This window comes from Leptopilina heterotoma, unplaced genomic scaffold (assembly GCF_015476425.1).
Source record: "Leptopilina heterotoma isolate Lh14 unplaced genomic scaffold, ASM1547642v1 Lhet_55, whole genome shotgun sequence".
Classification (NCBI taxonomy): domain Eukaryota; kingdom Metazoa; phylum Arthropoda; class Insecta; order Hymenoptera; family Figitidae; genus Leptopilina; species Leptopilina heterotoma.
In genome coordinates, this window is record NW_025111119.1 from 598,501 (window position 1) to 720,396 (window position 121,896).

Genomic DNA, 121,896 nt, shown 5'->3' on the forward strand with positions numbered 1-121,896 from the left:
TTCTGCATTTATAAAACATGGCATTGCGGGGTCCAAACCTGTTTATTAAATTTTTCTTTTAGAATATATTTAGAATTGACTTCTTCTTTCTTTTTTAGTGGCCTATTGAATTTGTATAAGTTGCGCGCGCAGATGCGGAAGAGTGGGGGAAGCTGTTCTGATTGGACCCCCTCTCTACCTTCGCTATGCGCGCGCAGAATGCTCGAGCACCCTGCGCGCGCATAACGAACGTAGAGAGGGGATCTAATCAGAACAGCTTCCCCCCAATGTATAAAATATTTTTCTACTTTTCAATTTACAAACCATAGATATATTTGACTTTTTCAAAGGCAGCAGTGCTTGCGATTCCCATAACATGTGCGCCTAATGAATGTCCAACAAGTGTCGTTGTACTTGCATTCATTCCCATTTTCTCCAAAAATGTTATCATTGATCCAACATGTTCGCCAACTAATTTTACATAGAATGCAGCAATCGGATATAACTCCCAAGCCAATTCACTCCAATCGACAACGATTATATTACAATTTGTAAAATTTAAATAAGCTGTACAGAAAAAAATAATTTTGTAAAGTAAGAATTAATTTTAAATAACTCAAAAATTAATTTGAAATAAATTAAATAACTCAAAAATTAATTTTAAATAAATTAAATAACTCAAAAATAATTTTAAACTAGGTTCGTAAAGAAATATTAATTTGATAATAAGAGGAATAACTTTTTTAACTCTGAAACCTTCTCGAATTAATTGGCAAGATGGATCATAGCCAGATGATAAGAAGCCATGTGTTATAAATCGTGTAGGACGTTTTTTATTGAAATGACTCCTTTCCAATGTGACAGTGTCATTAAATTTTAATAATTCATACGTTCCATTTAATTCCGGAGTGTAGAGGAGAAATTTAACAATTGCTCTCACATCTTTCCTGTTTCCCATTAATTCTTTAGGTAACAAGTGGTCATTGCTTTCGTCATTTTCCAACAATTCTGACCTTGAAGGAATGGTATTTTCAATGCAGCTGGTTATATTATTTTTAATATCCATTATTTCGGAAAAAATACTTCGTCCCGTTAGTGAAGGAAATATAGCTGAAAATTAAAAATTTGAACATTTTTTAGAAAGGTATTGAAATTTTTTATTTTAAATTGAGAACAATGAGCGTGTAGTAGTGGAAGAGTGGGGAAACGTCTCGGATTGGTCCCCCCCACCAGACACGTGATGCGCGCGCAGTAGTGGAAGAGTGGGGGAACGACTCGGATTGGTCCCCCCCACCAGACACGTGATGCGCGCGCAGTAGTGGAAGAGTGGGGGAACGACTCGGATTGGTTCTCCCCCCACTAGGCACGAGATGCGCGCACAGAATTCTCAACTTAGTTGAAGTTAATAATAAATTATGTAAATAATGTAAAATTTTTTTTTGCTTTTAAATAAAAATTATGAACTGCAAAAGTTTATAATTTCCAAATTTGAATAAATTTAAATAATTTTTGCTATTATTCGAATTTCTAAAAATATATGTACTTACCATTTGTAAAATGCGGATAAATCAAAATTACAATTTTAAGTGTTCTTATCATTTTTCTTTTAATTTATGAACTTTGTATTATTTGAAAAAAAAAGAAACACTATTTATTAATTTAAAATTACATAAAAATTAATTTCAGTCCTTTCAATTAAAGTTTTATAAAAAATATTTTGAAATAGAGAAATATAAATACGGTACGATGCCGACGAGTACTAATTGAGAAATGTTAAATTTTTTTTCTTAAAAAAGTTGCATTATTTTATTGGTTCATTAAACGTTATCAATAGCTGAAAAATAAAGAATAACTATTTTACGCTGGACTTTTATGTCTTTGAATTTTTATTTATCCTCAATTTTCATTTGTAATTATTATCCTATGATTAACACTTACTTGAAAATTATACAACTTTCCTTCTTTTATATCGAATTGTGTGGAAAAATTTATGTAAAAACAATACAGAACTTTAATTTTTGCCTTCAAACTTTTTACAATTACAATTAATTTGCATTTTGTTTATTTATTTATCACTTTATTTCTCGATTTTATCAATTTTCAATCGTGTTTCTGTGTTTTATTTTGTTTACCTTTTTTATCAGCACCTATAAATTTATTTATATATACAAACTTTGTTTATATAATTTTTTTTAACTATGTAACCATTAAAGTTTGCGTAAATTACTCTTATTTTATTTTTTTCATAAAATTATTACTGAGCTGATTTTTTACAATTAATAATTATTTGGTAAATTTTTATCGTCTCACATTTTTTCTCAAGTGTAAGTGAATTTAAAAAAAATCGTTAAAAGTTGTAGTTAAAAAAAATATTCTATTCTTCTTGGAAATTTTATTTATTTAAACAATAAATATAATTTTTTATTACACACTAAATAACAAGTAAAAGGGAATTTCTTTCCATTGTCGAAAAGAACAAAATCAGTCGAAAAATGAAATAAACTTTTAAAATTTCCTCCTTAAAAAATTTATAATTCCCTTAATTTGCAATCTTCGTTTACTATTTTTAATTAAAATGTTTCCTTTTTTCTCAATATTCAATATTTTATATATTTTTTCAATGTATAATATTAGAATAGTTGAGGAATGAGAATTTTGTCAAAATAATTAACGAAACATTTCGCTCTCTAACAAAATTTCGATGCAACTTTTTTTTTGCAAGTGAGTTTCCTGTCTTTTACTTTTATTAGCCTTGGGTCGGTAATACAGAGCAGATATTACGCGCTTTTTTTGTAAAATTTTGTCGTTATTTAAGAAAAATTTCTCGTAATTAGTAAAAATGTTGCAAGAAATAAAATTCTAGGCGCAGGGTTGGCATAAAATTTGACAGTAATTTGTATGTTTATAATAAATATTTTTGAATTTGGCGGGTAAAACTACTTTACCGATCAAGCGGTCGGTAAGTAGATATTTAGTTTACCAACTTAGGAATAAAGTAATACCAGATAGGAAACTCGATGATTTTTTTCAAAGAATATCGGAGGAAGTTAATTTCGTTTAATTATTTCGATTCCCGTAGAAAATGTCATCAAATTCCTTTTCATAATCAGAAACTTCTAATGTATGGGATGGTAATTTTAGTCCAAGGGTATTGTGATATTTGTATTTAGTTTCGGCGACATATTCATAAGGATCTGTTTCATAGGGACGATCGTCTTTTCCCTTGAAACTTTCACTGGAATCATAATTCGTCTCATCTCCATTGTCATTCAATTTTCTTCTCGATTGTCTTTTTAATCGATAGGAACGTCTAGTTGTTTCTGCCACTGGTTCCAAAGTAGTGGAACTACTCTCTGATTTAATTATTCTTCTTTTTCTCTTCTGCTTTGCTTTTAGATCATCAGACGCTGCGGCAGGTTGAACTTCTTTCGCTTTTGCAGGAGTATCAACATCCGGATTTTTTATGTACATACACTCCTCCTGACGAAGTCCATTCTCCATTACGCACTGATAGCAGGTCATTTCGTTTTTCATTGTTTTCTTGCATCTCGTTTTGTTCGCGGTTCGATCGTCCTTCAGCAATTGTTCCATTTTCGCCTGCTTCTGCGATGCTCCTAGTAGTCCAAGATCCACTTTTGCTAGTTCGGGCTGAAATGGAGAAAAATATCAATTAGCAGAGTGAAGAATTTCCGGTGAAGAAATATGGAGGTCTTACCTTTTCAGTCTCTCCAAGATAAACCGTTCGTTGTGTTTTCGTTTCGGCGGTTAGTGGAATTTTTCTAGGATAGGAAACGGTGGGTTTTAGCTCTGAAGCGTATGCGTAACTTCCTTCGGGGGATGACTCATCGGAAGTGTAACTACTACCCTCGCCGCTGTATTCTTCAGGTTCGTCTTTAGTGGGACTTCCAAAAGATTTTGATTTTGTGTAGGCAAACTTCTTGTCGTCTGGTTCATAAGAATAGGAACAGGATTCGGAATCTTCGCCTGTTTTTGGATCCTTACATACTGAGCAGATCATTGAATCTTTCTTTACTTTGTGACAGTTCTCCGATTCGGCGTTATTTAAAATTTTCTCCGATTCTGATCGAATGTATTCGACGTGTTCTGGATTGTAATCGTAATTTTGATTATTTTCTTTACTATTCTCTTCGGCCTCTTGTGATGATGATGATTCAAGACTCTCGTAACCAGAATAAGCTTCGGGATTATCGTATGCACTGTAGTCTTCTTCTTCTTCGGGCTCATCTTCAAAATTGGTGGTGAATTCTTCGGGATCGGATTCGGATACTTCCTTGTCATGTTGTCTTTCCTTCTTGTCGTGGTTTTTTTCCTTCTTCTCTTGTTTCGATGATTCCGGATAGCCAAATGACTTGGATCTGGTGAATTTGTAGACCTTCTCGTCCGGTTCGTAATTGTAGGTGCACCTTTGGGAATTACCACCAGTTTTTGGGTCTTTACAGACTGTACAGATCTCCGAATCCTTTCGAACCTGTTGGAGAGGGAAATAGAAAAGTATTTACTTAAAAGAACCACAGAAATCCGTTTGTACAACGGATATCAACAAATTAATTATCCATAAAGATCCTAACATTATCAAAAACCTATCTAATTAGTAATTCTACGTCAACTACTCTGTACTATAGCAAAAAACATTAAAAGGAATCAATTACCTGTCTACAATCCGAAGATTCAGCGGCATCCTTAACATCCTCATTGGGATTCTCCTCCAAACTTTCGACCTCTCGCTCGCTGGATTCGTGAATTGGCGCTGGTTTCTTGTCAGTAAACTTTTGGCTCTTTCTAGGTTTACCAACAGAATGGGAAGTTGAGAAGGAATAAGCTTTATCATTCGGAGCACCAATATGAGCACATTGTTCAGACTTAAGACCTGTTGTTGGATTCTTGCAAACAGTGCACACCATCGAATCTTTGTACATCTTTTGACACAATTCATTTGTTTTATGCTCAATCGCAAATTTTCTCGATGCATCAGGCAAAAAGTAATCCTGACTGAATTTGTACGGTGCTCTTGATTTATCCTCCTTTTGCAATGAAGGAACATAAGCTGTCGATACACTTGTTGCTCCATAATTATCCGATCTTCTAAATCTCGGTGGCAGTGATTTCGAACTATCCGGTGTCTTATCAGAAGAATAGGAACAGTACTCATACGTTGATCCTCTCTCAAGATCTTTACAATTATAGCAAGTCATTGCTGTTGGTTTTAATTTACCCTCGACTTTTGTTTCATTAAATTTTATTTCCTGACAATTGGGTTCAGATTTGGGTAATGATTCCTTGTTCGTAATTGTGTAGGCTTTTTTGTAATTTTTATCCTCATTGGGAATTCTTTTTGTACTGGAGTAAAAGGAATCATCTGATGATGATGATGATGGTGAATAGTGGTTGTATGTTGGAACGTAACTGGAACCGTCTTCTAGATTATCATAGGGATAGGCGTAAGTGTAGTGTGCAATTGTCTCTGATGGTTGAGATAAATATGACGGTGTATCATCCAAAAACCAAGGTTTTAGTGGAGGATATTTGGCATCGTTGAGATTTATAATCCTTTTCAATTCATGATCAATATCGGCAATCACAGTCGAAATTCCCGCTACTATTATCAAACATTTCTGAAAGAAGAACAAATTTTACAAAAGGGGTTTAAAAATGCTGAAGAAAGCGATTTGACGCGTGCGCAGTAGTGTTTCTTAAAGTTCAGACATGCGCAATAGAGTTTTTATGAAATATGACATGCGCAGTTGTATTCTATGGACTTTAAACATGCGCAAAAGTGTTTCTTGCAATTCTGACATGCGCAGTACTGTTAATTGGAATTAAAACATGCGCAGTAGAGTTTCTCGCAATTAAAACATGCGCACTAGAGTTTTTCACAATTATAACATGCGCAATAGTGTTATATGGAACAGAAACATGTGTAGTACAATTTTTCTAACCGAAAAATCGCAAAATTAAAAAAATTACATTTAAAACAAATTTTAAGTCAAGTAATAAAATAGAAAAATAAAATATTAAATTAAGAAAAATTTTAAACGTAATAAATTTTGTTAAATTAATTAATTAATTAAAGAATTAATAAATAAAAATAAAAAATAAATGAAAAAGAAATATTGAAAAATAACAAACCTTGCAGAAATCCATAATAAATGGTAACCAAACATTGGCAGATGATTTAATAAAAATTAATTAATCTCACGTTAAAGTAAAATGAATCACATCACTTTCTCATAAAATGATCGCGCGGCAAAAGGATTTGCTTTTATATTGACTTGCTTGTTCATAAGAGTGGAACAACTCTTTTAAATATCCCACCTTCAATATAAAACAATGTAAAAGTTTGAGAAAAGTGACAAATTTTTCAGCCGTGAAGTCGACAATATTTGCAATCAAGTCTCTCGATTACCGAAACAATTAGTTTTATCAAATTTTTTTTTCTATTTTTATATAATTTAGAGAGGCATGTGAATATTGAAAATAGAATTTATACTAATTGTGTGTTTTGTCAATTTGGAAAGAGATATTTCAGAAAGAAATGTTTCATTTCCAAAGTTGCTTTTATAAAAATAATTTAATTTCAAGCTGTTTTTTAAAGAAATTACTTTTATCTATTAATTTTGTAAGACTAATTTTTTAAATTATAATATTTCGTTTAATTTGAAATTTTTTTTCAATATTTCTCAAAATGAATGGAATTATTTTTGAGTAGGTATTAGTTACAAAATTAGGATAAAATAATTAAATAATAAATATATTTATCTGAATTTTCTATTATTTTAGTAAAAAAAAAGAATAAAAAAACAGGGAGACAATAACAGTGAAAGCCAGTGAGATCAATGGCCCCTCACGTCACTGAATATCGTATCAAAAAGGCGTAACACTGGAACTAACAATAAAATTATTTTCACACTTCACTTTTTTTTAGTAATAAACTCTCGACTGTTAAATAAATCGTGAAAAACGCAAAAATTACATAATTATACGGAATCAATCTCATTAATTTTTAATGCTTGAATTTTAGAAAAATTTATTTAAAAAAATATTTAAAAAATTTTTTTTTTAATTTTTTTAATTTTAAAAATTTATAAAACTATTTTTTAAAGAAATAAAAATTATGTATATAATAAAAAAAAATTAAAAATTACTTATTTAGAACTTATAATAAACAATAAAAATATTATAAAAATACATATAAATTATATTTATAATAATCTGGAAAATAAATATATTCTTTTTTTCATAATGAATATATCTAAAAATAAATGAGAAACATATTATTTTTACAATGTGAAATTACTTTTCTATTTTCATTTAATCTGGTATGATAAAATAATTTTGAAAGCGAGAAATTTTTTTAAAGAATTGCATATTTTACCGTAGTGCGTATGACGTATATATTCCGTTATATAACACAATTTTTTTTTCCTTATTTGATAGACTTTGTAATTTATTTCAAACTTGAATTTTAGTCACGAAATCTAATTTCGATCCATTGATCAATATTTTTTTTTAATTAAGAATATTAATATTATTTTATTTATTTTTAATATGCAGTATCGTTCTACTGATCGATAAAAACAAAAATTATTATAGATCAACAATAATATTTAATTTAATGTTTAATATTTATAAATTTTTATTTTTAATATGCAAAATTTAGAAAGTTGAAAAAAAATTTTTTAATTTGTTAGAAGTTTATATCACTTTGTTTATGTAACACATGCTAACTAACTGTAAAAATAACTTCTTATTAAATTATAAAATTATCATCACCATCTGTCATATTATTTAATTTTCATTATTTATTAGCATATAAAATGTGCTCTAATCAAAGACAAATTCAAATAATCTGTATTTATATTTATTTAAAAAGATATAATTGATACAGACATATTATTGACGGATTTATTCAAATAAAAATTAAATAATCAAATTATAAACATTCGCTTAAAATTCAAGAAGAGTATCACATCGAGGGGAAAATATTATTATAGTGCAAATATGTTTAATTATTATGTTCTACAAACTCTTCGCTATAAGTACCAGGCACCTGTTATCGAAAATTTTGAGTCTTGTAAAAATATTTATTTTTTCATTTTATTATTATTTATTTTATTATTTTATTATTATTTTTATTATTATTTATTATTTTTTTTATTATTTATTTTTTGTTATTTTAATATTATTATTTTAGATTATATTGTAAATAGAAGGATATTTCAATACAGAGGAAAAATTTGTTTAAACGTAATTTTCTCTCCGCGAGGAAGCAATAAAATACTCATGAAAACTTCATTTTCTTATGAATTCTCTTTATTTCCAAATAAAATTTGTGTAATAATAACAATATTATTATTATTAATAATAACTCTTTTTATTATTCATAGCCATTTTACGTGTACATGCACCGTCACAGTTACATCCAAATACATCACAAGATCCTACGCCACAAAGCCTCTTTCCTTTAGTTATTTTACTATCATAGCATACAAAGCTTACACCACCGGGGCAACATAAAGCATGACTCTCTTGAGAAAATAATAAAATTGTTACAACAAATAACAGCAAGAAAATTTTAACACTGTTCATATTTTATATTTGTCGTTGTTTTATATTTGTTGTTATGTTAGATTTGTAGTTATGTTAGAAAATTGATGTTTCAATTTTCAAAATTTTGTTGAATTGTGTACGCTTCTATATACTCTTTGACACAATTATTGTATAATTTTGTTTGCAGTTGAAAACTTTTATACCCCAGAAGTGAAGAAAAAAACAATAAAAATTTTTTTTTTCACTTATTTTAATTATCATTCGAGTGTTATAAATTAAAACCATTCTTCAGTGGCATCCACTGAAGAAAGGTTTTAATTCATTACACTCGATTGATAATTATACGAGGCATCAATAATTGATGTCATGTACTTTAATGAGGACATTAAATGTAGGGTAGAGGCACCAGTTATCAAAAAGAGTAATATTTCTTCATAATTTTCGAGTATAATTTCACTTATTAATTACACGTTGTTTTATGTTTTCTTAAAGAATTTTGACTATTTCTATCCGGAAAAAAGAAAAATAATCATATAGCAAATTTTCTATGTTTCAAAAAACTTATAATTTATGTATTGCTCATGCATCAAACAACAACAGTAGAAAATTGAGGACGAAAAAGAAACAAAAAAGATTTTTTTTCAAAACAAATAAAATAAAATATTTTAAATAACAGTTTATTTCAACCTTATGTCAATATTTCTATTTACATCATGTATTTTAAATATTCACAAAGTAAAAATATTTGATAAATAAAATTTATAGGAATACAAGAATTATAAGTATTAATACTAAGTCAAATAAAATATTGCATAATAACAACAGTAATATTATTAAAAATTTTAAATCCATAAAAGTAAAGAGGAAAAATTAAATTGTTCCTACTAAACAGTAATCAATAAATTAAAAAATATTAATTCTTAAATTCTGTATTAGGTAATATAATATTCTATAAAATCTACTATGTAGAAATTTTATGCCAAAAATTCGAACTATTTTTGCGCTAATTTCATTATATTATTTGATTTATTTTCAATGAAAAGGAATATTTTTTTTTTTAGAAAATAGAGTAGAAAATATGTCGTGATTGCTTATTATTTATATATAATATATGAAAAATTAATTATTATTATTATTCTTTAAAAGGTATTGGTCGTGGATAAACAGAAATATGTGAGATTCGTGGTTTTGGTGGCGGTGGTTTTTCAATAAACGCAACAGTTGGTGCAGCTTTAAATGGTAATTTTTTCAAAAAATTCCTCATTGCCTTCTCTGTCAATTGATATTCTTTACTTTCCTTTTTCATTAAATCCTGCGTTTTATTCTTCTTTTTATTATACAAAACTTCCACCGCCAATGTGAGCATTGCCAATGCCAATCCAATTAATGTTGCTATAAAAACTCCACCTATTTTGGATTTAAATAATTTAAAAATTTAAATTTTTGAAAAAAATATACTTTTTTATTTAAAGTATATTAATATTTATTATAATAATACATTTTCTTGAATAGAAAATAATTTCACTTTATACCTAAGCTTTCCAAAGTAATTCCTTCATTATCATCAGCATCAGGACATTGTCTTTTAAGAGTTGCATTCCAATATTTAAAATTAAGACTCTCGAAGAAGCGATCCTTTTGTAAGTCCAATATTCTGTGAAATCATTCAAATCGAATATTTTTAGAAAATTATTATTTAAATTAATTATTCAAATTATTATAAATAATTATTAAAATTATTATAAATAATTATTAAAGTTATTAAGGCTGTAAGAGATGTAAAACATTATTTGTAGTATCAAGAAATAAATTCTATTCGATTAAAGTTATTAAAAATAATTATTAAACTTACTAATTAAAAATTATTTTTAAAAAAGGTGGAAACTAATAAAAAAAAAAAAAAAAAATTTTTAAAATACATTTTTTATTTATCGAAGAAATTATAGACTAACTTTCTGCTTATTTCCTCTTGTAAGTGACTGCCTTGTTGTACAGCGATTGCATAAGGTTGTTCGGCAAAAACTTCGCCAACTTCAGTCAAAGAACAATTTAAAGTGACTCTGTACTTTATTTCCTGAGAGTCGTGAATAAAGGCAAATAACGAGTCTTTACTCTCTAAAACCTGTCATAAGAAGAAAAATTATTAGAATTTTAATTACTTGAAAATTACATTTATTTAAAAATTTCTTTAATTGTAAAATTATTCAAAAACATCAATAACTTCTTTTTTAAATAAATATTTAATCATTATTATTTTTCTGCAGGAATTAAAATTCTTCAAAACATACAAATTCAAACCTCTTTGAAATTCAACAACTTATCAGAATATTATTAGAAAACTTGAATTCAATTATTTTTTAAAGTAGTAAAATTTCTCAAAAAAAATACAATTGTTTAAAAAAATGTAATAAAATTCGTTGCAACAATTCAATTATTTTCATAAATAATAAATCGATTGTTCGGTAATTCATTTTTAAATTAATTTTTATTAGAAAATTTTAGAAGAATTCAATTATTTAAATTAAAAAATTAATAATTTATTGAATAATTGAATGTTTGTTAAAATTGAATTCTCATAAAGAATGTTATCAACAAATTTTTAAATAATTAAATTCTTTTGCCAAATTTAAAAAAATTTTTTAAAAATAATTACATTTCTCGAGGAATTTGATTTAAATTGTGTCAAAAAATAATTGAAATCCCAGCGATGAGTTTTATCACTAATGAAAATAATTAAAATTTTCCCAAAAATTTTATAATTTATAAAGAACCTTAAAATTTTGACAAGAATTTATTTTAATTTTTGAACATAATTGAATTTATGCGAAGAATTTTATTACTTTTAAAAATAATTGAATTCTTGCAACGAATTTTATTTAAGTTTATAAAAATAATTAAATTTCGGTGAAGAATTTTATTATTTATAAAAATAAATGAATTTTTGAAAAGAATTTTGTTAAATTTTTTTAAATAATTGAATTCTTGCGACGAATTTTATAAAAATTTTTCTTCAATAATTGATATTTTTTGAAAATTTTTTTGGAATTTTGTATTTTAAATAATTGAATTCCTGTGAAAATTTTATTACTTATGAAAATAATTGAATTATTTCGATGAAATTTATTAAAAATTTTGTAAATAATTGAATTCCTGTGTAAATTTTATTACTTATGAAAATAATTGAATTATTTTGAAGAAATTTATTTAAAATTTTTTAAATAATTGAATTCCTGTGAAATTTTGCCAAGAATTTTATTAAAATTTTTGAAAATAATTGAATTTCGAAGAAGAATTATTGAAGAATTGAATTATAAAAATCTACTTAAATAATTGGTTTTTTTCGAGAGTAAGTATCGTTTAGACACAAAAAAAAAAAAATAATGAAAAAAAATATTTGTTTCTTTCTATTTATATATTAAAAAAAAAATATTTGTAAATTATTTTTTTTTTAAATTTTTTATTCTCGAATTGAAATTTAAAAAAAAATAAAATAAAATAAAATTGATTTTTTTTTTTTTTTTTTTTTTTTTTTTTTTTTAATGAAATATTACGAAAATTCTGTTTTAAATAATTGAATTCTTGTGAAAATTATTTTAATTTTTGAAATAATTGAATTCCTGTGAAAATTTGATTACTTATGAAAATAATTAAATTATTTCGAAGAAATTTATTAAAATTTTGTAAAGAATGGAATTCCTGTGAAATTTTGACAAGAATGTTATTAAAATTTTTAAAAGTAATTGAATTTCGAAAAAGAATTTTAATATTTATAAAAATAATTGAATTTCGAAGAAGAATTTTATTATTTATAAAAATAATTGAATTTTTGAAAAGAATTTAAAAATTTTTTTTTAAATAATTGAATTTTTACGACGAATTGTATAACATTTTTTAAAAATAATTGATATTTTTCGAAAAATATTATGAAATTTTGTATTTTAAATAATTAAATTTTGTTAAGAATTTCGTTATTTTTAAAGATAATTTAAATTTTGATGAGAATTTTTAAAAAAATTTTGAACATATAATTGAAATTCTTCGAAGAATTTTTGTAGCTTTTGAAAATAATTGAATTTTTGGAATCATTTGTAACTTTTTCAAATTTGAATTTTTTTTTTTTTAGTATTTTTAACTATAAAATTCTTCTAATAATCTAGTATTTATGAAAATTGTAAAAAATTATTCATTAAATAATTTTTAAATCATAATTTTATGAAAGTTCTTTAAAAATTAAGTTATTTCAAAAGAAATTATTGTAAGTTATAGAAAAAATTGAAGGTTTTGCATTAAAATTCGTGATAATTTCATAGTTTACGAGGCAAACAAAAAAAAACACAAAAATTCAGAGTTTTCTCATGAATTTTAAAAATTATATTTTTCCAGTACTTTTACTAAAAATCTCCGATTTTTCCCTGATTTCCCTGACCAATTTTACTTTTCCTGACTTTTCCCTGACCTGTGACAACCCTGTAAGAATTCCACCACATAGAACTTGTAGCCCTAGGAACTTTGATTATTATAAATAAACAAATACAAATTCTTTTAAGAAATTTGTTACAAAAATTTAGATAAAAAAAAAATTTTTTAAAATAAAAATTTAGAAATTTGTTATTTGTTACCTTCTTAAAACCTTCTTCAGTTGAATTTAATAATCCCGCCTGATTTATCGACTGAAGAATATGACCATATTGTTCTTTAATTGGATAGTCCCATACCCTGTACTCCACTTGATCTGTTGTACTATTCAATGTCATTTCCTTCCAAACTCTAAAAATATTTTTTTTTTTTTTAAATTTTTCTTAATAGAAAGAATTTAGGTCTTAAGTGACAATGATTTACTTATAAAGTTTCTCTTCTGCATTCTTCATATTTTTGAAGTATTGATAAATTGTCGAATTCGTCAGAACCGAGTAATTTATTCGCGATTGTCGAGCCAATTGTTCCAGCGATTGTACGGGTGACTGGAAAAAAATTCAGTTTAATAACAATTTAAAATTTTCTTCTGTAGGATTCGGTATTTTTTTTTTTTTTTTTTTTTTTTTTTTTTTTTTAAATTAACAAACCTGCATTCGTTCGACGGTGAGAAATGCGGCTAAATTGGCAGTGAATGTGGCTAACATTAAAACGACAAATAGCCAATAGGCCGCAACAAGTGTACGACTTGAAAGAGCTTTTGGTGCCTCTCCTCCACCTTGCGGTGTAAATGATGTTAGAGCAAACCAAAAACTTTCCTTTAGTGTAAATTGCCTGCAAGAAATGAAAAAAGAATTTATAACACGTACTTTGTTACAATTTTTAAGTTCAAAAACTGATAGATATAAAAATTAGTTTTTATAAAAAAAAAAAAAAAAAAAAAAAAATTTAAAAAAATTTAAAAAATTAGTTTATACACATAAATATGGTAAAACGGATGCTAAAAATATTCTTTATTATAAAAACAACCAACCTGCAGGGATATGGATAGAGTTTTTTATTATTTCTTGCACTGTAAGGCGAATATTTATCTAAAAACCATATCATCACGGCTGTTAGTGTCAAAGCGCCAACAATGCTCAACCAAACTTCCACCCTTAAGACGGTCATGAATTTAAAAAGTGACGTCTCTCTTTCTGGCTTTCGCATAACTGGAAAAAAAAGTTTTTTTCATTAACAATTTTAATTAAAAATTAATTAAAAAAAAATTTCTTTTTTTTAATTATACATGTACGTAAATTATTATAAAATGATTAGTAATTATTAAAATTATAGTTATCCAACTACTTTTTTATTTTTAAATATGAAATCTTCAATTCAAAAACTGTTTCTAATTAAATTATTTGATACCAATTAAAATTCCCGATTGTTCGAAATAGGGAGCAACAAAATCGATGACTTCCTCCCTTTCAGATGTCATTGTCAATGCCGCGACGGCAATATCGGTTTCCTGATGAATAAAGAAAAAAATATATATTCATATTAAAAAAGAACATTACATTTTATATGAATTACAAGTGCGAGCAGCACCGTTTGTAGGTATACTTTCTCCACAGTTAAGTAAATCTTTTTGCTACATTTCAGGCGTTCGTTTAAAATTAAAACTTTATAAAAAAAATTTCAATTTTAAACTACAATTAATAATTTTTTCAATTTCTATTATAATTTATTAATTTTAATTTAATTATATTGCAAATTAATTTAATATAATTTAGTCTAATTATAATATAAATTAAAATACGAGTTTAAAATATTATATAACTAATTTAAAAAAAAATTTAATTTTTATAAATATTAATTCTCATATGAAAAATTATTAATAATCTCCTACCCCCTTTGATAAATCACCAACTAAGCCAGTCCAATCGCCATTGGCGGTTTTCGCTCCAAATTCTCTATCGTCAGGAACAACGAGATCATATTCAAAATCCATTTCTTCTGCCAATTTCTCTATCAAATCGATGCAATATCCAGACCAAACAGTTTTACCATTTGCATCCGTTTCCCCTACTGTCCATGGAATGGCCTTGAGAATTTAAATTTCAAAAGATTTATTTTTCCCCTATTTTTCCTTTTAGCAAAATTAATTAATTAATTCAATTTATTTTGTTAAAAAAAATTTTCACAAGAATTCAATTATTTAAAATATAAAATTAATTATCGAGTACGAAGCCTGGAGTTGTAGTATGGGAGAAGCTATCTGATTGGTGCGCGCTCTTACCGTTCCCCCCTCCACTCAGAAAAATGAGTGTCAGTAGGCATTGATGGGAGGAGACATTAAACGTGAGTTAGTGAATAATAAATAAATAAATAACAAAATAGAGAAAGACTTTTTCACTTTGTCAAAAATTTTCCATTTCTGTCTATAAAAAAATAAAAAAATAATAATAATAAAAAATAAAAAAAATAATAGAAATAATAATGAAATCTCTATAACATACCGGTGCCGTTCCAATACGAAAATAACGTTTAGCAGCAACTATTTCTTGATCAGGAAGTGCCTTAACATTACCACTTTTTGTCCAAGTTGCAATATTTGTCACGCCACCTCGTTGTAAAATATTTATCTCAATTTCTGCATTATAAGCTATTAACAATTTTTCACTATCAAAATAAAATTTATCCGATTGTTTCAATTCCTGAAATTAGCGAATGAAAATTATAATTAATTATTCATTGCCGACTTTTCAAATTAAAAAATTTTGTCTTTAGACAAACACGCAATTTTTTCGGTACAAATGAAAACAATTTTGAAAGAAAAAATTCAAACTTTTCAAAAAATTGAAAAAGGGGTTTTTTTAAAATTATTTATTGCAGTTATTTTCTTACCACATTTACTTGATCAAAAAATATTGATGTAATATTCTTAGATGATTGTGCGGTGGGATTTTTACAATCTCCCTTTATTGGTGAACCAGTGTCGATATTTTTCAAAATTTTAATTATAAATTCAATGAGGCGTTGAAAATACATTGATGATATCTAAAATGTAATCGAGTTGATAGTTTAAGTTTTTTGACAAATAACTTTAGAAATTTTATTTATATGCATAAATAAGTAGATATTTTATCTATTGGATAATTTTATATAAATCGAATTTATATTTTAACTGAGAATTTAAAATTTATTAATTTACTTTCTTATCCTTGGAACAGTCACAGATGGATGAGGTTGAATTTGAATCTGTCTGCGACAATAGACGACAGCAAACTTCGTCTTTCATATTTAATGTCGTGATTGTAAAATTAATTCTCTCCATTTCATTTTGCGGTTTGTAATATTTAAAATTTCTATATCGAAAATCAGTGAACACGAGATTCCAAGTTCCATTTCTCGTCACCAATTTCCCATCCAGTGCCTTTTTTTTGAAAAAATCATTTAATTAAAAAATAAAAAAAGTACTGGATAAAAAATAATAGTTTACTTTTATTTTAAAAATTATAAAAAAAAATTAATTTAAAAAGACATGTCTGAATCAAATGAAAATTTTAAATCAAAGAATAAACATTTTCTATGCTAGAGAAAATAGAAAATAAAAATTACAAACCGTTTTAAATAAAGTTCCCATATTTTCCGTACTCGCATAAATTACATAGTAAGAAGGCAAAGGCCTCATATTAACAATTTTTTCAACTTGCTTTTGCGAAAAGTCATCAATGACAACTAATCTGATGATTGAATTTCCAATCAAATAGTAAAGAGTCTCGTTTAGTTCTAAATTTATAAAAAAATGTATGTTATATTATATACTTAACTTTTTAACTATTTAATTTTTCTAAAAATATTATTTTATATTTTTTATTAAATATAAAATTACAGGGTTGCCACAGGTCAGGGAAGAAGTGAAAATTTCGTCTGGCAATCAGGGAAAAATAAAATTAATTATTTGTGTCAACACTGAATTAAAGCATTATCAATTTATAACCAATTATAAAAAATAAGGCACTTTACTATTTATTTTATTTTAAATAAGTTCTGAGAAAAATATTATTACCTTTTTCATTTTCGAATATTAATGCTGAATCGGTGGTGTTTTTCATATAAAGTAAATCATCCATTGCTTGTACAAAGGGACTTATGCTTACGTCACCTCGTACGTAGACAATACCTTGGGACGAGGCAATTTTTTTTAATTTATCCCAACCCGTCCAAGTAAAGTCAATTATCAATGTTATTCCACCGGACAAGTATTGACATACTAAATAATTAAATTAAAATTACTAAAAAGAGGCAGAATTATTTTTAAACTTAAGTGCCTCGATCTAGTAAAGTATATCTGGAATCAAGCGACTATTAAAATTTAGAAAATAGTAATTGAAAAACTCAAGTACTTTTGCGCGGGACTAAACGTTTTATCACCGCATCGTAGCGGAGTGCAGAATGAAGTCCGCTCCTGCGAACGCCTACTTATATACCCGGCGCAGGGCGTGAGTGATTGGCTGACGCGGACGCGAGAGGGGAGCCTACTCCCACCCGTACAGTGGGTCCGCTCAGTGCACGCGCGGGGACGAAGTTGTGCAGACTAACTACAAAGTTAGCACAGTGCCAATCAAATAATACTATTTGACTATTTTATTATTTATTATTGAATATTTAATATTATTTATTCAAGAAATAAATTCAAATAAATTATTTACAGAAATGTAAGTATGTTCCTGTAAATCATCTACAAATCTAAATCCGAAAATAGAACTAGCAAAATTACACAGAATATTCGCAATAATTATTTATTCTACCTATAATCGAACCTATCATTTTTTTAATATTATCATTTATTTCTAGACTATAATATTCATGCACACTAACCTTGTTGATAACTGGCGTCTACATTCTCCCTATCAACTTCAATTGTCTTTGCCTCAAGTTTCAATTGATTAGTTCCTGCATCTTTTTCGCTCCTCGGAAGAATTTCGTTTAGTGCCCCTAATAGAGTAGAATCTGGCTTTTCCATCACTACAACTGTAAGTAATTAATTAAAATATTAATTTTTTTTAACAATTAAAGCACAGTAAACTTTTCTTTTCGCAGGACTGCTGTAAATTATTTTATTTTTGTTAATTATTATATTTATTCATAATTAAACTTTTATAATCCTTATTAATAAAATCAGATGTCTGTCTGTACATTGCTTAAAACTTCAAAATGTTAACATGATTAGTTATTATGGACATCAGAGATTCCAAAAATGTTCTTAAAAAATTTAATGTATGTATGTATGTATGTATGTATGTATGTATGTATGTATGTATGTTTGTCTGTCACAAAAACTTTGTACCCCAATCACACAAAAACATGTGAATCGATTTAAGTCCAACTTGGTAGGTTATTAGGTATTGACCCAAGGAAGGTTTATAAATTTACAGATTTAAAAAATATTAATTAGAACGGGAGATATTCAATTTTTTCAAAAAATTCAAAAAATCGAAAATTTCAAAATTTTACATTTTTTTATGGATTGCTTTTAAACTTTCTATATTTGAGTATTACATGTTATTTGGTCACATTTTAGCATAATTTTTCAAAAAATACTATTCTACAACTAAGATGTAAATATAAAAATATTTTCAAAAACTTGAAAAATGGAAAATTTCACAATTTTTAATGGATAGCTTTTAAACTTTCTAAAAATGAATATTATATGTTATTTAGTCAGATTTTATCATAATTTTGCAAAAAATACTATCCTACAAGAAATATAAAAAAATTTTCAATATATCAAAAAATCGATACTAATTACTATATGAAGTATAATTCAGTAGTATTTTTGGAGTCTCTGATTAATATTTTGATGTCAAAATAGTGCAATTCAAAATTATTTATCAAATCAATCTAATATTTTCAAGAAGTTCAGAAATATTGAAAATGGAAATTTTTTATGATTAAAATGATTTCGCAGGATGTCAAGAATTGTAAGTCACCTGTGATACAATACAAGCATATTATGCCACTAGGCAAAAACTTACATGTTAAAACGTTTTTTCATTTTAACTCTAGATTTAACTTTAAGAGATGTTTTGAGCAATGTAAAGACAAAAGTTAACACGGTGTCTATTTTTGTTTAACAAAATTCCCTGCTTTGTCCAAACTTTTCACGGTTTATCTCTTTTTTGTCAAATTTAAATTTACTTGATTTTATCCATAAATAAATCTACAAATGGCTATAAAAATTTACTTATTTTATGAAAATACTGTTTCTTAAGTTCATATAAATTTAGATTGTATTACTTGCTGTCGTACAGTTTTCTGTTTATACTAATACATTTAACTGGGTATCTACCAAACGGGAAAAACTGTAAAAAGCTGGGAATATGCCGAACCGGGAATTTTCCTATCAAATTAAGAAAAAGTTTCATTATATTAATTCGCTTTTAAAAAATTGCTTTTTACTTCAATTTTTATTGATGTATAATATTTATGAAAACAGACCCGAGTCAAAATTTAAGCCCTACTTTCAGCCTAAAATTTAGGTCTTATGTTAGGTTTTAGCAGTCGTAACGTAGGGTCTACTTGCGATACAATTAGTTCCAATTAGACTCTACTATAACTCCAAAAACTGTATGGAAAATTTAATTTTTTTAATACATTAATTAAAGTACTACAAATTGATAAATATTGTTCTCTGCATTTGAATTGGTTAAAATAACTAATTTGATAACAAAAAGTCAATCACTGATTCAAATAGTAATATTTTCCTACTAAAATATCTATAATGGTAACTAATTATTATTTTTTTCCGGTCAAATTAAATTCCCTAGCTATTTCCTGATTTTCCAGATTGGTAGAAACTTAAATGTATTGGTAGAAACTATAACCCGTCGAAGACGGGTACGACAGCTAGTTATAATAATATTATTGTATTATAATTATAATATTTTAATAGTTATGTTTTACAATTGTAAAACATAAGTAACTACATAAGTAAGTAAATTTTACAATTTGTTAATAAAAATTATATTAAAGAGAATCTGGCACAATTAGACATAGAAAACTTTTTAAAAAATTTCATTTTTAGAAACATTTTATATATTTAATATAATTATTTTTAATTTCAGAGAAAAATTGCAGAGTGACAACGGTGGATAATTGCTGTGAAAAAGGACAAAAATTCAATGAGATGTTAAAAATTTCAACTAGCATTTCAATCCTAAGTTTACCAGTTTATTCTTTGGGTAAGTTTTACAATTTTTCGAGTATGTAGATTTTGTAATCTGTAAAAAAAAATTTATTTAAAAAAAACCTGGCGCAATCAGGCATAGACAACTACACAATATGACCAATGTATTCTTTGACTGTTTTACAATTTTCCGTGTAAGTATATTTTTGTATTCTTTAAAAAAAAATATTTATTTAAAACAAACCTGGCGCAATCAGGCATTATTAACTAAAAATTAATTGAAAAATAGAAATTAATATTTAATATACATAACTTTAAAGGTTACTTCTTTTTTTATAGTTCAATTATAGTAATTAATTTAATTTTTCCGAGAAGGATATGAATTTTTAAATAATATGTAATAAAACAGTATTAATTTAGATGAAATCAAATTTTTTTAATAAGTAATTATTTATAACAATTATCAAACTTGTAAAAATTTACAAAAAGAAAAAAATATTTAAAAAGTTTTACCTAATTTTTTTAATAATAATAATGTGTCAAAAGATATGTAAACAAAATAACTGCAAAATTCAATATACGGAAGAATTTAATATTAATATAAATTATTGAAATAAAACTGACCACAAAAGGACAATAACAATAATAATAAGGACAGCTGTTATTGTCCATTTGTGATCGTTTTTATTTGAATAATTTAATATCAAAGGACGTTAAAGATTATTATTATAAATATAAATTATACTAACGATTTCTACACTAAAATATTTTTAGAACTAAATTTTATTTACTGAAATATTTTTCTTTTTTTCTTATGTGAATGTTAATTAATTTTCATGACTCGACTTAATTTTAATTTTTTTCTAAATAAAAAGTGAGAATGCTTGTTAGAAATTTCGATTAGGCTAATGAATAAATAGAAACAACAAAAATTATGTTTATATGTATATGAGGTAGGAAATAAGAAGACAAATTTATCAACGATTGTTGATAAAGTGTGTCAATGTACAATTTCATTAATACTATACGTAATAAGGGAGAGAGAAAAAATAAATTTTATTTCCTAATAAATATATTTCAGTCCTTTCGAAATATATAATAAACATAAAAAAAATTATAAACAAAAAAATATTTTTATCTGAAATAAAATTTTTTAAACAAATTATTATTTATCTATTAGTAATATTTAATTTTAACTTTTTTTAATACACGGTTTATTTTTGATTTTACTTTTTTTAAAATAACTAAAAAATTGTATAATTTTCTATTGCATTGTTATTCATATTTATTTCGTTTGTTTTAGTATAGCAAAAATTACGAAATTTATAATAATAACGATAAATTTGGAGACTAATAAATATTTTTTTAAAGTAATAAGAATAAAGAAAATAACAGTTAATAGTAATAATTGTTAATAAAATAAATAAACAAATTAATAAAAATAAGTGAAGAATAATAAAATTATATAAATTAATTTTTATATTTTAAATTTTTGTAGTTTATAGTTTTTTATTACGAATATTTCTGGTCGTTTGAAATTTAAATAAATCAAAACTTTTAAAAATAATAAAAATAGATCTCAAAAATCTGAATGTTAATTAAAATTAACTTTCGTAAAATTTAAATAATTATAAAAATTAAATTAATGAAAAAAAAATTCAAAAAAAAAAAATTCAATTCAAGTGTAAAATAATAACTAAATTATTTATGAATAAAGTGAAATAGGAATTTAAAAAATAAAAAAAGAAGTAATTGAACAAATTTTTTTGTACTCACGTAATGTTACATATTTTTGTGAATAAATACCAGGTAGAAAAAATATAAAAACTGGTAATAACGATTTTTTATTTGACAACATTGTCATATGAAAGTGGCGTTTTTTGTAAGGAATTTGATACTACACTAAATAGTATAACAGGAGTCTTCCTTGTACATACCTGTTCGATGGAACATGGGGTTCTTTAATAACGACGCGTGCGCTACCGTCAGGAACTCTGCTTATAAATTTTTTATCACTATAACCATTAAATCATAACCCTGTACCTACAATGTACACACTCACAAAATCTAAATGTATGTATATCACATGTCTCTATGTGGTCAATAAATTCATAATTTTTTTTATTCATATATATATATATATATGTCACCTAACTCCATATGAACATCGTTTAGCCGCAACGTCTCTTTGAGTTTGAAAATTGTTTTCTATAATGTACAATTATACCTAACTCTTTTTAACTTTGGAAAATGTTTTTTTTTTATTTTAAAGAGCATATTTATTTTATAGTCAATTTTACAAAATTTCTAATTGTTTCAATTAGTTTTTAAATTATTTTCGGGAATTCAAGTATATCTTAAATTTTAAATTACCATTTATCAAGAACCTGTAATCTTTTCAGAATTTTTTAATTAAATCTTTCAAATTTCAATCATTTTTGTAAAATAAATATTTAAATAGGTTCCTTAAAATTTTGAAATACTTTCAATTCAAGTTCATTTGGAAATTTTTTTCGGGGTTCAAAAACATATATATTCTAACCTTAAAGTTAGTATACTATTAAAAACAGCAAAAATAACTTGTCGAGTGTAAAAAAGCAGTACATAATCTAAAATTTACTCAAATGTTAAAATTATCTTGTAAAATTTTTTTTTAAAAAGTTGATCCCGATTACTATATTACGAAAGACGAATTTGATATGATAGGTTTATATTGACATATTGCTGCCTGGGCGGAAATTCTTAATATAGCAACGAATTTTGGAAGATGAATGAACTTGAAGACGAGCTCAGGTAACGGTTATTCATGAATACAATAGCAATGGTCTATTTTTATTTTTGCGGAAATATCTATTGAAAGATAGAAATCTATTATGTCTAAATGGTATACAATACGTATATTGAATTTTGATATTCATGCAGTAGCACAAAAATATAACGATGAATGAAAGTGTATTATAATAGTCTTTCAAAATTAGCTCAAAAATTATTTTTCCCTCTAAATCAAAGAAAACAAAATTAGCCGCATGAAAAAGAAATATTTTGGATCAGTTACATTTAATTATTTTCTATTTATAACCACTTTCGTCTATTCTATTATATAGGGGAAGTATAGTGTTAAAATTACAAATGACGTTTTCTGCGCGGTAAAAGAAGGGATTTTATGATGGCAAAAAATTATAGGTTATGTTTAGAAAAGTTTCCTGCTTGAATTGAAGATTCTTTTTTTATTGTCTAAAGTCATGACAAATTTTTGATAGAAATTATTTTTGATCACATGCAGTTAAAAATGAATCTTTAAGGATTTAATGACATTTCTAAACATAACCTATATTTTTTTCATTTAAAGTCCCAGAGAGCAAGGTTGGGATAGTTGAGAAAAAAGTTAAAATTTCATTCTTCAAACAATGGTTATAATTATTGAAAAAAGAATATATATTTAATAATATTAAATAGAATAAAATAAGTAATATTAAATTAATATATATTTATAATTTCAGAGGAAACGGTAAAGTAAAAACAGTGCGGGCAGTTACTGTGAAAAAGGACAAGAATTCAATGGGAATTTGTGGAAATTTTCAACCAGCATTTCTAACCTATAAGGATTACATGATGATCTACAAGTTTAACAGTTCATTTTCTATTTCACAATTTTTCTAGTAAGTATAAATTTTACATTATTTTAAAAGTATTTATTTAAAAAAAACCTGGCGCAATCAGGCATATAAAACTAAGGAGCAATCAATTATATTGAAAAAATAAAAGCAATAGAAGATCCTGCTAGGTAAGCGAATTTTACTTACAACAATGAATTTCTCTTTCAAAATAAAAAAATCGTAACGAAAATGTCTCGCACTTTGATATACAGTTAAATAAATTTTCTTTCTTTAATAAAAAATTTTAACTATAAAACTATTTCTGAGTTCATTTTTTAATGTAATTCTATTTAAAATAATTTAATAATAATTAACTCAAATATTAATAATTTATTCATTTTTATTAAATTAACGCCATTCCATCATTTTATGATAGTAACTATTTTAATTTTCAGTATTAGTAGTATATTATTTTATTAATTCTTTTTTCTTAGAAGAATTTTTTATTTATTTAAAAAAAGATTTTTTCTACCTAAAATAAGAATAATTTTCTCTATTTTTTTTCATTTTGATAGAAAAAGCGTTTATTAGAGACATTTAAGGCAAATAAAAATGATAACGGGTTTAAAAGCCAGGAAATTTCCGCTAATGCACTCTCTGCATAGAAAATGATGCACTAATGTGCAGTTCAGACAAACGATTCTTTTTTTTTCATATATAAAATCGATATTGTATGCTTCGCATTAGAAGTCAATCATCATATAATTATCTCAGACATAATCAGAAATAAGGACACATCGATTTTACTAAAATCAATGCAACAATATTTATTATGATCATCTTTCTCATTTTGCACAATAATTTAAAATATTTAACCGCGAAAATCGAATAAGTTTAGTTTCCATAAATTTTTTTTATTTACTATTAATTTAAATTAATTAAAAATGTTTAAATTAAATTTAACTTTAATTAAAATTTCTAACTTATTATTATACTTTTTTTTTTTTAAAATAATTCAAATTTTAAAAATTTTTGTTAAATTTATTGACAAAACTGTTAAACAAATTATTACAAAAGATTTGTGACTGTGGTAATATTGAGCTTGATTAATTTCCATGGTTGAGAAAACAGTGAAGCGGCGATGCGTGAGGTCATCATCGTCAATATGATGATTCCATAGTGTTTCAAGATTGCACTGCAGATGTTTTTCGTCTGGCAGCAGGTGAGATGAGATGCTTCAATAATTCGATGCTATTTTTAGATTTTTTTATTTACCATCACCCCCACCACCCCCTTTCCCCCACTTCAGCAATTTTTTTTGTATTTTTTTAAAATTTAATTTATAAAACAAAATATTATTATCATAATTAACACATAGAATTCTTATAAATATAAAAATTAAATCCAGAATATACCTGCAAAAATTAAAAAGAAACCCCCCAACCCTTTTATATAGTCTTCAATATATATAAAAAAATACTTAATAAAGAAAAAAAAATTACAAATTCTTATTTGAAAAAATTTATATATCTAATTTTAAAGAGCAATAAAAAGTGAAGTCATTTTTTAGTGTACAAATCTTAAAAATAAAAATTTTAGTGTATAATCTTAAAAATTGGAATTTTATACTTAAAAAGTTGAATAGGGAAGATTTATACATAAAGATTAGGTGAAAAATATAGACGAGGCAGTAAAAGTAAAGAGGCTTGCTACTTCTTCTTCTTCTTTTTTTTTTAAATTTAATTTCTTCCGGTTATTAGTAATATTATAATGATTTTCACATTATAAGTGCGCAGGAGGAAAAGAGGGGGAAGGGGGTAGAAATTTACATATATATGCAAAATAAAAAAAATAGAGAAATTAGTGCAAATCGGTTCTCACGACATATTCTATATAGATGTCAACTAGTGTCAAAAGGGAAAAAGGACATTTTTACAAGTGTATAGAATAAACACTATATTTGATAGACGACATATATTCGTATATATATATATATATATATATGCTTACAGTATATATGACCCACTTAATGCAAAGCAGTCTTTTCACATGAAAATTTAATGAGACTGTTGTTAATACATCATCCATTTTTATATTTTGTTTTCATTTTCAAATTCATCCATCTTTATATATATATATATACACATACACATGATATTTCCTGAATACTTCCTGAATATTTCACTGAAAGATTGAAATATTTCATTGCAAGATTCAGGAAATATTTCTGCAAACAGGAAAATGTCCGCTTATGTGGGAATATTGACGCGAAAGTTGAGAAAATATTTCATTGAAATATTTTGGAAATATTCAACTGAAATGATGCGCACTGGTCGAACTCAGTTTCTATGGCCTGTAGAGTTGCGCAGTAGTTTTTGGCTTACTATATCCTATGGGTTTTAAAATATTTCAGAAAATTCCTATTGATTTGAGGTGTTTAACAAATTTTTCCATTTTTTGAAATATTTTCACAATATTGCAGAATCTTTATGTGTAATATTGCAGGAATATTTCAATGAAATATTTTCTCAATTTTCGCGTCAATATTCCTACATAAGCGGACATTTTCCTGTTTGCAGAAATATTTCCTGAATCTTGCAATGAAATATTTCAATCTTTCAGTGAAATATTCAGGAAGTATTCAGGAAATATCATGTGCTGTATATATATATATATATATATATATATATATATATATATATATATATATATATATATAATTTAATTGATTAATTATTATTATAATAAAATATTAATATTATATATATATACATATATATATTGAATAACAACCGCTTTTAAAAAATTAAAAAATTTAAGATTACGATATATCACATCTTGTGAACCACCTACTTTTGATAAAATTAATATTATTAATGGAAATGAAATTTGTAACATAATATTTTTATTATGGTTAATGAACTCAGAAAATCATCAAGTTTCACATATGTAAAAATTAGATTTTCTTTAAATATGGTAGTATAAATTATAAATTTAAAGAGAAATACATATATATAGTGAACGGCAAAGTCATGCGGAGATCATATGAATTTTACGCCTGTACCGATACCTTTCATCGTACACACCTGTTCATTATTCAGTTTCAAGCACACCATACTTTTAGGTACACTTTTTTGAAAGAATTTTGAGAAACTTTTTTTATTTTCTCTACAAATATTAATTTGTATAATTTTTAGGTATTTTTAGAAAAGTATTATTTTATATTGTCAATTTTTATTTTATTTTTTTATAATTATTAATTTATAATTTTGCAAGTTGTAGGTTATGTTTCTAATTTTTTACATGAAAATACTATATAAAAAGGGATCAATATCAAAATTTGATTTTTAAGTTTTCATTACATAAAAAATAATTAATAAAACAGGTTTTAGTTTTACATTTAATTAAACAGAAATAAGTTTTCATTAAAGTAAAAATAACACTGATATAACCTCAAAATAAATTACTTCTCAGATATACCTTTCTTCAGTGCTTATACCTTTCTTCTTCTTTTATAACTATAGTAATTAAAATTAATTAAATGAATTATAACTTAATTATTAATTAGAATAATTAAATATTTATTAAATATTGTATTATTCATTAAAATATTAAATTATTATTAAAAATAATAATTCATATTAAATTATTACAATAACACTGGTACACAAAAAAAATTGATGTTCTTAATTTTTGATCGGATCATGACTACTTAATGTTAATAATTATTAAACATTATAATTTGTAATTAATAATAACCAATCAATTAAAATACAATTATTTATATACTATAGAAAAAAATATTTACGTTTGAAGTTTTAAATTAAAAAGAAGAATATTTCTCAAGAGAGAAAGAGAGAGATAGAGAGCTAGAAACTCGCGGTTGTAAATTTGGTTGCCTATTGTCAGGCATCAGTCGCTACACACCGATTCCTGCAGGTAACGAATAATAAATAACAAAGTAAACAATGGTAAATTTGCTAATATATAATTTAATGGACAATAAATATATTTATAATTAAATAATTATAAATATTTTTATGAAGTAATTATTTTAAAGTAGCAATACATTTTCCAATTTATTAATAATTCCTTTTTATTATTATAATTGATAATAAAAAAAAAAATTTCAATAAAAGAACTAAAAAAAATTTTTTTTTAATTTTTTGTTCATTATCAGCCAAAAAATAGTTCATTAATGCATGAATGTGTATTTGTAACAACTAATTTCACCTCATTCTTGAATGTAATGCGGGAAATTCTATTCGTACATTGTCGGTAAATTGAATCGGTTCTTTTCGACTTTCTAGCTTTTTCTCTCTCTCTCTCACTTTGTCTCTGAAGTGAACCAATTCATTCGTGGGAGAGAGAAAAATTTACTAGCCATTAGTACAAGAGAGACGGTCGATCATTCACAGGGCCGTCTTCATTATTTTGAGAAAAAAACATTTTTTTGAAACTTTCCAATCGCTTTTTTATTTTTATTTTAATATATTTTTTTATTTTATTTTTTCTAACAATTATTTCATAAATCATTTTTTTTTATTTTTAATTAATAATTGTTAGTATATAAATTTTTGTGTAGTTTATAGTTAAATAATTAATTATAATTTTTTTTAAATTAACAATTAAACAAATTTTTAAATAATTTAATTATTAGAATTTAAAATTTAAAATTTTATTTTTTATTACATATTTTAAAGAATATAAACTTTTATTCATTGTTTATTCATAGTTATTAATATTTAATATATTTTTATTATTAATTATGTAATTATTAAATTTACTAGAATTTTTAATTAGTTTATATTCATTTGAAATTACAAATTTAATTAACTTTATTTTATTTACATTTTAAAAAATATAAATTTGTATTAAAAATGAAAAAATAATTTATATTTATTATATTTAATTAATTATATTTTATTAATAATGTTATATTAACAAATATTATTTATTAATATCATTATTAAATTTACTAGATTGTGAATTTTATTAGATTTGAATTTAAAAAAACGTCATTTTATAAATTTTGAAAAACATAACTTTTTGTTTAAAATTAATATTTATCATCAATATTATTAATTAATAATATTTAGTAGTATAATTAATAATTATTAAATTATAATAATTATGATATTATGTAATTTTTAAATTAAATTAATTAATTCATTAATTTAATAATTTTTTTATTTTTTCGTATTCAATTTTTTATTAATTTTTAAATTATTAAAGAAAATTGTTATTTTAAAAAATTATTTTGTTTCTTAAAATTTTAATTTCTTTTTTATTATTTAATTTATTTCTTTATGTATTTTCTTTTCCGTATATTAATTTAATTAAAAAATAATTATATTTATTATAAATATTTTTTTTTAATTTGTTATATTTATTATCTTTGCTTTTTTTGTATTTATTTTACTATTTTTTTAGAACATATTTTTTATTATTTCAAAGTAACTCTAATTATTTATTATTATTTTATTTATTATTATTTATTATTTACTTTTATTTGTAGTTTATAATTAATTAAACATAATTAATAATTAATAAAATAGTTGAACTTAATTAATTAAATCTTTGTAAATAATAAGGAAAAAATTATTTATTTATGCAACCCGTTTTACATACCTGAATAAAGAATGAACCATTTAATGATTACAAATTCTAAATTTAAATTTCGTATTTTGAATTGTCGCGGGAGAAGCGGACCAATGAAATTGCTTCTTATAAGCATTTAAACTACCTCGTAGTTCCAGAAACATTCACCAGGCTTCTTAAATCGCCGGTGGCGTGGTCAGGTGACCGACATTATTGAAAGTTTGCCTCGTGCGTTTTCTTGTTCATTTTTGTTATTAAATAGAAAAAGAAATTTGATTAAATTATAAAATTCAACGAACAAATGACAAAGTGTTAGTTTTATTATTACAGAAGAAAAGTGCTTTGACAATTGGAGGAAACATACTTTTGGTTCATCATTTTATTCACAAAGAAATTTGGTTTGTCGCATTGTCACAAATATTTACATCGAGGACATGGTGCGAGGGAGAAATTAACTTTTCGGTGAGTTTTTAATTTTATTACATCTGTAATGTACAATTAGAAATTATTTAATACTATAAATTTATGATAAAGATAGTTGTATTCATCATGAAAACAATTTAACCTGTTTTTTTTCCTTAAACTAAATTTACATTTTATTGCCCCAAAAATAACAAACTTATATATATGGAAAAATGTCCAAACGAGAACAATTTTAATATAACCTAAAATTTCAAGAGTAATATGACATTATTTTTTTAAAAGTGTAAGAATTACGAATTTCTATTTATATGTAATTAGCTGAGGTGAAATTACGTAACATTACAACTAGTGAACGTAAAATTACGTTATATTAAATATTTTTCTCTAAAATTACGTTGTATTTAATTAATTTTCGTAAAATTAGGTATAATATTACATTAGTTTACGTAAAAGTATATGTAATTATTTTGCATTCATTTACGTAAAAGTACGTATTTTTATTCGTAATAATATGTAAAATTACGTAAGATTACGTTTATTTCTTGAAAATTACGTTATTAGTTAACGTAAAATTACGTTTATTTTTTGAAAATTACGTTATTAATTAACGCAAAATTAAGTAATATTACATTATATTTATAATTATTTTATTTGAAATTACGTAATATTATATTAGTTTACGTAAAGTTATGTATAATTACGTAATATTATATTAGTTTACGTAAAGTTATGTATAATTACGTAATATGTTAATTTACGTAATATTTAACATTATTACGTATTACGGGTTCCGTTAATTAAATTTTTTTATTTTAAAGTCAAATTTTTCAAAAATTATTATTTTTTTTGATAAAAATATTTGATTATAAATTAATGGTGACAAATGGAAAAAGAACGTGTGTTAATTTTTTTGTTGATTCCCTTCGGGGGAGCTAAAGGAACCCCCATATTGTGCGGCTATTGTACTCTTGACATGGTGTCAGGAGAGGGGGTAGGCTCTCTCTTTCTCACTCACTCTTTCAGTCTTATGTAGTGAGAGGAATAAGGAGGGGGAAAGATTATGTCTTACTCACTCGTAACTAGTGAGTGTAAGAAGGAAAAAGTTATAAGTATAGTGGAGTGAGAAAGCGAAGAATGGCGAAAGAGTATAAGAAAGACAGAGAGGAATATAGAGTGAGACGAATAAAAGCCATGTGTAAGAGAGAAAGAGAAAGAAACGATCCTTGCCATAAGTGCAACAAAGAGCGCACAACCACAACCGATTCATGTATTTCCAGGGTTGTTGGAGGGATAGAGAGAGAAAGACAGTTTTTCTCTCTCTCTCTCACTCTGTCGTTCTCTTCTGGTCTCTCGTCGAGCAGATGCAATGCAGTCAGTTGTCTCGGCACCGTTGACTCGTGCGGGTGGTTTTTATTCTCCATTATTTTCCCCTCTTTCTTTCACGAACGAAAAATTTCGCGAACGTCCCACACTAATATACATATATATATATATATATATAGTCTCTTTTTTTCTTTCTCACTCACGCCCATTCTTGTGTGTATATTAATCAAATAGAGAAGGAGAAGAAAAATCAACGAATGGAAATAAGGACGTTTTTCGCAAAAAAGAAAGAAATCAGGACATTGCAAAAATTTAAAAAATCAGTCTCGTAGCAGACGTTTTTTCTTTTCTACAAGAGAGAAACATTCGCATGGAATGAGACAGACAGACACACACACACACACATGTAGATAGACATCAAAGGTATTAAACAATAATAACAAGAGAATCAAGAAAACTGAGTTTTTTTTCTTTTTTGAAATGTATATGAAAATAATTATCCGGAGACATCGAGTTTGACTGGCCTTCAACTAGGGACAGTGACTTTCCACCTGTAATATTATGCGCTCGCACGCAGTAGTTCCCATCGCGTTATTATCGTTACGCGTTTGTCGTTGGACTCGAATGATGTGGCAATGGCGCTCAAGCGATGGAGTCGTCTGTATTACTCCTGCTACTACTTTAACTTTTGCTCGTCAACAACACATTTATTCATCGTTACCATGTTACACTAAGTAATTTTACAATTTACAGTGCCTTTATATATTATTGACAAGTATTTTTTTTTCCTAAAAAGAAAAAAACAACACCGGAAATTATAAAGTGAATTTTTTTTAAAGAAGAAGAAAAGGAAAAGCATCTCTCTCTCTCTCTCTTGCTCAAATGTGAGACCACCAGGTGAGCGGAAGTTTAAGTGTGTGTGCCCCCCCCCTGTTCTTTTTTTTACCCACCAACAAACCATCATCATCACCATCACCCCCTTATGAGAACGATGCACCAATTGTTCTCTCTAGGACAAAAAGAAAATAATTAAAGGATTAAAAAGTGTGTGTGGGAATTTTGAAAAAAAAATCAAGTGTTTAGAGATTTTTTTGTGTGTCAAATTTATAAAAATAATATATCGTGTGCTTAGTGGCCACAGTGTGTTTTTCACGGGTGAGGTTAGGTTCGGCCGCAAAAGGTAACATATACACGTATTTTAATATACACAACAACAAACGCTCTCTCGCGCGCACATACAAACACATTCTTGCAAACATTTTACACACAGTCACCGCCGCCCGGCTCCTCGCGGATTTCTCAAGAGAGGAGGCGACCGCGAAAGGGGATTTCTTAACCGTCGAGACGAACCGGGTTCTCTCCTTCTTCTCTTTTATTTATATGTATATATGTATGTATATATATACGTGAACGAAAGGGTTATATACAGGTGAAAAAAGGGGGAAAAAAAGAGAGAGAAGAAAATAAAATTAAAGAAGAAGAAAAAATAGTTTTTTTTTGAAAGAAAAGAAGAAGAATAAAAAAAAGAAAGAAAAAGAAGAGAGATACGGGAAAGAAGCACGCGAACGAATACACCAAGGCGAATGCCGATCGCCGCTGGAATTCTTGCCACTGGAACTGCGGCTCATTGCCTGTCCTCCGCCGCTGGCATGTTTCGCTTCCTCGCTAAACTTACAGGTTAGTCGACAGTATTTCCCTTATTTTGAAAAAAAAATAGTGATAATTATAATAGTTTGATATTTATTGAGAGAAATTTTGTTAAAATATTGGGATGAAAAAGAATTTGTTCTTTTTCTTTCTTTAAAATCGGAAAATCCTAACCTCTCGTTTGTCAATGACTCACTCTCTCGTGTCTCGATTGTCAATTTCTCTCTCTCTCTCCGTCACTCTCTTCCTCTTTTTCCTCTCTTTTCTTTCTTTACTCTTTCCTCTCTTTCCTTTCTTTACTCTTTTCTCTTTTTACTCTCTCTCTCTCTCTCTTCTACACTAACGAAAAATTCTTTGATAATTTCCCATTTACTCTTCAACGTTTGCCTGCGTTTCCAGCAGACGAATTTTTTTCTTTCCATTAAAAAACCCAACTTTTCTTCTTCAGTGACGAAAATGTCTTTGATAAGCTCCCATCAGTTATGTTTGCCTGCATCCAGCAGACGAATTTTTGGTTTTTTTAGAGAGAGAGTGGGAAAGAATTTTATTTTCTCGTCGTTCGTTGATGTGTCTGGTGTCTCTGGTGATTTTTTTCTTTTTAAACTGATGCAGTGCTCGCCTTTTAACACTGTTTGTGGCATTTATTTTATTTTGTCACTTCTCCTCCCTATTTTCTGGAGTCTCGTTTCGAAATTTCTTCGTAAATTTTTTTGTCCTCATTTTTAATCGATGATATTCTTTTTTATGAATTATAATAAATTATTTATACCAGAAAATTTTCCTGTTTTATTATTGAGGTTAGGTTTTTTTAGATGAATTTCAGTTATTGTTTTTTTTAGATGATACGATGATAGGTTAGTGAATGTAAAAATATATTCTTTGTAAGATTGAAAATAATATTAATTATTAGTAATAATAATATTAATAATAATAATAATAAATACATAATTTTATTATATAATAATATAATTATAATAATGATAATAATAATATAATAATAATGCTAATAATAATGCTAATAATAATAATAATAATAATAATAATAATAATAATAATAAATATTAATAAAAAAATTTTATAAAGAATTTATTATTAATAAAAAATTATAAATTAACAATATCAATAAAAATATGATAATTGTAATAATAAAAAGTGCTTACTATATTAATAAAAATTACTATTTAGTGGAAAAAATAATTATTAACAGAAATTATAGAAATTTTCGATAGAAAATTTAGAAAAATCGAAAATATATGAATTATTAATTATTATTTATATTTATTATTATTAATTAATTATATATTTGTATTTTCTAAATTTTTACGTGAAAGTAACATTCTTTAGCAGCGGATGTAGTTTTTATTTATTCTTATCTATAAATATATATTATTATATTAAAGGAAAGAGTATAATTAAATTAAATAGTATAAATTCAGATACCTGGATTAAATCCAAGATTCTTGGATTATTATTATTATTATTATTATTATTATTATTATATAATATTATTAATTAATATTATATTTGCTTAAAAATAATTATTATTTTAGAATTATTAATATAATAATATCAACTAAATTATGGAAGGATTTAACTCTACTCAATTAATTAATTTCATAATTAATAAATAATTGAGAATTAATTTTTTTTTTTTGCATTTTTTTCGTAAAATAAATGATTTTTATTAAAATTGAAATATATTTATATGTAAAGCCAGAGTTTTAAAAAAGTATTATAACTATATATAAATATATCTGTACAGTAGATCTTAGGCTCGTAAAATAAAAGCCACAGAGTACACGATCTCGATTAATTTCTTGCACTTCGAATCGGGCCACCCAAGCCAGGGTTGTTAACCTCGTTAAATGAACGTTCGTTTACTGACTAATCGATAATATTTCTAACTTCATAACCTTTATATTTATTGTACGTATTATATATATATAGAGCTAATTTTAAAACCTAAAATTGTCTTATTTTTATCCTAAGCCCAAAAATAAGTTGAATATTAAAGAAAAAAATTTTTTAAAAAACTTTTTTTTTTTTAATTCAACTCATTTTTGGGCTTAAAATAAAAATTAGACAATTTTAGGTTTTAAAATTAGTTCCTATATTTACAAGAATTAATAGTCATTATTTAGACTAATGTAAGTTTTTTTTAGCGAAAATCAGAAAATTTTTAATTTTTTTAGCTCCCTAGGTAAATAAATGAGGGCAAATTTTACCTTTATACTCGTTTTTTTCGCGTATATTTAATATCCGTGAAGTTTAGCGTCGACGCTCAGAGTCGAAAAACGTTTTTTCCCTAAAAAATGAATCCATTTTTTTTAAACAGGTGAAAAAATAAGTGGCTTGAAGTGCGAATAAAAAGAATGAATTTATAGTCTCAAATCCAGAAAAAATCGTATTTTTGATGATGAGCATCGACGCTAACTTCAGGAACGTTATATATATACTTATTACATAATCGAATAGGAAAAAAGCTTTTTTAATCGCAATCGAATTAAATGTCGCGATATTATTTTGCAACTTATTTATAAATTCGTGGGTGGGCCTTTATAGGTGTATAGTTACTATTAAGGAGAGAGGGACGTAGGAAGCGGTAAAATTAAAAAGCAAGTGCCGTGCGATTTCCGGTGATACGAACTTTCATGAATCACGGATGCAGTCTAGTATAGGGGATTATATTCCAAAAGATATATTTCGAGTTTAAGAAGATAGGAGAGAGAAAGAAAGAGAGAGAGAGAATAATGATTGTTTCATTTTCTAATCTAAACCCAAAACAAAAAGAAATGATTATTCTTTTGTTCTCATTCAAATTGACTTTCTACTGTAAAATTCATCATCTTGGATAAATATGCATCAATCTTGATTTTTTTTTTAATATAAAAATACTCACATTCTTCTCTTTTTTAAAAGTTCATTGTTATTATTAAAGAATTTTTTTTAAAGAAAAAAATTTTTTTATATTCTGAATTTTATTATTGTTATTGTAGAAGTACCTTTGCTGCGCGCGCATATTTTTTAGACTCTCTTCGTGGCAATGACATTATTGTAGAAGGACCTTCTTGCTGTCTGTTAAGTCATTTTCGGCCTGTTGACGAAGAAATTGTTATTATTGTAGAAGTACCTTAAAATGAGCGCGTAGTTTTTCGTTTCTTGTCGATAAAGAAGAAAGTTATTGCAGAAGGACCTTTAAAATACATGTATATATTACAATTCTGTTATTTGTTAATTACAATTTCCCATTATTTATTATTACAATCTCGTTCATTGTTTATAGTTTGTTATATATTTATTTATTACGATGACGTAACATATATATTTTTAAGGTCCTTCTGCAATAACTTTCTTCTTTATCGACAAGGAACGATAAATTACGCGCTCAATATATTATAGAATTAAAGAAGTGTAGAAGGACCTTAATATTATATACGTATTATAGATTATACAGGATTGAAGAATTGCAGAAGGAGCTTAAAAATATAAATAATATAATGTATTTATTTTAAAAATGTTTATAATTTATTATAATATAAAGAATTAAAGAAATGTAGAAGGACCCTAATATTATATACGTATTATAGTTTATACAAGAGATTGAATAAGGATTGCAGAAGGAGCTTAAAAATATATTCATTATAAAATGTCTATATTTGTAAGGTCCTTCTGCAATCCTTCAATTCTTCAGGTGATGCTTAAAGTCATTTAAGAAGAAGAAGATAATGAATTTATATTTTTTAAGCTCCTTCTGCAATATATGTATAGAATATTAAGGTCCCTCTGCAATAACCTTTATCTTATAGAGTTTTTGAGAAAATAGGGATTGTCGTGTCTCATTGTCGTTTTCGTACTTTTTACTATATAACTCCTCCTCTCCCCACAGGGGAGGGGAGGATCTCATCAAAGAAGCGCACAGGGTGAGAGAGGAGTCGAGATGAGACAAACCGATCCGATTGGAATTCATGGTCCAAAGTGATTTTCAAGTTGAAACGCCTCAGACGCTTTTATCTTTAGAAAGCTCAAACACAGACAGTAGCATCACGACTTTTTTTTTTACTTCTTTTCTTTTCTTTCTAAACGGAAATAGCTATCATTCTATGGAGTGTATAGGTTATGTACGATGCACGACAAAATTTATTTTCGTTAGTGCTTTATGCTTTTGCAATCTCGATACATAAGCCGCCTTTTCTCCTTCTCTCTGTCTCTCTCATTCACTCTTTTGTTTTTTCATTCTTTCTTTTAGTTCAGCTTCTTTTCATTGAAACTCCCCCCTCTCTTTTTTTTTCTCTCTCTCTCTCTCTCTTTCTCGTTGAAGGGGAAAAATTTTCTCCACACGTGTAGGTTGCTCGCATCCCACACGCTTTGGAAAAATGAATCTAGTTCAATCCGAAACACATTTTCAGAATTTTATTAGAAATTTTCGTTCAATTTTCATAAAAGGGAAAAAATTTGATATTATTATTAGAAAGAACAATGGTGGTTTACCATTGTAGAAATACCGTAAAATAGTAATTGTGGACTGATTTGTTTTCATTCTTGATAATTACTGACTATGGTATAGTTCCAATGGTTGGTAATTATTTAAATTATTTAATGAATAATTTTTTACAATTTTCATAAATACTAGATTGATAGAAGAATTTTAGTTAAAAATATTTTTAAAAAAAATTGAAGTTTGGAAAAGTTACAAATGATTTCAGAAATTTAATTATTTTCAAAAGTAATATAATAATTCTCTACAGAATTTCAATTATGTTAAAAATTTTTTTGAAAATTTCTCGTCAAAATTTCAATTATTTTTATAAATAATAAAATTCTTCTTCAAAATTCAATTATTTTCCAAAATTTTAATAAAATTCTTGGCAAAATTTCACAAGAATTCAATTATTTACAAAATTTTTAATAAATTTCTTCGATATATAATTCAATTAAAAAAGATCTTTATAAAATTCGTCGCAAGAATTCAATTATTTAAAAAAAGTTAACAAAGTTCTTTTCAAGAATTCAATTATTTTTATAAATAATAAAATTCTTCTCCGAAATTCAATTATTTTCAAAAATTTTAATAAAATTCTTGAAAAAATTTCACAGGAATTCAATTATTTACAAAATTTTTAATAAATTTCTTCGAAATCATTCAATTATTTTCATAATTAATTAAGTTTTCACGGGAATTGAATTATTTAAAAAGATTTTTATAAAATTCGTCGCAAGAATTCAATTATTTTAAAAAAATTTAACAAAGTTTTTTTTAAGAGTTCAATTATTTTTATAAATAATAAGATTCTTCACCGAAATTCAATTATTTTTATAAACTTGAATAAAATTCGTTGCAAGAATTCAATTATTTTAAAAATTAATATAATTCTTCGCAGAAATTCAATTATAATGTTCAAAATTAAAAAAAAATTCTTGTCAAAATTTCAAGTATATATCTTTAAAAATAATGAAATTCTTGGGAAAATTTTTAATTATTTTCATAAATAGTAAAACTCATCGCAGGATTTTAATTATTTTTGATAAAATTTTAATCAAATTCCTCGAAAAATGTAATTATTCATTAAAAATTTTATGAAAATTTGTCAAAAGAATTATATTATTTAAAAATTGGTATTGATAAAAGTTTTTATGAGAATTCAATTTTAACAAACATTAAATTTAATGAATTATTTATTTTTTAATTTAAATAATTAAATTCTTGTAGAATAGTTTTTAATAAAAATTATGATTTAAAATTGAATTATCGAATAATCGGTTTATTATTTACGAAAATAATTGAATTTTTGCAAAGGATTTTATTAGGGTTTTTGTAAATAATTAAATTTTTTTTGAAAAATTTTATGATAATTTAAATTATTACAAAATACGAAGAATAGGCTATTACTCCGAGTCGAAGACTCGGGAGTGATCGATTTTCTTCATATTTTGTAATTATTAGGCAACTAACAATAAGAAATGCAATTAATTTGGAAAAATTCTCGATTTCTTCATGTTTTATAATAATATTCTTTTAAAAAAGTGATAATCTTTGACGAAACTTGGTATTCAGTTTTTGGGGTCGCTGATTACGAATTTGAGGACGGAAAAACAAAATTCAATATGGCGGTGGATTTTTTTCAGATAGTTGACCACTTTTAACGGTATTTTATTTTCAGGGGTTTTTGGGGTCGCTGATAACGAATTTAAAGTTAAATTTTTAAAAATTCAAAATGGCGGAGCTAATATGGAGGTTGATTTTTTTTAAATTGACAAATTTTAATAAAACTTAAGTTTTATTAAAATTTGTCAATTTAAAAAAAAAATCAATTGATAACTAATAGTATGTTTGAAGTTCCTAAATACGAAGCTGGTGTTAAATTTCGAAAATTGGGGACAAATTTCTTTTAATCTAAAATTAGATAATACGTGTATTATAGTTTACTAGTTCACTTTCAAATACCCTACCATTCTTTTCTTGTACCGGTGCCATTACCCTCTAAAATAATTCATGTACAAATAAAACTACAAAAGGCAATGCAGACGACAAAAACTTTTTTTTTCCTCTCTTTGTAAACCAATTACCTTTAATTGTATATACCAGTTTCGTGATTTAATTTAAATCAGATATACCCCCGCCGCATTAGGAATATTGAGTTGAGTTTTAAAAGCATTTTGAGGATTTAAAGATTAAAAGTGACCCTAATGACCCGGTGATTTTTAAAGGGATAAATACTGCGCGTATCTATATGTATATAGAGACAGAAGGTAATATTGAAGGGTAGTAATAGTTGGAATGCCCCAAATGGCAAATAAGACGTCGTTTGAAAACCTTTTTTTGCCCCAGCGGGTGGCGTCTGCCTGACCAGGGAGCCCAATAATAACGGTATTCATTGTTGTGCGACAATCCCACGCCTGGTACTGTTTAGAAACAGGGCGTTACGTCGCATTGTTGTAAATGCACCAAAGCCGACTTCTGCATAAGAAGAAGAGGATTTAAACCGTTCTTGGACCAAAAAGAAAGAGGAAGAAAACATTTTCTCACACATTTCTCATATACTTTTCAAAATATTAATAAAATTGTCCCCATCATTGATTTCTCTTATCTTAAAATTTTATATTATTAACAATTTATTATTAATAAATTAACAGAACTAAATTAACACTTTGTTTTATATTCGCAGTATGTGTAAATATTTACATTTCTGATGAGAATATATGTAAAAATAATTTATACATTTACCTGGCAGATATTTTTAGAAACTACCATATAAATACAGACCATAAACAACTATATGAATTGGTGGCAAGTTTTTCTTTTTGTTTTATCTTTGAAAAGTCATATATGTCAATTTTGTCGCTCATTGGTTGCAAAGTATGATAAAAAAAGTGAAGAAAAAAAAAAAAACTCGACAAACATTGGCGCACCTTACGCACACACGGATTTAATGACGTCATGGTTTCAAAGTTGCGCGATATATATCTCTTGTTTGCGGCCTTTATAATAATCAAGCGATCGACTTTTCCTAAAGATATATCAATATAATGCGTCGTGTTGATTATAGACAAAACTCACAATATTCAATATATGTGCGTCTTTTGAAAATAAAATTCAATTATATTTTTAGGTTATAGAAGTTTTTATATATATTTGTATACCTATATATAAATCTTTACTATTTTTTGAATTTTATTTAAATTTTTTTAACTTTACATTAAATTAAAATTTTTAACTTTACATTTTTTTTAAATTTCCCCCCTAAATGTCTTACACGTAATTTATGGACGTCCCCTTATATATTTAAAATTTTTAACTTTAAATTATTTTAAGACAGGATTTTTAAGGACACCAAAATTTTGTTTTTCCCTGATTTTCGCAAATAGTCAAAATTTTGACCTTTTCCCTGAATGTAAAGTCAGATTTTAAAATTTTTAAAAATTCAAAATGGCGGAACCAATATGGCGGACATTTTTTAAAAATTGCTCAAATTTTAAAAGCAGTGAAATTCTTCTCAGAAATTAAATTAATTTCAAAAATTTTCATAAAATTCTTGGCAAAATTTCAATTATTTTCAAATATAATTTTAATCAAATTCTTTAAAAAATGTATAACTATTCTAAAAAATTATATTCATTAGAATTTTTTTCAAAATAATTTTAATAAAATTTTTCGTAGAAATTGAATTAATATAATAATAATAATTCAATTATTTAAAAGGAAATTTTAATGAAATTCGTCTAAAAATTCAATTATTTTCAAAAGTAATATAATTCTCTGCAGAATTTCAATTATGTTAAAATTTTTTTTTTTAAATTCATGTCAAAATTTAAATTATTTTTATAAATAATAAAATTCTTCTTCGAAATTCAATTATTTTCAAAAATTTTAATAAAATTCTTGAAAAAATTTCACAGGAATTCAATTATTTACAAAATTTTTAATAAATTTCTTCGAAATCATTCAATTATTTTCATAAGTAATCAAATTTTCACAGAAATTCAATTATTTAAAAAGATTTTTATAAAATTCGTCGCAAGAATTCAATTATTTTTAAAAAGTTAATTAAATTTCCTTTCATGAATTCAATTATTTTTATATATATATGATAAAATTCTTCACCAAAATTTCTTTTAATAAAATTCTTGGCGAAATTTTAACAGGAATTCAATTATTTAAAATACAAAATTTCATAAAATTTTTCGAAAAAATATCAATTATTTAAAAAGATTTTTATAAAATAATTCTCGTCAAAAGTTTAATTTATCTTTGTAAATAATAAAACTCTTCTTCAAAATTTAATTATTGTAGAAAAATTTAAATAAAATTCTTGACAAAATTTCACAGGAATTCAATTATTTAAAATTTTTTTAATAAATTTCTTCTAAGTAATTCAATTATCATTGTCATAAGTAATAAAATTTACATAGCGAATTTAATTATTTGAAATACAGAATTTTATAAAATTTTTCGAAAAATATCGATTATTTTAAAAAGGTTTTTTTTTATAAAATTCGTCGGTAAGAATTATCAATTATTTAAAACAAATTTAACAAAGTTCTTTTCAAGAATTCAATTATTTTGATAAATTATTAAAATTCTTCACCAAAATTCAATTATTTTTATAAACTTGAATAAAATTCATTGCAAGAATTCAATTATTTATATAAATAATAAAATTCTTCACAGAAATTGAGTTGAAAATGTCCACCAACTTGAATTTTTTTTAAATCTGACGCCAAATTTGTAATCGCAGCGACCCCAAAAACTTAGGAAAACGAAGTGTTGTTGAAGATTATTCACTAAATGTTAATTAAATAAATAGTTTGTTTTGGACCATTTTTCCGAATTAGTTAACATTTCTTAATAGCCTAATAATATAGCATTTTTTTTAATTACGTATAAAAAAAACCCTTCTTTTAATAACAAAAATTACCATATTACCCCATTTGTGTCGATTGTAGTAGCCTTTTTCATCAATAATTTTAACCACTTTCATTTAATGCTTGTTTAAAAAAAACGAAGAAATTAAAAGTGAAATGAAATAATTTCAAGGTCTTTCAATTTATATACCTTTTATGTGTATGTACGGCAATATCTTGTATCTTCAATAATGATTTTATTAGAGTGTGGAGAAAAAGATTTTGCCCGACACCATTTCGCGTCAACTGCAGTGCAGACGAGTGTTTTATGTTCGTTGAGGTGAAAGGGCGATTTAGGAGTCTGGGTCGACTAATGAGCATTCCTATGACTGTAGAGGCTCGTCCCACTCTATAGCTTTTGATCTCGGCTATGTAAAAAGCAACAGAGGAGGATTTAAAAAAAAAAAAGAAAAACAGTAGAAAAAAATCAACCTACACAATCCAAATGAAATTCGTTTTCACTTATAAAAAAAAATTTTTTTTTTAAACTTGTCTTTCTCTCTCTCATATACATAGAGACTGTTTTTTTTTTAAATATGTGCAAATTTTTTTTTTTTTTTTTTGTTTTGTTTTTAATGATTCGAAATGGTTTTATATTTGTGTTACTCAAATGAGTAGCTCGAAATTCTTCACCACTTTTCGGAATCTTTATTACTCACTTTGTACATAATTAAACTCGCTGGTTGATAATTACCCCCTTTCACTAATTTTCTTATTGCCCTCTTAATAGTTCCCCAAAACACATTTTATATGGAGCCGTAAATATACTCTCCGAGTCATTCTCGTTAAGAAGTCGTTTCTTTTAATTAATTTTTCTTATTTTGTGTTTATTTCTTAATATTATATATAAATGTTTGGTTTATAAATAGATTTTTTTATTTTTAAATATATTTTTCTATTTATAAATATGTTATTATAATATTTTATTATTATAATAATTTATTATTAAATATGATATTAAATAATAATTATTTCATGCATAATATTCAATTTTAATATTATCTTCAATTTCTGTTGTAAAACTTACTGTGATACTTACCGTCACTTACCGTGAATAGAAAAATTATTTCATGTTTAAAAATATGAAATTTTAGATGTACAAATTGAGTATAATATTCAATTTTAATATTATTGACAATTTCTGTTGTAACTTACTATGATACTTACCGTCACTTACCGTGAATAAAAAAATTATTTCATAAAAATATTGTGACATTTTAGACAGTGACCACTTTTAAAAATTTCTATTTTGAAAGGCACTTACCGTATTTAATAGTTCCGATCGCAAAATATTTATTAGCACTTACCGTGTGTCACTGCGAGGTACTTACCGTTAATTGCAATAAGGTTATCAATTTGGAATTTAGCGCCTTTGCCGTGTTATTTGCTGCACTTTCCGTTGATTGCAGTATTATGAATTAACACTTACCGTCGATTGTAGTTTAGATTGAGACTTACCGTACTTATCCGTGTTAAACTATAACAGGCACTTAATATTTTTGTTTTATTTCTTGATCACTTTTCGTCAAAGGGGTATTTACCCTGAAATGTTACTTAAAATGTCTTTTTCACTTACCGTCGATTGCAAGGTACTTATCGGCTCTTAGTAAGTTTTTGGCACTTACCATCTGCCTTGTTACTTATTGGTAGTTATACTGTCGACTGTATTTTAAGTTACTTTTTAACACTTACCGTCGACTGTCCTGTTACTTATTGGTACTTACTGTCAATTTACTTTCAACGCTTATACCGTCGACTGCCCTGTTTCTTCTTGGTACTTACTGTCAACTGTACTTTAAGTTATTTTTAATATTCACTGACGACTGCCCAGATACTTATTGGCACTTACCGTCAATTGTAGCTTAACAAAGTTTCCGCCACTTACCGTCAACTGCAGAAGAAGTTAATAAAGATACATTATATACAGATCGAAAACTGTATCAACAATCAACAAGGCAATCGACGGTAAGTGTAAAAAACAACTGGTTTTGAAACTTATACTGTCGATTGCCTTTTTGCTTGTTGCTTACCGTCTGTTGTAGTTTTAATTGATTTCGTCACGTACCGTCGACTGCGTGGTTACTTATTGGTACTCGACGTCAATCGCTTTTTTCCGCTACTTATTGTAAATTCTAGTTTACTTTCTGGTTCTTACCGTCACTTTTGCTAACTTACCGTCACTTTTTACTAACTTACCGTCCAATTTCACAATTAACTGCTTATCTAAATAAATAAGATTTTAAGTTGTAGTATCGCTTTCGGGTACTTACCGTTAAGTGCAGGTAATATTATAACGTTGAACTTACCGTCGACAGTATAATATTACCTGTACTCGACGGTAAGCACCCAAAAGCAATACTAAAATTTAAAGTGTCTTATTTATTTAGCTAAACAGTTAATTGTGAAATTTGACGGTAAGTGCGCAAAAGTGACGGTAAGTACTAGAAAGTAAACTACAATTTACAATACTTAGCTGAATAAATAAGATTGGATTTTAGTTTCCCTTTCGGGTACTTACCGTCTGTTACTGTAAATATTATACTGTCGACGGTAAGTTCAGACTGACGGTAGTTAACTTTTTTTCGAAATTTTTTTCTTTTTTTTTGCAATTTTAGTAAAAAATGATCAAGGTTACAAATATTATTATACAATTGTAAATTTTAATATTTCGAAATATAAAATATTTTATTTTGAAATATAAAATTTTTTTTCTCGACAAAAAAAAGAATTTTTCTTGCGTACAAGTGCGGGTTCATATAAATATGGTATTTAGGGGATTATTTTTATATTGTGGGAAATTTGACGGTCCTTTGAAGGAAAAAAAAATTAATTTCTAGTTTCTGAACGACCTCAATATTCTAGGATTATGTCATGTCTCTTTTTTTTCTTTCATTTTTTTTTTTTTTTTTTTTTTTTTTGACAAAATAGACGGTGCGACCTATAGTGAGTTTATTATTCGTGGGTGGTGTAGTTTATATATATATATTTATATTTTTTGTGTGTGAGTGTGCTTTTAGACAATTTTTACCTGAACCAAAGGCGCAGATCAAACGACACGCTCCGAAACCTTTTGGTTATATCTTTTCGATGTGTTTTGCCAAGTATCTCACGACATGCAAAGCCCCCTGTGATTTATTATCCAGTTTCGATGTTTGCGCGTCGTGTCTTTATAGCCTCGAGCTAAAAAGAATTATTCACGAAACTAGGGCTCCTGATTGAATTGATTTACTTTCATTGATCCGCAAACTCGCGCGAGAGTCTTAAAAATTCAAAACTTTATATATTTTATATAAATCAAGTGGAAAAGGGAACATACATGAGGCGAGAATTTTAAATTATTTTATTTATTATTATTACTATTTTATTTTTTTTATAATTTTTTAATTTTTTTAAATTTTATTTTATTTACTATTTTATTTATTAGTCACTAGAAGTTTTTAATTTTTTTTATTTATTTATTGACATGTTTCGGCTTATAAAAAATAATATTCATTCAATAAATTAAATTTTATGAATGCTTGCAATTTTTAAAGTAAATTAAATTTATCGTCAAGTTTAGTTTAACTCATGTCTGACATTTACCGTCAACGTGTTCGTTTTTATATACTTACCGTTATTAAAGTAAAAAAATACATTTTTTAAAAATAAATCAAATTTTTCTGATATAAATTGAATTTTATATAAAAAATAATTAAAAAACACTTTTTTTAATTTAATTTACATTTTCCTGGTAGTAAAAAAAATATAAAAAAAATATAAAAAAAAGTAAAGGATGTAAAAACGATTCTTTCGAAAGATTCTTGACGTTTCGTGCGCAGAAAATATAGTGAAAGATTAAATAGAGAATATATACGTATGCGCCCACTGAAAGTCAGATTTCTATCCAACACGAACCCCCTCCGATATATAGAGGAAGTTCCCTCTCTTGCATATATATAAAATCGTTTGCAATTCTAACATAATTTGCCCTAAATTGCACATATATACATATAGAGACGATCTTTCTTGGCAAAATTCACCAATAATAATAATTCTCCACTTTATAAATTATTATCTTTTCATCGTTTGAAAAATGATTCGTTCATATGCTATAAAATATATAGCGATTTTTTTTTCTCAAGAAAATAAGAAAATCGATTTTTAATAACCTTATGAATAATAAATTTACACGCAAAAATATATCATTTATTAATATCGTAAAATTATTTTAATTTCTTTAATTTACGATTGAAAAAAATTAACATTTTTTTTATAAAATATAATTTTTCACCCTTTTTCTGCCAAAATTATAATTCTGCCAATTATAATTTTCGATTAATATTATTATATTTATTATATATCGTTGATTATTTTCAAAGAAACTTTTTTTTATAATTTTTTTTATATATTATTTATATTTTTTTTATATTTTTTGTTATAGAAAAATTTAATTTTTATTGAAAATTAAAATTAATTAAAAAAGTAAATTTACAAATAAATAATCTAATGTCAATCATTACCAATAATAATTTAATAATTTAATTTGTATTACAAAGTAATTTAATTATTTATTTACTTATAAAAATACATGTCATGTTTCAATACAAAAATATTTTTTCATAAAAAATAGTATTTTTAATAAATAACGTAATTTCTCTTTAAAAAAATAGTAATTTTCAATTGTAAAAACATAATTTTTCAGAGAAAAATAGGCATTTTTTATTTAAAAAAATAGTTTTTCAGAGAAAAATAGTAATTTTTAAAAATGAAAAAAATAATTTCTCCTACAAAAAAGTAATTTTTCATTTAAGAAATAGTATTTTTAATAAATAAAGTAATTTCTCTAACAAAAAATAGTAATTTCTTATAAAAAAATATTTTTTCATTAAAAAAATTGTAATTTTTAAGTTAAAAAAATAGCAATTTCTTATAAAAAAAATATTTTCTCATAAAAAGAGGTAATTTTTAAGTTTAAAAAATAATTTCTCTGAAATAATAGTAATTTTTAATTAAAAAAAAAAATTTCTCCTGGAAAAAAGTAATTTTTAATAGAAAAAAAAATTTCTCCTGGAAAAAAGTAATTTTTAATAGAAAAAATAATTTCTCTTAAAAAATAGTAATTTTCAATTTGAAAAATAGTTTCTCTTAAAAAATAGTAATTTTTGATTAAAAAAAAAATTTTAATAGAAGAATAGTTATTTTTAAAAATAAAAATAATAATTTCTTTTAGAAAAAAGTAATTTTTAATAGAAAAATAGTTTCACTTAAAAAAATAGTAATTTCTCATAAAAAATAGTAATTTTTTATAAAAAAAAATATTTTCTCATAAAAAAATGTAATTTCTAGGTTTATAAAATAATTTCTCTTACAAAAACAGTAAATTTTAAGTTTAAAAAATAATTTCTCTAAAGAAATAGTAATTTTTAATTCAAAAAAATAATTTTTCATAGAAAAATATTAATTTTTAATTTAAAAAAGTAATTTCTCCTGGAAAAAAGTAATTTTTAATTTAAAAAAGTAATTTTTCCTGTAAAAAAGTAATTTTTAATTAAAAAAATAATTCCTCTTAAAAAAAATAGTAATTTCTTATGAAATAAATATTTTATGGTAATTTTTAATTTAAAAAAGTAATTTCTCCTGGAAAAAGTAATTTTTAATTAAAAAATAATAATTTCTCTTAAAAAAGTAGTAATTTCTCATTAAAAAAATACTTTAAAAATAATTTCTCTTAAAAAAATAGTAATTTCTTATGAAATAAATATTTTATGGTAATTTTTAATTTAAAAAAGTAATTTCTCCTGGAAAAAAGTAATTTTTGATTAAAAAATAATAATTTCTTTTAAAAAAGTAGTAATTTCTCATTAAAAAAATACTTTTTCATAAAAGAATTGTTAATTTTTAATTAAAAAAAAATAATTTCTCTTCAAAAATGTAATTTTTAAGAAATAAAAAATAATTTTTTCGATCATATAAGATATTTTATTAAAAAATTAATAATTCAAATTTTTTTTGCGAAATTGGAAATATTAAAAATACGGGCAAAAAAAAATGATGTAATGCAGGGCTCTTGAGAGTTTAGTTCGATGCTCTCGATAGTATTCGCTCGATCACGCGACTCGAGCGTAACGCGTGGGCAGTAAAAATGAATTAGATTAAGAACGTTGTACGAGGATATTGACTTCCTCGTTGTATATATATATATATATATTTGTAACTCATCGTGTGCTATATGAGCGTGCAAAAGAAAATGGGAACTTGAGCGAAGGTTGAGGAATAGTGGGGGGGGATGGGAGGGGGGTGAATCTTATATATGCTAATTAAACACGCCGGTTTATAATTAAGACGCTCCGAGGCTAATTAGATCGACCGTTTATCTCTCAGCGAGAGGCGTATGTCCTCCATTCGAAAGCGAAGTCCAAAAGAAAACTACTAATTTTCACACTTATTTACCGTTTAGAGAATAGATATGGGTATAAATTATTCGTCACGAATTTTCGCAATAGAAAATTAAATAAAAAACGACTCGTCTTATTGTTTCTTTTTCGTAAAAATTAAATTTTAAAATTGACCTTAACTTTTCATTTTGACTTATAAATTTTGACATTTAATATGCAAATAGACCTAAATTTTGAAGTTAGACTTGTAAATTGACCCTAACTTCTCATTTTGATTTAAATTTCGAGATTAAATTTGCAAATAGACCTAAATTTTGAGGTTAGGTTTGTAAATTGATCTTAACTTCTCATTTTTATTTAAATTTCGAAGTTAAATATGTAAATTGACCTAAATTTTGAATTTAAGTACGGGAAATAGACATAAATTTAAATTATTTAAATTTTGAGTTTAAGTATGCAAATTGATCTAAATTTTTAGGTTAGGTTTATAAATTGACAATATTTCTCGTTTTTATTGAAATTTTGATTTAAAATATGCAAATTGACCTAAATTTTGAGGTTAGGTTTGTAAATTGACCTTAACTCATTTTTATTTAAATTTCGAGGTTAGATATGCAAAAAGACCTAAATTTCAAGGTTTAATATGCAAATAGACCTAAATTTTAAATGTAGGTTCATAAATTGACCTGAACTTTTCATTTATATTTAAATTTTGAGGTTATTAGATGTAAATTGACCTAAATTTTGAATTTAGGTTTGTAAATCGACAATCACTTTTCATGTTGACCTAAATAAGTTAGACTTGTAAATTGACCTTAACTTCTAATTTTAATTTAAATTTCGAGGTTAGATATGCAAAAAGACCTAAATTTCGAGGTTTAATGTGCAAATAGACCTAAATTTTGAAGTTAGGCTTGTAAGTTGACCTTAGCTTGTCATTTAGATTTAAATTGATTTAAAGTATACAAATAGACCTAAATTTTGAAGTTAGGTTTGAAAATTGACCTAAATTTTGAAATACTGATCGATTATTGACCTGCAAAAATAGATGAAAATGAATTTAAAAATTTAAGTGCATAAACTAAGTTTGACCTTTAATTAGGTCAAATATGGTTTAAGCACTTAAATTTTTAGAAATTTGTTTGCTTCTTGACCTGAAAATTAGGTTCAATTTATTTATACCTAAATTTAGGTCAAATGTGGCATATACGCTTAAATTTTTAGAATCATTTTTGCCTGTTGACCTGAAAATTAGGTCAAATTTGACATGCACTTAAATTTTTAGAATCATTTTCGCTTGTTGACCTGAAAATTAGGTTAAATTTAGTTTATGCCTGAAAATTTTTAGAATAATTTTTATTGACCTGAATTTTAAGGTTATGTTCGAATGGACATAACATTGACCTAAATTGGAAGTTTTAAAGAAAATAAAAATTTGTTTCTATCTCGATACTTTTTTGTATATATATATATAATAAGTTTTGTCCGCAAAATAAAAGGAAAGAGGAGGGAATTGTCTCTTGAATGTTTGAGTGAGAGACTTGATTTGTTTTTTAGTAAATAGAGAAAATAAAATGTCTGAGACCATGAACGAACGTCCTAGTCTGACGGTTGTCCAAATACAAATGTCGTTGCCCTTATTTCGAGATTTAAATACACAGTACTATTTATAAGCCGACGGAGACTTTTTAGTTCCCATAACACGACGGAGGATCTTATACGATCGTCTCGTCTCGTTCAAGAACGCGCGCATCCCGACAATTTGTGAACGTTTCCAGGAAGTGACGTGTATATTTCTATGTATGTGTACATTTTTTTCGAATTTTAATTTCAATGACTTTTTTTTGGCTTTTTCTTTTTTTTTTGAAGAGAGAAAATTTTCATTTTTTTAAAAATAGATGATTTTATATTAGAAATCTATTTTTAGATATCGTACACTAATTTAGAAAGAAAATGAAAACATTTTTAGAATTTTGACATAAATTTAGAAATATTTTTAAAAATTTTCATTTTTGGCATTAAATTTGGAGAATTTTAAATAAAATTTTGTAACTTTTATTGTAAGAATTTTTTGTCAACATTTTATTTTAAGAGGCATTTATTTTTCTGTCGAAAAATATTGCCTCTTAAAATAAAATTTTGACAAAAAATACTTTTCAAATTCAAAATAATTAAATTAAAAAAAAAACTGAACATGAAAATTCAAAAACATTTTAAAATTGAAAATGTATACAGAATTAGAAATTTCTTTTAGCCTTTTTTTAAATGAAAAATTCGTTTCATACAATAATTGATCTCTTAATTATAAAATTTCTCTGCGCGTCTTTTTTTTGTGCGTTCCACATTGAGTCATAAAAATTCCAACAAAAAATTGCGTTCTCGCTCGAACAATAGAAAAATTCTTCAACGAAAAACTAAGGAATTCATGGACACTATTAGAAATTCCAATTATGTACTTATACAATTTACACATTTTTATAGACATTCAATGAAAAATATTCCAATAATAAATGAAAATGATGAAATCAAACGCGACAAAAAGAAAAAAAAAAAGAATAAGTCTTAAAGGTCCTTGTACCTATATATAAAATGTGAACGTGTATCGAATAGAAATAAATATTCGATCGAGAGAAATTATATAATTCTGTGAAAAATTGCTTCGTATGAAAAAACATTTTTTTGCTCCTTACGCCTAAAAACAAAATTAAACAATTTTAAAACAATTTAAAAAATTTTTTTTTTTTCCTTTGACCCAAAAAAGGAGGATTAATGATCTTCTCTGTATGATGAATGTTAATAAATTTATAGTTTTATATAGAAACGATATAAAGTGTCACGTGTCGATAAGTCTCAGTTAGCGAGAAAATATAAATGTCTATTTGTGTGTGCGAGTGTATATTAAGAAAAAGAAATATAAACCGACATCCTCAATCGAGTCATCGCGTCGTCATTTGTAATGCAAAATTCAATTCCTGGAAACAATGTTCGGCACTATTGTCCCATCGTGTATATAATCCTTCTTTTCCAAGTCGATCGTAAAACACGTATCGTGTCAGGAAGCCCAAGTATTTTTATCGCCGCAAGACCTAACACATCTTATATACCAAGTGGCGCAAAAAAAGAAAAAAAAAAAACTTTGCATGATAAAGCAAACGCTTCGAATAAATTACTATATCGAGAACGCGAGAAACTCCAAATTCTTCATTAAAGTTATGAAATATTTGTACATATGCAGTACATTACTTAATTTTGTACCTAATTTGAAGAAGAAAACGTTAAAAAAAAATTAAATGGAAAAAAAAATCAAAAAACACTTATATTTTTGGGGTGTGTTTTTGAATTATAGTGCGATAGAAGTCGACGGTAGTTTTACAAATTAGAGTTCGAAGCCAACGGTATTTTTGCAATTTAGTGATAGAAATCGACGGTAGTTTTGAAATTAGTGTTAAAATCCGACGGTAGTTTTGCAATTTAGTGATAGAACTGAGTGATAATTTGACGGTTGTTTTTGGTAATTACTATGCTCAAACTCAACTATATAGATTTGCCAATTAATAATAATAGAAGTCGACGGTATGTTTACAAATGAGTGATAGAAGTCGACGGTACATTAAACTATATATTAGTGATAGACGCCGCGAAAATAGATTTTCCAATTTCTGATAGCAGTCGACGGTAGATTTTCCAATTAGCGAAAGAAGTTGATAGTACTTTTACATATTAGTGTTCAAAGCTGACGGTATTTTTTCAATTTAGTGATAACTTAACGGTAGTTTTGATAATTACTACTCAAACTCAACAATAGATTTGTGAATTAATAATAATAAAAGTCGACGGTATATTTAAAAAATAGTGATAAAAGTCAACGGTACATTTAAAAATTAGTGATAGAACTCAACTTTACATTAAACAATTATAGTAATAGAAGTCGAAGGTTAGTTTCACAAATTTGTGATCGACGTTAAAAATAGATATTCTAATTAGTGAGAGCAGTCGACGGTATTTTCACAAATTAGTGATGTAAGCCAACGGTATTTTTAGAATTTATACTAAGTGATAATTTGACGGTAGTTTTGGTAATTAATGATGAATCCAAGCGATAGATTTGTCAACTAGTAACAGAAGTAGAGAGAAAATTGGAAAATTAGTGATAGAAGTAGACGGTAGTTTTACAAATTAGTGCTTGAAATCGAAGATAGTTTTAAGGTACTTTTTGTAATTATAGTGATAAAAGTTGAAAGTAGTTTTATAAATTAGTGACAAAAGTCGACGGTACATTTCCAAATTAGTGATAGAGGTCGACGATAGTTTTGCAATTTGGTGTTAAAATTCGACGGTAGACTTTCAAAGTTAGTGATAAAATTTAGCGATAGTTTTAAAAATTATTGATAGAAGTCAACGGAATTTTTAAAAATTATAGTGATAGAAAAGTCGACGGTAGTTTTACGAAATAGTGATAGTTTTCGACGGTACATTGGTTAATTAGTGATAGAAGTCGACGGTTTTTTCAATTAAATCAGTTCTAAAAATCGACGGTACTTTTTTTTTTTACTTTAGAAATAGTATTTAAATCAGAATATCGCCCGTTTGTCGATATATAAATAATTTTATTTTCCTTTTATACCCTTTTTACAAAAAATTTTTTTTTTTCATATTTTTTATAATTTAGTTTTTTTTTCATTTTTCATTTTAAAAGAGGGAAAGAGAGGCGCATGTCGCGTCGAAGGCAAGCAACAATACCTTTGATTTTTTCTTATCGCGTCAACCTGCATTCCATTGGACTTACGTGAAAGATATCCAAAGATGTAGAGATGTAGATATAGAAAGAGAGAGAGAGAGAGAGAAAGGTTCTGACTTCTCTTCAGCACTAAAGCCAATTAGGCGCCCGTCGCCGAAAGGTGGTCGAAAACGAATTGCTATTCGTTACCCACTGACACTTATTCCCGACATAAATCACTGTCCTATCAAAAGAAACGTTCTCTTTATTTTGATAATACAGAGAGAGATGGAGAAATTCCTGTATTACACATCTCAACCGTCAACAGTTTTTGACATTTTTTTCTTTTTTTCTTCTTTCAATTTTGAAAATTTTTACTTTGGAAAAAAAATTATTTTCATAATTTTACTATATAGAATTTGAAAAAAGAAAGGTGAAAAAAATTATTAAAATTAAATTGATACAATTAAAATGAATGTCACAAATGTTTAATTTAAGCGTTGACGGTAATTTTGACAATTAAATAGAAGTCGACGGTACATGTAACAATTAGTGATAGAAGTCGACGGTAGTTTAAAAAATTACCGATAGATGCCGACGATAGATTTAACAATTAGTAATAATAGTCTACGGTAGATTTTATAATTGCCGATAGAAATCAACGGGATATTTATAAATTAATAATAGAAGTCGACGGTATATTTTATAATTGTTATTAGTCGACGGTACATTTATTAATTAGTGATAGAAGTCGACGGTATTTTATTTTAATTAGTAAATATTAAACGATATTTTAATCATTTAGTGATGAAAATCAACGGTAATTTTATTAATTAGTGATATAAGACGACGGTAATTTTGTCAGTTACCGATGGAAATCGACGCAAGTTTTTACAATTAGTGATAAAAATCGACGGTAGTTTCGTTAATTTTGTGAATAATTAGGCGGTAGTTTTGTCAATTAGTGATAGAAATCGACGGTTGTTTTATGAATTAGTGTTAAAAATCAACGGGATATTTATAAATTAATGATAGAAGTCGACGGTACATTTAATAATTAGTGATAGAAGTCTCGTCGACTTCTATCACTAATTGTTAAATGTACCGTCGACTTCTATCCATAATTTAAAGATATCTATTTACCATCGATTTTTGTGACTAATTGTTAAAATATTTTATAATTGTTATTAGTCGACGGTACATTTATCAATTAGTGATAAAAGTCGACGGTACATTTAACAATTAGCGATAAAAGTCGACTGTAGTTTTACAAATTAGTGATTGAAGTCGACGGTACATTTAAGAATTAGTGATATAAGTCAACGGTAGTTTTATCAATTAGTGATTGAAGTCGACGGTACATTTAAGAATTAGTGATAGAAGTCGACGGTAGTTTTATCAATTAGTGATTGAAGTCGACGGTACATTTAATAATTAGTGATAGAAGTTGACGGTATTTTTTACTAATTTGTGATAGAAGAAAAAGTAGATGAAAAGGAAAAAAAGGAAAATAAGTTTAAGAAGAGGGGGTTAAAGAAAGAGAAAGATGAAGAAGAAAATGATTATAAATATATAATATTGGTAATGGTGAAATGATGTTTGAAAGTTTTTCTATGGCCATGGTTTAGGGCTATCAAAACGATTTTAAAAAGGCACTCTCGCCAATTTCACGTTCACTTTCAAACATTATTGGGTCCCCTTTTTTTTGCCTTTTTGTACGCCCCACCAAACCTCCCTTTAGCCTACTACAACTACTATACTACTACTATTACCACTCCTCCTCCTACTCCATCATCCCAATGGGTTTTTGGGCCACCCGCTCGTTACAGAAAGAAAAAGAGAGAGAGAGAGAGAGAAATGAAATATCCGTATGCCCGTCAAACGAGCCGACAGTGAAGACCTTTTCTTCCAAATTGCCATATTAACCTCACCGGCCAATGAAGCGGAATCCTTATTTGTCGTTTCAATTCATGGGGGTTTCGCATGGCTTTGCGGACTTCAGGGAAGAAGGAAAGTAGTAGGAGAAGAGAGAGAGAGGGGGGGAGAACGAGGCCTATGAGTCCCATTGCTGCTTGGTGGTCCCACGACAAATGTCAGCTCTCTCTCTCTCTTTCTCTCTCTTGCTCCTGGCATTGTAGCGCCACCGTCGCCCAACAACAAACCAAATACACAAAAGTAACGACACACAACGGACAAGCTTATTTAAGAGCAAAAAAAAAAAAAAATAAAAGAGAAAGAGGCAAACCTCAAAAAAAGGAAAAAAAAACTTGCGGAGGGGGGAATAATAAACGGATTTTCTCTGCCCTTGGAAACTGATTTTTAACTATACATGGTTAAGAGTGGATTTAAGAAGAAAAAAAATTCGACACACTAGTGACACTTTATAAAGTACTAAATAGGAACGTGTTTGCACAAGTCAAATCAAGATTTAACCATCACCACGACACATTCCATTTAAGATTTACCATTTTTGGGAAAAATAGAAGAGGAGGGGGGAAGTGGAAAAAGGTCTATTTTCTAGCGCGTGACTTTTTTTTCCTGATGTGAAGAAAACATATAGTACTTTTTTTTTAAAAAAGCACTATTGATTGAGAATAGAGAGTTTATTGGATTTAGAAGATCATTAAGGGCATAAAAATATAGTTATATTTGAAGATTTTTATACATGTGTCTCGACCGTAGTTTTGCTAATTACATTGATGATTTGACAGTTAGCGACAAAAGACGGGACGGTTACTTTTGTCAGCTTTTGATAACACTCGATATCATTTTTGATAATTAGTGATTTAACTCAACGGTATATTTACCAAAGAGTGATTAAAGTCAACATATAATTTTGTCAAATAGCGAAAACTGACATTTTTGGTAATTAGTGATCGAATTCGACGGTAGTTTTTATAATGAGTAATAAAAAGGTCAGAGTTTTTCAAATTTCTGGCTGATGTTTGATGGTATATATTTGCCAATCATGATTGAAATTGACGGTAGTTTTACATACTAAAGATAAAAGTTGACGGTAGATTTCCCTATTAGCAAAAGAAGTCGACGGTATATTTTTCAATCAGTAATACAAATTGACCGTACATTTACCAATTAGCGCTAGTTTTGATAATTAATTAATGATGGATATCGACGGTAGTTTCGTCAATTACTGATTCATTACGCTTGTTTTGGTAATTAGTGATTTTAGGCGACGGTAGCTTCACAAATTAGTGACAGAAGTCTGTGATACTTAAACAAATTAGTGATAAATATCATTGGGATTTTTGCTAATTAGTGATAGAACTCGAGGGTAGTTTTAGTTCTTAGTGATAGAACGACGGTAATTAGTAATAGCTGACGGTAATTTTTGCTGATTAGTGATTTAATTTGACGGTAGTTTCTTTTAATTAGTGATTAATTAGACGTGTGTTTTGCTATGTAGTGATGGTAATCGACGGTACTTTTAATATTTAGTCATCAAACTCAACGATTTATATAGTAATTAATAGAAGTCGACAGCGAATTAGCAAATATGTGATAGAAATCGACGGTTTTTTTAAAAAATAGTGATAGTAGTTGACGGTAGTTTTGCGAATTAGTAATATAAATCAACGGTATATTTAAGAAATAGTGATAGATGTTAACGATAGTTTAATAAAATAGTTATAGAAGTAGACCGTATTTTTAAAAAATAGTGATAGAAGTTTACGGTAGTTTTACAAATTAGTGATATAAATCGACGGTAGTTTTTTAATTAGTATCATTTCCGACGGTAATTTTGCTCAATAAATTTTTACGTAATTTTTACGGTAGTAGAAATTGACGGTAGATTTGACAATTAGTGATGGAAGTAACCGGTAATTTTTTATTTGTGATTCATTCGCGACGGTACTTTTGATATTTGTTAGTAAAATTGACGGTAGACTTAAAAATTAATGACAATAATCACTTAAAATTCTACTTTCTAGTAATATTACAAATTTAATTTTGACAGTAGAAATTCTATTCGATGATGTATATAAAATTTTCATATTTATAATTTGAACTAAATTCCGAAGTGTGTTTTATAAAAATTAAAAAGTTTGTTTTTTATTTTTTTTTTTTAGATACATTCTTACATTTTATATCAGATAATACAATAGAAGAAATGGTTCAATGAGATTATAAATTTATTATTGCTGGATTTTTGTTTGCATTGCGATGACAAAATGAGGTTATATTATTAAAGAACCGCATTCCATGTATAAATGTTGACTCAGGGCGTATAATGATTATTTGCTTTTACGATAAAAATTCATTTAACTATTCAATTTTCATTTGACATTATATACATATATTTAATATATTTCATTACAAATTTTTATTCTTGTGCTCCCGTCTATTGACCTCTCAGTTTGACCTAATTTTTTACAAACATTGTCTTCTTTTTTTGTTAGTTAAATTTTTAAATAATATCTACTTCGTCTAATGACTTCTAGAATTTTACTTTTGACCTAATTTTTCTATTTTTTTACCTTTAAGTTGAAAGTAATAATTTTTCTTCATAAACTTATATTGACCTTTGCGAACTATGAACTTAATTTCATGCTCTCTTATATTTATTTATTTTCAAGTCGCATAGGTCAACAAGCGACAATACAACTTTAACAAATTTTTATTTACCTATTTATTTGATCGTCAGATGAAATAAACAGGGAAATAAAAATTAAAATCAACATTTAAATTTTTGGTCAAAATGAAGCAATATATTTAGGTCGATAAAAAGTAATAATATTAAGGTCCGCAATAACTATAAGTTTTTAGGTCAACTGTAATTAAAATCTCTAGTAAGAATCAAATTACAGATTTTTTAGGTCAATTGAAGATTACAAATTTAGGTCAAAATGAAACTTTTATTAATAATTAATAATTATTAAATACTATTTGAAAAATTTAGTTCAATTTTTGGTTTATAGGTTAGAAATAATTTTTTATTAAAAAATGTATTAGGCAATTCCAATATTTATAGGTCTATTTTCAGGTCTAAGTATTAGAAACTTAATTTTTTTTATTTAAACGTAAAATAGATTCTTTCTATTTTAAGTGAAAATAAACAATTCTTTTGTGGTGATAAAAGAATAATTTGACTTTAAAAAAATAAGATATAAATATTTTTAGGTCAAAATAAAGAGATTTTTAGGTCTATCGGTAGAATATGAAGTCAATAATAAAATTGGTATATATTACATTTGACCTAAAAGCCAAAGGTTAGGCTAAAGGTTAGGTCAAAATTGATAAATCAATAGTAAATATCAGAAAGAAGGTCAAAATTTAGGTCAAAATTTTCGTAAACAAAAGATAAAAACTTGAAAATTTGGTTAAAAGTAAATTCGAATAAAAATTCGTTATGCTACACTTAGTTTATATATATTGTTAGTATTTGAAAAAATAATTATCGTATATACAAAAATACAAAAATTGTCGAAATATTTTCGTGGAATCAATTTGCTAATTTTGTTTAGCTGGTCAAACATATATGTGAGTATTTAGGATAATATATATGATCAAGGGACATGGAGAGACTACATATATATATATATAAGTATATGTATAGGATATAGACGATGAGAGCCAGGTGTTTCATTGGGGGGTACACCATGGAACAGAACGGAACCACCCTCTATACTTTTTGGCTCCTACCCCAACATACATAGAATCCACGAAAGGGCGAGTGCACTTCCCCCCCCCCCTTCCCCCTTCACTATATATATATTACTTCTTTCCACTTCTTTAGTTTCTTCTCCTCTTTCGTCTTTTTATATATAGTATATTGAAAAAAAGAACCTTTAGTTAATCTTCTCTCTCTCTCTTGTATTTATTTAGTCCCCCTTTTTTTCTTTCATTTATTGAGTCTCTCTCACTCTCTAATTTTCTCTAGTTTCGACTATAAAACTCCTTGTTATATCGGGTGACGTGTGCATCAGTGTGTATATAAGAAAGTAAAGAAGTAGAAGAAGAAGAAGAGAAGAAGAAGTCCCAGCCGGAAGGGCAAGACGATTCCTTTAAAGAGAGTCCCTAGTAATTTTCCTCTCTTTGTTCTTAAGTATAATTACCGCGAGACTTGATGCTCACACAAAAGTCAGAGAGAGAGTATTATTTTTAATGACTTATTTTTTTTTTTTAAACTCGATTTTGTCAAGTTTTTAAGGAAAGGAATGTTGGGATTTTTTTTATATCGTGGGAGAAAAGTTTGATTTTTTTTAAATATGGTGCTTTTTACAATTGACCTGATTTTTGACCTAAATTTTTTTTAAATTTCTCGAAAGCTTTGATCTGTTATTAAATGTATAATTACATTCATATATTGACCTAAAATTTTCGACCTTAATTTCTAAGAAATAGTTCGTATTTTGACCTGTACAATTTAATTTTTTGCCATAGGTCAAAAAACTTTAGGTCATGATTTAAATAGAAACCTAAAAATTTTCTGTATATAGTAAAAATACAAGATTTTCAAAAATTATCTGCGGTCAAAAGGCTTTCGCCTTTTGACCGCAGATAATTTTTGAAAGTCTTGTATTTTTACTATATGCAGTCAATTTTAGGTCTGAATTTAGGTCCAAACGCCTAGTTCAACTTAGAGAAGTTTTAAAGTTTTTGAAAAAATTTTTTTAATTTTTAATTTGGAAGATAATTATAGACATAGGTCAAAGAGAAAATGTATAATATAGAGTAAAGTAAAGTTTAGTGTTGGACGATAATCATATGAGATATATATGTATGAGAGACTCTTTTCGTAAAGCGGTAATTCTTATCGAATGCGAAAACCCTTAAAGTAGAGGGAGAGGATATATAAATCATATTGGCACAAACATCGTTGACCTAGTTTGCGATAATAGGCAGTAGCCACCGTCCACGTACCTTCCTGCATCAGACTGCGGCAGTGATTTGCATATTAGAACTACTATCCGCTTATTTTCGTTGATACGTCCAGATAACCATTTACTATATTTGAGAAAACAAATTAAACATTTTCTTAAAGTCACGGACAATTCTAAATTTAAAAAGTGTATTCCATATTATTCTAACACGAATTGACAAAATTACAGTCAAATTTTATGACTAATTAGCAAAGTTAGCGTCTAAATTAATCACTAATTAAAAGAAACAACCGTCGATTATTATCACTAATTGCCAAAAACACCGTCGATTCATATCACTAATTCGTAAAACTACGATCAAATTCTATTACTATTTCTTAAAAATACCGTTAATTTCTATCACTAATTTGTAAAAATACCGTCAACTTATATCATTATTCCTTAAAATTACCGTCGATTCATATCACTAATTCCTAAAAATATCGTCGATTTATATCATTATTTCTTTAAAATACCGTCGATTTTTATCACTACTTCGTAAAACTACCGTCGAATTTTATCACTAATTTGTAAAACTATTATCGAATTCTATCACTAATTATTGTAAAACTTACAGTCGTCTTCTATCATTAATTTGAAAATCTACTGCCGACCTTTATCACTAATTTTAAAGTCTACCGTCGAATTTTATCACTAATTTGTAAAACTATCGTAGCCTTCTATCACTAATTTGAAAGTCTACTGTCGAATTTTATCACTATTTTGTAAAACTATCGTCGACTTCCATCACTAAATAGCAAAACACGCCTCTAAATTATCACTAATTAAATTAAAAGAAACTACCGTCGAATTCGATCACTAATTGACAGAAATACCGTCAATTTCCATCACTAATTGACAAAATTACTCTCTAGTTATATCACTAATTGACTAAATTACGGTCGACTTCTATCACTAATTCGTAACACTACCGTCAACGTATATCACTAATTCGTAAAACTACCGTTGACTTTTATCACTAATGGGTAAAACTACCGTTGACTTTTATCACTCATTAGCAAAACACGCGTCCAATTAATCACTAATTAAAATAAACTGCCGTCGATTTCTATTATTAATTAGCCAAAATTACCGTCAGCTATCACTAATTGACGAAATACCGTCAATTTCAATCACTAATTGACAATATTACTGTCTAGTTATATCACTAATTGACTAAATTAAAAATATTCGACTTCTATCACTAATTCGTAAACTACCGTCGACTTATATCAGTAATTCATAAAAGTACCGTTGACATTTATCACTAATTTGATAATCTGCTGTCGACTTTTATCGCTAATTGTAAAATCTAACGTCGACTATAATATTACTAATTGTTAAATCTATCCTCGGCGTCTATCGGTAATTTGTCAAACTACCGTCGACATCTGTCACTAATTAACAAAAGTACCGTCGCGTTTTATCACTAACTCGAAGGTACCGTCATTTTTTTTTTGACAATTGAAAAAACTGTTTTCGATAGTTTTACTATTGTCTTGTCAAATTACCGTCGACATCTGTCACTAATTAACAAAAGTACCGTCGCGTTTTATCACTAACTCGAAGGTACCGTCATTTTTTTTTTTGACAATTGAAAAAACTGTTTTCGATAGTTTTACTATTGTCTTGTCAAATTACCGTCGACTTCTGTCACTAATTAACGAAACTACCGTAGAGTTCTATAACGCTATAATTTGAAGTAACTAAATCGACTATTTTCGGAAACAGTGCGGAATCTCTTTATATAAGAGGTCGTTGAAATATTCCGATTGGTCAGTGTATTCCACTATATATATAAACGGAATAGCAACTGCACTGGAATAATTGGACGGCGGGAAAATTAAAGGGAACCCTGCTTCTGGACCCCTCAGCGAGCGGAACGAGGCGGAATAATCTCCCTTGTTTTTAAAAGATTAGGTCGTTAAGTTCCGAGAGTCGCTTCGAAACACTTTTCCAAACAAGACGCACACAGACGGACACATAGACAAATTAATCACCAACCAATTTAGTGCACCTGTTTTTTTTATCGGTTCATTCCAATGTATTTTTTCTTTTCAATATTGCGTATACGATTATTCTCAATTTAATACCCCCTTCCCCCACCCCTCTCTTTCTTATTTTAATTAATAAAAAATTAAATAAAAATTTCACGAATATATTGATTATTAATAATAGTTATTAATTAATAATAAATAATTTCTTACCTTAGGAAGATTAAATGTTGTAATTTTTTTTCGGAGAAAAGTCCGCATGGTAGATTAGATAATTATAGTGATAAAAGTAGACGGTAGTTTGTCAATTTATTTTTGAAATCGACGGTAGTTTTGACAATTTTAATTGGACTCTTTAGTAATATTCAATATTAATAGTAGTATGTGATAGAAATCGACGGTGGATTTGCTAATTAGTGATTGAAATCGACGGTACTTTTTCCATTTATAATAGGGCTCTTTAGTAATATTTTCTTTTAATATTAGTAGTACTTGACAATATATTTGCCAATTAATGATAGAACCCGATAGTTTTTTTTATAGTTATAGTGATGGAAGTTGACGGTAGATTTTCTAATTAGTGATAAAAGCTAACAGTAGTTCCGGTAATTATGGATAGAACTTGACGCTATAGTGTTCTCAATCAATGATATATAACTAAATGATATCTTTACCAATTAGTAATAGAAATCGACGATATTTTTGTCAAATAGGGACATAAATCGACGGTACTTTTACCAATTAGTGACAGGCGTCGAGTGTAGTTACGATAATTAGTGATAGAACTTGACGCTAGTGTTCTCAATCAATGCTATAATTGAACGGTACATTTTCACTATTATTGATGAAACTCGACGGTAGATTTGCTAATTAGTGATAGAAATCGACGGTAGATTTGTCAATTAATGATAGAAATCGACGGTGGTTTCAGAAATTACTGGCAAATTTTCTAATTAGTTGTCAATTTTGTCTGTAATTTTACAAATTAGTGATATAACTGTATATTGAGAATTAGTGATACAAATATCGACGATTCTTTTTGTAATTATAATCTGGCTCTTTGGTAATATTTGCGTTTAATAGAAGTAGTACAAATTACTGGCTGAATGTCGACGGTAGATTTCCAAATTAGTGATTTAAATTGACGGTAGTTGTACATATTAGTGACAGAAATCGATAGAAGTATTAAAATTAGTAAGAAAACTTGACGGTAGATTTGCTAATTAGTGTTATTTATTAATCGACGGTAGATTTGACAATTAGTGATATTAGTCGACGGTAGTGTTACAAATTACTGGTAAATGTCAACTGTAGATTTCCAAATAAGTGATTTAAATTGACGGTAGTTATACATATTAGTGACAGAAATCGATGATAGTATTCAAATTAGTGATAAAACTTGACGGTAATTCTACAAATTAGTGAATTAACTTGATAGTTTTTTCATAATTATGAGCTATAGAAAACGGTGCTTTGTTTAATTAGGAATTCAAGTCGACGGTCTAACAAATTAGTATTATAGATATTAACGGTAGTAATTTCACGTAGAGATAATTGACGATAATAGAGGGGGAGGGGGGATAAATAGTCTTGTTTTTATAAATTGTAATTTAATTTCCGTTATTCGAGGAAAAAAAATGTCTCCTGGATTCAAGGGAATTTTTTGGCAAAAAAAAAAGAAAGAAATGAAAATAAAGAACTAGTTTTTAAAAAATATCCTAATAAAAATGTGAGGAAAATGTATACTTTTAATGTTACCGACAAATTTCCATAAATATAATATATTATAAAAGTAAGATATATATACAGGTTTATGTAGAAGCAACCTTTCTCGGGGGCATATATTGTGAAATGGTGATGAATATAATGGACTAATATTGATTTTGTGATTTGGCACTTTGTCGGTCTTTCATTTTTTTTCGGACGCGTGACTCCCGTGGAGTTATAGTGTCGCAGTGGGTGCGAACTCGTTTTACCTTTTTTTTCTCTCTTTTTTTGAAAAGGTGTAGGCGCTGCTCTTTAGCATCGATCACACACGTGTGGTGTGGCTTAATACACGTCATTTTTCCTCGTTTTCTATTTTTTTTTCTCGTCGTCTTTTTTTTTTATTTTTGTGCTACTTGGATTTTTTTTTCATCCTCAAGAATACAAACAAAACACCGACATGAACAATTGTATCACCCGGTACGTGATCGAGCAACGGACACCCAAGAGTTGAGTATAGAGAGAGAGAAAGAGGGAAAAAAAAGAGAAAGAGAGGGTGGGGGAGAGGAGTCCTAGTGCCTCGAGCCCTGTAATATTACACCGCCCGACTATCATGTGCATCGAACGCTTCACTGTGTATGCGCCAATAGCGGCGGCACCCGCGTTCAACTCTTTTCTCCCTTCCCCCTCTCTCTTTACCCCCCCCCCCTCTCCTTCGCTATTTATTTCCCATTTTGTCCCCATCCTTCTCACTCGTTTGGACAATTTTGACTTCCATCTCTTCCAATTGGCAAACGATGGGCTAATGAGTCTCATCGAATTTCAAAACCGGGCGGAGAGGAAGGTGAAATATACTTCTTGGAAAATAATTTTAAAACCTTCACTAACCTAAAGCTACTTAGGAGACTGACGAAACAATTTCCTACCTCAATAAACGTTTAACAACTCGCATAAAAAGAGAGAAGAAAAAAAAAATAAAATTGAGAGAGGGAAAAAAAAATTAAACTGTTAACTGTGTGATAAAAGGAACTCTTTTTTGCCCCGTATATAACATATTCACAAAATAAATTTTTTTTTCCTTTCCATACCGTCGATTTTTGGCACTTGTTTTTCAAATTAGTGTCAATTTCTATCACTAATTTTTGTAAAATTACTGTCGACATGTGTCTCTAATTGGTAAAATTTTACCGTCGGGTTTTGTCACTTAATTAGCCAAAATTACCACCAGCTATCACTAATTACCGTCGTTATATCACTAATTATCGCGTAACTACTGTCGACGTCTGTCAGCAATTAGCAAAAGTACCGTCGTGTTCTATCACTATTTGACAAACATACCGTCGACTTCTATCATTAATTGTCAAAGATACCGTTGAGTTTTATCACAAATTAGCAAAAAAAAAAAAAAAAACCGTCGATTTCTATCACTAATTGGCAAAAAAACCGTTCAGTTTTATCACTAACTAGCAAAAAACAGTCGATTTCTGTCACTAATTGGTTAAAGTACCGTCGATTTCTATCACTATTTGGCAAAAGTAATGTCAAGTTCTATCATTAATTAGCTAAAGTACCGTCGAGTTTTATCACTAATTTTCAAAAATACCGGTGACTTCTATCACTAATTGACAAAACTACCGTCGATTTCTATATTAGATTAGCCAAAAATACCGTCAGCTACCACTTATTACCAAAGTTCTATCACTAATTACCGTCACTACTGTCGACGTCTGTCACTAATTAGCAAAAGTACCGTCCTGGTCGATCGATTATTGTAAAAAATACCATCGATTTCTGTCTCTATTTGATAAAAATACTGTCGAGTTTTATCACTAATTAGTAAGAGTACCGTCGTGTTCAATCAATTATTGTCAAAAATACCATTGATTTCTGTCACTTATTTGATAAAAATAATACCATCCAGTTCTACCACTAATTAGAAAAAGTACCGTCTATCACTAATTGTCGAAACTACCGTTGTAGTCTATCAATTATTGCAAAAAAAAACCGTAAAATTTTTCTCTATTTGACAAACCTGCGCCAGTCATCTTTATAAACGCCGATTGAAAAATCTACCGTCACGGTCTACAACGAAGTAGAAAAAAACTACCGTTCAATGATTTAACTAAAAAGTATACATAAAGTTATACAGATAATATTTAAACTTTAAAGTTTCTTCTAAAAAAGTACACATAAAAATAACGAAAGAAATAAAAATATTTACCCATAAATAAATATATAGACATTGAAGTAAAATGAAAAAAGACACTACTTTCAAAATATTTGTTACTAATTTCTTTATGGTGTATGTATATATGTATATAACGAGACAACAGTCGATCATATAAATATAGCCCTGTCAGAAAATTCCGACGTTCTTTAGGCTTCCATATCCATTTCGAGTTGCTTGAGAATCAATATTTGGTGAGACCTGAACGCGTCTTTAGGTATACGCAAACATGCTACTGGATCGCAAAAAAAGGAAAAAAAAATATTTGAGTTTACTTCGATACAAATAGGACGATGATGATAATGATAAAAATTTTTTTTTTTTGACAGTAGAGAAAAATTTTGTTTTTAACATTTTTTTTATACTACATTTTTATATACAGTAAAAACTGTATATATCTAAATTGTCTGGACGGTAGTTTTGCTAATTAGTAATAGAACACGACGGTACATTTGTCAATTAGAGATACAGTCGACGGTACTTTCGACAATTAAAATAGGAACAATTTGGTAATATTTGCGTTTAATAGAAGTAGTACTCGACGGTAGATTTGCCAATTAGTGATATAAGTTGACGGTAGATTTGCTTATTAGAGATATTAGTCAACGGTAGATTTGACAATTCATGATATAAATTGACGGAAGTGTTACAAATTACTGGCTAAAGGTCGACGGTAGATTTCCAAATTAGTGATTTAAATTGACGGTAGTTGTACAGATTAGTTTTTTCTTTTTTTCAATTATTTTTTTTCGGTATAATTAAACATGAAATTTGCTGCTGCTGCTGCTGCAATGTATGAAAATTATTGTGAGTCACTTTTCAGATAATTATTATTATTCTCCTGGTCTCAATTGAATGTTGAACATTTGATAGAAAAAATGGTCAAACTAATCAGAGAATCGACCCCTTATCGATTATATTTCTTTTATTTATTCTTTTTTTCATCGAACAATGTAATGCTATTTTATATTTTTTTTATTGACATTTATTGTATTCGGACCTCGCAGTAAATGTGGTAGGCGCATGTTTTTCTATTTTCCTTTTTTTTCTCTATTTTATCGACGCATCTTGGGGTCAGCAAAAAGCATTGTTGAAAAATTAGTCTGGGGTCGATTGGACCAGTCATTGCTGATGGTATATATCTCAACGAAATGATCATCCCGTCGCTTTTTGGCAAATAAATTAAGCCATTCCCATTGGGGTTAGAATGGAAGGGGAGGGGGTTCGTGCGCGACACAAAAGCGGATAATAATAAACCTGAAGCAAATAACACGATGGAATGGTCCAGAGAATGAGAGATCTCTTCTTCCCCTCTCACTCTTTCAAACAAAATCTATCTCGTTTAGTCCGCTTAGACTCTGCTAAGCCTTCACCACACACACACATATGCGGACCCAATCGGGTAAATGAAACGGAATAAATGCTTATAAGAGGATCAAAAAATAAAATAGAAATTGGGTCTTTCAAAATTCGTAAAATTCTACGTATGTATATACTACTGTGCATCGAAATTGCCCTCAATTTAGCACTTAAAGCACCGTTGTTACAAGTGTCATCCTTTCCTAGGATCAGTCGAATTGATTCTTTTCAAAAAAAGCAAAAAAGGAATACTTTTTTTTTCTCCTCCAACCATTTCTATATATATATACACGTTGTTTATGTATAATTGACGAAAAGGAATTCCAAAAAAATGCTCCACTTTTAAATCTTTAAATTCAATTTCTTCCTTGAATGATTGAATGAGAAAAAAAAATTTTAGCTTATTATTTAGAAAAAAATGCATAATATGCATTTTTTTCTAAATAAGTTAACATTTTTTTTTCTATATTATAGAAGACACATTTTCTTATAAAAAAAAATAATAATAATCCATGAATCCATTGACAATCAAAAGAAAATTACCGTCGTGTTATATCGCTAACTGAAGAAACTACCGTCGATTTTTGTTACTAAGATGATAAAAGTACCGCCAATAAAAATTTATCATTGCCAAATTTAATGGCGATGACCTCTGTCATTATTTTTAAAACCTATACTGTCTGTTTGTATCGCTAATTGTCGAAAATACCGTCAAATTTTATTACTAAACCGTAAAACTACCGTCGATTACAATCATGATTCGAAAATACACCATCAACATCTATCACTAATTAGCAAAAGTACCGGCAAGCCCAATCACTAATTGACCAAACTACCGTCAAGTATTATCACCAATTGGCTAAAGTACCGACAAGTCCAATCACTAATTGGCCAAAGTACCGTCAAGTACTATCCTTAATTGTCTAAAGTACCGTCTAGTTCTATTACTAATTTTTAAGAATTATTACATTTTTCAAGAAAATCAATTTAAAAAATTCGGTTATTAAAAAAAAATTGAAATTCTGCGATATGAGTTTTATTATTTATAAAAATAATTGAATCCCTGTAAAAAAAAATGGTTAATAATTGAATTCCTGTGAAATTTTTATTATTTATGAAAATAATTAAATGTTTGAGTAGAATTTTATTAAAATTTTTTTTAAATAATTGATTTCTTTTCGGTAGTTTCATTAAAATAGTATAGATAGGCGTTAAAAGTTATTGAAATGAGAAGATTTTTTGAAAATAGTCGAATTTTGAAGAAGAACTTTATTACTTATAAAGATAATTAGGATTTTGACGAGATTTTTTTTCAATTTTGAACATAATTGAATTTTGTAATAAGAATTTTATAAAAAATTTATAAAAATTTTGTGAATAATTAAATTTTTGTGAAATTTTTATTATTTATGAAAATAATTGAATTATTGCGAAAAAATTTATAAAAAAATTGGTAAATAATTGAATTTTTGTGAAATTTTTATTATTTATAAATATAATTCAATATAAATATAATTCAATTATTGCGAAAAAATTTATAAAAAACTTGTAAATATTTGAATTCTTTTGTAAAATTTTATTAAAATAGTAGATGTTGAAAAACATTAAGGAAAATTTTTGAAAATAATGGTAATTTTGCCAAGAATTTTATTAAAATCTTTAAAAATAGTTGAATTTTTGCAAGGAATTTTATTGAAATTTTCAAAAATCATTGAATTATTATACAAAGAACTTTATTAAAATTTTTTTAAACAATTGATTTCTCGTAAAGAATTTTATTAAAAAAAAAATGTTTTAAATCATTTTTAAATAATTGATTTATTTTCGAAAAATTTTAGAAAATTGGGGTTTTAAAATAATTAAATTCCTGTGAAATTTTTATTATTTATAAAAATAATTAAATGTTTGAGTAGAATTTTATTAATATTTTTTTTTAATAATTGATTTCTTTTGGGGATTTTTTGAATCATTTGTAACTTCTTCAAAATTCAATTTTTTTTTAGTGTTTTTAACTAAAATTCTTCTATATAAATCCATTATTTTTAATAATTAATTAAATATATATTGACAAATTTAACTTATTTTGAAAGAATTATTAAAATTTTTCAAAAATTTCAACTCTTTAAAATTTCTAATTAAATTCATTCAAAATTGAAATTCATATTTTATTTTATAATATTTTATAATATTCTATAATTAAAGTAAATATTTTAAATAAAATTTAATTTTGATTTTTTGTAAATGAAATATAATTTTTATTATTTATGATGATGATTGTATGAAGAATGAAACTTTGAGGTTATGTCTGCACTCTTGACCTGTGATGCATTAAATTTTTCATTTCGCTAAATTTGAACGCTACTTTCCATTACTTTACGTTGCTTATAATTTATCTTTTAACCAGCTACTGGAAATATGAGCCTGATTCGTTACCGTGACTTGAGGTTGTTGCTGAAGCTATTAATTAGAATGACCTCACAAGTTGTCTGTAAATGAGACTGTATGTATATAGTTAGGAAGCCATTTTTGCCCTAATTAGTGGGTTGTGACGGTAATCCGTGAAGGAACACGCGATTAGCGTTGAAAGGGACGCGCACCTTTAACGAAAACTGAGAAAAATGACAGTTTTTGGTGACCGACACACCTTCTCTCTTTGAAAAATTTTCATTATTATATACCTGTTTCGCTATATATAGCAAAAGTCACGATCTGCACGCTGACCTGATGTTGTTTAGTGTGGAACCTCTTCTTCTTCTTCTTAAAAAATGAAAAAAAGAGAGAGAGAGAGAGAGAGAGGGAACCTATTTAGGAGTACAACCTTATAGTGTTGTACCTATATACGATTTTTTATATATATATATTTATATATAATGACCATCATTAACTTCCTTTTCTTTCGAGAAGGGATCTATTTTTCGTGTTAAATGATTTACCTGTCGAAAAAAATACAATTTCTTCTAATGCTTCTCTATAAATATATATTTATAAGAATTAGGATCAGATAATAATTTTTGCCTCTGGATTATAATCCGGAGGCAAAAACCACATAGGGCCTGATGGTTATAATCAGAAAAAAGGAAAATATTTTTCTAAATTCTACATTTTTGTACAAACATCAAAAATTTTTTGTTGAGATATACATTTTGGTTCTAATAAAAATTAAAAATTTGGAGGAAACGGTGCAAATTTTGTTGTTGAAGATTTAGAATATTCTGTTAAAACGAACAAATTTTTCTCTCGAAGGAGACAAATTTTGATATACATCAATAATTTTGTTGAAAAACTAAAAATTTTAAAAAAATGTTTTCCAATAAAGTGTAAATTTTAACCCTAAAAAAATTTTAAACCATCTAAAGGATAATAAAAGGTTTGAATTATATATATAGGTATTAAGGCAGAAAAAAATGTTTTTCAATAAAGTGTAAATTTTAACCCTAAAAAAATTTTAAACCATCTAAAGGATAATAAAAGGTTTGAATTATATATATAGGTATTAAGGCAGAAAAAAATGTTTTTCAATAAAGTGTAAATTTTAACCCCAAAAAAAAAATTCGAGGAGCTTGTCACAAACATTATAATGAGCTACAGTTACAAAAGTATCAAATTCATACGCGCGCAACAATGAAGAAAAAGAGGATCGAAGGTGATACATAATGGCGCGTGTCAAACTGAATGATATCGAATGCATCATATTGTGTATATCACCGGTGCATTAAATACATATATATACATACATTCATATATTTACGTAGGGCAAAGAAGAATGAGAGTATATAAGTATGTAAGAGGTTAAAAAAAAAGCAGTGGATGAAGGAGAAGAAGAAGAAGAAGAATGCATGCAGAAATAATGGGCTCGCGATATGAGTATCGATGGCAGGCAAAGCACATGGTTTGCATCGGCATATAGGAAGCCGCAGATGGTTCTTCCTTGCACGATTATGGTTTTTTGCTTAAAACGTACCCTGACCGGTGTCTCGAGGTACTTCTGGTAACTTTTCGATCATTTTTTTCCTCATTCTTCTTATATTATTTTTCTTCTACTACTTATTCTTTTTCTCATTCTTTTTCTTCTTCTTCTTTTTTTTCTTCGTTTACTACTTCTTTTTCTTTTTCTTCTTCATTTACTACTTCTTTTTCTTCTTCTTGTTCCAATGAATACAACACCGCAGAGCCAAAAGTTCATTGGACTCGATGATGGTGGTGAGGACATTACACTATAAACCCCTCATGAAAAAAGCCTCCCTCGTATATGTATTATTCAGAAATTCAGTTCGGAAAATTTTTTCTAAAACCCAAGAATGCATCCTTCAATCCTTACATTATATTCCCAAGCATCATTCGTCGTTACATATATATATATATATATATAGTTGAAAAACGAATTCCAATCTTTATATATTCACTGTATTTGACAATAGAAATTCCTGAAAAATTGATCCCTTTTAAAAATGCAATCTTAAATGGACGTTCATATATAGGCGGCTTGAAAATTTATTTCCCAATTATTCCTTGTCTGTGGAAATGGATCACGAAAGACCCCTTTTTGAAAAGGGAGTAATATTTTCGAATTTTACTCTTATTACATTTTACCATCAGGTCAGTTACTGTTAGAAATTATACTGTTTACAATATTTAATATCGAATAGACTTACCGTTCATAATAGTTAATATCGAATGCACTTACCGTTAATAATAATAGTTAATGTTGAATACACTTACCGTTAATAAGCACTTACCATTAATAATAATAGTTAATGCACTTACCGTTCATAATAGTTAATATCGAATACACTTACCGTTAATAATAATAGTTAATATTGAATACACTTACCGTTAATAAACACTTACCGTTAATAATAATAGTTAATATCGAATACACTTACCGTTAATAATAAATAGTTAATATCGATCAAATACACTTACCGTCAATAATAATAGTTAATATCGAATACACTTACCGTTAATAATGATAGTTAATATTGAATATACTTACCGTCAATAATAATAGTTAATATCGAATACACTTACCGTTAATAATAATAGTTAATATCGATCGAATACACTTACCGTCAATAATAATAGTTAATATCGAATACACTTACCGTTAATACTAATAGTTAATGTTGAATACAGAAATTATTAAAAATAATTTATTTAAAGCAAATAGTTGAAAATTCTACGAAATTTTTTTTATAAGCGTGCGCAAATATTTTCATAAATTTTTGTTTTGTACCACGTCACGTGACACTTGGTGATTTCACGCAACATGCGCTCTTTTGCGAAAAAAAGGACTTTTTTTGACAACATGTGGTGAATGCCTCCTTCTCTTCTGCTTCTTCTCTTCTTCTTCTCCTCTTCTTCTGCTTGTAGCCTAAACAAGAGAAAATTGCAGTTAAAAGTTAACCACTGTGAATGTTGTTTTCGTCCTTTCATTATTCATTTCATGATATAGGTCTTGTAAAAAAAATGTATTTTCTCTCTCTCTCTCTCTCTCTCTCTCTCTCTCTCTCTCTCTCTCTCTCTCTCTTTCTCTCTTAGTTTTACGCTGTGACTCACGTGATCTCTTATCTATAGTATGAGATTATCTTTTCTCGTTATACTTTCCGGCGCGACAAGCACCTTTCTGTGGTTCACACAGGTGCCATTTATCCGACACTGATAAGGCACGTTATCAAGGCGCATTTCTCAAAGCGCACTGATTTTTAAACAAAGCACAGCGAGCTTGTTATATATTCGAACTCAGTGTATTTATCTTACACTTTGATAATAATTTATATCTTCGAGTAAAATCAGTTTAGTGTATTACAATTATTATATATTCTGTTATTGTTAACATTATTATATTTTACTTTTATATTAATATTATACATTATTTATTTATTATTATAAGAATTTAATTTTTATAAAGTAGAAATAAATAAATAATGATAAATATTAATATTGCTAACTAATTATTATTCACTATCAAAATAATTAATAATATACAAAATAATAATAATAATAAAAGCAGGCTTCTTCGTTCTCATCTATTTCGTAAGAATAATATTTGGTTTTTTTTATTTCTATTTGAAATTTGTAATTTGAATTTTATAAAAATTTTTGAAAATAATTGAATTTTCTTGAAAAATTTCATAAAAAATCTCAAAAACAAAACTTTAATTTTCAAAATTAAAATTTTATTTTTTTTTTTGAAACTATATATCGACATAGTATATAGTATTCGTTTTCTACTAAAATAAGATTGAGGATTTCAAATCTTACGTCAAAAAACATGAAAAATTAAAATTTTGATTCTCAAAAACTAAATTTTAGTTTTTTTGAAACTACATCGACATAGGTATTCGTTTTCTACTAAAATAAGATTGGGGATTTCAAATTTTACGACAAAAAACACAAAAAATCAAAATTTTGATTCTCATCAGAAACAAAATTTTAATTTTCAAAATCAAAATTTTAGTTTTTATGAAACTATGTCGACGTAGTACACGTTTTCTACTACAATAAGATTGGGGATTTCAAATCTTACGTCAAAAAACACAAATAAAAATCACAGGAATTCAATTATTTAAAATTTAAAGCCTGTCATCAATTCTAATTATAATAAACATTTTTAATAATTAAAATTTAGCGAGAAACTAATAATATTAAATGAAATATTAATACAAAATAATAAATAATACATTTCTATTATATGAATAATAATAGCAGATATAATAATATAATTATAGCAGATTTTTTGTTTTTCTTTTTCTTGGTTAATATATACACGTGTGTGTGTGTTTTTTTTTAGTGGAACTTGTATGAAAATATATAGTAATAAACGCTTTTTAAATTCCAAATTCGTTATAACGATATAAGTATATATAATATGATGAGAAACAGGAATTGAATTTCTATATCGATGGAAATGTTTTCTCGACTTCGTGACTAAAATGAGGAACGCATATCTTTATAAAGAGACCTACTTGTTTGAAAAAGAAGTCGCGACTCTCGCTTCATACTGATCATTCGCCATGACGTGCTTCAAATCTAATGTAAGAAAATATATATATACATATCTATATACAACATTGCGATTTCAAGTATTTCGACGGCCTACTTTCTCATGAGAAAAATTCAACAAAACCCATCTTAAATAGTCATTATATTTTACAAGCTTCTTCTCAGGTATTTATATACTCCCTGATGCTATTATTTATTTTTTCCTAATTATTATTATTATTATTATTATTATTATTATTATTCTTGTATTCGTTTTGTTTTTTTAAAGAAAAAGGAAAAAAATTATTTTGAGGTTATGTTCTGATATTGAACCTCATATCCTTATAAAAGTAAAATGTAGTGTGCCAATTGAGAAGAAGAAGAAGAAGAAGAAGAAATTGGTTGAATCGGTTCAGAATATATTTATATGTGTATGTCTTGAAAAGAATATTTTCATAATTTGTTGGGACAATGCTCATATGTGCGGAATCGTGTGCGAACACATATGCCTCGTGGAAGAAACGGAGGAATGAGGATCGGCACATGTGCCACGTGCGCGTATTCAGTGACTCGCAGCTGCCATACGTGTACATCGTAAACGAATTTTCGGCTCTATTACCTGCCTTCATAGTATTCTTCGCCGTCTCAATTCAATACACTTTTTTATTCTCTCTTGCTCTCTTTTCGTCTCTCACTCCCTCTCTTTATTAATATTAGACCCGCGTTAGACCAAATCAGATAGTGCCGACCAAATTCCATTTTGTAAATTTTCTCTAGAGCTTTGATATATATTCGAAAAAAGAATTATAGAATTTCCATGCGGGAGAGAATTGTGTTTTATTGTATAGAAATGCACTTACTGTTGACGGTAGTTAAATATCGATGAATTTATACTATCCGTCAGGAAAAATCAGTAGAAATGACGCACTTACCGCTATAACAGTAGTTAAATTCGTCGAATTCATTTACCGTCGATGGTAGTGAACGTTGATTGCACTTACTATCGACAGTATAGTTAATATCGAATACACTTACCGTCGACATTATAGTTAATATCGAATTCACTTATCGTCGACGGTAGTTAATATCGAATGCACTTACCGTCGACGGTAGTTGATATCGAATTCGCTCACCGTCGATGGTAGTTAATATCGAATTCAATCACCGACGACAGTAGTTAATATCGAATTCACTTAACATCGACGGTAGTTAATATCGAAATCACTTACCGTAGACAGCAGTTAATATTCGAATTAAATATAAGTATATAGAAAAATTTAACTATATAATTTCAGAAGAATTTTAATTATTAAAATTTTTCAAAAATCTTAGTTCTTTAAAATTTCAAATTAAATTCATTGAAAATTGAAATTTTTCAAAATTTCAAATTGTAACATTTTAAAATTTATTTCTTTATATGAAAACTGTAAACGCAATTCTTTTAAAATTCAATTAATTTTGAAAAATTTAAGTAAAGTTATTCATTAAAGAATTTCTAAGTTATAATTTTATGATAGTTCTTCAAAAATTAGGGTAATGTATAATACTAATTGAGATTTATAGAGAACATATACTTATAATAATATAATAAAACAATAATAATAATATTATTGAATACTGAGTAATATAAGAATTTGTTAACTAACAATATAGTTAACAGATTCTTGAAAATAAAATAATAAATATTATATTACTTATTTTAATATATATATATATAATATTATAATAGATGTATAAATACTTATATATATATATATGGGGCATTCCACGCCAAGTCGGACACCTTTTGACTTTTGCATCTCCGATTTTTTTCAAATATTTTTTTTCTTTTAGTGCTCGTTGAAATGAGCTACCATGATTTTTTTCAAATTTTTTCATCAAGCGGTTTAAGAGATACAGGTTTTTGAAAAATCACGTTTTTTACGTAAATTTTTTTCTGAAATGCTTAAACTCGGACAAAAATTGATCAATTTTGACGTTCGATATATGAAAATTTTTGTTTTTACACGTAGTTTTTGATAAAAATATTAAAAAATTTTTTTTTTAAATTTACCAAAAAAAATTTAAATTTTAAAAAAAAATTTAATTTTTAAGAATGTATGTATCGATCGATTTTTTTCAAAATTTTTTGTGAGAAACTGGTACTAAATTAAGAATTTTTAAGCATAGTCTGATGATGGGCAAACGATGGGATCTATTTGTTTCTGATTTTTCAATTTTTATATTTATAGCTAAAAGTATGAAAAATGAATGAATTATCGTAAGAATGCGATAGAGAAGGACAGACAAAGCTCCTGTCCTCTTCTATCTCATTGTTTTGTTATAAGTTCACGTCTTAAGATTTCATTGTGCGTTGGCCTTTTTCTATTTTACGCGCTGCGTTCATCCGCTACATCTCAAACCTTTAAAATATTTAAACGGTCACGAAATTAAATGTTTTTCTACATATGAATATGCTTTCTCAAAATTACAATAAAGTAATTAATATCCTGAACGTCTTGTAATTCATTTTTCATACTTTTAGCTATAAATATAAAAATTAAAAAATCAGAAACAAATATATCCCATCGTTTGCCCATCATCAGACTAGGCTTAAAAATTCTTAATTTAGTACCAGTTTCTTACAAAAAATTTTGAAAAAAATCGATCGATACATACATTCTTAAAAATTAAATTTTATTTTTAAAATTTAAAATTTTTTTGGTAAATTTAAAAAAAAAAATTTTTAATATTTTTATCAAAAACTACGTGTAAAAACAAAAATTTTCATATATCGAACGTCAAAATTGATCAATTTTTGTCCGAGTTATAAGCATTTCAGAAAAAAATTTACGTAAAAAACGTGATTTTTCAAAAACCTGTATCTCTTAAGCCGCTTAATGAAAAAATTTGAAAAAAATCATGGTAGCTCATTTCAACGAGCACTAAAAGAAAAAAAATATTTGAAAAAAATCGGAGATGCAAAAGTCAAAAGGTGTCCGACTTGGCGTGGAATGCCCCATATATATATATATATATATATATATATATATATATATATATATATATATAGTAGATATATGTAATATAAATATGCCTACATGAATTTATATATTTATAAATATTTATATACATTTCTCAAAAGAAATACAAACGTGACGATTTTTATCGTCTCGTTTACAATTCTCATTGATTTGATTCAATCGTGAGGAAAAATTTTCCATTAGTATTATATAAGTCCATATAAATTTTCCCCACAGGGGTTTTTTTGTGACCTATTGCTTTCAATTTGAAGACGCTTGTAAAATTTTTCCTTATCCTCAGATTTTCATGCTGCGAACGATTTGTTCTGGTTTCTCTCTCTCTCATCTCTTTATCCCTGTATACACACACACACACGAAAGAGATAAATATATATACGAAAAAGATAAAAGAGAGAGAGGAATATATATATATATATATATATATATATATATATATATATATATATATATATATATTGAAGAAGAATCGGACTGTGATTAAGTGAGAGAAAATCATTTCAATCCAATCTGAATAAAGCAGAGAGTGAATGAGTGAGTGAGTGAGAGAGAGAGAGGAGAGTTTCAATTATTCAAATTAGGGCAGGGGTGAATTAATGAACGGATAAGCAACGGGGTGTCCACAATAGGGAAAAAGAAGGGTGCGTATTTGTTTGTTTTTGGAGAGCATGAGAGCGGAACGTGACTCTTATTCAGGTGAGAAACAAGTGAAGACGTATAGGGATACAAGTATATATATAACACGACACTCGGCAATTAGACATGCTGTACAGATCATGTCGCACATGACACGCGGCTCAAGTTTATATACCAATAACAAAGTAGAACTCTCTTCTACTTTCAAACAATATATTCTTAATACTAATACATTGTTATTGTATTAGTCCATTCACTACAAATTAGAAAATTCTCTCTCTTTTTTTTGTTTTCCTTTTAAACTAAATGCACTTACCGTCTCCTTTGTTTTCCTATTAATTTAAATGCACTTACCGTCTCATTTGTTGCAGAAAAGGAGACGGTAAGTCTATTTATATTAAAAGAAAGATTCTCTCTATTCTTTCTTTTCATTTTAAACTAAATGCACTTACCGTCTCCTTCCCTACAATAAAGGAGACGGTAAGTGCATTTAAATTGAAAGAAAGATTCTGTCACTCTTTTTTGTTTTCCCTTTAAAAAAAAAAATAAATGCACTTACCGTGTCCTTTATTTTAGGGAAGGAGACGGTAAGTGCATTTTAATTAAAAGAAAGATTCGCTCTCTTCTTCGTTTCCCTTTTAAACTCCATGCACTTACCGTCTGTTCATTTGCAAAAAGTTTTAGTTTTTAAATTTGAATTAGTAAATTTTACTAATAAATAGTAATATCTACTAATATATTTGTAAAATTTACTATTTCAAAAGCAAATAGAATGAAATTTTCATTTTATTTAATATAAATAAATATAATAATAATAGTTGAGAAAAAATACTAAATACAAACTATAATATAATGCTATTCTTATACATATATAAGAATAGCATATGATTATGAAATAACACAAGCGGCATGAGGTATTTTTTTTTTTTTTTTTGAGTAATATGTTCTCTTACATGTATATGGACTCTCTTTGGGTTTTAATATCTCTCGTGCTAAATGGAGCCCTCCAGTATATATAGGACTAACTCTCAATGCGCTCTCTCGTACTAACCAAAAGAAGACGTGTGCGGCACCGCACATGCCGTGTGTATATATGTATTCATCGTTCGCAGCTGCCGAAAATGCACTATAGTCAAATCATTATTATACCTGTTTTTCGCTTGGCTTTAACTTTGCACGCCCCAGAATAACCCCCCACCCTCTCGCACGTTCCTCAAAAATCCAAGGGATATTTTACACACCTTATTCATATCCTAATAATACTTTTCATATTTTCAAATTTTCTTCTTTTTTCCTTCATCCCCAATTATAATATAAAAATAATATAATATAAAAATCTCCTTTGGGGGTCGTTCACAAAAAAATACCGTCTAATTCACTTGTCGTCGACGGTAGTTAAAGTTTACGTCACAAACTGTTGACAGTTAATTTTCAAATCACTTACCGTCTTCTGTAGTTAATGTCAAAGTCACTTACTGTCGACAGTAGGTAATATCGATACACTTACTCTGAGAATAGTTAATGTCGAAGACACTTACTGTTGACAGTATTTCATATTGATGACACTTATTACCATTGATAGCAGTAATTATCAAAGACACTTACCATTGACAGTATTTAATATTGATAACACTTACCGTTGATACCAGCAATTGTCGAAAATACTTACCGTCACTTACCGCCCAAATACGCCACTTACTGTCGACAGTAGTTAATTTTAAATTCACTTACTGTCTTTGGCAGTTAATGTCGAAGTCATTTACTACCGACAGTAATTAATATCGATACACTTACCGTCAAAGAAGTTAATATCAAAGACACTTACCGCTGACAGTAGTTAAAATCTATACACTTACCGTCAAAAGTTAATGGAAACACTTACCGCTGACAGTATTTAATATTAACACTTACCGTCGACGCCAGTAATTGTCAAAGACACTTACAGTTGATAGTATTTAATATTGATAACACTTACCGTCGACGCCAGTAATTGTCGAAAATACTTACCGTTGACGGTAGTTAATTTCGTCGTCACTAACTGTCGACATTAGTTAATACTATTTTTTTATTAGTAAAATTTACAAATTCAAAAGCAAAAGTTAGTCAGTAACTAATTAAAATTAAGAGAGTAATGTTAATTTCAGCTAATTTCTTAGTAAAATTTATTAACTTGAATTTCGTACTTAAATTAATTTTTAAATATATATTTTTCTCAATGAAAAATGAAAATGTAGTTTAGAGTCATCTGTAAGAAATTTGAAGGAATGAAGATAAAATTATTTATAGTGTCATCAATGTCGAGTGTTTTATATATAGAGATATTATAACCAATGTGTGTGACATTTTCCTTGGCGTCCATTATTATCTTGAGAAGGAACTCATAAAATTTGCGAAAAAAAAAAGATTATTCGGGCCAAGTGTTTTCATTGAGAAAAGAAAAGGCGCAGGCAACGCAAAGTTAACTCTCTGTCTCGCCACTTTGGAACTTGTAATGTTTTCTTTTTATTTCTCTCTCTCTCTCTCTCTCTCTCTCTCTTTCTTTTAATTTCTTCGCGACTTGGCAACCCTGCATCAACGAAACTTCCTGGCGCACGACCAGTTTTCAGCTCCTCCCTCTTTTTTTCCTCCTCTTCATTCCTTAAAAATTCAGCATCCGGACTTGTCCGAATAGTCGATCTAGTTTCAGCTGGTGGTCCATTTTTTTTTTTTTTTTGTCGACTTGACAGTAAAACATGTGGACACACACGCGCGCGTTGACAATCGTTTGAAAATATAGAGGGTGGAAGGGGGGAGGTGGGACACAGGCTGTGTTTTGAGAGTAAGTGTCCTTTTTCCTAAAGAGGATCTAATTTTTTTTTTTTCTAAAAACACAGATTTTTTGGGTTATATATTATATGTACATATGAATTTCCGTGTTTGGATGAGACGCAGCTGTAAAGTGTGTGGAGGGAAAGAAAAAAATGTTAAGGCGGCTTCTCTTCTCTTTTTTTTTCAACAAGGGACACGTGCCATGGTCGTGCGACCGAGATCACAAACTGAGTAGCGCACTCAACTCATCATTCATTGACAATGAACTTTATCCTTTGCGTGGAAACACTGGTTCTTCATGTCTCGTTGCGCCATATTTAAAATTCAATAGAAGAAAAAGGGTTGTGAACTTTTTTTCTATACTTGGCGCCCCCGGTAAAAATGGGGAGATTAACTTTTTTTTGCTAATGTGGCACACTTTTGACTTTTGACACTTTGGAAATCAGGAATCATTTTGTATATTTTCAAGCAGAATTGTCTCTTTTTGTGGGGAGTAAATTCACTTTTTAATAACACTTCACAGTAAGTGACATTAGAAAGTGAATTTGAACGGTAATTGGCGGTAATTTGTTTTCAACATTATTGCTGTTGACTGTGATTAATAAGTGATTCACTTTCAGTTGACGGTAATTGTGTACTTTAATTAGTATTCAGACACTAATTGCGGTATCAGAGACGGTAAGTTCCGCAAATATTAAATACCGTTAACGCGGTATTCAAAATCAAAGGAATTTATTGTTAAGCATTAATATCAATGTGACTGACTGTCGACAGTGTTTAAAATCAGAAGAGCTTACCGTTGATGGTACTGACACTTACCGTTAACAGTATTTATAATATCAATGTTACACTTACCGTTGACTGTACCTTCGACGATATTTAAAATCGAAAACAGTTACTTTTAGTAATACCAACTGTTAAGTTTGTCAAAATCATTGGCACTTACTATTGACACTGTTTGAAATTTAATACACTTACCGTTGACAGTAGTAAATATCGATGACACAGTCGGCTGTCATAAATATCGAGTACACTTACCGTCGACAGTAGTAAATATTGATGACACTTACAGTTGGATACACTTATTGATAGAAATACACTTACCGTTGACAGTAGTTAATATCGTCGTCACTAACTGTCGTCATTAGTTAATATCGATACACTTACCGTCAAAAAAATTTAATATTGAAGACACTTACTGTTGAGAGCACTTACTGTTGACGGTAGTAAATATGCATGACACTTACCGTTCGTGGTAAGTAATAATAGCTTCAAAATTTAAAATAAAAATAATAATAAAAATAGTGTAATAGAATATTTGTTGTTTCTTGTTAAATTGAATTGGTAAAATATAAACTAGAATAAAAATGTAAAATTTGAAAAATTGTGTTTCCTAATTTTTTTTTTCTAAATATGTTTTTAAGCAATCTATTTTGGGTTTTGAGTGTTGATGTTCACTGAAAACATTGATCACCCTCAAGTGTCCTTTTTTTGTGCAGATGGTCCTTGGGGATGAAATTTAAACACTTAAAGATGACAAATCACTTTAGCAAACTGTCACATTACTGCATTTTCTTCATTCATCACTATTACGTATATATATAATAGTTTTTTTTTCCTCTTTTTAATTTGGAAAAAGGAAACAACCATTTACTCCATATGCAAATTTTCTACCGCACTACTAATTCTTTTCTTATTTTTCGAATTAACTTTTCTAAGTCACTATATTTAGTAAAATTAATTTCTAATAAATTTAATATTAAAAAGTGTAATTTAATTTTCGAAATATTTTTAATAATTTTATTTTTTTTCTCATTTTACTAATAACTGACGAATTTTATTTTAAATTATAATATTTAATAAATTCATTAGTTTAAAAATTATTAAGAATTAATAAATTCGTTATTTTAAAAATTAATTATTTAATAACTATTAATAAATCTAATTCAAATAAAAAATAATAAAGTAAAATCATTTAATCACTGACTTATTAAAATTAGAAATTCATTATAATAAATCGACAAAATTGGAAATGAAATTTTTCTAAATACGGCATGAGATGGAATTAATTTATAAAACCTATTTTGCCTTAAGAATAAGAGAGGAATTTTTTTTTTCCTTCTTTCGCGTCTTGTTTTAATTGAAGAAAAGTATCTATATATATGAAAGTTGTATACTATTTCTTTTCTTGGCGTTAATGTGCGCAGAAAGACTATATACATATATATATATATAAATAAAATACTTGGTTGGCTCTTCCCATAAAATTGAATTAGCGCCGCGTTACTTTCTCAAGAGAGCTCACCGAGAGAGATCACGCTTTTCCTACTTAGCGCTGCTGGTTAGTTACGGCATGGAAGTTCCTCGTTCGCGAATCGAATTATATGCTCTTTATCACCGGACACACCGCGAGAACACATTAGAATGATGTAAGAATCTAAAAAAAGATTCTTTACTATTGTATGTATACATACAGACGAATAGAAAAAGAAAGAGAGAGAAATATAGAGATTAAAGAACATTCTTCTGAGTATAAACAATATCTATAGCACTCAGAAGGTGGGAAAAAATTTTTTCTTTAGAATTAACACCGAACGGTATTTTTTTGTATAATTAACTTCGTGAGATAGTTTTTTCTATTGAATTAACCCTTATAACGGTAATTTTTCGGTAGAATTAACCCCGAACTGTATTTTTCTTTGTAATTAACACTGTACGGCAATTTTTCCTAAAGAATTAACATCGAATGGTAATTTTTTATGTGCGAATTAACCTCAAACGGTATATTTTTTTCAGTATTATTAAACTTGAACGGTAATTTTACTGAAGAATTAACCCCGAACTGTAATTTTTTCTAAAGAATTGACATATGGAACGGTAATTTTTGTCTGTCAAATTAACCTCGAACGGTAATTTTTTCTGAAGAATTTACATTGAACGGTATTAACCCCCGAACGGTATTTTTAAAATAATGAACATGGTACGGTAATTTTTCCTTAAAAATTAACATTGAATGGTAATTTTTCTGTACGATTAACCCCAGACGGTATTTTTTCAGTAGAATTAACACCGAACGGTAATTATTCTGAAAAATTACCATCGAACGGTAATTTTTTCAGTAGAATTAACCGCATTTTGTCTACAGGATTAGACTTGAACGGTAATTTTTCTGTAGAATTAACCCTAAACAATATTTTTTCTGCAAAAGGAACAGCGGACGGTATTTTTTCTATAAAATTGATACCAAACGGTATAGTTTCAGTAAAATGAATAACTTACGCCGTACGTTATTTATGTTATAAATTTTACTGAACAAAGAATTTTTTCTTGAGCTTTGACCCTGATCGGTACTTTTTCTGTGGAATTAAAGCTGAACGGTATTTTTTCAATAGGAAGCGGTATTTTCTCGATAGAATTAATACCGAACGGGAATTTTTGGGCTTAATTACTTCCTGACGTTATAATCAAAATCTCTCTTGAGTTCCACTACCGCGTTGAACTCTAAATATTTACGGTAGACAATATTGACGGTAGTTAACATTTTCAGTATTCAACTTCGACGGAGGTTAAAATTTTTGTTAAATTAAGTGTTGAATACTAAACATCGACGGTAGTTATTGTTATAAATATGTTAATATCGACGGTAGTTTTGAAGGTATTTTAAATTTTCAACAAATTATAAGCGGTGGATAATAAAAAAATGACGGTAATCAATATTCATGGTCGTTATATTGTCGGTATAGTTGATATTTTCAGTATATAAAATATCGACGGTATATTTAAAAATTGTGGTAATTTTTAAATACCGTCGATTTTGTATACACGGTACTGAGAACTTATCGATTAAAGAGTTAAAATTTGAAGTATAAATTATAAGTCAAGGTAAATTAAAATGAAAACAAAAATTTACGGTTTTTGAAATTTGAAAATTGACGGTAGTTAACACCGCGACGGTAGTTTTAGTTTTCTACAGTAAAATTCACATTTTTATGCATATATATATAGTACAATATGAAATCGTGTTCACTAAAATGAATATATACTATTATGGTATTATACTATAAGGAAACTTGTTAAGTAAAAGTTGAATTAAGAAAATTAGAAAATTATAACTTCTCTCTCGCCTATCTCTTGTATATTTGACTTAAATTGAATTCGCGAATAGAGGTCAAAGTTCTCGCGTGAATATTGCACATTTAAAAGACGCGGAAGTCACACACTAAAATGGGCAATTGTGAAATAACCTAAATTCTAGAGACGATTTGCAATTTTAAAGTTAAAATGATTTAATTTAAAATGAAGCTGATACATATATAGATATATTAGGCACATAACGAAATTATTACACGAGGGAAATGACCAATTATTAAAGTATATGAGAGAGTATATAAAATGTGGGAAGAGTCATATCATGACGTCATATATTTATATTGTATTGTCTGGAATTTTTTTATGTCTCACCTATATAAATATAAATATATATATTTAACAATTTATTTTTGTTACTTTTTTAAAATTTTTATATTTTTTGATTACTATATTTACATATTTTTTTGTTAATATTTTCATAGTTTTGAAAATATTATGTTGCTTTTAATTTTTACTATTTTAGTTTTTTAATATTTACTATTTTTACTTTTTTAAAATTTTTATATTTTTTGATTACTATATTTACATATTTTTTTGTTAATATTTTCATAGTTTTGAAAATATTATGTTGCTTTTAATTTTTTTTTGCACTTTTTTCTGTACTATTTATACAAATTTTGATTGTTTTTATTCTTTATTTTTTCTCTCATTATTATTATTTTTTTTCTACTTGGCCGCTGACAATTTCTCGGTGCGCTAAAGTGACTCTCGCGACAGTTTTCATTTAGTGCCAATGCACTCATGCCTCAAGGCGCGCGGTTATTATTTCTGTACTTTTGATGTTTATTTTGTATATTCACGTAGTCGTCGTTTCAACCACGCTCCGAAAGGAAGTTAATGATCCAAGAAGTATTTAGAAAAAAAAGAAAAAATTTTTTAAAAAAAAGTAAATTACTCTGTTTATTTCAAACTAATTTTTCATAACTATTTTTATTATTATTATTATTAGTATTATTATTTATTATTATTATTATTTTTATTTTTATTATTAATATTATTATTATTATTATTATTATTATTATTATTATTATTATTATTATTATTATTATTATTATTAATATTATTTATCAAAAAAGTCTTTTACGGTTTTTTAATTGGTTGCGTTCTTTCCGAGTTATTGCAATTTAAAGCCAACGCCGAATTTCTTCCAGCCGAAAAGGGACTCGCTCATTAACAGTTCGGCCTTGACTTTAAATTGCAATAACTCGGAAAATAATCAACCGATTAAAAAATGGCAAAAGACATTTTTGTTTAGAATTTCCTAAGGAATCGAACTTGACCCTTAGATTGACCATGAATTTTTGATAAGAAACGTTTTTTAAAGCTTTTTGTTTTTTAAAGCAAAAAACTTTTTAAAAAAACGTTTCGCGATTTTCTTCCTGAATGAATAATGGATATGTACACTTGTTTATTTATCAACAAAACAAGATTATTTTGAATTGAAATTTCATAATATTATGCATTCTTGTCTCGAGGCCGTATCAGGCAGTATCTCGTCTCTTCTGAGATATGACCTTTTGTTATCGATGCTGGAGAATGAAGTAAAGAACATATATATATATATATATATATATATATATATAATATGCTGTTCACTGGCCGTGTCTAAATTGCTCTTAAGCCGCAACATATATACATACGTCATACAAGAGTGAACAGTCACACGTCCCATAGTAATTGCTGAATATGCACTCAGAACGCGCAGGTACATGCATGCAAACATTATTTTCTAACTTTACTGTCTTACATTTTACATATACAATAACAATTAAATATATTGCATATATTATATATATTTTTTTTCTCTTCAAGAATTTAGTGTTTCAAATTTGACCTAATTAATTGACCTATAGTAAACTTTACACAACTTCAGGTTGTGTAAAGTTATGTCAAAGTTTAGGTCAAATTTTATTTAATATTTGACCTACAATGAGTGTTGTCTAGTTAGGTTTAAATTCACGTTAAAGTTGACCTAATATTTGACCTATAATCAATGTTCTCAAGTTATGTCAAACTTTAGGTCAAATTTCAATTTGAAATGTGACTAAGTAAAGTTCTCAAGTTATGTCAAACTTTAGGTCTAATTTCAATTTAAAATTTGACCTAAAGTTTGACATAACTTGAGAACATTGAAATTTGACCTAAAATTTAACATAACTTGAGAACATTGAAATTTGACCTAAAGTTTGACATAACCTAAAGTCAAACATTAGGTCAAATTTAACCTTAATATTTGACCTACAATGAGTGTTGTTAAGTTACGTCTAAATTTACGTTAAATTTGCCCTAATATTTGACCTGCAATTATTTTCGTTAATTTACGTAAAATTTAGTTAAATTTTTACCTAAATATCGAACTAAAAACAAAAAAAGCAGTCAATGTTAAAGTTAGGTCTAAATGTAGGTCACATTTGACCTATTATTTGACCTACGGTTTAATTTGTCAAGTTGCATAAATGTCTAAATTTGACCTAAATATCGAACTAAGAACCAAATAATTACTGAATATTGAGGTAAGATCAAAATTTAGGTCCAATTTGTCCTATTATTTGATCTTTCATCAACTTTATGGCAAAGTTATTTCAAAGTTTACATTAAAATGCGTGGCAGGGGGAAGAAGTGCATTAGCAGCATAAAATATTATGTTTTCCACGCATAACAGAAGAGATCATAATAGATCTAACGATGTGTCATATACAACGAACCATTTGTCAAGTTAGTACATTCTCATGTGCACAACTATTTGTATATCTTGTATATTATACACATAGGTGCAAAGTGCATATATATAGTTGCTGCATGTACATAAACTTTTCTTCTAAGCAGAGATATACGGATAATATGATTTGCTTAAGACATGGTCTTTTCACACTTCCCATATATAGATTCATACTTTAACGAGAGTGTCGACACATTTGGAGCATGATCTGTGCACCTCTCTCTCTCTCTCTCCTCTCTTACCACTTACAAGTATAATAATCACTGTTTTAAATCTGTATTTATTAACGACATTCGCCGTGTGTCAAGTATCTGGAGTTTCATTTTATTGATATAATCAATAAACAAGTGCATTATTCATTCCTGTATCATTCATATCATTTGTTATTTATATATATAAAATAACAAAACTCAATGATATAGATACGGATGCATAAATAGTTATACAAACCTTATAAAATAATTTATGATAAAATGTATCTTCGTGTATTTATTTTCTAATTTAGAAATGGGGATGGATTCTTTGTCAAATTTGGAGAAAAAAATCCTTTTGGCGTCTTTTAATTCGTTGCGTATTTTCCGAGTTATGACCATTTAAAGTTATCGCCGATTTACTAATAGCCGAACAGAGAGGGGGAACACTATATACCTTTACTGTTTATTAACGATAATTCTGAACAAAAAATTTATCTCTTCCGATTTTTAATCGGTTGCGTATTATCCAAGTTAATGGAATTAAAAGCCAACGCCGAATTTCTTCCAGCCGAAAAGGGACTCATTCATTAACAGTTCGGCCTTGACATTAAATTGCAATAACTCGGAAAATAATCAACCGATTAAAAAACGGTAAAAGACTTTCTTGTTCAGAATCTCCTAAGGGATGTAATACTACTCTCCAAATATAAAATATGCTAATATAATAAAGATATATTATTATAATACTTATATTATTACAGTTTTTTTAAGGATATCAAGATATCAATTTTATATCCTTCGAAAAACTGTGGTAATGTATTATATTATTTTATTATATTCTATTATATTCTATTTTTTTTAATATTCAAAATGTCGAGATTATTTCTTCCGATTGAGTTACAAAATTCTTTTCCTGTGATTGTGCGACATTATTATTGAAGCTAATAATTGTTATACGACATACACACACAGACACGCACAACGCGACCAATGCAAATGTTTAATGAACCGATATTAATAACAGTGTGTTGCTCAATAAATAATGACGCAATATTGATTTCATTGAACGATTGCCGGTATATATATAGAGCTAATAAATATATTATATATATATGTACATATACATTGTAACCACTATTCAGAAGCAATTACAGGGGCAAGGTCACTATTGACTCATGATTTTGCATATAAAAAAACATTCAACTTTCTGACCCCACTACTCTCTTCGAGAATATATATGTAAACACCATAATATACATAAGCGTATAAAAGTATTAAATAATTATTAGATTTTTTTTTTTTAATTTTTATAATTTTATTTAGCAAAAATGCTAATAAAAAAACTAAAAATAATAAGAATGATAGTGACAATAATAATAAAATAAAAATAAATAATAATAATAATAATAATAATAATAATGAAAAAATAACAATAATAATAATAATAATAATAATAAAATAATAATAGTAATAATAATATTTATAATATATAATTATATATAAATATATGTGTATAATGCGAGAGAAACGTGTTGCGACCTGCGTTGGAATACACATTTATTTCATGTACCAGATGTTCCCCCCTCGCCCCCTCACCCCTTTTCTTCATCTTCTTATTCCTCTTTGCCTTGTGCTCCCCTTTCCGCTTCAAGTTCCTCTCCATCCCCCACGATTTCTTTTCGCTTTTTCATTCTTTTATATCGCGAACCAGAAATGATATGTAGGTCGTCGAATATCGAAGCGGAAAGTGATTTTCATTTGTGGAAATTCAACAATATTTATAAAACATAATTTTTAATTAAATATTGCATATAATAATTATTTTTATTATATTATTATTATTATTATTATTATTATTATTATTATTATTATTATTATTTTTATTATTATTATTATTATTGTTAATACTAAAATTATCGTCATTATTATTAATTTTTTTTTATTGTTTTACTATTTCAACAATTTATTTGCTAAACGGAAGCATTATAGTTTCGTTTAGCACACACTACAATTTTTTTTTTTTGTTCCCCTTATTTACTATATTAATGTATTGCAAAATTTTATTTTTTGTCTTTTTTGTTGCGATTTTATTCCATTTTCTTGTGTGAGAATAATAACAAATAATAAGAAGAAAAAAGTCGCTTCTGACGTAGATTTAAATGTTTTAGCATAATGTTATGTGTTTATTTATATATTGATCAAAAAGGTAGAAAGAGGAGGAGAGGGGGAAAGAAAAAAATTCTTACATTACTTTATCGATAATGTTTCGATTGCGGCCAATAATATCTGCATCCGGCTCGAGATTGCCGCGTGCGTTTGTCATAATGACATGGCAAATTATTGACCGCAGGTTTGCAACTCTTTCTAGTTTAGAAATTTACTGTAGTTATGTATTATTTATACATATATACCTATATATGTACACATACATAAATATACATTGTCAAGAAAAGTGAATATCTTGCTATTGTATGTTATTATCTAAGAAATTGTTTCACATTTTCAATCTTCACACTGTTGTGGTGAAAAATTAAAAAAACAATTTTTTATTTATTTTTTTAGTAGTTTTTGTATTCATTTTAAATATATGTTATTATAATTTATAATATGATTTATTATAGTGTAATTTATTATATTGTTTATTATATTTTATTGCATTGTAATTCATTATACAATGTTACATTGCAATTTATTATATATTATACCAAATTATATTGTAATAGAATATTATATTTTATATTTAGACAGTGCAGCATGATTTCTTATTAAATTCTGAACAAAAAAGTCTTTTACCATTTTTCAATTGGTTGCGTATTTTCCGAGTTATGACAATTTAAAGTTAACGCCGATTTACTAATAGCCGAAAAGAGTAGAGGAACATTATATACCCTTCTCACTTGATAATTCTAAACAAAAACGTCTCTTACCATTTTTCAATTGGTTCCGTATTTTCCGAGTTATGACGATTTAAAGTTAACGCCGATTAGTAGCCGAAAAGAGAGGGGGGACCTTCCCCACTCATTAGCAGTTCGGCCTTGACTTCAAATTGCAATAACTTCCAAAGTACTCAACATATTAAAAAACAGTAAAAGAATATTTTGTTCAGAATTTCCTAAGCAATCGAGCCCGACTTTAGAGAAAAAAAAGGGGGGGAGCACTTTAAAGTTAAATAATTTTTCATTTCCTATTTTATTTTCCACTATAATACAAGTACTTAAATTATTTTCTATTTTCGGAAATATTTTGAAAGAAAATGAGTAGAAAATGTTCTTTGTTGATTTCCACAAAAAATGAAAATGCGCCTTCTGGGTTTATTAAATTTTTCTCTACTAGAGTAAATTATATATTTTGCACACTTAGAGTAAGTAGGCAACTCTATTTTTCTCCCACTTATTAACGGTTCGGCCTTGACTTTAAATTGTAATAACTTCGAAAATAATCAACTGAATAAAAAATGGCAAAAGACTTTTTTGTTTAGAATTTTTCTAAGGAATCGAACTTTATCCTGAATTTTCCATTTCGGCTATCAGTCAATCGGCCTTAACTTAAAATCGCAGTAACTCGAAAAGTAATCATCCGATTAAAAAACCGTACAGGACTTTTTTGTTCAGAATTTCCTAAGGAATCGAACTTTACCCTGAATTTTACATTTCGGCTATTAGATAATCGGCCTTAACTTAAAATCGTAATAACTCGAAAAGTAATCATTCGATTTAAAAACCGTAAAGAACATTTTTGTTCGGAATTTCTTAAGGAATCAAACTTTACCCTACATTTTTCATTTCGGCTATTAGACAATCGGCCTTAACTTAAAATAGCAATAACTCGGAAAGTAATCATCCGATTTAAAAACCGTAATGGACTTTTTTGTTCAGAATTTCACAAGGAATCAATATTTTCGAGTTTTGAATATGCATCGTAACTAGAATATGCATAATTAGCATAACCATGTTTGATTTCGACTGAATATTTTAAACTACTTTGATAAAAAGTAACCGGGGAAACTAAATTGAAAAGGGGATAAATGGTAAATTTAGAAGTCGATCGAAGACGAATTGATGCAAAAAGAGTATTTTATACCATGTATTTGAAATTGATCAGGAGGTGAATGTGGCCCTTTTTTTTCTTCCAAGCAATTTTCGGATAGCGTATAAAATGAGGCATGAGTAATATTGTTAATGATACCTGGAGAGCGGAAGAGAAGACGATCCCACCTGCCTTAACAGAATGTCTTTCTCTCTCTCTTTCTCTCACTCGTTTTCCAACACGAGCGCATGGGCCACCCCGGGGATCATGATGAAACCATCGGATCGGATGGAATCGTCCCTTTCGATGATCATCGGGGTGGCGAAATTAAAGAGGCTCTTTTTGGCCTCATCGTGTGGCAAAGATCGAGGAGAATGTGTAATGGTTAGACACACAGTCAACTGAAGAGAGAGAGAGAGAGAGAGAGAGGGATGAGAAGTGGGAGGGGGAAGGAAAAGAGAGGGAGAGATGGTATTCAGGGGGTAGATCGTTGAGGCGCCTCGCAAGATAGAACACACTGTAAACGCTCGTGCGGTCGGATATTTGGTTACAGGGAGGCGGCGGCACGTGCGTCGGAGTTCTGGGCCAGGTGCAGCAGACGGACGACCGGCGGCGACAGAAGCTGCAGCGGTAGCATCACGAGAAGCCGAGGAAGCTGGAGAGCTCAACTTGGAAACGAATAACAACGGCATTTCGGACCTCATTCCACGCTGCACTGAATTTGACGAGGTAAATTTATTTATTTATTTTAGAAATTAAAAATTGGAATTTTTCTGTTCTTGCTAACTTTGACTCTAGTGCGGTGAAGAAAGGTTCTTTAAGTTTTGCAATATTTTCCGTTATCTTTCGCTCAATTTTTTTTAAATTCTTCGTTGAAAAAAGATAGACAATTCTTTTTTTGTGATTTGTGAATTTTTTCTGTATCTACGTGTGTTAAAGGTCTTTTTGCAAGTATAGTGATATATTAACGTGAAATAGTGTTTTGTAATAATAGTGTCTGCGCATGTAGAGTTCCATGACAATTACGCATGCGCAGTAGCTTTCTGTGGCATCTACACATGCGCAGTGGAGTTTTATAGCCACTAGACATGCGCAGTTGAGTTCTATGACAAGTACACATGCGCAGTAGCTTTCTATGGCACCTACGCATGCGCAGTAGAGTTTTATGGCAACTATACATGCGCAGTAGTGTTCCTTAGCTACTACACATGCGCAGTAGATTTCTATGTGAACTATTCATGCGCAGTAAGATCCTTTGGATACCATAAATGCGCAGTAGATTTTTTATAGCAACTACACATGCGCAGTAGCATTCTACGCTATTTTTACATGCGCAGTGCGTTTCTACGTCAACTAGCCTTGCGCAGTAGCAATAATTCCCTACTAAATACACAATAACCCTCGTAAAAAGAATCAAATCCATTTTTAACTTTTGTTTCTTAAATCCCATAGGTGGATATTAATATTAGAAGCGTGGAGTTGGGGCGCTGGGAGCAGAGGAGACTTGAGGAGAGTCGAAAAAGGATTACGGCCGACGATGACATTGACACGTGTCATCGTGAGCATGGAGAATCCTACCTCTACCATCACCATCCTGCCCAGGAACGATACCTCCACCATCATCATCATCATTACCATCAGCACCATCATCTTCCTCACACGTCACATGAAAGGCAATTGGACGATACAAGAAGAAGTAGAAGGTCGAGAACATTATCATCATCAGCAACAACAACAGAATCAACGACGACGACAACAACAACAACGACGAGAACGACAAGGAGTAGTTGTAGGATTAATAGTGAGTCAGTATCATCATCATCGTCATGGCAGCAAAGTGACAGTGAATCACGACTGCCAACCCTCAATAACGAGGAAATTATTTCACCGAGTCCAAATGTCACCACCGTCCCTTCCGTTACTGCCATGACGAAAGGATACAGGTTTCCACCGTACCTCGCCACACTGCTCATCCTTTCTTACACGTTCTTCGGTATGGCAGGTCAGTATACATACAACAATATGAATATATTATATTTATTTTTTCACTTCTCGGAAAAATGTTTCTTACTTAGATTTTGAAAGGTTTTTTTTTTAATTTTCCGAAAATTTGGTTTAACTTCGTGACTAATCGGATGTCAATTATTACAGAAAGGAATATTTAACTCGTTGAGAATTGGAATCGATAAATTTTCTTTCACCTTTAATTTATAAAATTACTTGAAATTTTAAACAATTTATTAAATTGTTTAAAATTTATCAATTTCAATTCTTTGATTGAGAAAAATATTGGTGCGGAAAAACCAAATAAATACACATGTCTATTAAGTATTTATAGACTCTCATGTTACGATGGTAAAATTGAATTTTTAAATTGAAAGGAAGATAAATGCGCGTGCTAGAGGCAGGGGTGACTTTTTGATATATATATATATATATATATATATGCATAATATTTTACCACAAGTATATCATATTAATACAATATAGAAAGTGGACTATTTAGTGTTATTTAGTGTTGATTTAGGATTTTTTCCTTTTTTTCGAAACTTTATATACGGAAAAGGGATTTAACTTAAATGCGTCTAATGGAGTGTGTGTTTTCTCAACTTTTATTGATATAGGATTTCTAGTATACGCATATAATACACATTTCATATATATTAGACATTCAATTTATATCTCTGTCAGTATTTTCTTTCATCTCCATAACAATTTTCGTTTTTAAAATTTTTAATTTTGAGATTATTACAATTTTTGGTTTTTAAAATTTTAATTTTGAAATTATTACAATATTGGTTGTTTTAAATTTTAATTTTGTGATTATTAAAAATTTTTGTTTTTTAAAATTTTAATTTTGAAATTATTACAATGTTGGTTGTTTTAAATTTTAATTTTGTGATTATTAAAAATTTTAATTTTGAAATTATTACAATGTTTTTTAAAAATTTTAATTTTGTGATTATTTTATTTTCAATGGTAAAATTTTATCTATTTACCGCCGCGTCAACCCGAGGAATTTTGTGAGATTTTCAATGAATAAAATATCTTGAAAATTATATATATTTTAATCTGCTATTCCTTTTTGAAAATTAATAATATATTATTTAAGAAAATAAAAGTAATGAAGGGGGTAGAATTTTCTCATTTGGACAAATTAATTTTCAACTTATATATAGAGATACCCCTCTAATAAATTTTTTTTTTTTTTCGAAAATCTGCCCTCTATAATACCATTTTTTACCCCTTGTTATATAGGGGTAAAAGTCCTTCAATCGCATATATGATGAATATAATAAATTTAGGATTTCGACATTGCTTTCAATAGTTCGGTCACAAGTACAATGGGGCCCCTAGTTATAATTCTAAACTCGATGGGAGTGCTTTATTCTTTTGGGCCTTGTTTGTGTTTGACTCTTTTTCTCTCTCTCTCTCTCTCTCTATACATATACATATTTGCCAGTTTTTTTTTTTATAAAATGAACCAGTGTGGGCGCGCGTTTGTGATATATAGAGACAGAGTTAGTCCGCTGAGTAAAGTAGTGGTTAGCGGTGGGGGAAAGAAGAACTGGCACCGAGAGAGGGGAGGGGGGGGGTGAGGAATATGGGGACTTATTGGGCCGGTTGCGTGGCGCGTGTGCGTGCCTGTATTTGCAGAGTTAGAGTGGGTATAGATGTTGCAAAGGGGTAAGAGAGGAGTGAGGGGGGGGGGGTGAATTATCAAGTAGTGTGGGTCCAATCATGGAGGCGCAGCGGTTTTCTTAATATTATATAGATATACACAATCATGCACTTACCTTTACATATTTCTCTTATATTTGTTTTTTTTATTATTATTTATTTATTTTTATTATATTAAATATTATATTTATTATATTATATAGAGGTTAGGCCTAGTGTATATATCATATAGGGGTTACTTATTATATATAAGCCTAACCAGGGTTAGCCTTGAATTAATTTATAAATGGTTAGACCTATAGTATAGTAGTTAAGGTGATATAATTTATAAATTAATTAAAGCCTAAGCCTGGTTAGGCTTATAGGTTATATATTATATAATTAAGGCCTAACCCTGATTAGGCTTATATATAGTATATATTCTTGGAAGCCATAAATTATAAAAATAAAAGATGTTTAAATTCATTTGTTTGGCCAGTAGGCCAAACAAATAAATTTAAACATCTTTTATTTATATATTATATTTATATTATATTTTATATTATGTTATATTATATTATACAGTATATTATACAGATAAGTGTGGATATATATAAGCTCTGCGTTGCTATATATATATATATATATATATATATATATATATATATATATATATATATATATATATATATATATACGCGCATACATACAAAACACAAGTGAGGCCCTTGTGCAGCGAAAGAACTGCTGCAACGCATCTGCCCGTGACGGGGCCCCCGCTATCTGTCACCTGTTGAAATTTTAACAATCTGCCGTCCCGTTATTATTATTATTATTATTTATAGTTTGGCATACCGAAAAGAAAAAAAAATAAAGGAAAGGACCATCGCGCTTACTGATGATAAAAAAGAGTATAGAGGGAGTGGGAAGGGGGGCGAAGAAATTATTCTCCTCACGTTCACGTATTTTTACGTTTTAAATTCAACTTCCTTCCGTAATTCCGAGTAAATAACTCTCACGACGAGAGTTAAGTCGTTGTATACATACACTGTTGTCGTCGTCATTGTCGTTATATTCGTTGCCAAGTGCCACTCAATAAATCTTGGGGTGACAGCGGTGGGATTGGATTTAACGTTTGGAATTTTAAAATCGTTCTCTATTTTCTATTGTTTTCGTTTCTTTTTTTGTTTTTTTTTATTTTTATTAATATTATTTATTATTTTATTGGGCATTTTTTTCAACTTTTATTATTTAATATTATTTTGTTTACTACGCAGTTTATTTTATTAGTTTACTATTAAGATTGTTATTTTGATTGTTTAACTTATTATTTTTGTGATACTTTTTGTCTAATTTAAAAAAAAAAAATTTTAATATTTTTTTTCTAATTTAAAAAAAAAATTTAATATTTTTTTTTCCAATTTTCAAAAAAAAAAAATTTGTTAATATTATTTTTGTAATACATATTCTTAGAAGTTTAGAAAGCTCGCGAAGTAGGATATATTAGTTGACGAGAAGTATTAGCGCTGAAATTCTCTCTTCACATCAGTGCATTACACAATTAGCGACAATGTCTTTCTCTCTCTCTCTCTCTCTCTCTCTCTCTCTTTCTTTCTTTCTGAACGACAAATTAAAGCGGTCATTATATTTCGCAAGAATTTTACAATTATTTTATTTACCAAAAATTTAACCGATAAAATAATTGGCATTTTTTTCAATATTATATTTGCAAAGAAGAAAAAAAGTCGAATTTAAAAATTTTAAATTCAAATTTTTTTTTTATTAATATATTAATGAATTGATTAATAAATTTTTTTCTTAATATACAAAAAAAAAATTGAAAAAATGTTTATTATTTAAAATTTTTAGTGCCTATATTTTACCTTTGGCTGTATTTTTTGGTTTAAATTAAAAAAAAAAATTATTATTTTTCTATTTTTAATCCTTTTATTTTCTATATATTTATTTTCTCTCTCTCCCGCCTTTTTTCTGCTCGAAAACATCGAAGTGGCAATTTTGACATCAATAAGCGTGCGTATAACGTATTTTTTTTTAAAGAGATTTATCTCCTTTGCGATACAATTTTTCTTTTTTATTTTTATATTTCGAAAAAGCTAAATCTGAATAATCCGATCAGTAGAAGTCTCTCTTTCTCTCTCTCGGTTGATGTGTTTTTTTTGTTGACAATACGACGTTATGAATATATTTTGTCAAAGAGAGAAAAATCTATTGTCATTGAATAAAAAGGGTTCAAATTTAACCGGGACTGACAAAACATTTTCGTGTCCCCCTTCACTATTAACTGACCCCTCCCCCCTCCCTCACTCTTACATCCCTCTTACTTCTTCCCCTAAATCTGAGGAAAAATGGAAATCTATTTATATATAAACCAAATTTTTCATAAAAGTCTCAAATTTCTTAAATACACCCGTCTCTCGAAAATTCTTATTGTTTAGTTCCGGCAAATATTTTTTGTAATCCGACTTATAGTTTTTGGAGACAATTTTTTTTCTCCTTTTTTTGATGTTTTTCTTTCACCGACTGCGGGTTGAGGAATTTTTCTTTATGACAGTCTTGATGTTTATTATAAAAGTAGCGAAAGAATTATTATTATTTTTAAATATTTTATTTCTTTCTCGCTGACAAATTGATTTTGGAATTTTTTTTTTTAATATTTAGAGAATATTAAATTTTAGAAAGTTGCCTAGTTGCAAATGTCAGATGATTTTTTTTATTTTAAAATATTGTATTTTCTTATATTATTAATTGAATTTTCTTTTTAAATAGTGTAGGAAAATTCCTTTCTGAATTCTAAACAAAAACGTCTTTTACTATTTTTTGATTGGTTGCGTATTTTCCGAGTTATAGGGATTTAAAGTTAACGCCGATTTACTAATAGCCGAAAAGGGACTCACTCATTAACCTAAGGCCTTGACTTTAAATCGCAATAACTCCGAAAATAATCAACCGATTAAAAAACGGCAAAAGACATTTTTCGTTCTGAATTTCCTAAGAAATCGAACTTTACCCTGAAATTTCCATTTCGGCTATTAGATAATAATCGGCGTTAACTTAAAATGGCAATAACTCGGAAAGTAATCGTCCGATTTAAAAACCGTAAAGGACTTTTTTGTTCCGAATTTGCTAAGGAATCGAACTTTACCCTTAATTTTCCATTTCGGCTATTGGACAATCGGCCTTAACTTAAAATCGCAATAACTCTGAAAGTAATCATCCGATTTGAAAACCGTAAAGGACTTTTTTGTTCAGAATTTCACAAGGAATTAATATTTCCATATGCATTTAATAAATTGTAAGTGTGAAAATGAAAAAATTGAATATTTTCCAGACGCGTGCTCGTCGCGGTCAACGCCGAAACCGCGGCCGCCGACGGTGACGCAACGGCCGAACATCACATTCCAAATGTACACATGCCCACCGGATTATGCACAGTGGTACTGTTTAAATGGGGCCACATGCTTCACCGTGAAAATCGTCGACTCTCTTCTCTACAATTGCCTGTAAGTACAAACTTTATTTTTCTCACTCTTTTTTGTAGCAATAAAATATTTTTCTCTTCTCTGTTTCATAATTTGAAAAAAATGTTTTTAAATTATTGTACAATAAAAAAAAACATATTTTAATTATTTAACAATGTAAAAAGTATTTTTTTTTAATAATTAAATATTTTTTAATTATGAAATAATTAAAAAAAAACTCTTTTTAATTATTTTATAATAAAAAGACCGAAATATACTATATAATAAAAAGACCGAAATTGACGGACCACTTTTTTTTTAATTAAAAAAAAATGCGGTCGCTGAAAATATTTTTTATATCAAACACCTGTTGTTTTGTAGTAAGAAATTTGAAATTACACTGGTGAGTTTGAATTCACGAGGTGTAATCGCAGTTTTGTGGTATTGGTTGCTTTTGGGTATTTTTCTTTTTCTTCCTTTCAAATTTTCTGTATATAGTATTTTGCGCTCGCCCTCGCGTGGCACGTGACACACGCAATTTGAAACCGAAAAATTCTGGTCATCTTGTTAAAAAGAATAAAGAAACGAGTTCTCTTTCACCTTATGGCCGCTCAACTAAATATATATGTTGTTTATTCACAAAAAAAAGAATTTTTTTTCGGTGAATGAACTTTTGAGTCAATAATTCGTCCTGATTTTAAAAAAAAATTGAAAAAAACTAAATATAGGTGGACTTATACTTCTCAATATCGAAAACACTAAGCAATTATCAAAAAAAAGTTTAGGAAAATTGAAATTGAATAAAATAATCATTTAATTTATAATATATAATTATAATGAATAATTATTAATTTATAATTATGTATTATATTTTATATATTCAGAAGATAGATCTCGAGACTCTTTATCGAATTCTGAAGAAAAATTTCTTTTGGAATTTTTAAATCGGTTGCGAATTTTACGAGTTATTGTGATTTAAAGACAGCGCCGAATTCGGCGCTGACTTTAAATTGCAATAACTCGAGAAATACTGAACCGATTAAAAAGTAGTAGAAGAATTTTTTGTTGAGAATTTAATTTTGAATATGAAGAAGAATAAATGCAATGAAATTCGATGAATGCAAAGAAATAATAATAAATAACATTACGAAATAACAAAACAATTCATAATATTGTAAAATAAAAAAATTATAAATAATAATAATAGTAAATAACATTGATTAACATTAAAAAAATGAAATAAGAACAAAATTTGTAAATAAAGGATGAAAAATGAAAGATGAAGTAAATAAGAAAAAAAAATTAAAAATGAAGAAATAAAATAGTATAAATTTCCACGGTCAGGACGAAGAGACCGCGATTTCGCACTGCTACGATTTCATGGTCTCTCTTTCCTTCTCTATCTATCTCTCTGTTAGTTCTTAAAGTCTCTCCCTCCAAGGAATTTTACCGCTTATCGATCCACCGCCCACCGCGATGTTCCCTCGACGATTCATGATCATCAATGTTAATTAAATTCCATGGACATGGACTCTTATACGAACACTGATCCAACAATCAATAATAGTTGCCCTTTCACACAACATTGACAATTTTTTTTTCTCCCTCCTCTCTATTTTTTCCAATTCAGTCATTTTAATTTTATTTTAAAAGAAAAATTTTTTTATATAGAATATTTTGAAAAGGGAACTTTATGGATCATTTTATTTATTTCTTGACCTATAGGTCAAATATGATCTATATTTTACGTAACGTTACTATTTTTTTAATCGATTGTGTACTTTCCGAGTTATTGAGATTTAAAGTCAGCGCCGAATTTCTTTTAGCCGAAAAGAGAGGGAGAACTCTCCTCTTCATTAACGGATCGGCCTTGACTTTAAATTGCAATAACTCGCAAAATACGCAACCGATTAAAAAGCGGTAAAAGAATTTTTTGTTCAGAACTCGATAATGAGTCGAGATTTATACATTGATTACGTAATATTCCATTTACAAACATTTTTTAAAATTCAATTTTCAATATCTACTATATTTTAATAAAAAAAATTCTCAAAATATATTATGAATTATTTAATAAATACTATTTTTTTAATATTCTTTGCAAACATTCAATTATTCTCATAAATAATAAAAATTTTACACGAATTCAATTATTTAAAAACATAATTTTCATAAAATTTTTTCAATAAAAAATCAATTATTTAAAAAGATTTTTACAAAATTCTTCTCTGGAATTCAATTATTTTTAAAAATTCTTCATAACAATTCAATTGCTTAAAAAAATTTTTGATAAAGCTCTTTTTAAATATTCAATCAAAAAATTATTTCATTTTGTATTTAAATAATTGAATTCTAGTAGAATTTTCTAATAAAAATTTATTTAAAAATGAATTTCAGGTCGCAGAATTTCAATTATTTTTAATACAATATTAATGGAATTCCTACAAAAATGCAATTATTCTTTAAAAATTTAATTTCAATTCCTCGAAAAAAATCAATTATTTAAAAAAAATTTTTTTTCAAATTCTTTGGAAGAATTCAATTATTTACAAAAATATTAGAATTTTTCATAGGGATTCAATTATTTTCAAATATTTTAATAAAATTGTTCGAAAGAAATCAATTATTTTAAATACTAATTAAACTGAATTTTTTTGAAATAATTCAATTATTGTTATAGATTTTAATAAAAATTCTTCCCAAGAATTCAATTATTTATACATAAATAATAATTCTTCGAAAGAATTCAATTATTAAAAATAAATAACAAAATTATTCCCGAAAATTTAATTATTTTGAGGGATTTTAATAAAATTCTTTGCAAAATTCAATTATTTTCATAAATAACAATATTCATCAGAAGAATTCAATTATTTTTAAAAGTAAAAAATTTCTTCTTGAAAATTCAATTATTTTCAAAAATTCAATTTCAAATATTTTAATAAAATTGCTCAAAAGAAATCAATTGTTTGAATTACAATTTTAATTAAATTTTTTTAAAATAATTCAATTATTCTTTTAGATTTTAATAAAAATCTTTTCCAAGAATTCAATTATTTACATAAATAATAATTCTTCGAAAGAATTCAATTATTAAAGATAAATAGCAAAATTATTCCCAAAAATTTAATTATTTTGAGGCATTTTAATTGTTTGCATAATTCAATTAGTTTCATAAATATTAATATTCTTCATAAGAATTCCATTATATTTTTAAAAGTAAAAAATTTCTTCTTGGAAATTCAATTATTCTTTGAGATTTTAATAAATTTTTTCCCAAGATTTCAATTATAAATAACAAAATTATTTCAGGAAATTCAATTATTTTGAGGCATTTTAATAAAATTCTTTGCAAAATTCAATTATTTTCATAAATAACAAAATATTTATCACAAGAAGTCAATTATTTTTAAAAGTAATAAATTTTTTTTTGCAAATTCAATTATTTTAAGAAATTTATATAAAATCATTCGCAAAAATTCAATTATTTTCATAAATAATAAAATTATTCTCAGGAATTCAATTATTTTTGAAAATATTAATAAAATGCCACGCAGACATTCAATTATTCTCGCAAAAATTTTAATTACAACTTTTTGTAAAATTTAATTATTTTTAAAAAGTTTTCGCAATTTAATGATTTTCAATATTTTACTATTTTCATAAAATATTCAAACAGAATTCAATTATTTAAAAATTTTTTGTAAAAATCTTCGTAAGAATTCAATTTTCTTGATGGATAAGAAAAATTTCTCAGGAATTCAAGATTATTTAAATTATATTTTGCATAAAATCAATTATTTAAAATTCTTTGTAAGAATTCAATTTTAAGAAATAGAGTCAATTATTCAATAAATTATTTATTTTTGAATTAAAATAATTGAATTTTCGTAGAATTTTTTTTTTATAAAAATTGATTTAAAGAAGAATTATAAAAGATATACCATATTAGTGCCTTGTCCCCTAATTTTCACTATATATTCCCATTGTCAAAAACCAAATTCGCTCTCTATAGTATTAAAACGAACTCGTTTGCCAATCGGCGATTTGTATATAAAAAAAAAAAATTGAAGACGAAAAAAATATATAATAAAAATGAAATTAAAAAAAAAATTGTATAAGCATTGATGGGGGGAACATTGACGGTAAAATATATTTTCGGGGACTTGACATTGAAAGAGTGAGAGAGAGTGGAGTGGGGTGGGGTGGGGTGGGGGGTAAAAGTAAAGGAAGACAAAGGAAGGTATAAGTTAAGGTCCCTGAATGGGGGGCAAAGAAAGATATTGAGAGGTGGGTACACTTTAGTTTTGCTCGCTCAGGCTTCCTATTTCCCACGGTGTTTGCTTTGTCGACTTATTGCGATCTGTCGGCTAAAGACTGGGACGCAGGTTTTTCGTCTCGCTTCAAGTGAGGTCACTGCGCCTCAATCGGCCACTCTCAATATAATAATATCCCGCAAACACTTATGGTCTTGTTTCCACGATTAACCAGAAAGAGACAGACGACACGCTCCTTTTGCACCGCTACTTTACTATTCATCTTTTCTATCTCTTTTTTCAAATCTCTTTTTATAAATATACTAATTCTCAATCTCAATTTTTATTTTCTTCTCCTTCTATACTATCCCCCCCCACTCTTCTATATTCTGTCTCTCTTATCTCTCTTTTTTCTCTCTTAAGCTCTCTTTTTTCCTTCTCTTATCTCTCTCGCTCTCGTTTTCTCTCTTTATTTTTTTTCTCTTTTTATTCTCTCTTTGCTCTCTCCTTTTCTCTCTTTATTCTTTTTCTCTTTTTATTCTCTCTTTGCTCTCTTATTCTTACTCTTCGTTTCTCTATCTCTCTCTCTTTCTGCTCAGTCCATCAACCACCCACCAAGAAAAAAAGAGAGAATGATATTTCTCAATATACTGAATCGTTGAAAAATTAACAACTCACAAATCGTTTTCTTTTTCAATTCAATCGAAATTAAAATCAATTTTACGATCCATTTCACCGATTGAGAATTAATTTTCGAATTGCCCTTCTTCGTGCACGGAGAGAAAATATTTATATTAAATTTTGTAAAAGTATTTAACAATAAATTAAATTTTGGAAAAGTATTTTACAATTGAATTTTGTAAAAGTATTTAACAATAAATTAAATTTTGGAAAAGTATTTTACAATTGAATTTTGTAAAAGTATTTAACAATAAATTAAATTTTGGAAAAGTATTTTACAATTGAATTTTGTAAAAGTATTTAACAATAAATTAAATTTTGGAAAAGTATTTTACAATTGAATTTTGTAAAAGTATTTAACAATAAATTAAATTTTGGAAAAGTATTTTACAATTGAATTTTGTAAAAGTATTTAACAATAAATTAAATTTTGGAAAAGTATTTTACAATTGAATTTTGTAAAAGTATTTAACAATAAATTAAATTTTGTAAAAGTATTTAACAATAAATTAAATTTTGTAAAAGTATTTTACAATAATTAGATTTTGTAAGAGTATTTTACAATTAAATTTTGTAAAAGTATTTTACAATTTGGGGAAAAAGTGCAACAAACCGAAATTTTGACATAGAAAATATAATATAAAGTTTTATAAAAAAATTTAACTAAAATTCTTATATATTTGATATAATTATACTAAATTTCACATAATTTTTTTTTTAAATTTAGTATTTTTTATATCAAAATTTCGCTCTGTCGCATTTTTTCCCCAAAATTTTGTGAAATACTTTTACAAAATTTAATATAATTTTCTCTTCGTGTAAAAAATAATTATGTATTAATATTTCTCAGTATAGTTTTTACTGGCACCCCCCTTTAAAAAATATAGGTTTTTTAGTTCAATGTAAAAATAATTATAAATACTCAAAAAAATGTTTGGTAATACATTTATTTTTGAATATATCCTTAATTAAAAAATTATTTTTGAATATATCCTTAATTAAAATATTATTCGAAACATGAACAGATTTTTTTTAAATATAAATATTTAATAATTATTATTATTTTTACCACCGGCATTAAAATTTTAGAAAATTTCGAATTTCAATTCTTTTGAAATTTAACAATTTAATGAGAATTATGCTATAAATACTGTAACTATAATCAAAAATTATTTTCAAAATTTCAAATAAATTATTTTCTAGAAGTTTTAAATAAAATTTCTTCTCTGTAGTTCTATTATTTTTTCATACTTTTAGAGAAAAAGTTTCTTAAATTAATTACTAATTCAAATTTAGAGAATAAGTTTTATGACAATATTATAGCAAAAAAAAGTTTGTAAATTAATTTATTTTACACTATTTTATAAGTGAAATTTTTTCTATATAAATAATTGAATTAATGAGAAATTTTTCTTATATCCATGAAGAGAATTGAATTCTTCGAAGATTTTTACATAATTGAATTCTGTTTGGACATTTTATGAAAATATAGTAGATATTGAAAATCATTGAATTTGCTAAAAGTTTTTAAAAATAATTAAATTTTACAAAGAATTCTATTAAAATTTTTGAGAATAATTAAATGTCTGTGTGTCATTTTATTAAAAATTTATTGAAAATAATTGAATTCCTAAAAATCATTTTATTATTTATGAAAATAATTAAATTCTTGTGAGAGATTTTATTAAAATTTTTAAAAATAATTGAATTTCCCAGAAGAAATTTATTTATTACTTTCAAAAATAATTGAATTCTTGTAATGATTATTGTTTATTTATGAAAATAATTGAATTTTTGTGGAAGATTTTATTAGAATTTTTTAAAATAATTGAATATTCCAAAAATAATTGAATTTTTGGGAATAATTTTGTTATTTATCTTTAATAACTAAATTCTTTCGAAGAATTATTTATGTAAATAATTGAATTCTTTGGAAGAATTTTATTAAAATTTTCAAAAATAATTGAATTTCTGAGAAGAATTTTATTATTTGTGAAAATAATTGAATTATTGTGAAAAATTTTATTAAAATGTTTAAAAAGAATTGAATTTCTGTGGAAAATTTTGTTGTTTTTAAAAATAATTGAGTTCTTCATAAAAATTTTATAAACATTGTTTAAAAAATTAATTTTTTCGAAATATAATAAATATATTATGAAAATTTTTATTTTAAACAATTGAATTCTTGTGGGAAACTTTATTTATGAAAATAATTGAATTTTTCGATTAATTAATTTAAAATACAATTAAAAATAATTGAAATTCTTCGATAATTATTATTATTTATGATAATAATTAAATCTTCACAAGAATAATTATATTGTTTACGAATTTTTTTTATAAATTTCTTCGCAATTATTATCATCGAATTCCTTCAAAAATGTAATAATTTTTCTTAATAATTTTATTAAAATTCGTCTAAAAAATTTCAATTATTTAAAAAATTGATTTAAAAATGAATTTTATAAATTTTAAATTATAATTGAATATTAAAATTATTATACCTTGAAATTTTAGAAATAATTGAATTTTAAAAAAGGTTTCAAGTTAAAATCTTTAAAAATCTGAATTTTTCATAATTTTACATAAAAATTTCCTTAGAATTTTAATTTTTTTTTGAAAAAGTTTAATATTGTATTTTTTTTTTTAAATTTGAAATTTTTATTTTCTAAAATATATTTAAATTGATCGAAGAAGTTGCGAATAATCAAAATTTCGTTAAATTATGAATTGTAAACAAATGGATTTGAAAATTATCATAATGAACGTTGATTTTGAAAACCCAATTTCAATTACTACGGAAAAATAATTATATTATAAATTTATTTTAAAAAAGAATTTATTGATGTTTTTGAATAATTTTACAATAAAAGAAAAATTCGTAAATGTAATAGAACATTTTTTTTAATATCTAATAATTTTTAGTGTGAATCAGAAAATTTTTTTTAGTGTTATACGTAAAAAATCAAAATTTTGTCTGGAAATCAGGGAAAAACAAAATTAAATTTTTTTTTGCAACCCTGTTGTTACAAAATAATAAGTAAATTTAAAAATAAAATTCGTAATAATTACTCTTTTTGAATCGATGAATATTTCTTTTTTCTCGACTTTTTCTTTTTTTTGCTTAAATACAATTTATTCGCAATAATCGCAAGCTCGAGAATTGTTGCGAATAGATTGTTTTTTAAGGGTGGCTTTCGTGACGTAAAGTACTTCTCTTGTACACGTAGGAAATTACGTTGCATTATATTAAACGACAAGGAAAAATAGTCCTGGAACTTTGGTGCATGAGTAAACCTGCTTTACATATGTATATGTGTGTGTATATTTTTATATGTGAATGTATGTGTGTAAGGACGGATAAAAAATGTGCCGACACGAAAAGCTACCGTAAATTCCAGAAAAAAAAATGAAGGAAAGAGGAAAAGAGAGGGGGGGTCCTCGAACTAACGCTCTGAATAAAGTCACGAACCAAATTCCTGGCATTTTTTTTTCCCTTGATACACGACCGCCTATAAGTTGGAAACGCGAGCAAATTCTCAAAATGTCCCGACGCGTTCAATATTCGTGCAATTATTTATTTTATTTTTGAACAATCGAGTTTTGTTTAGCCACGAATTTTTATTTAACAAAATTTTTATAGAAATGATCTTTTTATGTATATGGCTGGAATTTTTTTGGTCCTTAAATTTAATTTTTTGATATACTTTCTTACTATACTTTTTTTTTTAGTTTGAAAGACACTGTTTTAAAATTAATTATCGAGTGCAAAGTCTGAAATTAATTAAAAACCATTTTTCGGCCCTTTTTTGCTTTTTCGGCGATGGGAGAAGAGTGGGGGGAGAATAGAATTTTTTTTGAGCTAAATTTATAAATAAATAGAATTTGTGTGTGTGTGTGAGTCATAAACGCGGAACCCGCAGGAATATAATTATCATTGTTCGCGTTTAGAGGTGGGCTATAATAAGGGAGCAAAATAGATACAATCAATAGATGAGGGACATTGCGGAGCGGGGCTTGAAATTATATTATATATTTTGTTCCGTCTCTATAATCCCATGGCTTGCCGAGACGACACGTCCTTAAAATGGAATTTTGCCATTCAAACCGGCACACGCGGCCATGAGAAAATTGAAATCGCTTTCTCAAATTTTATTGTCCGCATAGAATATTGTCCTGGGAAAAATAGCGGGAGGGCCCTATTTTTCAAGCACTTGTTTTTCTTATTCTTTCTCTCTCTCTTTTTTTTCTGAAAAATTCACCGACTGATCAATTTGCAAGATGAACTGTGTGATTTTTCTACATCAACCCAAAAAAAAAGAAGAAACAGAAATTTTTTTTTTTTTGAAAAATCTCACGTTTCTTATTATATATAAATATATTTACAAACTCAGAGACTGGTTCCTTGAACTTTTTTCACAGAAGAAGAAAATCTCATCGTCTGGGAATTTTTCTTTTTTATTTTTATTGGTGTAAAAATAAAATATTATTCATTCACTTTATTATGTATTATATATATATATTATCAAATATATTGTAATACAAAAAATATATACAGTGGAACCTCGATTATCCGAACCTCTGTTATCCGAACCAAAAATCATTTTATCCGAACTTCTGTTATCCGAACTTTTTCTTGACCTTCCGAATCTTAACATTTATTTTCTCTATTTTTTTTATCATTCATATTGTCGCGGGACATTTTTAGCATCTTTTAAAGCAAAATAACGAAATTTATGTTAAAAAATCAGGAATTCTCTGTTTTATAATCAAAATCATTAAAACCTCGATTATCCGAACCCGGCCTTACCTAGGTTAGTTCGGATAATCGAGGTTCCACTGTATTATAATATACAAATATTAAATATAATATTTAATAAATTTCAGGAAATTTTTCTGGATATATACTTTATTAATATATTAATATTATTTTATAATTTATTATTATATAATAATCATTTTCTGTATAATTCTATGTTACATAAAATTTTTTTATTATTTAGAAATATATTTTTTATTGTAAATATAAAAATATATTTAAAAAATGTATAAAATGATATATAATTTCATTATTATTTATAATTATATTTTATATATTCAGATGGCCGATTTCGACTTCCTATCGAATTCTGAAGAAAAAAGTCTTTTACTATTTTTAAATCAGTGTCGAATTTTACGAATTATTGCGATTTAAAGACTGCGCCGAATTTGCAATGAGTGGGAGAGAAATGGAGAGTTCCCCCTCCCTTTTCGGCTGAAAGAAATTGGGCGCTGACTTTAAATCGCAGTAACTTGTAAAATACGCCATTAATTCAAAATTTAAAAAGTGAAGAAAGTCACTATAATATTGCAATATTACCGTAATTTATTTGAAACCGAACTTCCTTTTTACCGAAATTTCATTTGGATTGTTTTTTTTTACTTGGCTAAATTTTTAAAATCAATAGAATTTAAAAAAAAATAATGTTATTCTTTAGCGCAGAATTTTTATTTGCTAAATTTTTTATCTAGCAGGATTTCTATTTGGTTTAATTTTTATTTAGCAAGATTTTTACTTGGTTTTTTATTTGGTTTTAATTTTCATTTAGCAGGATTTTAACTTGGTTTAATTTTTATTTAGCAGATAATTTTTAAAGCAAAATTTTTTATTTAGCAGGTTTTTTATTTGGTTTAATTTTTATTTAGCAGGATTTTTATTTGGTTTAATTTTTATTTAGCAGGATTTTTTTCGTTAATTTTTATTTAACAGGATTTTTACTTAGTTTAATTTTTTTTTAGCGCAGAATTTTTTATTTAGCCCGATTATTACTAGCTAAATTTTTTATTTAGTAGGATTTTTATAAAAGTAGGTATAAATTTTTTCCATGGTTGAATTTTTATTTAGCAGGATTTTTAAGAAATTATTATGAATTGAATTTCTTTTTTTCTCCAAACGAAAAATTTTATTATATAAAAATTATATGTCGAATTGAAATGAGAATTTATTTGAAATGAATGAAAAATTGAGGTTAATTAGAACGAATTTCAGAATCTGCGTAACTAATCGTGAAATCGTGAGAATCTTTGTAATTATATTGTGAACCGATATATAGATATATATTTTTTTTCACCTTGGCATTGATTCTCTATTCCCTGGAACAATGATTTTAAAAATTTTTATCTTCAATTTTCTCTAGTAAATTTATATTAATATGATTTTTTTATTTTTATTTTCTCTTTAAACTATTGGATTCTTTTCTTTAGAAAATAAATTTTTTTTACCATTGGGTATGAATTTTATTTTTATTAACTAATTTTCCTTTTTTTTTATTTTGCAGATGTGCTAATGGGTTTATTGGTCAGAGATGCGAATTCAAAGATTTAGATGGTTCCTATTTACGTAAGTATTAAACATATTTTTACTGTGTTGCAAAAATTATTTTTCCTTGCATAGAAAAAGAATTTTTTTTAGAATGATTTTTTTATTTAAAAAAATTTTTTTTAGAAAGATTTTTTTGTTTAATAAAAAGAAATCTTGTTCCATCATTACAAAGAATTTTTGTCAATTTAATTTCTTATTGAAAAAACAAATTGTTAAACAATATTATTCAATTAAATGGGCGAAAATTTGTTATTAGTATTTTTTTTCTCCTTCCAATGAAATTAATTGTTTTGGTGATATTTTTCAGCTTCTCGGCAACGGGTCATGCTAGAAACTGCCAGCATCGCTGGTGGTGCCACGATAGCAGTATTCCTCGTCGTTATCATTTGCATAGCGGCTTACATTCATTGTAAACGGAAGCAAAAGGAATTACGTTCGAGGTAACTATCACGCTAACTCTTCACTATATATACGCAAATGCACCAATCGCGTATGTGGTCGATATCACGCTTTAACTATAAACGTAACATTTTTATTTCCGAAAAAAGAAAATTTATACTGAAATTACAATTTTTATTGATAAAAAAAGAAAATTGACTGAATGTAAAATTTTTATTGCTAAAAAAAGAAAATTGACTGAAAGAAAAATTTTTATTGCTAAAAAAAGAAAATTTTCTAAGAAAGTAACACTCTTATTTCTAAAAAAGGAAAAATTTACTATAAAAGTGAAATTTTTATTTCAAAACAAAAAAAGAAAATTGACTGAAAGTAAAATTTTTATTTCTAAGAAAAAAAAATTAATAAATTGACTATGGAAGTAGTTCTTATTTGAAAAAAAATAAAATTTACTAAAAGTAACATTTTTATTTCTAAAAGAAGAAAATTTACTAAAAGTAAAATTTATATTTCTAAAAGAAGAAAATTTACTAAAAGTAAAATTTATATTTCAAAAAGAAAAAAATTGACTGAAAGTAAAATTTTTATTTCTAAAAGAAGAAATTGACTGAAAGTAAAATTTTTATTTCTAAAAGAAGAAAATTTACTGAAAGTAAAAATTTTACTTTTAAAAAAAATTGACTGAAAGTAAAATTTTTATTTCTAAAAAAAGAAAATTGACTATGAAAGTAAAGTTTTTATTTCCAAAAAAAGAAATTTACTAAAATTAAAATAAATTTTAAAGAATAACTTAAATTTTGGAAAAATTTTTAATAATTCAAATTCTTCTGAAATTAGTTAAATTTTGTAATAAATATTTAATTAATTACTATTAAAAATTAATAAATAAAAGAAATTTAGTTAAAAACACGAAAAAAATTGAATTTTGGAAAAGTTACAAATGATTGAAGAAATTCAATTATTTCCAAAAGTAATAAAATTCTTCGCAAACATTCAATTATGTTTAAAAATTTTGTTAAATTCTCGTCAAAATTTCAATTTTCTATATAAATAATAAAATTCTTTTGAGATATTTAATTATTTTCAAAAATTTTAATCAAATTCTTGGCAAAATTTCAATTATTTTCAGAAATTTTTCTCAATTCAATGCGATTATTCCAATATCTATACTATAGTTTAATAAAATTTTCCAAAAGAATTCAATTATTTAAACAAAATAATTTTAATAAAATTCTACGCAAACATTTAATTATTTTCATCAATAATTAACATTTTACTGGAATTCAATTATTTACAAATTTTTTATAAATTTCTTCGCGCAATAATTCAATTATTTTCATTTATGATAAAATTTTTTACAGAACTATTCAATTATTTTTATAAATAAAATAAAAATCCTTCTGAGAAATTCAATTATTTTCATAAATAATAAACTCATCGCAGAATTTCAATAAATTATTTATTTGTCTATTTAAATAATTAAATTTTCGTAGAATTTTCTAATAAAAATTGAATTCTCGTAGAATTTTCTAGTAAAAATAGATTTAAAAAAGAATTTTAGTTAAAATTTTAAAGAATAATTAAATAATAAAAGCATTATTGTATGAATTTTTAGAAACAATTGAATTTTTAAAAGGTTTCGAATTTAAATCTTTGAAAATCTGAATTTTTCATACTTTTAACTTTTAATTTTATTTAATTAATTCTGTACAATTAATTTTTTTTTAAAGGTTTTATTGAATTTTCTTTTTTTGAAATTATTGAAAGTTTTTATTTTCTAAAATGTATTTAATTGAAGAATTACCGAATAATTGAAAATTCGTAAAATTAAATTGTAAAAAAATGGATTTTAGTTTAAAAAACTCTTTAAAAAAATTAAATTTAAAAAAGATTCTTCTTCTATTTTAATAAAATTTTCGAAAAGAATTTAATTATTTTCATAAATAATAAAAATTTGACAAGAATTCAATTATTTACAAATTTTTTACAAATTTCTTCGCAATAATTCAATTATTTTTATAAATAATAACATTTTTACTGCGATTCAATTAATTTCATAAATAATAAAATTTTTTCTAGGAATTCAATTATTTTCATATAAATAGTGAAACTTATCGCAAGATTTCAATTATTTTTAATAGAATTTTAATCAAATTTCACGAACAATTGAAAAATTCAATTATTTTAAAATTTTGAAGAAAAAAATTACATAATGATAATAATATCAATAAATGTTTCTTTGTCATCATTGGTTTTAAAAGTAATAACACCTCGATTTTTTTTTGGTTTTGCTTCAGTAGCAGTGTCGATACGGTGGATGGTCCTAGTCGAGTGAGGCCGTTTAGCCATCACAGTCACTCTCTTATGATCATCATGGCCAAGGACCACAATAACTCGGTAAGACAATAATTTTATCTTAATTTCTTTCTTTTCTCTTCTTTTGTTTCCAATTTACCATTTCTGATTATCTTTTTTATTTTCTCTCTCTCTCTCTCTCTCTCTCTCTCTCTCTCTCTCTTAAGAGGGGAAACAAATGATTTCTTTTCTTCCGTTAAATTGAAAGTTCCGCATCTATACATGTTCTCGAATGATTAAGCAATAATAATCTATACGAGATGATACGCATTCGAAAAAAAAGAATTATAATTAAATATATAATGAAGAAATTTTCCGCTTTTCGTGAAAAAAAAAAATGGTTGAGAAAAAAAATTTGAATAGAGATGTCAATGATGACTTTTCAATTTTCTACTTTTTGATTTATTAATTTTCCCTTTAGAAAGAGGCATTTTAAAATATTCCACTATTCGAAAAATTGAGTATAAAATTTTTTTTCTTTTTCCTTTTGACAATAAATTATAATTTGTTTCTTTTTCCTTTTGCCAATAAATAATATAATAATTTGTTTTTTTTTTTTTTTTTTAATAAATAATAATTTATATTTTTATTTTAATAAATAATAAGTTAATAATGAAGTAGCTAAATGAAAAATAAGTAAAAATACATTCGATAAAAAAGAAATTGAAAATTATTCTCAAGGAAAGAGATAAATTGAGAATTATTTTCGAAGGAAAGAGAAAAAATCCAGAATTATTGAAAGTGAATATTGTTTTTTTTAAATTTAGAATTAAAATATTCAAATTGTCAATAACTATAAATTGAAATTGAAAAATTGTTAATTTTTTTTCACAGTCGATAGAGCAGACGCGAATGGTCGGTTGGAATAATCCGCAACCGGAATCAACGCGGATGTCAACGATCAGCGAAGGAAAGCGTTCGAGTCAATAGCCGAGTCGACGAATAACGAAACAAGTTGAGAAAACCAGTGACGACGAGACGCGATCGTTCAAGTGTCTCCAGGATTCGCTGATGAGCATAAAAAAAACGAAACGAAAGAGAGAGAAGTCAAAAAAAAACACACGCAAAACAATTTTTTTTCCACAAAAATCTTCTTCTTTTAATAACAAAAAAAAAAACTAAATAAATGTAATTTCTTTCCCTCTCTCTCTCTCACCTCTTTTTGTACTTTTTTTGTAGAAAATTTACACTTTTTTTTTAATTCTTTTCCTAAATAAAATAATAAATTACCCAAAAAATTATAAACTAGGGTAAAAAAAATGTTTTTTTAACTTCAAATTTATGAAAATTAGTGGAAACTTTAGATAATAGTAAATAATAATTTAATTGAAAATTCAAAATTTGAAAGTAAAAGTAAAGCAAAAAGAAATAGAGAGAGGGAAGGAAAGAGAGTGACAATGTACACGCAAAATGACTACGAAAAGTATTAAATGACGATAAACGCCCGATGATTGAGATGAAAAAGAAAATCTTCAAAAATGCGAAAGAATTCGGAAAAAAATTTTTTTCGAATATTAATTTTTTTTTGAGGAGTGACAATTGAAAATGTATTTTTTTGGAAAGGGGGGAAGAAAGAAAAATGTAATTTTTGAGAGGGAAATTAAAAAAAAGAAAAATTTCTTTCTTGGGAAATGAATTCTTTAAGGAAAATAAAGAATTTCTTAAAGAAAATTTCTTTTACAGAAGGAAAATTTCTTGTAAAACGATAATTTTCTCTTAAATAGCAAAAGTAATTTTTCAAATTAAAAAATAATTCTTCAAATGGTTTTTCCGGGAAAAAAGAAGAAATTTCTTACCAAAAAAAAAATTAATTTCTTTAGGGAAAAAAGAAATTCTTGTAGAAAAAAAGAAATTTCTTTAGGAAAAATTATTTTTAGGTTAAAAATTTCTTATGCGAGAAACAATTTCTTTAGAAGAAAAAAATATTGCAGAATTTCTTAAAGGGAAAAAAAATTCTTAAATGAAGAAAAACAATTTCTTTTGGACAAAAAAAAGTAGAATTTTTTAAGGATAAAAAAATTTCTTAACGGAAAAGAGTTTCTTTAGGAAAAAAAATTTCTAAAGAGAAAAAACTCTTTCTGAAGAGAGAAGAAATTTTCTAAAAAGAGAATAAAATTTTCTAAAGAAAAAATAAAATTTTCTAAGCAAAAAAATATTTCATTTGTAAAAAAAAACTTTTCTTTCGTGTAAAAAAACGAAATTTCTTAAGGAAAATAAAGAATTTCTTAAGAAAAACAAAACATATTTTTTTTAAAAACTAAAATAAAAATTATAAACACCGATAAAAATAAATAATTTGTTCGTAAAAAACAAAAATTTTTTACTGAATATAAATTTACTTCTTAAAATAAGAATTTTTTTTCTCGAAAATTAAAAAGAATTTCGTATAGAGAAAGAATTTCTCGAGTAATAAGAATTTTTTTTCATAGAAAACTTGGAAAAACTGTTTTTTTCGAAAAAAAACAAGAAAAATGTTTTTTTTTTAAAGAAAACGTTTAAAAAAGATTTTTTTCGAGGAAAGCATTTATAAAGTAAAGTCTTTTTTATGAAAGAAAAAATTTATTTCGAGAAGGAAGATTTTTTTTTAAAGGAATTCTTTACGAAAAAAAGAGAAATGTAAACAATTTTTTTCTGTAAGAAAACAAAAGAAACGTAAAAACATTCTTTGTAAAACAAAGAAAGAATCGTAAAAAAATTAGAAAATATTCTTAAGTCGAAAAGAAATTTTCCCCTAAAAATAAAACAATAGAACAAAATTTTAATGTTTGAAAATTTCAAATTCAATTTAAATTTCAAGTATTTCTTTTAACAAAAAAATTATGTTTTTTTGTAATACATAATTATTCCGAAAAAAATGTAAAATTTAATTTCCGAATTCTTTCAAGAAGTCAAAAAGGAGAAGCTTCTCTGCGAAAACTTGAGAATAAAAAAAAACAAATTTTTGTCCTTCGAAAGACAATTTTTTTTCTTTTTCACAAAAAAAGAAAAATTGTCCCACATCCACTTGTTGCCTTAAAAAAAAGCTTCTCCTCCGTTTCGCTTCTCTTCTTTCGCAAAAAAAAAACAAATAATAATAATAACATTCCCGGAGCATTTTTTTTTTCATTAATTTAGTTTCGAAGAAAATTCAATATTGCATTTATAAAATAGTAAGAAAAAAATTGAAATAAACTTCGAATCGCTATGTTAAAATGTCAACTCGCCTTTTTTTCTTTCTCTCTTCAAAAAAAAATTTCCAAAGAAGGAGAATTTAAAAAAGAAAATCTAAATCTTTCGAAAAAATTTTTATGGACGAATAAAATTTTTTTCACGAATCAATTTTTCAATGGGAGAAAATTTACTCGAAATTTTTCTTCCTATTTTTCAGATTTGAAAAAAAGAAAAACGGTAGAAAATTTATCGTTAAACTATTTTTTAAAAAAAAAGTATTTTTTCTTTCTAAGTAAAAAAAAACATTTCTCGCCCTTTGGAAATAAATCAAAAAGATAGAAAGAGAAAGTGGGAAAAATAATAAGTAAATTTCTCGAGATTATGAAACGAAAGAAATTTTCACGTTCGTGTTCTTCAAAGCACTGACTGTATAAAAAAATAGAAAATAATCTCAAACAAAAATAGAAGAAAAAATGTCAAAATTGCTTTCGGAGAACTTTTTTTTTTAATTGTAAAAGCTCCGCGGCAGCATTTCCATAAAATAATGTTTATATATAAATATAAATATATAGGGATGAATATAATAATAATAAAAGTTTAAAAAAAAACAGAAAAAAATACTCGATCGAATGTAACGATCTTCCATATTTGTTGTGCAGTCGTCGCTTGTAAATAGTAAATTATCCTTTAGGGTTTTTCTTTTTTGCACTTTTTATGGAAGTATTGATTATAAGCGTGAAGAGAGAAAAAAATATGAATGAAAGAAAAAAATAATCGAGAGCGAGTGCTAAGAATTAAAAAAAAAAAAAATGAGTGAGAGAGAACCGGGCGTTGTCCATCGACAGATTTGTACATTTGTAGATATTTGGTGCGATTGATATTCCCAAGCACTCGATAAATTGTCTTTTAATAACTAAACAAAAAAAATAGTCGATTTTTTAAAAAAAAAATACAAAACATTTCCCTTCTAAATTTCAAGTCAATTTATTTTTATTAGCGGAAAAATTCAAAATTTTTCATTAATCAAGTCGCTTATTTTCTGTAGAGAGAAAATTTTTCTTTTTTTTTTAAACATAAATAAAGAATTCAAATTTTACACTTCTTTTCTTTTTTGTCATTTCAATTTTCTTTTTTTTCATCGCTGCTTGAGAAAAAAAAGTTTTTTTGCCTTCGGAGAAATATTTTTTCTCAATTTGCAAAATTTTGTTAAATGTAAAATTTAATTTGAAAGAAATTTAATTAAAACAGATTAAATTTCTAGGACTTGAGAACAAAAAATTTTTTATATTGTAAATTGGCAAAATTTACCATTAAATTGTAAAAAAAATTTATATAGTAAAAATTGAATTTTTCTAAAAATTTCTATTAAAAAATAATTGGAAATTTAGATGAAAAGAAAAAACCTATTTTTTTCTCCTCCTGAGAAAAAAATTTCCTGGGAAATTAGTCAAAATTGAAAACAAAAATTTTTCTCCCAAAATCAAAAAATAGTGGGAGAATACTTTTTTCAATCTTTTTTCTTGAAAAAAAATATATTCTTTTTAAATTCACGATATTTTTGTAAAAAAAAAAAAAAAGAAAGAAAGAAAATCAAATACATTCTCAATTTTCGAGTGATTTCAAAAGAAGAAAAATCGAAGAAAAAAAGAAGCATAATAGAAATTTTTCTCTTTCCAATCAGCAAATTTGAGAATCAATAGACAATTAGAACGTACCGTACAATTTATAAATAGTCTCCTAGATAACGAAAAAAATAGCATATTATAATTTAATTTCTCGTAATATTTTATATTGTACTTGGTTCCTAATTTATTGCTATATTATTATATTATTATTATTATTATATTATTATTATTATTATTATTATTATATTATTATATTATTATTATTATATTATTATTATTATTATTATTATTATTATATTATTATTATTATCATTATATTATTATTATAATATTATAATTAATTGCGATTAATATTATTCGTAAAAATAACAACGTCCCTCTAATAAAAAGTAAAGTAAATAAATAAATAAAAAAAGCAACACATTCGTAATTCGTAGGCGAGTGTAAAAAAAAGAAATCCGCCGAAAAATCCTCTATTTTCGTCACTCAACATGTAAAAAAAAATTTCTTTACAAAAAAAAGAAAAATTTTTGTATCTTAAAAATTGTGCGCTTTATAAAGTAATTTTCTTCTTTTCGATCAATAGAAATTGTTTCTTCAATTTATTGATATGAAAAAAATTCAAAAATTTTCTAACAGAAAAGAAGAGAAATTTTTGTATATTATTATAATTTTGTCCTTGTGTATTTTTCTTATTAAAAAAACAATTTTTTAAACAAATTTTGAAATTCTCTTTTTTTTTGGTTTAAAAACTATTTTTTTTTTCTACGCAATTAGAGAGAGAAATGAAATTATACAAAAAATTTTAATGCTGTATTTTTTCAAAATATAGTTTCTTTTGAAACTATATTTTGAAAAAATAAAGATAGAAAGAATAATTCAAAAATTTTAAAGAAATCAAAAAAATTCCGAAAAATAAATTTTTGAGAAAAATTTTTTTATAAAATATATAATTTTTTTTTAGAGAAACGTAAATTTTTTTTTTATATAAAATAAAACTTTTTTCTTTTGATTTTTAGAATTATTTACAGTTAAAAATCAAAGTTTTGAGAAAGAAAAAAGAAAAATGGAATTTTATTATTGAAAGAATATATAAACTAAAATATTTAATTATAAATAAAGAATTTTAATGAGATATAATTTTATTTTCGTAAATAAATAAATAAATACATATTTTTTATAATAAGAAAAATATATTCTAGAAAAATTAATTTGAATTAAAAATACTTTTTCATTCTGGGAATGTAAAAAAAAAATGTTTTTTTATCAAAAACATTTACATCAAATTGATTGAAATAAAATATTTTAAGCAAAAATAAAAATAGAAAATTCTACTAAAAAATAGAAATGTTTTTTAAAAAACATTTCCTTCCAAAAATTAATTAGAAAAAAAATTTCTTTTAAGAAAAATTCTTGATTTTGCTATAGAAAAAATTTTCTTTTAGGAAAATTCTTTTCTTTTTTGCTATAGAAATAAATTTCTCATGAGAAAAATTCTCTATTGTTCTGGAAGAATTTTCCTTTAAAAAAAATTCGTTTTTTTTGCTAGAAAAATTTTCTTTCAAGAAAAATTCTTGTTTTGCCAGAAATTATTTTCTGATGTGAAAAATTATCTATTGTTTTCGAAGAAGAATTTTCTTTTAACACAAATTCTTTCTTCTTTGCTAGAGAAATTTTCTTTGAAGAAAAATTCTTGTTGTGCAAGGTAAAAATTTTCCAAAAAAAGAAATTATGTTTTCTTTTAAGAAAAAATTTCTTTTTTCAATTTTCAAGAAAAAAATTTACAAAAATAAAATTTTTCTTCAAACGCATAGCGCAAGGAGAGAGCGAAAATTGAGGATTAATAAAATGAGAGAAAGAGAGAGAGAGTGAGCGAGTGAAACAAAATGAGTATTTAGAGTACGAGAGTTAAAAAAAAATGTGTGAGCGAAAAATAGAGAGAGTGAGAGAAAAAAAAATTGTGTCTGTAAGTGTGCGTGCCTTAGTCTCGTATGAAAAAGTTGACAAAAATAAAAAAAATAATAATAATAATAAAAAAGCAGAGCCAGCGGTGGCCTTTGTTTTCTAATCTAACACGCTTTCCTTTTTTTCTTTAAACCAAAAGCAAAAAAAAAAAAAAAATGAAATCCTCCAAACAAATCTCATTTTTTTAGTTATTCCCCCTTCTCCCCTACCTTCCACCTTTTCACAAAAAAAAATTTCATCGAAATTTTAAAACTGCGATGTCAAATTTTTCACCGAAAGTGACTAATTTTTGTATTAGTAAAGTGGTGGCATTTTTAAACACCAGACAGCGTCATAAATTATTTCCACATAAAATATAAATATACATATTTTCAAAAAACAGACAAAACAAAAAATTTTTTACTTGCAAAATTTTATTCATTTCATTAAAATAAAAAAAATTCTCTAAAGTTAAAATTAAATAAATAATTTATGAAAAATTATTTCAATTAATTAGTTTAGTTTATTAATTAATTAATTAATTAATTAGAGCTAATTAGATAATTAATTCCAGCTAATTAAATTATTATTAGTTGAGGCTAATTAAAAAATTCGTTTCTGCTAATAAAATAATAATTATTTTTAATTAGTTTTAACTAATTATTAATTAATAAATTAATTAGTTTTAACTAATTATTAATTAATTATTAATTGGTTTGAACTTTTAAAGCTAATTAATAATTAGTTACTTTCTGTTAAGTAAATAATTACTTCTATTAATTAATAATTACATAATAATTAATTTTCACTAATTATTGATTAACTTTGCTAATTAAACAATTCTACTCATTACATAGTTATTGAGTTTTAGACAATTGGATATATTAATTAATTTTTATATGCTAATTAGATTAGTTAATTAATTTCTTTAAAAAAAATAAAAATGACCGATTATTTTAAGCTAATTAGCTTTAGCTATTTGTAATTAATTACCATATTAGTTAGTTATTAATTATTTAATATTTACTAAACAATTAATGAAATAATGAGTTTAATTCATTTAATTAATTAAACTTTTAATTAATAATTAAAAGTTTATCATTTAATTAAATTCCTTTTGTCTCATTTCTATAGCGAAACGAAGAGAAAAAATCACAATTTTTTTTAGCGCACATAATTAAATGCAATAGAAATGTATATTTCAAAAATAATAAAAATTAACAATAGTAGCAACAAATTAAACTATATAGAAATTAAAGAAATGCGGAAACGCTGTTTGTTGTAAATGTACCAAAGACAACGTCGTTAATTTAAATAAACAATTAAAAAAATCCAAAAGCAAATTGTAGAAAAAAAAATACAAGAAAAATTAAAAAATTATAATGAAAATAAAAAAAATTGTCTAGTTAGAAAAAAAACACCCGAATCAGCAAAATGTTGTGTGAACAACAGCAACAAAAAAAAACATTGTTATAATTATTTTTGTAAAGAAGATTTAAACAATTTAAAAAAATAATGATAATAATAAAAAAAGAAATAGACACATTATTGTATAAATATTAAACATATTTTTAGCGTGCTCTCTTTTGCCTATGAATGCTTACGAATATGTTGAATAATTATTAGTGAAAAAAAAAATAAATTATCAAATTATTGTCGTCATATTTATATTAAGAAAAATGAAAAGTAAATAATAATTGAAATAGAGGAGAAAAAACTACCGTAGAGATCAGAAAAAAATTCCACTACAATTTTATAAAAAAAATATTTAAATAATTAACAATTCAATTATTTTTACATTAACATTAATTTTCCTTAATTTCTTAATTTCCTTAATTTCTCTCTAGTTTACCTATTTTATATTTTTTTATTAATTTATTCCAACTATTTTTTTTTTTTTGCTAAAAAAATGTACCCCTAACATTTTTATATTTTTTATCATAAAGACATAAATGGTAATAATTCATAAAAAAGCAGAAAAATAAATAATAGAAAAAAGGACATTTTTTTACAGAATATTTATAGAATATTATAATTATAACAAGTGCCAGCAGATTTATTGTATTCCTATTCACTC

The 121,896-nt window shown here is 26.4% G+C and overlaps 4 protein-coding genes across 7 annotated transcripts in view; 1 reads left to right on the forward strand and 3 right to left on the reverse strand.

The window, feature by feature from the left end:
• The window catches only part of LOC122508658 (phospholipase A1 1-like), a 2,190-nt gene extending 569 nt beyond the window's left edge, over positions 1-1,621 (reverse strand). Inside the window, exons 1-4 of the mRNA XM_043622133.1 lie at positions 1,527-1,621; positions 736-1,089; positions 304-546; positions 1-38 (exon numbers count right to left, since the gene is read on the reverse strand). The exon at positions 1-38 is cut by the window's left edge and continues 569 nt beyond it. Of these exons, the coding sequence (XP_043478068.1) occupies positions 1-38; positions 304-546; positions 736-1,089; positions 1,527-1,578 (687 nt within the window). The 5' untranslated portion in view covers positions 1,579-1,621. The remainder of the gene's footprint in view (positions 39-303; positions 547-735; positions 1,090-1,526) is intronic.
• A 939-nt stretch (positions 1,622-2,560) lies between these two features.
• LOC122508655 lies at positions 2,561-6,252 on the reverse strand. The gene is made up of 4 exons (XM_043622131.1): positions 6,127-6,252; positions 4,650-5,612; positions 3,695-4,468; positions 2,561-3,627 (listed from the first exon to the last, which is right to left on the reverse strand). Exons 1-4 carry the CDS (start codon positions 6,139-6,141, stop codon positions 3,037-3,039), a joined length of 2,343 nt encoding a protein of 780 aa, XP_043478066.1. The 5' UTR covers positions 6,142-6,252; the 3' UTR covers positions 2,561-3,036.
• Positions 6,253-9,636: 3,384 nt separating this feature from the next.
• Positions 9,637-22,196, reverse strand: LOC122508654 (ionotropic receptor 25a). Of its 3 annotated transcripts, none has more exons than XM_043622130.1 (16): positions 22,072-22,196; positions 17,827-17,979; positions 17,015-17,218; positions 16,568-16,734; positions 16,157-16,378; positions 15,850-16,002; positions 15,462-15,659; positions 14,852-15,046; positions 14,371-14,470; positions 13,994-14,171; positions 13,611-13,794; positions 13,387-13,508; positions 13,167-13,314; positions 10,500-10,669; positions 10,080-10,201; positions 9,637-9,954 (listed from the first exon to the last, which is right to left on the reverse strand). In XM_043622130.1, exons 1-16 carry the CDS (start codon positions 22,085-22,087, stop codon positions 9,680-9,682), a joined length of 2,607 nt encoding a protein of 868 aa, XP_043478065.1. In that variant the 5' UTR covers positions 22,088-22,196; the 3' UTR covers positions 9,637-9,679. The 3 variants fall into 3 exon arrangements, 2 of the variants coding, with proteins under 2 accessions (XP_043478065.1, XP_043478064.1); XM_043622129.1 differs by lacking the exon at positions 22,072-22,196 and adding an exon at positions 21,911-22,045; XR_006302258.1 differs by lacking the exons at positions 10,500-10,669; positions 22,072-22,196 and adding an exon at positions 21,911-22,045 and having other exon boundaries at positions 9,817-9,954.
• Positions 22,197-31,117: 8,921 nt separating this feature from the next.
• Positions 31,118-114,270, forward strand: LOC122508582. Of its 2 annotated transcripts, none has more exons than XM_043622012.1 (8): positions 31,118-32,754; positions 92,466-92,641; positions 93,365-93,914; positions 98,922-99,093; positions 110,306-110,367; positions 110,657-110,789; positions 113,043-113,142; positions 113,935-114,270. In XM_043622012.1, the coding sequence occupies exons 1-8, from the start codon at positions 32,661-32,663 to the stop codon at positions 114,028-114,030; spliced, it is 1,383 nt and encodes a 460-aa protein (XP_043477947.1). In that variant the 5' UTR covers positions 31,118-32,660; the 3' UTR covers positions 114,031-114,270. The 2 variants fall into 2 exon arrangements, with proteins under 2 accessions (XP_043477947.1, XP_043477948.1); XM_043622013.1 differs by having other exon boundaries at positions 113,046-113,142.
• Positions 114,271-121,896: the final 7,626 nt, after the last annotated feature.

Excerpts from the sequence above, each read along its gene's own strand:
- LOC122508655 (XM_043622131.1), bottom strand. Across the intron at positions 4,469-4,649 it reads AATCTTCGGATTGTAGACAG|GTTCGAAAGGATTCGGAGAT; the intron begins GTAATTGATTCC and ends CCTCTCCAACAG. Across the intron at positions 3,628-3,694 it reads ATCTTGGAGAGACTGAAAAG|CCCGAACTAGCAAAAGTGGA; the intron begins GTAAGACCTCCA and ends TCTCCATTTCAG.
- LOC122508654 (XM_043622129.1), bottom strand. The coding sequence starts at position 21,998 with ATGACAATGTTGTCAAATAAAAAATCGTTATTACCAGTTTTTATATTT. Across the intron at positions 17,219-17,826 it reads AGACGCCAGTTATCAACAAG|TATGTCAATACTTGTCCGGT; the intron begins GTTAGTGTGCAT and ends TTAATTATTTAG. Across the intron at positions 15,660-15,849 it reads TTTTTGATCAAGTAAATGTG|GAATTGAAACAATCGGATAA; the intron begins GTAAGAAAATAA and ends CGCTAATTTCAG.
- LOC122508582 (XM_043622012.1), top strand. The coding sequence starts at position 32,661 with ATGCCGATCGCCGCTGGAATTCTTGCCACTGGAACTGCGGCTCATTGC. Across the intron at positions 99,094-110,305 it reads TCTCTTCTCTACAATTGCCT|ATGTGCTAATGGGTTTATTG; the intron begins GTAAGTACAAAC and ends TTTATTTTGCAG. Across the intron at positions 113,143-113,934 it reads CCAAGGACCACAATAACTCG|TCGATAGAGCAGACGCGAAT; the intron begins GTAAGACAATAA and ends TTTTTTTCACAG.